The 137971-nt window shown below is 57.3% G+C and overlaps 4 protein-coding genes across 23 annotated transcripts in view; 2 read left to right on the top strand and 2 right to left on the bottom strand.

Annotated features, from left to right (window-relative positions):
* The window catches only part of SLC44A2 (solute carrier family 44 member 2), a 40584-nt gene extending 1793 nt beyond the window's left edge, over positions 1-38791 (top strand). The window contains exons 2-23 of one of the 4 annotated variants that reach the window (XM_044994628.1): positions 14640-14795; positions 18620-18668; positions 18949-19022; positions 20129-20213; positions 21100-21184; positions 21801-21917; positions 22112-22172; positions 22780-22903; positions 23449-23532; positions 24405-24517; positions 25297-25428; positions 26982-27081; positions 27846-27938; positions 28183-28270; positions 28970-29232; positions 29361-29455; positions 30422-30525; positions 31002-31075; positions 31638-31708; positions 31993-32081; positions 32621-32705; positions 33854-38791. In XM_044994628.1, the coding sequence (XP_044850563.1) occupies positions 14759-14795; positions 18620-18668; positions 18949-19022; positions 20129-20213; positions 21100-21184; positions 21801-21917; positions 22112-22172; positions 22780-22903; positions 23449-23532; positions 24405-24517; positions 25297-25428; positions 26982-27081; positions 27846-27938; positions 28183-28270; positions 28970-29232; positions 29361-29455; positions 30422-30525; positions 31002-31075; positions 31638-31708; positions 31993-32081; positions 32621-32705; positions 33854-33978 (2148 nt within the window). In that variant the 5' untranslated portion in view covers positions 14640-14758 and the 3' untranslated portion in view covers positions 33979-38791. Of the gene's footprint in view, positions 1-14504; positions 14796-18619; positions 18669-18948; positions 19023-20128; positions 20214-21099; positions 21185-21800; positions 21918-22111; positions 22173-22779; positions 22904-23448; positions 23533-24404; positions 24518-25296; positions 25429-26981; positions 27082-27845; positions 27939-28182; positions 28271-28969; positions 29233-29360; positions 29456-30421; positions 30526-31001; positions 31076-31637; positions 31709-31992; positions 32082-32620; positions 32706-33853 lie in introns of those variants that run through there. The other 3 variants (XM_044994630.1, XM_044994629.1, XM_044994627.1) reach the window with 3 other exon arrangements.
* Positions 38792-47281: 8490 nt separating this feature from the next.
* ILF3 (interleukin enhancer binding factor 3) lies at positions 47282-68126 on the top strand. 14 transcript variants are annotated; one of them, XM_044994470.1, is made up of 20 exons: positions 47282-47420; positions 52799-52890; positions 52974-53200; positions 53528-53708; positions 54080-54227; positions 55544-55635; positions 56018-56113; positions 56483-56594; positions 57310-57407; positions 57824-57935; positions 58037-58147; positions 58442-58641; positions 59117-59287; positions 59800-59922; positions 60151-60327; positions 60603-60759; positions 61007-61060; positions 64804-65172; positions 67138-67263; positions 67471-68126. In XM_044994470.1, exons 2-20 carry the CDS (start codon positions 52888-52890, stop codon positions 67602-67604), a joined length of 2691 nt encoding a protein of 896 aa, XP_044850405.1. In that variant the 5' UTR covers positions 47282-47420; positions 52799-52887; the 3' UTR covers positions 67605-68126. The 14 variants fall into 14 exon arrangements, with proteins under 14 accessions (XP_044850405.1, XP_044850404.1, XP_044850403.1 ...); XM_044994469.1 differs by having other exon boundaries at positions 67138-67272; XM_044994468.1 differs by having other exon boundaries at positions 59785-59922; positions 60606-60759; positions 67138-67272.
* Positions 68127-75676: 7550 nt separating this feature from the next.
* On the bottom strand, positions 75677-86897 carry LOC123353690 (beta-1,3-galactosyltransferase 2-like). Its single transcript, XM_044995014.1, has 2 exons — positions 86830-86897; positions 75677-77230 (listed from the first exon to the last, which is right to left on the bottom strand). Exon 2 carries the CDS (start codon positions 77164-77166, stop codon positions 76075-76077), a length of 1092 nt encoding a protein of 363 aa, XP_044850949.1. The 5' UTR covers positions 77167-77230; positions 86830-86897; the 3' UTR covers positions 75677-76074.
* A 3821-nt stretch (positions 86898-90718) lies between these two features.
* LOC123353689 (potassium channel subfamily T member 2-like) lies at positions 90719-137310 on the bottom strand. 4 transcript variants are annotated; one of them, XM_044995011.1, is made up of 30 exons: positions 136731-137310; positions 123643-123722; positions 122978-123080; positions 122552-122605; positions 122420-122468; positions 121453-121512; positions 119562-119636; positions 119020-119103; positions 118616-118713; positions 118126-118306; positions 115049-115213; positions 112117-112253; positions 111755-111818; positions 110167-110275; positions 108016-108124; positions 107450-107506; positions 106921-107070; positions 106112-106347; positions 105104-105326; positions 104408-104513; positions 103554-103726; positions 103280-103351; positions 102617-102751; positions 102163-102274; positions 101490-101588; positions 100516-100599; positions 95961-96089; positions 92760-93048; positions 91971-92055; positions 90719-91687 (listed from the first exon to the last, which is right to left on the bottom strand). In XM_044995011.1, the coding sequence occupies exons 1-30, from the start codon at positions 136817-136819 to the stop codon at positions 91582-91584; spliced, it is 3513 nt and encodes a 1170-aa protein (XP_044850946.1). In that variant the 5' UTR covers positions 136820-137310; the 3' UTR covers positions 90719-91581. The 4 variants fall into 4 exon arrangements, with proteins under 4 accessions (XP_044850946.1, XP_044850945.1, XP_044850948.1 ...); XM_044995010.1 differs by having other exon boundaries at positions 90720-91687; positions 101490-101591; positions 136731-137246; XM_044995013.1 differs by lacking the exon at positions 136731-137310 and adding an exon at positions 124777-124820 and having other exon boundaries at positions 90720-91687; positions 101490-101591.
* Positions 137311-137971: the final 661 nt, after the last annotated feature.

Below are 137971 nucleotides of genomic sequence, written 5' to 3'. Positions count from 1 at the left end.
CCCGTGTTTCTAATCAGCAGCAACACTTGCGTTGTTTCCTTCCTCCCAGACTGACGGGGGCAGGGGAAGGGAGTGGGGGAGGGGCCTGGGGCACACCCTGGTGTGGCAGCCCTGTGAGAAATGCGGGTGCCCACACTTGCTCTCCTGCACAAGCAGCACTGACAGCTGTGGCGGGGCGGGGAGAGCAGGGTCTGGGGCTTTCCCCACCCCAGCCGGGGAGCAGAGTCGGGGGCTGCTCCTAGCAGGTCCCAGAAGCAGCGGCATGTCCCCCCTCCAGCTCCTATGCATAGGGGCAGCCAGGGGGTTCTGCTCCGCATGCTACCTCTGCCCCAAGCGCTTCCCTCGCCGCTCCCATTGGCTGGGAATAGCGGCCAATGGGAGCTGCAGGGGCGGTGCCTGCAGATGGGGCAGCGCGCAGAGCCTCCTGGCTGTGCCTCCATGTAGGAGCTGGAGTGGAGACATGCCGCTGCTTCCAGGAGCTGCCTGAGGTAAGCGCCACCTGGAGCCTGCAGCCCTGAGCCACCCCCACCCCCTGGTTGCCCCTCCCTGTGGCCCAACCCCATTCCCCATCTCTGATCCCCCTCTTGCCCTCCAAACACCTCGGTCTCAGGCTGGAGCCCCCTCCTGCACCCCAAACCCCCCAGAGCCACCCCAGAGCCTGCACCCCCAGATGGAGCCCTCCCCCTCCCCCCGCACCCCACCTCTCCTGCCCCAGCCTGGAGCCCCCTCCCGCACCCTGAACTCCTCATTTCTGGCTCCACCCTGGAGCCCACCCCCTGGCCAGAGCCCTCGCCCCCCTCCTGCACCCCAGCCCAATTGCATGAGCATTCATGGCCCGCCTACGATTTCTATTCCCAGATGTGGCCCTCGGGCCAAAAAGTGCCCCACCCCCTGATCTGGAGTCTCGCCCCTTTCACTGCACAGCGCTGCGCAGCCAGAGGATCAGTCGGGGGGCGCTCGTTAATGATATTGCTGTGGCTACCAAAGCTCGGTCCTGAGTGGAGCCCCTGGGCCAGACGCTGCCCAGACCGCGGCCGAGATCAGGGCCCCGTTGCGCCGGGCGCCGCCCAGACCCCAGCCGAGATCGGGGCCCCGTCGGGCCAGGCACCGCCCAGACCCCGGCCGAGATCGGGGCCCCGTCGGGCCAGGCGCCGCCCAGACCCCGGCCGAGATCAGGGCCCCGTCGCGCCGGGCGCCGCCCAGACCCCGGCCAAGATCAGGGCCCCATGGGGCCGGGCGCGGCCCAGACCCCGAGCCAGATCCGGGCCCCGTGGGGCCGGGCGCGGCCCAGACCCCGAGCCAGATCCGGGCCCCGTGGGGCCGGGGGCGGCCCAGACCCCGACCCAGATCCGGGCCCCGTGGGGCCGGGGGCGGCCCAGACCCCGACCCAGATCCGGGCCCCGTGGGGCCGGGCGCGGCCCAGACCCCGACCCAGATCCGGGCCCCGTGGGGCCGGGCGCGGCCCAGACCCCGAGCCGGGCCCCGTGGGGCCGGGCGCCGCCCAGACCCCGACCCAGATCCGGGCCCCGTGGGGCCGGGGGCGGCCCAGACCCCGAGCCAGATCCGGGCCCCGTGGGGCCGGGCGCGGCCCAGACCCCGAGCCAGATCCGGGCCCCGTGGGGCCGGGGGCGGCCCAGACCCCGACCCAGATCCGGGCCCCGTGGGGCCGGGCGCGGCCCAGACCCCGACCCAGATCCGGGCCCCGTGGGGCCGGGCGCGGCCCAGACCCCGAGCCGGGCCCCGTGGGGCCGGGCGCCGCCCAGACCCCGACCCAGATCCGGGCCCCGTGGGGCCGGGGGCGGCCCAGACCCCGACCCAGATCCGGGCCCCGTGGGGCCGGGCGCGGCCCAGACCCCGACCCAGATCCGGGCCCCGTGGGGCCGGGGGCGGCCCAGACCCCGAGCCAGATCCTGGGGCCGGGGGCGGCCCAGACCCCGATTCCGGCCCCGTCGTGCCGGGCGCTGCCCAGACCCCGACCCAGATTCCGGCCCTGTCGCCAGGGGCGGCTCCAGGCCCCAGCGCGCCAAGCACATGCTTGGGGTGACATGCCGCGAGGGGCGCTGTGCCGGTCGCCGGGAGGGCGGCAGGCAGGGCTCCGGTGCACCTCCCGCAGGCGAGCCTGCAGAGGGTCCGCTGGTCCCGTGGATTTGGTGAAGCCTGCGGGAGGTCCACCGGAGCCCCGGCGACCGGCAGAGCAGCCCCCACGGCATGTCGCTGTGCTTGGGGCGGCGAAATGTCTAGAGCTGCTCCTGCCCGTCGGGCCGGGCGCCGCCCAGACCCCGGCCGAGATCAGGGCCCCGTCGGGCCGGGCGCCGCCGAGATCGGGGCCCCGTCGGGCCGGGCGCCGGCCAGACCCCGGCCGAGATCAGGGCCCCGTCGCGCCGGGCGCCGGCCAGACCCCGGCCGAGATCAGGGCCCCGTCGGGCCGGGCGCCGCCCAGACCCCGGCCGAGATCAGGGCCCCGTTGCGCCGGGCGCCACCCAGACCCCAGCCAAGATCGGGGCCCCGTCGGGCCAGGCACCGCCCAGACCCCGGCCGAGATCGGGGCCCCGTCGGGCCAGGCGCCGCCCAGACCCCGGCCGAGATCAGGGCCCCGTCGCGCCGGGCGCCGCCCAGACCCCAGCCAAGATCAGGGCCCCATCGCGCCGGGCGCCGCCCAGACCCCAGCCGAGATCCGGGCCCCGTCGGGCCGGGCGCTGCCCAGACCCCGGCCGAGATCAGGGCCCCGTCGGGCCGGGCGCCGCCCAGACCCCGGCCGAGATCGGGGCCCCGTCGCGCCGGGCGCTGCCCAGACCCCGGCCGAGATCAGGGCCCCGTCGGGCCGGGCGCCGCCCAGACCCCAGCCGAGATCGGGGCCCCGTCGCGCCGGTTGCTGTACAAATCTAGACTGGGAAATAGACCCTGCCCCAAAAAGCTCACTCGCTAAGCAGCCCCCTCCCCAGTGCCCAGATGCAGGGGACAGAACAGGGCTGGGGGGGCTCTCACCTTCCTGGTTTATAACAAGCGCTTTCCTCTGTCCTGGTCCCCGCGCTGGTGATGCCCCAGAGCGCCCCACCCTGGTGATGCCCCAGAGCGCCCCACCCTGGTGATGCTGCGGGTCTGGCAGCCAGATGGCACCAGAGCCGCTGGGATGTTGGTTTCGGCCCATGGTTCTGGCTGGTGTCTGGGGGGGGTTGTTCTCTGCTGGAGGAAGAGCTGTGGCTGGAGCCAGACTGAATCCATGCGAGGAGGTTTCTTGGCCCAGGCGGCTGGTGTGACCGGCCGCAGGGCTGGGCTCTGTTCTTCCCTGGGGCCGCCCTGCAGACAAGGCCCAGGGTGCTATTCCCTCCCTGGAGCTCGGGGGGGTCAGTTCAGCCAGGCACAGGCGCCGGCGCTTTGTCTCCACGCGGGGTTTACGCCGCGCTGGCTAACTCCGGCCCAGACACCTCGTTCTGGAGCATATGGACCGGCAGCCCCGGAGGTGAGAGCTGATCCTGGCAGCGGGTGGCTCCGCAATCCACACCTGCCGCAGCCCCTCTCCTCTGCAGATTCCTGCGCTCTCGTAGGGGCTGCGCCGCACCCATCACCATGGTATCCGGCCCCTTCCAGCCGGGCGTCACATGGGGCTCGCTCCCTCGGTGAGCTGAGCGTCCGGGATCCTCCCCCCGGCCTGGGGGCAGGGCAGGGCAGTCACCCTCCAGCAGGTTGGCTGGGAGAGGGCAGCCCGGAGGAGGCAGAGGCATTTGCAGGGGATGCGTCTCTCTCTGTAGGGGCTCTCAAGGGGGGGGTGCCCTGCCCCCTGTCCAAGGGGGGCGGCATGGCTGGAGTCGGGGCTTGCAGCCAGGTCAGTGCGGAATTGGTAGCCCCAGGGGCAGCGTTTGCCACAGCGCTGGCCTGGGAGGGGCCGGTCTGGGGCACTTGTCTGTTGGGCCTGGGATGGAGCCCCCAGGCACCTTCCATCCCCGGGCCAGGGACTCACTGGCAATTCGCTCCGCTGGCTGCCCGGAGGGGCTGGGTTCCGGGCTGCAGATGAGGGGTGGGAGGTGCCCCCCCATTCCCAGCCCCACCAGCTGGCAGCGTTTCAGAGCATGGCCTGCTGGGAGGAGGGGCGGAAGTGAGGGGAACTGAGGCAGGGAGGTGGCTGCCTTCCCGTCATTCAGCACAGGGTGGGCCGCAGAGCCACTCACTCCCCAGGGACACGCCTAGGGAGAGAGGCCACAAAGCCACATGTCTCTTGCTTTCGATACATGTGGCTTTTCACTCCCAACCCTGCTGTGCTTCAACGGGGACGCCCAGCCCCTGCCTGTGGTCACCTGCCCAAGTCTGAGCTCACAACGGGAGAGGGACCGAGAGGCAATCTGAACGCAAGGCCACCCGTGAACCCAACTCCACTGTAAGGCAGCGTGCCTGCTGCGGGGGTTTGCAAAGGGGCCTGCTAACCAGGTGCACAGGAATGGCTCTTCCTAGGAGAAAATGCAGCTGCTTCTGGGGTGGAGCGGGTGCTGTTTAGCAGTGCACAGCCACAGCTTAGGGTGTGTGTGAGGAGTTCTGTGCCCAGAGAAAGACGGACCTGCTCCCTGTTTGACCCTGCAGCCGAAGCTGTTGTGGGAGGGGGTGGGGGATGTTTCCGTCTGTCAGATGCTGTTCAGTCTCCTGGAGGTTCAAACGCTGCCTAAGGCCCCGGTCCCTGGGTTCAGACCGTTATGGTCCAGAGGCTGCAGACTTTGGCCCGGCTGGAGGAGAAGGAGCCTCCCCTCTGAGTGGACTCCTGCCCCAGCAGCTGACTCAGGGAGAGGGAATCTGAGCAAGGCGGGAGCCAGCCGATGATAGGGAGTTTTGAGGGGTGGAGAACCAGGCTCTGAGATGCCTGCCAGGTCACATGCCAGTCAGCACCCAGCCTCCAGGGAGAGCCGCAGATCCCGCCACGCTGGGGCCCGTCAGGGCAGCAGAGGCCAGGGGCCGGGGAGCAAACAGCTGGGGGTTTGGTGCTGCAAACGGGTACTGGGTTGGGAGGCTGGAAACGCCAGAGGTGCCAGGACCACGTGAGGATTCGGAAAGAGGCAAGCGCTGCCCACGGGCCCCCACGGAGCCCCCAGCATCAGAAGGGCCCTGGCCCGGGCATGGCACAGTCACTTGTTACAGCCCAGGCCTCCAGCTCGTCTGGCTGCGCTAGCAGGCATGACATCCTGTTACAAGCCACACGGGTCACGTGCTCCCGCAGGGGGATTTCCTCACCTCAGGGCTGGATGTTGGTAGCAGAGGGCAGGTGCCAGACTGGCAGCTCTGGAAACTGGCATCCGCTGGGTAAGCCCAGAGCGGGACCCTGCCAGGGTGACCCCACACCTGGGGGGAGGGAACGGTTTGTATAGTGGGGGTGCTGAGAGCCGGTGAACCAAACTCTAAATCCTGTAGGTGATGGAAACCACTTCAAACCAGGGGCTCCTGGCACCCTGACTTGTAGCACCTGTGCCCATGCCCTGTACCCACTGCCGCTGGGCATCCCTTGCCCTGGGGTCTCGAGGTCTCTGTTCTCGCCACAGGTGCAGCCGGGGCCGTGGCAGGATGGACCCCAGGTAGTAAATCAGAGGTTGCGTCCGGAGGCTGGAATTGGGGAACCCGTCCTTCCCGTGTCCTCGGGCACAACGAGGGGGTGGCTGGCCGGGCGGGGGCGGGGGGCATCTGACCCAAGCTGGTCACAAGAGCAGCTTTGCATCAGCGGGAAGATCGCCCCAGACCAGGAGACCGGCCCTGCGGAAACAGGCCACAAGCTGGTCAGTAGGGCCCGGCTGAGGGAGGAGTTGAGAACCCGTCTCGGCCTCAGCCTGGGCTGGGGCTGCTCTGCCGGCTGGTGACCAGGAGGAGGAGGCGGCTGCAGGGATGGAGCGAAGGGCATTGGGAGAGTTCAGCTGGGAGCCAGGACTAGACTTAGGTGAGGCTGCAGGTTGGGATTGGAGGGACAGGCCTGGGGTAGTGGGGGCTGTGGGTCAGGGTTGAGGGGCACCGGCAGAGCTGGGCGGGGGTAGGGCTGGGATAGTGGGAGCTGTGGGTCGGGGTTGAGGGGCACTGGCAGAGCTGGGGGGGGGTAGGGCTGGGGTAGTGGGGGCTGTGGGTCGGGGTTGAGGGGCACCAGCAGAGCTGGGGGGGTAGGGCTGGGGTAGTGGGGGCTGTGGGTCAGGGTTGAGGGGCACTGCTAGAGCTGGGGGGGGGTAGGGCTGGGATAGTGGGGGCTGCAGGTCGGGAGTGAGGGGCACCGGCAGAGCGGTGGGGGTAGGGCTGGGGTAGTGGGGGCTGCAGGTCAGGGTTGAGGGGCATAGATCCTCCACTCTCCCGGGCAGCGAACTCTTTCCCAATTAAAAGACAAAACCAAATTAACCCCCTGTTACAACAGGACACAAACCCAAGTCCCTTTAATCTGATAAAGGCTTTAAACTGAAATTGTCTCTTCCGTCCCTTCCCCCACTGTGGGGTCAGCGAGGTGGGTCTAGCAGCCGCTGGGGGGTGGGGTGGGGTGGACAGGCTAAACCCAAGTCACCATTGTGATACTTTCAGCCCTGCAGCGAGCCCGCGGCTGCCCAGGGATCTCCGGCTACGCCCCACTTCCCCGCTCTCGCGCCCCTCGGAGCCGATGGGGCAGGAGTGGCTGAACAGCCGAGCACGAGGTTGGAGACCTCGGAGCGTGTTACGGAGTGTGGGGGAGTCTGGCCCTGCACCCCTCTTCCTGGGACTCCCAGTGACTCTCAGCCAGCCAGGAAAACAGAAGGTTTATTGGACAACAGGAGCACAGGCTACAGCCCAGCTCGTGGCCAGAGCCAGGACCCCTCGATCTGGCCTTTCTGGGGTTCAGGGTGCTTGGATCCCAGCCTAGGATCCCCTGAACTCCCACCCCCCAGCCCCGAACCGAAACTGACCCCCCCCCCCTCCACTCGGCTCTCTCCTTTGTCTGGCTTCTCTCCTTTGTCTGGCTTCCCGGGCAGAGGTGTTGACCTCCCCTCCCCCTGCCTAGCTCAGGTTACAGGCTGAGCACCTGTCCCTCACCTAAAGTCCTCCCCGGCTCTCCCATCCCCCATGCAGACAGCTCCTGCTCCATCACATCTCTGCCCCCTTCGAGACTGAACTGAGCGGGGTCACTCGATGGCCCAGGTAAGATACTTCAGCCATCCCCACCTTGCACTTTTTAGCCTTTACGGTTAACCCCGCCTCTCGGAGTTGGTCCAGCACTTGTCTAACCTGGGGCACGTGATCCTCCCAGGTCTGGCTGAAGACGCAGATGTCATCAATATACGGCACAGCAAAACTCTCCATCCCCCTCAGTAGCTGATCCACCAGGCGCTGGAAGGTGGCCGGCGCTCCCTTGAGGCCGAAGGGCAGGGTCAGAAACTCATAGAGCCCCAGGGGGGTGATGAAGGCCGATTTCAGCCTGGCATCTGCGTCCAGCGGCACTTGCCAGTAGCCCTTGGTAAGATCCATGGTGGTGAGGTACCGAGCGCCTCCCAGCTTGTCTAGGAGCTCGTCAGGCCTGGGCATGGGGTAGGCATCAGATACGGTGATGGCATTAAGCTTTCGATAGTCCACGCAGAACCGGATCGACCCGTCCTTCTTGGGGACCAGCACCACTGGGGAGGCCCAGGGGCTGGCGGACGGCTGGATCACCCCCAAGGCCAGCATGTCCCTGACCTCTCTTTCTAGGTCCTGGGCAGGTTTCCCGGTGACCCGAAAAGGGGAGCATCTTATAGGGGGGTGTGACCCAGTTTCCACCCGGTGGACAGTCAAATTAGTGTGTCCAGGCTGGTTGGAAAACAGCTGTCGGTACAGATGCAGCACCCCTCTGATCTCAGCATGCTGAGCCGGGGTCAGCTGATCTGAGAGGGGAATCGCCTCCAGGGGGGAACCAGCCTTTGTCCCTGGGAATAGATCCACTAGAGGGTCATCCCCCGGCTCCTCCCAGTGCCCACACACGGCCAACACCACATTCCCCCTGTCATAGTATGGCTTCATCATATTCACATGGTACACCCGGCGGTGATGTGCCCAGTTAGACAGCTCCACCACATAGTTTACCTTATTTAGTTCCTTGACAACCTTGAAGGGCCCTTCCCAGGCAGCCTGGAGTTTGTTCTTTCTCACGGGGATGAGAACCATCACTTGGTCCCCGGTGGCGAAGGCGCAGGCCCACGCCGTGCGGTCGTACCAGACCTTCTGCTTCCTCTGGGCTCGGGCCAGATTCTCCCTGGCCAGGCCCATGAGCTCGGCAAGTCTTTCCCGGAAGGTCAGGACATACTCCACCACCGACTCTCCATCGGGAGCGGCCTTCCCCTCCCATTCGTCTCTCATCAGGTCCAGGGGCCCCCTTACCCGCCTTCCATATAACAGTTTGAAAGGCGAGAACCCAGTAGATTCCTGGGGTACCTCCCTGTATGCGAACAGCAGGTGAGGTAAATACTTGTCCCAGTCCTGTGGGTGCTGGTGCATAAATGTTTTCAGCATCATCTTTAGCGTCCCGTTGAACCTCTCCACCAGCCCGTTGGTCTGGGGGTGATACGCTGAGGCCCAGTTGTGCCGGACCCCACATTTCTCCCACAGGGACTGGAGCAGGTTCGAAATGAAGTTGGACCCCTGGTCCGTTAAGACTTCCTGGGGGAACCCCACCCGGCTGAAAATGGTCAGCAGCGCATCCGCCACGGTGTCTGCTTCGGTAGAGGACAAGGCCACCGCCTCGGGGTATCGAGTGGCGAAATCTACCACCACCAAGATGTATTTCTTCCCTGACCGGGTCGCCTTGCTGAGAGGTCCCACTATGTCCATGGCCACCTTCTGGAAAGGTTCTTCTATGATGGGCAAAGGCCTCAAAGCTGCTTTCCCCTTGTCCCGGGCCTTCCCCACCCACTGGCAGGGGTCACAGGATTGCCAGTACTGTCGGACATGGGTAAAGACCCCAGGCCAGTAAAAGTTCTGTAGCAGCCTCTGCCTGGTGCACCGGATTCCCTGGTGCCCTGCGAGGGGGATGTCATGGGCCAGGTACAGCAGCTTGTGGCGAAACTTCTGGGGAACCACCAGCTGCCTCCTAATCCCCCACGACTCCACTTCCCTGGGGGGAGCCCATTCTCGGTACAGGAACCCCTTCTCCCACAGGAACCTCTCCGTGCAACCTCTCCTCATGTTCTCTCTGTTTCTTACGATCCTTCAGCTCTCTCCGTTTTAGCTCTCTCTCCCATTCCAGCCGCTTGCGCTCCACCGATGCCGAGCGTCGCCGGGACGATCCCCGGCTGGGGGGTGAGCTTTGCCGGGCCGACCCCCTGCTGGCCGGGGGGGTCACGGTGCCCTCGGTAGTCGCTGGGCTCCTCCCCCTCCCCCTAGGCATAGGGGTGGGAGGTCTCGGGAAGCCCTCAGCAGCCGGCTGATCACTCCCATCAGGGAAAGACACTGGTGCCTGCGCTGCCTCTGCCAGGCTGCTTCCCTCAGAGACAGGGATCAGTTCATTCAAGCGATCTCCCTCCTCCAGCTGGGCAATCAGCTGGTCTTTGGTGAGCTTCCCACTGAGCAGCCCCCTCTGCTTGCACAGCTCCACCAGCTTGCACTTGCTCTTCTGGGAATACATCTTCCTGCTGGCTGCTCGTAGGCCGGGGTGCTCGCCGCTCCCCACGGGTTCCAGGGAGACCCCTAGTGTGCCAGTCCTTGAGGTCACCCCCTCTCTGCCAGGGTCGAGCTGCAGACTCCTCCGCCCCTGGGACCGCTCGCTGTGATCCCCCGGGGGACCCTGTTACTGCAAAGTCCTTCTCTCTGGTCACACACTCCCAGGGGTTAATCACCCCTGCAATCGCCCCTTCGTTTTACTGCTCCCCAGTCACTTACTGCAGGAAGCGCCGTCCACGGGGTGCAGTAGATCCCACCTCTGCCACCAGTTGTTACGGAGTGTGTGGGAGTCTGGCCCTGCACCCCTCTTCCTGGGACTCCCAGTGACTCTCAGCCAGCCAGTAAAACAGGTTTATTGGACAACAGGAACACAGGATACAGCCCAGCTTGTGTTCAGAGCCAGGACCCCTCGATCTGGCCCTTCTGGGGTTCAGGGTGCTCGGATCCCAGCCTAGGATCCCCTGAACTCCCACCCCCCAGCCCCGAACCGAAACTGACCCCCCCCCTCCACTCAGGCTCTCTCCTTTGTCTGGCTTCCTGACCTCCCCTCCCCCTGCCTGGCTCAGGTTACAGGCTGAGCACCTGTCCCTCACCTAAAGTCCTCCCCGGCTCTCCCATCCCCCACGCAGACAGCCCCTGCTCCATCACAGAGCGGTTCCACTTTCGGGCTGTGAGGAATATGCTGGTTCCCCGCCCTGGGGAGGGGCCTGGGGGGGTTCCTAGGGCTCAGCGAACTTGCGGCTTCCTGGCCCTTTCTCTGGAACAGCCTCTCTATCGAGCGCCCCTTTGATCCTGGCTGAACGGCAGATGAAAGCCGGCAGCATCTCTCTCTTTTAACTAGCGCCACTTCATTTCCTGTTGATCAGGTTGTGCTGGCCAGGATGCTGCTCGCCACCTCCTCTGAACAGCACCCCCTGGGGCTGGTGCCCTGGGCAGAGCCGTGCGAGATGGGGGGTCTCCGGACCGTCACTGTGTGTGGCTGGAGGCAGAGGGCAGCTGGCTCGGGAGGTGACACTTTCTACCTTCTCCTCGTTCTCGTCCCCGTCCCCAGGCCCAGCAGCTCATGGCTTCCGAAAGCTGCGAGGCTGCGTCTGGGGCGCAGGGACGGGGGCTGCCTCGGGCTCAGCGCCTGCAGCTTGAGGACAGAGAGGAGGCTTCGAGATCGCGCTCACCCGGCTGGCGGGGCGAGGAGAGAGCCGCCTGCGGGAGGCTCTCCTGACGGGGATTGAAACAAACCCGCAGAATCCATGTTGGGGAAGGAAAATGGCCAGAGGGGCCTGGGAAGGCCACGTGATGGGACAGTCAGAGGGTGACAAAAGGAACCCAAATAGCTCCGGGTGTGTGAATAACCGAGCCAGCCCCCCCACCCCCCGGTGAGCTGCCCACGCCAGGGGCTGGGGTATCTCAGCAGCTTTGCTAGCCCTAGCTATGGGAGCTGCTTCTCTTGCCCAGCCCTGGGCTATTACTCATGTTGTACAGCTGGGACGCGAGGCACAGAGAGACTAAGTGACTTGACCAAGACCACACAGGGAGTCAGTGGCAGAGCAGGGAATTGAGCCCAGATCTCCTGAGGCTGAACCCCTGGATCGTCCTTCCTCCCCGCACTGCCTGGATCTCCCAGTCCCACCCCTCCGGGCTTCCCCCTTTGCTCCCTCTGCCCCCAGCACTGCAGCTCAGGGACCGGCTAGGAGCATTCGCCCTCTGGGCTGTGGTTAATCGGCCTCCCTCATGCATTCACACGCACTCGTTTCTTGTTCCGCTCTCCCCACCCTCCCTGCAGCAGCCTGAGTGGCAGAATGACTCATGGCCCAGCAGGCTCTGCCCTGCCTAGGGAGTGGGCCTGGCCTCTCTCCTCTCCCCAGCACGGTTGAGGCTTTTGCCAGCCCTCCTTTGTGCTGAGGGGCAGCCTGGCGCTGGGCGGGGGGGGGGGTCCCTGAGTCCAAGGCAGCAGCTCCAGGAGAGATGCTCAGATTCTCCCGCTCCTCCAATCCCGGCTTTTGTTTCAGAGCCGTAAATCGTGGCCTACCAGTCTGCACCGTGACATCACCGCCAGCCAATGGGAGTGCGGAGCTGCTGCCAGGGCAGGGGCTCGCGGGCGACTGGCAGAGGGCACGTAGGGCAGCGAGAAACGTGCTACTCCCACGGTACGGCGTTAGGTCAGGCCCCAGGTCTGAGCCCAGCAGCAAACGATGCAGCTGCAGGGAGGTGGATTCTGCGCTGGCTTAGGGGGGTTGCACAGGATGTACCGTCAACCTTTGGCCCAGTTACTGTCCAAAGGAAGTTCTGTCTAGTGCTTAGAGCAGTGGGGGCTGGGAGCCAGGACTCCTGGGTTCTATTCCCAGCTCTGGGAGGGCAGTGGGATTGCCTGGTTAGAGGGGGGAGGGGCTGGGAGTCAGGGCTTCTGGTTTCTATTCCTGATTCTGAGTCAATGTGGCTAGTGGGGATTTATTTGCAATCTAAATATAGCGAAGAGGGAACACGACAGCAATGAACTGTGGGCTCAGGGGACAGAGTGGGCATGAGACGCTCAGTGATTTCAACGGCAGCCCGAGCTCGGAACGTGCGCCCTGACGCAACGTGAATTTGGTGGGTCTCAGCCATGAACAGAACTGGTACCAGCTGGCTTCTTGCTCTTGATCCCAGCAGAGGTGCTGAGGATGCTGAGATGGAGCTGAGGCCCTGGCAGGAGGTGGTGGGAGGCAGAACCTGCTGTCAGGGTTCCCTCCCCACTCTGAGCTCTGGGGTACAGATGTGGGGACCCGCATGAAAGACCCCCTAAGCTTATATTCCACCAGCTTAGGTTAAAAACTTCCCCAAGGCACAAATTCCTTACGCTGGGATGGTATCGCCGCCACCACCAAGTGAGTTAGACAAAGATTCAGGGAAAGGACCACTTGGAGTTCCTGTTCCCCCAAAATATCCCCCCAAGCCCCTTCACCCCCTTTCCTGGGGACCCTTGAGAATAATATACCAACCAAATAGGTAACCAAGGTGAGCACAGACCAGCCCCTTGGGTTTTTAGGACACTAAAAACCTATCAGGTTCTTAAACAGAACTTTATAATCAAGAAAAAAATAAAAGAAGCACCTCTGTAAAATCAGGATGGAAGGTAATTTTACAGGGTAATAAGATTTAAAACACAGAGGATTCCCCTCTAGGCAAAACTGTAAAGTTACAAAAATACAGGAATAAACCTGCCTCTTAGCCTAGGGAAAATCCACAAGCTAAAACAAAAGATACGCTAAGGCATTTCCTTGCTATTACGTACAATTTCTGTAATATTAGATGTATCATTTCAGTAGGAGCTGGATTACTTGCTTGGTCTCTCTTTGTCTCAGAGACAACACCACACAGAGCACAAAACAAAAACCTTCCCCCACAGATTTGAAAGTATCTTCTCCCCTTATTGGTCCTTTTGGTCAACCAGGTTATTTGAGCTTCTTAACCCTTTACAGGTGAAGGAGGGATTTTATGCCACCCTTAGCTGTATGTTCATGACACCTGCCTTGCTGTGGCTCACCGTGTGCCCCTGAGGATCAGATGAGGTGCTGGGACTGGCAGTCTGCCAATTGCGCTGAGTACACATTATGAACACAACGAGCAGAACCAGCTTCCAGCCACAGCCCCACACCTTGGTCCTGTGCCAGCAGTGGCCAGTGGGGTGGCTAAAGGAAGAAGAAGGTCTAGTGGTCAAAGGCGCTAGCCTGAGATGTAGGTGAGCCAGGTTCAAATCCCTGCTCTGCCACAGACTCTCTGTGTGACCTCAGGCAAGTCACTTAGTCTCTCTGGGCCTGCAGTCCCATCTGCCCACTGGCGGTAGCAGCCCCACCCCCAGGGGTGTGTGAAGGAGGGCAGATGAGCACAACAGATAGAAAGGCTTAAAGCTTTTTTTAAAGATACAATTCTAAGGTCTTGTCTATACACAAAAGCTTAACTCTGTCGGCAGAGTCACCTAGTGTGAACCTGGTTAGCCCGATACCAAAGTGCCTTGAACCAGTCTAGCTATTCCTGACAGGAAGGGGTGCAAATCACCTTTACTCTGGCATACCTGCATCCGCGCTAGAGGCTGTAGGAATGTCTGCATCAGGAACTGACACAGTTCTACCAGTGCAACCACGGTGCCTCGGCCCGTCAGCAGAATAGAAACGTGTGCGCACATCTAGCTGCGTCTCTCTCCGACTTGTGCCTTCCCCTCATTCTCTGCATCGAGGGCTTGCGAGAGGAAAGTTTCTTTTTCAGAAGAAAAGAAACTCAGACTTTTTGCCTGTAGCTGCTGTTGCACATGCCAAGCGTGCATGACTGAGAGGAGAGAAGAGAATTCAGCTGTGGAGGGGTCAGAGCATTGCATACCTATTTGCATGGGTGTAAAAAAGCTTATTTTGTTAAGCAATAAAGCTTCCCCCATTTTGTTGCCTTTTTATGGTTTAAGCAGCTACAACAGTTCACAGCCTGTCTGTGAGACTCCCTTCTCCTGGCACTAAGGCAAAGAGCTGCTTCATTCACCCCTTTCTTTGGGGAGAAGTTCTTCAGAGCGGGTCAGATCCTGTGTGTTTGGGGGTGCAGGGCGTTGTGGTTGGGATTTCTCTGTGCAGGGCTCTGCTTGGCCGCAGGCCTGGCCATGCGAGATGGCTAGAATCTGATACATCTTCCATGCGAGGGGCATCTTGAGAGATCCTACATGAGTGCTAAAGAAAGAGCCTCGGGCCTGCGTTTGAACTGGCCCCGGCCTTGCACCCTGGGTGATGTTTCCACCCTTGTTGCCGTTCTGATTCGGGAGCATTGACATGCTTTGGCACAGGGTGTGAATGACCAGACGTGGCCTGGGAGAACAAGGCCAACAACCCAGCCCTATCCTAGAGGAGGGCTGCTGTTCCTTTAAATGTGCTCTGAACGGGTTTCTGTTGTTATTGGCTGCTCATAGTCACACCCAGAGAGAAGGGGAAGAAGGCGAAGCCAGCCAGAGAATCAGTGTGGGAAAGAGCCACGCAAACTGCCTGCAAAGGGAGCTTTTTACTAAATACCTATTCCAGGTTAGACCAGTTCAGCCAGAGAGGAAGAGGGGCCCCGGGAGCTCGACTGGGCAACTGATCCCCGACTGCCTGGGGGAGTCGAAAGGAAGCGAGCTGAGCTCCTGCAGCGAGGTGCTGGCATGGCGGGAGATGAAGAGAATTATTATGGCAAACACGGTAAGAAAGTGTGCGTCATGCAGCAATGTCGTGTGTCTCCTCTGGGGCCTGCTTATGCCGGCTCCTGCGCTCCCTTCCTGCTCCTGGCGCTTTCTTTCCCCTCTGTGGTGTGCAAGGGTCAGCAGGGGACGGCTCTTAGTTCTGGGAAATCGGGTGCTGCCTCGCCTGGGTGCCTTGGGACTTTGCCAGTAGCATTCTGTGCTCGGATGCCTTTCCGATTATGGGCGGAGAGCCTGGAGTGGAATCTGGGCATGGACGGACAGGGCTGGCTCTCAGCAAACTCCCTGAACTTTGATGAATGTCTGACAGTCAGACTCCTTCACAAGCAGCTGAGGTCCATGGAGGGCTGCAGTGTTGCAGTTAACAGCTTCCTGGCTCAGCAAGGCAGCAGCTGCCTTTCCCCTGCATTTCTTTTCAGTTGTGGTTAGCCCTGCCCTGAAGCTGAATGGAGAAACAGGCGCTAAGCCCTGGTATCGAGGCACCCTAGACCACAGAGCTTGCAGGGGAATAGCTATAAAAGCACCTTTGTAATCAGTATAAACACTAGCTGGCCTGTACTGCTTTCCATGGTGTAGTTAAAGCAGCATGACTTGTATGTGGACAAGTTGTCACTCCCTTGTTGGGAGTCACTCTGTGTTAGGTGCATAGCCCTGGGCTCTGGCCCCTCCTCTTTCAGGCTCCCATGGCCACAAATTAACCCTGGAGTCTCTTGGCTCTGATAGCTAAGAAGCTGGACCTCCAGTTCTCCTCTGTGACCCTCACCCTTTCTGCAAAGGTTCAGAGTTCCCCTGCTGTCAGCACAGATGGTGGAGAACTCCCCCCCCCCCCCCCTTGCTGTCCAAGACATCCATGGGGGGTGGCTAGTTTGGGGGCAATTGCCACAACGTTGTTGCTTGTGTGGTATTTTTAGGGAAGTGAACGTTCCAGCAAAGTTAGCCAGCGCTGCCCCGGAGTGACCCAGGGCTGGAAGAGCAGGGTGGGGCAGAACTGCGGTGTGTTGGCAGAGTTGGGGGCATGGGGAGTCCAGGACTGGAATAGAAGCCAGATGCACTGACAGTGTCCAGGAGGGGCTGCACAGTTGGCCTGAAGGAGGCTGTTAGTTCCAAGCAGGGCTACTAGCTGCTCTCGCTCTGAGCAGTGAATCGTGATCCTCCTGAAAGAGGGAAATCCAGAGCTGTTTCATTTCACGGGTGCCAAGTGTGCTGCTGAGAGCTTGGTGATCGCTGTAGCCTGGCCAATGGGCAATGGGGCATCTTTTGAGTGCGGCGTGGGAGCGGCAAACCTGCTGTTATAAACTCTTCTGCATAAATTCTCCCTGGTGGGGGTGGGGATGCAGCTGCTCTGAGTGTTTGCGCAGACAGTTCACAAAAGCTGCCAAGAATCCTGCTCTGTAGATAACGGAAACGGGGGGCCTTGTAAAATCACTTTACTGCCTGTCCACAAGCAAGATAGCCAGGGTGGGTGCTCTGTGTGGGTGAGAGATACAGAGAAGGAACATTGCACACTCATGTCTCTTCCCCAAGTGCCAGCTGTAAGTACATTAGGTAACTGGAATTTCTGGCGTATGTATGCTAGTCTTGCATCCTGTTTTTCCAGGAAATCCACTTGGTTTCACTTTCAAAGCCTCTGTGTATGCCTGCCTTGTGCACTGGCTCTTAGGGAATCTCAGCAGCTCCTAGGCTTCTCAGAGAGGGATCCGTGCCTGGCTCCTTCTCAGGGCGGGAGGTAATGGAATGAGCAGCCTGGCTCCAGCTATTGAATTCCAGCCAGAGAGTGCTTGGCTGGGTTAGGGTGGTTGCAGCCTGTAGAGAGAAGGGATTTCTAGGTTAGATAGAACTTGCTATCCTAGGTCTGGAGCTGGCTCTGGGTAACCTGACTGAGGGGCCCCGGACCTCTTCTGAGGCTCTGAAAACATTTCTGGTGACTTTCCCTCTTGGAAGATTCCCAGGAGCTGAATGGAAACATTCTCTAAGAATTGGCTGAGGAGCTGTGTGGAAACTGAATTATTTCCAGCCCTGGACACTAGGATGTCAGAAGAAAAGTGATGTCTTGGTAGATTATTTTCCTCCCTGGTTCTGGGTAGCCTCCAGGCCTTTGTTGTAAAGGTGTAACCCGCTTCCAGCCTCCTCCATCTGCACCGTCTGTGACGCCAAGATGAGGATGTAGAATTCTAATATCTAAACTGTATTGTTAAATCTAGTCACCTAAATTTGGGTTATTGCTAACTATGTACTCTATGTATCATGTGACTTTTAAAAACTAACTTTGTATTTGTGGATAATCGCTAAGCACTATACCCAGATGTACAGACACTCTTTTCCCAACCCACGTATTATATATATATATATTTAGCATTAGCTTTAGTAAAATTTTTAAACCTGTCTCCTGCGATGTGTCCCATGCTTTGGGTGTACTTTCCTGGCATCTCTCCTGCCTCTGTGCAATGTTATTGGTACTGCACTCAAACGAGGGGTGCCAGTTCCAGAAAGAAAAGACAAGACGTAGGGAAAGCTTGGAAGGAGCTTTCAGGAGACAGAGGCATGCTTTTGTGGGCTGAGTTCATGAGAAGGAGATAGGACGCCTGGGTTCTGTTGCTGATTCACCATATGACTGATGAATTAATTTTTCCATTTTGTGCCTCACTTTCTCCATCTGTAGAATTATGATTTTGACTGGCCTCCCTGGGAGGTTGAGGCACAGGTGATAAATGTTTTGTTTGTAAAGTGCTTTGAGATCCTTGAATGGAAGGCACTGGGGAAAACCTGACATTCTTGGTGGATGGCCAGCATTTCCTTCCTTCCTAGGAGCATTACTAAGTGTTTTGGCTCCAGCAATTTGTCTCTTTATTTTTAAATTCCCCACCTGCCCCAGTGACTTAAAGCAGTTCTCAAGCTGATGAAGTGTTAAAATAAAAAGGTGAGAGTACAGCCCTTGGAAGCTCACAGAGCAGGCTGTAAGGCATGAACTGCTCCTTGGGCAATGAATTCCTGGTATTTTTAGATCTGCCTGGAGTGTTGGTATTTGGTGTGTGACAGAGGCAGGTGAGGGTGGCTGTGTCTCTGCTGCTCTTCTGTGCTGCATGATTATTTACCTAGCATTTTCCTTAATTCCCGTGCTCCTGGGGGATGGCTAGGATCAGCCCAGAAAATGGTGGTTGGAGGTGATTTCCTGTTCTGAATCTTTCTTGCCTGTGTCTATAGAACTGAAGTTCTCCTGCTCAGGAGAGCCCCAAACTCATTACTAACCCACAGCTTCCTGAGTTCTTCTCTTCTTGGTGGGAAGAAATTCAACTGCCACAAACAGACAATTAGACTTAGAATCAGACTTCTTCAACACACCTTCCCCACCATAACATAGCAGAGGTGCACAACTCTGATTTTGAAAAGTAAATACAATGGGTCATGGTCTGCCCTCTGGGGTACCCCACTGCTGCAGGGCTGCATGGGGTACCCCACTGGGGCCAGATTTGGCTCAATCTGTGTCCGGTGGCTGCAAAGACTGGGCAAAGAGGGAACGTTGCCAAGTAGTTAGAGCTGTGGAAAATGGTGTCCTATTCCTGGCTGTTGCACTGATGTGCTGTGTCCCTTTGGGCAAATCACTTCCTCTTGCTCGGCTTCAGTTTACCAGCTGCCCTGCCACCCGATGAAAGGGATATTTGTCATCTCTAACCAACACCAATATTTGCCAAGTTCCTGCTACTCCTGAGTGTGAAGTAGCCCCATAACAGGTCCTAGTAGGAGGAAAGGGATGGGGAAATTGACCCTGCTGTCCCAATGCTACTCCAAATGAATGGCTAACTCAGTGTCCTCTTACCTTCTTTTTAGGGACGCCACAGAAATATGACCCATCATTCAAAGGTCCCATTCATGACAGGTAAGAGCAGCCTCTCAGCAGCTGGCAATAGGAGTGGGGTGCTCCTCACCTGTTCTCATCCAACACTCTGCAGTGGCAATAATATGAATAGGTGACTGGGGAACGCTGATTGCCGCAGAGACCTTGGAGGCAGGAGCCACGTCTCAGCTAGAACGTGGATGTGATTGGTCTCTGCAGGGGGGTGCTGGGATGACGCAGGGGCTCTTAGGGAGTGCTCTAGTCTCCATGCTTTTCTGGGGCTAGTGCCTGATCTTGTTCTTACTTCTCCTCTCTCCGTCAGGAGCTGCACTGACATCGTCTGCTGTATCCTCCTCGTCATTGCCACTGTTGGCTATGTCGTTGTGGGAATCGTAGGTAGGTAGCATGCGGCCCTCTCTTCCTTTCTCTGTTTTTTAGGAAACCGAGTGGCATTTGTCACCCTCAACACCTCTGCTCAGATCCTGGTGGGGACAGGCCCTAAAAAGGCATTGGGGTAAAAACACCAGGTTGACAAGTGATTAAATGCTTACTGTGCTGTGCTGTGACATATGTATTGGGGGGGGTGGGGCTCACAGGGCAGTACTTGGCACAGCACCCAGTGCCCAGCCACTAACAGGTGATGTTTCTGGGTAGGAGGGATGGTTCTCCTCTTGCAGGTGGAGTCGCCCCTGCTCCTCGAGGCAGGATCCCTGACTGTGACGTGGCAGGGCTCCTCCCCAGCTTTCAAGCGTATGCTGCCACGGCCAGTATTACTGAAGAAAGTTTATTGTCCAAACCAACAAAACCAGTTCCTCAGCTCACCTCTATCCTAGTGTTTTGTGGCCTCTCCTCCAAGGGGTTTCTGGTAATCCTGCTTCTTGCAGCTTTCTGGTTTCACCCAGCTTCCCTTCTTCTGGAAGGCTAGCACCAGGGTTACCTCCTTGAGCACCTGGGCCCTTGTTCCAGGGATCCATCCCCAGGGTTAGCTCCACTCCTCTGTGGTTTCTGTGCTCAGGAACAACCTGCCCCAGTCACTCCTCTGTCTGTGCTCTGACAAGCTCGATTGGCCCACCTACTAATGGGCTCGACTGGGCCCACCTACTCTGGCACAAGGGAGCCAGACCTGGTCTGTTCACAGGGCCCAGCCACCCTGGGACAATCCCTTTAGCTCCTCGGCAGCTGAAAACTCATGGGGGCAGGTTGTCATTTCATGTACTACCTCAGTTTTCTGTCTGCTCCTGTTTCAGAGGGAGGCTGGAAGAGACTGGTCCATGTATCCACAGCCATGTCAGATCAGCACAGAGGAGAACTCTGGGTGGGGCTACCCATGATGAGGCCGCCCCATTGATTTGTTTGGGGAGGAGGGTGTTTATATGAGATCACTTGCTAACTGGGGGAGGTCCTTGGCCAATGGTTGACTCAGCAGGTTGATACAGCAGGTGAGGTGGGAGAAGGGAATGAAGGTTGCCTGGTTAATCGTGGCTTTTTTTTCTCCCACTCAGCATGGACACACGGTGACCCCAGGAAGGTGATTTACCCCACAGACAGTCGTGGGCAGTTCTGTGGCCAGCTGGGAACTCCCAATGAGTATGTGTCTGAGATCTCTCTTCCTTTAAAAGACTGCCAGGAAAGCTGGCTTGCCATTAGATGGGAACACTGAGTAATGTCCTGTCTTTGCTCCATAACACCTCTAGAAGCAATATAGCCTCAAAATACTACAACCGTCATTTCGTGGCTCCCTACAACTCCATTCACCTGTGTCTCCTCCCCTCCCCTCCCCTGGCTGCTAGGAAGGGGGAGATTTGCCCCTTTCCCTCTGTTCCCCACCCCCCACCCCAAGCTCCTGTGAGGTATAAAGCGGGACACCAACAATCCTATCTGTTTGCTCAGTGCTACCTTCCGTTTTTCAGGCTGTGTGAGCACCCCGCCCCCTCCACTTGCCACTGCCTGAGACTAGGCAAAGCGAGAAAAGCTCTAATCAAACCAGCAGAGACCTCTAGAGCTGCAGGTAGAGGCTATGGACCCGGGCTGAGCAACACAGCCTTCTAGTCTCTATTCACACCCAAGTGGGGGTCATTATGATTTTCCAAGTGGCAGCTCCAGTTCTAATCAGCCAGGACGTGTACTGCTGCGATTCTCTCATCCTAAGAGATGAACCTCTAGACCACTTGCCAGGGAGCCAGATAAAAGAGCAGGATTGGAACTAGGTTCTCCAGCCTGGTGAGACAGAGCATTTGACTTTAGGTTCCTGCTCCAGCTCTTTGGTCTGTGACAAGGGAAGCAGTATAAATGTTTCGAAAGCACTCAGCTGTCTTGGCTGTGGGAGGACAGTGTGACTTCTCCACTGCAGTCGGATGGGCAAGGCAGCGCAGGGTCTCACTTCAGGCCTGAAGTAGAATAGGTGGTGCGGGAGGTTCCTGGGTCCCCTCTTGGACAGGAGAGTCCAGAAACTGAAATGTCGTCTTGTTTGCAGGAACAAGCCTTTCCTGTTTTACTTCAACATCCTAAAGTGCGCCAGCCCCTTGGTGTTGCTGGAGTTCCAGTGTCCGACCAAACAGGTAACACAGCTCTCCGCAGCGTCTCACGCTCCCAAACACCACTCGCTGCTGCGACCCCTGCTTTGTTCTCATTTGGAAGGTTTTAAATAAGAGCTTTGCAGTGTCCCACGGGCTATTCTTAGCAAATGTCCTTGCAGATAACATGCAGACCACCGCCCGGGGAGCAAGGGGTGTTGCTTTCCAGTCAGCCATGAGGGAATCCTGTAACTGGGTGGGCACTGGGTATTGTGCCAGGTATGTAGAGCACGCGTCTCCCGGTGTTTGTGTCTCAGTCTTTAGGGAGAGAGGAGCTACTTGGTGCGGGATGCCCTCTCTTGGTTGTGCCTGGGCATTGCAACAACTGAGAGCCTGAACAGAGAAAGGTGCAGGAACAGGAGCAAAAATGAGTGGCTTCTCCTGGTGATTTGCTTTGAGTTTTATGGCACGATGGGCAAGCGTTGAACTGTAGGCTGAGACTGGATGCTGGCTAGCAGACTGCTGCCCCTCACCCAAGAGGGAGCAGTGACCTGGTGTCTGTCTCATCCGCTCCTCTCTGATTAATAATGATACTTAGATCTTATATAGCCCCACTCAGTTCTTTCAGTCTTAAGTACTGTGCATGTCTGAACTCTTTCAGATCTGTGTGAATAAGTGCCCAGAGCAGTATCTCACGTACCTGAATGCCAGGAAAGAAACCAAAGACTTTGAGTACTACAAGCAGTTCTGCGTCCCAGGATTTGACAATCCGCAGAAGGTGAGTTGTATTAAAGGAAAGGGATGTATTTTAGAAGTAAACTATTCAAAACTGGTCCCAGTATGGTGCCATTCTAGACTCTTTTTTCTCTGATGTTAACCTGATGCTTGCATGTTTCTCCAGAGGAAGAGTGAATGGTATAGAAATTTTCAGGCTGAGAATTTCATTTAAACTTGTGTCTCTCTCTCTCCTAGAGCCTCCCAAAAGTGCTGAAGGATGGAGACTGTCCGTCCATGATCACTCCCAGCAAACCCTGTGAGTTTGACTGGGGAGCAGAGGAAAAGAGGCTGGGAAGGGTCCTGGGAACTGAATATGGCCAGTGTTTCAGTTCAGACAGGGTTTGTTGCCTCTGGTGCAACAGCATGTGAGGGCAATGTACATCCATCTCTGTGTCCCCCTACCTAGGATTTGCTCCAGTTCATTCCCTTGCAAGTTGCTTGGAAGAGACCTGCAAATACAAGGGTACAGGTTCCTTCCCCCAGTGGCACATCCAGCCAGCTGGGACAGGGTATTGGAGATGGCAGTGACTGAGCAAAACCCCCATTAAATTGCTGGATAAGAGCAGGAGCAGACCAGCTGCTGGGTTTGGGAGTGCAGTATGGTGATGAGAGCAAGGGAACCAGCCAGGTTCTAAACCCAGCTCTGCTGCTGATCTGATGTGGAACTGTGGCAGAGTTCCTTCCCTAATCTGTGCCTCAGTTTCCATATATGTGTAAAATGGTGTTAGTGGTATTGACACTTGTGTAAAGCACTTCCTGTTAGCCTTTACCTGAGGGTACTGGATTTTTCTGATGAGGCAAGTGGTGATTAGACTGCTTTGCTCTCCAAAGTTCACCTGTGCCTCTTATGCTTCATCCCTCAGTGGCGCACAGGTGTTTACCAGCAATCAACACCAAGAAAGGGGTCATCATGGTTGGGAACGACACGACCTTTGACGATGGACTGGGACAACGAAGGAGTGTGACAGAGCTGGTGGAGGGGGCCAAGTGAGTTCTGAGCCTCATCTCTGAGGCGAGGTATCCTGGGTGCCTCTGGGCTTGTCTTCGCTAGGAAAATTGGTCATGTTAGAACATGACCAGAAGGCATCATGGTAAATAATTTGATGGTGAAATACTACTTATTTACTTGTGTTGTGGTAGCACCTAAGAGCCCTAGTCCTGGACCAGGAACCCACTGTGGTAGGCTCTGTGCAAACACAGAACAGAGGGTCCCTGGCCTAAAGAGCTTACAGTCCAAGTATAAAGACCAGAAAGAGGTGGAGACTGACAGACAGCTGGGGGAGCACCAGCACAACAACCACCGAGTCACTAGCAAAATGTTTGTAGGCATCACAGCGGAGCTCTAAAAAGGCGTCTGAAGGAAGACAGTGAGGTAGTTTTGAGGATGTTCAGTGAGAACAATTCTTATCCTGGCACCGACAGGGCCTTGGTTGGCCTATAAAGAGTGCAGGGTTGATCAGAAACTGACATGCCTTTTCCCCCCCCCCCCCCCCCCCCCCCCCCCCCCCACTCCCTGCTGTTCTTAATTCCAGAAAAGCAAACATGGTTCTGGAAGCAAGACAACTGGCCATGAAGATCTTTGAAGATTACACAGTTTCCTGGCACTGGATAATAATGTAAGCAGAGACCTGAATGGCTGAGCTAATGCATACAAAAAGCATGATGTCCGACCTCCTTCCAGACAGAGCTGTATGGGAACAGAGCCAGGGAGCCACTAGTGCTTAATGGGTACAGAGTCTGGCAGAACATGTGCTGTCTGAGAACAGTGCGGCATTTGAATGAATACGTATCAAAGCCTGCTGCTTATGGAAGCTGTAGGGTTTTTCTATCCCCTGTGTAATGAGGCTGGGCGGGGGGGTGGGGGCGGGGGCAGGTTCCACTCCACTCTGCTGATGGTAAAAAGGTGGTAGTGGAACTGTGTTAAAATAAAGGAGTTTAGAGAGACTGGCTGGTTTGGGATCTGAAAGGAATCCAGGGTTTGTTTTTCTTTGTTGGTTTCTGCGCCCACCCCCGATTCTGATCCACCACCAATGTGGCAGTGGCTGAGTCATTCACCTCTGAGAGTTGGGCATCTTGTGTGCAATGAGTTTGGTGGGTCTTGGTCCAGTTCTTATCAGGACACGTGTTGCCAGGACTAACTGCCCCCATTGCTGGTAGCCGCCATCTAGAGACCAAGGATTTGAACAGGCATTGGGGACTGACCTCTTTTCCCCGCCCTCCTCCAGGAATGGGAGACACAGAGAAGGCAGTTTAGGGGAAAGTTTGCTCTGAGGCTGTTTGTTGCATCTGCTCTGGGGAGAGAGGACTTCAGTCAGCAAGGCTGCCAACTTAGCCCCTTCTGCTGCTGTTGAAGTTCACAGGAAAAAAACAAGAGACTAAATCAGTTAATGGAACAAAGCTGCAGGGCACAGAAAATGGGAAGCTCTGACGTGGGCTCGTTTCTGCAGGTGGTTCTGTGCTCATGAACTTGCCTCTCTCCCCTCCACAGAGGTCTCGTGATTGCCATGGTGTTCAGCTTCATCTTCGTTGTCCTGCTTCGCTTCCTTGCTGGGATCATGATCTGGGTTATGATTGTGCTGGTGATCTTGGTGCTCGGATATGGTGAGTGGCAGCTGAGCTCAGAGTCTCTGACATGAGGCTGGCTCCAGGGTTTCTCTTCTTGCATTCACCCTGCAGAACTATCTGAGATTGGTTTAGTGACTGAGGTCACAGCCGCTCAGTCTGTGTTCTAGTCTCTTCTGTTTCACTGTGATACTGCAGTAGGGTTGCAGGGCTCTTCTACCTAAAGATGCAGTTATTTCCGCTGACTTATGCCAGCAGGTGGATCCTATTATTTCCAACCCAGGATACAAAAGAGGATGGAAATATCCCTCTCTGAGGCAGAGGGATAGGGAGTTTTGCAAGGAAAAGCTGAGGAACAGCCAACCTTAGTCAGAAGTTTGTTTACATTAACAATAAAAATTAAGTAAGCTCCAGGAAGGAGGCAAGTTTGGACCATATCCAGCATGTACATTTTGTGTAGACCAGGGTGGGAACATACATGAACATCTGCTGGGTGGGGAGACCTGACTAAACTGGCTGACATCTTTTGGTCTGTCACTTAACCCTAGTTTGTATGGGGCTGGGGCCAGAGGCCCTCTCCAGTTATCAGTTGTTTCTTTGCCTGGAGCTCCTCTGAATGGTTAGAGAGAAGTTGCTCCTGTAGATACGCATTGACTGAAGTCTCCTCATTCTTGCATCCCAGAGAGCTGACAGACCCTCCCCATGGTCTCCTTTTAAGGATAGTTCCCGCTGGGTAGCAGATACTCTGAGCATGAGGTTAATCAGAGGCTGCTAACAGTTTCACTCTAAGGCAGTCAAATCTCTGCTCTCCACTGCAGGAATTATCCACTGTTCCCTGGAATATGTCCGTCTAAAAGGAGAAGCAGGCTCTGATGTTACCCTGAAGGACCTGGGATTCCAGACGGATCTGCGTGTCTATCTCCACCTGAGGCAAACGTGGTTGGCCTTCAGTAAGTCTCACTTCTGCTCTCCTAGACCTGGTACAATGCAAACAAACAAGGGGCTGTGGGACAACCAGCGCTCCTATACGCTCATCTCTTGTGCTCGTTTGCTTGGAGGAAGAGGCTAGAAAGTAAGACATCATGAGGGTTTTAGGTCCTGCTGTCCTGCAAGAATAGGAGATGGGGGTCTTAGGTGGGGGCTCTGCAGATGCACAGCAAGAACCCACTGTGACAAAGTTCCTCCTTTACCTTGGTGGGTCCTGCGCTTATTGGCAGATTTGCTCACCTCACAGATTCACCCTGCGGATCAGGAAACAGCCCAGAGACCTTCCCCTCTGGTAGAAGCCACAGTCCAGGTCAATTCCTCCTGTGTTTGATCAGGAGTCGGGAGGTTTGGGGGGAACCTGGGCCTGCCCTCTACTCCGGGTTCCAGCCCAGGGCCCTGTGGACTGCAGCTGTCTAGAGTGCCTCCGGGTACAGTTACACAACAGCTACAACTCCCTGGGCTACTTCCCCACGGCCTCCTCCCAACACCTTCTTTGTCCTCACCACTGGACCTTCCTCCTGATATCTGATAACACTTGTACTTCTCAGTCCTCCAGCAGGATGCCTACTCACTCTCAGCTTCTTGCACGCCTCTTGCTCCCAGTTCCTCGCACGCACATCCTCTCCTCTGGCTCCATTTGGGCTGACTGGAGTGAGCCCTTTTATAGCATCAGAGGGGCCTTAATTAGAGTCAGGTGCTTAACAGCCTCACCTGACTCTTAGCAGGTTAATTGGAGTCAGGTGTTTTCATTAGCCTGGAGCAGCCCCTGCTCTGGTCACTCAGGGAACAGACACCTGCTTATCCAGTGGCCAGTATATCTCCCTTCTACTACTCTGCTGTTCTCAACTGTGTCTATCACACCACATATCTCCATATGTGATGTCCCAATCAGGAGACTGTGTTCATTGCAGCATTCGACAGGCAGAAATGCCTGGCCCGGGGGGGGATGTGAATTTCAGTGCTGGACTGACTGCACCTGGAGACAGGAATCCTCAATCTCCATAACAGGCCCACCAGCATGGGCAGTGGCAGGACGTGTGTCTTTTTCCTAAGCTCCTCTGGGGATGTAAAGGGAAGAGAGTTCATCCTCCATGGCCCTTCAGTCCTCTGACTTTCTGCTGAGGCTGCCGAGAAGGCCGCCAGTTTTTGTCCATCTTGCAACCTGGATGCCTGGGAACTGGAGAGAAGGGAGAACTCCTTCAGAAACCAATGTCTGAGGACAATGACGTTGCACAACTGCCTGGTCAATTATTTGGAAAAAAATATCCTCCCCTACAGAGGATATCTATGCTCATAGCCTCTATAGAGTTTAAACCCAGGTGTATCAGTGATCATGCTACCCCCCAACCCAAAGTTGGTGGGTTTCCTTAGGACTCGGTGGAAGAAGAGGTAGTCTCTTCAAGGTGCGCTGCTCTCATATCTAGGGGCCAGCATTGTAGGGTCCTACTACAAAGAAACCGCACGCATTCAGAGCTCTGATCATGGTACGACTCCAGTTTTCCCCTCTCTCTTTCAGTAATTATCCTGTGCATCATAGAGGTGATCATCATTCTGTTACTCATCTTCCTCCGCAAGAGGATCCTCATTGCCATTGCGCTCATCAAGGAAGCCAGCAGGTGAGCTTCGTGTGGACTGCTGCAGCCACACGCAATAGCAGGGAGCGCTGTGCTCGCTTGGGGGGTGGGGGTGGTGAGGACCAACTCTTGCTGGGTCTAACACACAAGCCACATCTCCCCTCTGGCCCATGAAAGAGATGGCTGCGCAGTGGCGATTCCAAACCTGTAGTGGGAGGTGTGACGAAGTGGGACTGTTCGCACTGGGGGCTGGGTACAGTTCCTAAGTATCTAGCAGCAAAAGTCCATGCAGCAAATGCCTGACACTCTGTCTCCTAGCAACTGATGGCCCGGCCCCTCCCTGCAAAGGTGCATCTAAAGCTGTTGGAGACAAAAGGGGTCAGGTGACCTGCTGGCCCGGGAAAGAGGCAGAGGGGAGAGGAGGGGCCGGAGGGGGGTGGGCAGACGGGAGTTGGCTGGAGAAGAGAGGGGAGGCAGGGAGACCGGGCTCTGATCCCCGAGGGGGGCTGGGAGGCCCCCAAGATGGACCTAACCGGGGGGATCCGGTTATCTGTGCCTGCAAGACCTGTGTTGGACTGTGTTCCTGTCGTCTAAATAAACCTTCTGCTTTACTGGCTGGCTGAGAGTCCTGGTGAATCGGCAGGGAGCCGGGGGTGCAGGGCCTGACTCCCCCACACTCCGTGACAGGAGGTTTGGGGGCTATGCAAAGCAAGCTGCTGTCTGGATGGTTTCTCCTCCACCTGTTTGGATTTCCCTTGCAATGGGAGGGTTTTTGTTATTTTTACTGATTCTCTCTTCCCTGGCAGGGCTGTTGGTCACATCATGACGTCGCTGGTGTTTCCTCTGTGCACCTTCTTCCTGGTGTGTCTCTGCATTGCTTACTGGGCCAGCACCGCTGTGTATCCTTCCATCTTCCTCTCTCCTCCACCTCCACCTCCAGCCTGGTGTGGTGGGGGCAGAAATCACACATCCCTCAGAAGGCTAGAAATGTTGTGGGATTATTTACTTACATGTATCCAGTCTCATGATCAAATTTAAAAAAAAAAAGTGTTAAGCAGGATGGTAAGAGCTGGTCTGTATGGGACAGATAGAGAATTGGGTCCAGTCTCAGAAAGTCGAATCCCCTTAACTGCTTCTTCCCAGTTTCTTATCTACTTCTAATGAGGCTGTCTACAAGGTGTTTAACGAAACGTCTAAATGTGATTATGCTGGGCAGACCTGCATACCAGAGGTGAGGGGCTCTCTGAATAGTCACAACTGAACATGTTGGGCTTAATAAGATTAGTCTCTTGAGCAGACATATTGTGCAAAAGCCAGTTTGGCAGCTACTGTAGCCTCCATCCCTGGAGTACCATATGGCTCCATTTGCTGTGACAGTCTCTCGGGCTAGCTAAACTATAACCTCCCCTCCCCACCCTTTGTTCATATTTACACTCTTCATATCTGTTGATTGCTCTCCTCCCCTCATAATCCTCCTTTAACCATTGTATATGCTTAACCCTGTCCATCTCCAAGCCCCTCTTGAGAGTGGGAAATATATATTCCCATTTTCCAGAGGAGAAACTGAGGCACATACTTGGCTGAGGTTGCAAAGGAAGTCCTGTGTCTGAGTGAGAATTAGAACTTGGGAGTTCCTGACTCTGCGCCCTGAGCTTAGTTCATGCCTGTACCCCTTGCCCTTGTGATGTTGAGGCACCAGAGATCTTCACAGTACTCCCAGGGGCTCAGTGAGTAGTGTGTGTAGACAAGTTCTTTTACCCATCTGAAATGCAACTGCTTCTGGGGTTGAACGTGGTGTACGGGAAGTGAAAAATAATTTCCTGGACTCAAACTCCAGAAATGGCTTTTGGGTTGTCGAGAACTACTGTCTATCTTGGTTCTTGTATGGTCCTCATCTCTGCAATATCTAAGCGTCTCTGATTTTCTCTAGACATTCAATATGACCAACATCACCAAGCAGTGCCCAGAAGCCCGCTGCCTCTTTGCATTCTATGGGGGAGAGACGGCCTACCACAAATACCTCATCATCTTCCAGATCTATAATGCCTTTATGTTCTTCTGGCTGGCCAACTTTGTGATTGCGCTGGGCCAGGTCACGCTAGCCGGAGCCTTTGCTTCCTATTATTGGGCCTTCAAGAAACCCGATGACATGCCGGCTTTCCCCCTCTTCTCCTCCTTCGGCCGGGCACTCAGGTGAGCACTGGAGCTTTTCCAAAGAGAGGTTTGGGTTTTCTTGTTGGCTACAGGAGAAATAACTTAAAAGCAAAAATGCCAAGAAGCTGCATCTAACAGAGGTCCTCTCCTCTTCTTCCCCATGGCAGGTATCACACTGGCTCGTTGGCCTTTGGGTCTCTGATTCTTGCCATTGTCCAGATCATCAGGGTCCTTCTGGAGTATCTGGATCACAGGCTGAAAGGTACCCAGTTGAGGACAGTTTTTGGGAAAGGGCAGGTGGGGGACAAACAAGGTGAGCAAGGTTTCTCCATGTCGAGTCACAACTCAGAATAATTTGGTCCGTGTAAGCAGATGGTATTCCTGCCCTACTTCAAACGTTCCCTTTTCCTTTACCTTTGTATCTGATTACATAGGTACTGCTCTGTGCTTCCTTCTGAGCCTAGCTGTTCCTAAAGGCTTTCTCTGTCAGACCCCCTCTTCTCTAGATTTTTCTGCCTTTGTGGGCAGAGAGACCTTACATACTCCTCTTGGGTAGGCACTAACCCACTTGGTCTGACTGGCAGTGAGTCAGTAGAATGGCTCTGGACTTCTGTGCAGAATTGCACTTGACACCCTGTTACAGTCCTGGTCTGACTGAATGACTTCAGTGACTGTGAAATGTGAGCTGTGAATTAAAGCGCAAGAGCGACACGTGAGACCTTCCTCCCGGTATGATTCTCCAGAGCACCCTCTCTGTCCACAGGAGTAGTACAGTCTAGTGGGTAGGGCTCTCACTCCAGACAAGAATACTAAAATCCCAGTGCTTCCACTGGTGTGATGGCTGTGGCTAACTGGAATACCCAACCTAAAACTGACATGGGATGCCCAGGATGAAGTGAGGGACTGCTGCTTGCTTCTTCTCTGAGGACACTTTTGATTGTGGATGGCTAAAAAAGAAAATTGGTTTATGTTTCCTGAAAGTATCTCTGCCAGTTACATCTGTCAAAGTGATGGTGCTGTGACATAGGGTTAAGCTGAAAGGAGCAAAGAGAGATGGCTGGAGAACTGATATGGGTGGGGACTGTGCACAGGATGGGGGTTGGAGGGGTGTGTTGCAGGGTGCAAGGTGTCTGGTGCTGAGATTTTTTATATTAGAAGAATTGCTGTTTCAAAGAACAACTTTCTCTTCTGCTCCACACTCTTTCCACTGTGTCTCTTGTGCTTTTAGCTGCTGAGAATAAGTTTGCCAAGTTCCTGCTGACCTGTCTCAAATGCTGCTTCTGGTGCCTGGAAAAATTTATCAAGTTCCTGAACAGGAATGCATACATCATGGTGAGGACCCCAGTTTAAGAATGCCACCAAATATCCAGTGAATGAGGAAGGTCACAGTACATTTTGAGATTCTCCAAAAGGGACTGCTTCTGAACACTCCTTCCCACCCCATCAATGGTTGGCTTCCCCGAGCTCCATGAAGATCTCATTTAGGTCTTAAGAGGCATTGGCTGTCTTATGTTAGTGACCCAACATCCAGCAGTGTCCACAAGATCAGGAGGTCAGATCTGCCCTGTGTACTAGTGACAGATGGCACAGGCTTCAGACAGAATGGCCGCTTGGCACATTCTGCCCTGGCAGTGTGGTGAAAGGGCAGGGGGGTTTCTTTACCCTAATGCGGCTCTGACTGACTAATCTGTACTGCGACAGTTTGGTGACAATCTTTAGGCTTCAGGGCAAAATCTTCTGGAAGAGACCATGACTGCTACTGAGTAACCCCATTTCCTCTCTGTGTCCTCCTTTGTGATCCGTCCCAGATTGCCATCTATGGCACCAACTTCTGCACTTCAGCCAAGAATGCATTCTTCCTGCTCATGAGGAACATTATCAGGTAAGAACCTGGAAACTGGTGGAATCCTCCCTCCTCCAAGACTACCCAACAAGGAAATGGCTCCTCTTCCCCAGGGCTACTATTTACCAGGCTTGGCCAGGGTAGCTGACTGAGGGCATGACGTGACAAATCCATGAAAGCAGCTTGGGATGCCTTGCCACGCATAGACAGGTGACCATTAATAGATGGGTGACCTGTGGAAGAAGGTATGTTGGGAATAGAGAATAAGAGGCAGCAGCTAGAGGTAAGAGGACAGGGAGATATTCTAGTCTCACTTGGAAGTAGCCTCTCTGGGGATATGTAAAGGTGGCTTTTGTATCTGAAACCATTTCAGAGGCCTGTGTGAACAACTGACTCTCACTGTGGATATCCAAGGTCTGTGTATCTGCCAGATATCAGGTGGGAAATGCATATTGGCTCTAGGTTTGCACAAACCATTGTGTCTTTAGCCCCTTAGCAACTCCTATCCTGGGTTGTCTTTACCACAGAGGAGCTTGGATGCACTCCCCCCCCCCCCCTTCCTGGAGGGTACGGAAAGACATGCACTTCTCTCTGTTTTCAGGGTGGCTGTTTTAGATAAAGTCACAGATTTTCTGCTCTTCCTTGGTAAACTCCTCATCGTGGGAAGTGTTGGTAAGTTTGGGATCTCAGTCCTCTGCCAGGGCTTACTTCGGTTAAGCCCCTCCCCCTGAACCCTGTTGTTGTAGAGAGACTGGCGAAAGCTGCATGTCCTTGCATCTTCTCAACCCCTTGCAAATCTCCCCAGCCATTCCAGGAACCAACTTCCTTTCCATAATCCCCCTACTAGATCTCTAAATTCACCTTCCTCCTCCCTCGTCAGCCCCCCATAATGCTGCCCTTTCTTGCTTGTCGCTAGTGCATCTCACAAACATCTCTTATGATTTTCTCCTCTCTAGGAATCCTCGCCTTTTTCTTCTTCTCCCAGCGGATAGATGTGGTTCAGGACAGTGCACCTACTCTCAATTACTATTGGGTCCCTATCCTGGTGGGTATCTTACTTGCCTTACAATGAATTTAGGGACGTTAGCCCTTCTCCAGAACATATGCAGCTTGAGCAGAGAAAGCTTCCCCTACTCACTGTCCTCAAGGAGTCCCTCTTTGTAAAGGAAGGAGAGCTCATTCTCAGTTTCCCATTCAAACCTTGGCTTCTCTGCGGAGTCAGCCAATTAATGCAGAAGCACATCTCCCTATAGGCACATCCAGGCAGCTGCACTGAGCCAAGCCTGGCCAGCTTCCATTCACTGGTGCTACTGTGCCTCCATGTGCCTGAATCAGGTTGGGCAGGGCCATTTCTCTTTTCCTATGGAAACGGAAGGGGGAACCGTGAATGGAGTTCAGCAGGTCTTTTCTCTCTTTCAAGGGACCTTCTGCAGCATCTTGCTCTCCATACTGGTATCAGGTTATAGATTTCAAGACCAGAAGGGATCATTGTGATCATCTAGTCTGACCTCCTAACACAGGGCAGAGAACTGCCCCAAAATAATTGGGTTCAGCATTGAGGTGACAATCCGGTTTCTCTTACAGACGGTGATCGTGGGCTCCTATCTCATTGCACATGGATTCTTCAGCGTCTATGCCATGTGTGTGGACACCCTCTTCCTTTGCTTCTGTAAGTAACTGGGCCGCTTGGGTTTTGGTGCTCAGTTGAATATTACTTTGTACTACTTTGTGGCTACACCTCTGTCACCCCAGAGGGCTGGCCTGTGGAACTGTTCTGTTGTGTTTGGCTCATGCAACCTTTCTTTGACTACTTGTCACTTCATAGTTTGCTTCTGCTCTACTGAACTACTTCCACCGACATGGCTTTTGCTTAGGGGGGGAGGGATAGCTCAGTGGTTTGAGCATTGGCCTGCTAAACCCAGGGTTGCGAGTTCAGTCCTTAAGGGGGCCACTTAGGGATCTGGGGCAAAATCAGTACTTGGTCCTGCTAGTGAAGGCAGGGGGCTGGACTCAATGACCCTTCAAGGTCCCTTCCAGTTCTAGGAGATGGGTATATCTCCATTATTAAATTAAATTATAAAAGAGAGCAGCACACCACAAAAGGACACTCCAATCTCCATCCTCCCTGTTCCCAAGAATTGAGGTGTCATACTTTTTTCCTTAGTCTAGGGCTTCCCCATACTTCTCATTGCTATTAAAGGCTGTTATGGGCCCTCGCAAACCTCCAGCTTTCCTCTGTTTTCTGCATCACAGCTCCATTAATCTCAAACGCTGCCTCTTGTGCATGGGCTGCAATGGGAAGGATGAGCCCAGGGCTTAGAGCACTTGGGCAAATCTTTCAAAATGCCAAAGGATTTAGAAGTACAAGTCTTCAAAATCTCCCCCGAAGAGCTGCGTACAAAAATGCGCATGCACCAACTCGGCATCAGTGATTTAAAACCCTGAATAAAATGAGATGATGGAAGAACCCCTGAAAGCTAACTCCTTCTATCATTTCTAAAACTGTGACGTTCTCTTCTGCCTCTCCCTGTTCACCACTCCCATCACCACTCTAACAAGCAGCTCCTGTACGCCATGCTTGGTAGCAGTAGAAATGTGTAGCCTAAAATTAGACTCTCTGTAATCTGTTTTAGTCTCTCTAAATTTCTTGGTGCTTTGATCTTGGTGGTGGAATCTAATTGCAACTAACTTCAGTTTTTTCCCTCCCTCTGTTGTTCTTCTCTCTTGTTTTTGCTATGCTGCTCTCCTTGCTCCTCCACTGCTTCCCACTCCTCCTTTCCGTGGCCACTTCCTTCATCTTCCTGGGGTTGCGAAAAGGTGAAGACCTGGAGAGGAATGATGGATCTCCTGAGCGACCTTACTACATGTCCCCAGAGCTGAGTGAAATCCTGCTGAAGGGGAGCCTAGAATCATCCAAAAGTGCTGATAGCTCGGCTCTCTGAGCAGGGAGGGCTAGCACATGTGGGTGTCTTGTAGAAGACTTGTGCTCACCCAGCCAATCTGTAATTGTGTGGCATTCTTCCAAGGCTCCACCCTGGTGGTGCATGATTTTCAGCTGCTTGTCTTTGGAATTCTTGAGGGTAGACGGGGGTGTTGATTTTGGAAGGACAGTGCAAGTGGGTGAATGCTGTATCAAATCCATGTTCCTTCCCCCAACTAATATTCTTGTACCAAAATGGGTGGAACTGTAATTGGGACTCTTGTGCGTTTGACATAATCATCTCCTAGAATGAAGCTCGAGTCCCACCTGTCCATTGATGCATGATAGGTTAGCAAAATGTTACCTAAGCAACAAGACTCTGCCTCCACAGAAGCCAAAGTTGGGTTTATAGAGACCCAGGATAGCGTATATCTCACTCATTAAAAAAATTACCTTGCATCCTCCTCTACTCTCAATTGCCCATAATGAAAGGGGCATTATAGCTACTTCTGGAATGTCCCTTAAAAGTTGACTGATTTTTGCTCTGTCCTGTTCTATGCTCTATTTGTGGGGGAGCCATTTCTCTTTACAGTTGGTGAGATGCTAATTTGTAGAATGATCAAGAGGTTTACAGCTGCCCGTATGTCAATCTGTTCTGGATGCAACTATATTTTCCTCTTTATTGCTCAGCCCCAAGCTAGCTGCAAAGAGAAATTAACCACTTTTCTCACTACTATTTCTATGCAAAGTGGAGCTGGCAGATCTGAAGTTTTCTTTACTAGGTGGCATATGCTTCACTTTCAAATCTGTTGTTGTGTCCATGAGGGTCCTGGAAACCTTTGTGTCCCAAAATGGAATTCTCTCTGTTTAAAGTAGGAAACTTGTAGTTGCTGTTTTCTCACACTGACTCTTCAGAGAGGTTATTTTTGGGGAATGAACAAGTTGGCAGGAATTTTTTTTAATATAATTTTTTTAAAGTCGAAAAATCTAATTGATCTTTTCACTCGTATGTACAGCTTGACTTGTATAGAATTCTTTCAGTCTGTCTCCCACTTCCTGGTTGGCTACTCGCTTAACTAGTAACTAAATGGAAGATGGCGGATCTTTGTGGTAACCGACTTACAGAACTCTGCTCATTCCTGAGGTAGTTCAGATGATGTTTGTCCCATTTTTCCATGAGAAAGATAGATGGAGGGGGTAAAGCAGCTTTCCAGGGTTATAGCCTCCAGGTGTTTCAAATAAGATCCTGGCACCTTCTTAGCTCACAGCCCAGCACAGTCAGGACAGTTGGGTAGAAAATAACTGAAGCTGAGCTACACAGAACAGAAAGGGACTCCTTAAATAGCTACTATGATTTCCCTTTAGCCACTAGACCATCCATCAAGTCTAGATGCCACAAGAATCTGTGATTATGTACCCAGTGTTAATGACTGGAAGAGCAAGAGAAAATGGCAGATATTACATTTGGAAGGTGTTGCAGCATGATGGTGGACAGAAATAGTACAACTGAATCTAGAGAGATTTGACGGATGGCCAGTTTTTAAAGTTTTCGGCATCTAAAACATATGCCCGCAAACACCCGATGGATCTTCCTTATTTTCTCCTTACTATATCAAGGACCAGAAGGATGTTGTGTGGGGTTTGTTGTCTTATTTTGATTGATTGATTTAGGAAGGGTCTCTTCCTTGAGGACTCAATTCTGCAAACATTGCCAAATCTTGCATTACAAATTCCCATCCAAACAAGGTTCCCATATTTTGAGTCTTATCCTTTTAGGAAAAAGTTGCTGGGTTTTGATGCTCGTGCCCTCATCACTATGCCATCAACCTCAAAATATTCCAGGACTGTTTCACTAAGCTATGAAGCTGATGGTCTCTGTGATTTTTGGCTGTTAGTCTCCTATGGCTTTTGCTGGAGCTGCTGCTCTGCTTTGAACGGCTAGCGTCTGAACAATATATTCTGTGCCAGGGACATGCCTAATTATTATGTAGGTAAAAGCAGCAGAGAGTCCTGTGGCACCTTATAGACTAACAGGCGTTTTGGAGCATGAGCTTTCGTGGGTGAATACCCACTTCGTCGGATGCATATTATCTATGTACTGTATGTTGACAAGGGTGTTGTACACTAGGTGAACTGTGCCAAACAAATAACAAGTGACTTGCTTTACAATCAAGTCATGAGCAGTTACGCTATACTGAAGAACAATGAATGAGCACTGTCTTGCCACACTATCCCGAAGTAATGGTAATCTCTGTATTTCCAGGCAATGGTAGTATTGAGGAACCTGTTCTGTTCATATAGGAGGAGCCACTGTCTTAGCTGATTTGTAACCTCACACTTTAGACCCCCTGCTCCTTCCAAATAGATGTTGATAAACAGCCTCCCTTCAGGAGTCCAATACTCTGTCTTTAAAATGGGAGTGGTACAAGTGTAATTGTGACTTTTACATTTGGAAGCTGCATATATCAAGGGTTTTAGAAGAAAGACAGAATACACATACATGCACTGCCTGTGAGAAGCAGAAGGGCATCCACATCTCAACTAGGTATTTAACGGATGAGTATTACATCTGTTCTTTTAGCACTTGTCTGTCTCTAGACTTCTTAACTGCACCTTCCATCACAGGGACCACAGCAACTTTCCCCAGCATTCAACTCAGTCTGAATCATGAAAAGTTTGGGCATGCAGATGTGAGAGCACCTGCTGTTTAAATGGCACTGAAAACAAATTTATTCCTACGGGGCTTGGCAAGCCCAGTAACTGGTTCTAGTCTGAGGTGTTTACAACCCTGCAGTACTTAAGCTCTGAATTTTAACCCCCCCCTCCCTCCTGCAGTGGAAGACCTGGAACGTAATGATGGTTCATCTGAAAAGCCTTACTTCATGTCGTCTGACCTGAAAAAACTTCTGAACAAGACAAACAAAGGTCACTTGGATGCATAGCAGCCTCCTCTTTCCTCACTGCTCTCTTCACTTCTATTTGTCCCTTCCCAGTTTCCATTTCAGGAGCAACGCTGCATGGATAACATACAGCATTAAGTGCTCTTAGTCCAATATTCAAACCTTGTTAGTACATTGTGAACTGCAGTATCCTTTACTCAAATTACCATGGACGGCTTTGGCTGTCAGCCTCTGCATTGGCCACAAGCTTGGCCAGAGCAGTGGAAATTGTTTCTGGAGAGCATTTTGCTGGATTTTCCTTCCTCAGATCGAGAGAAGGGATTAGTGTCAATAGTTCTATGTAAGATTGTTAGGCAATGCTAACTAAAAACTGAGCCCACTGCCCTAGTAGACAGGTATTCAGTACTGCAGAACCCAACGCTACTGGGACTTTGTTGGTCTCAGGAGAGAGATGAAGAAGTGAATTGGTCAGTTTACAGCTGAGGCCCACTGATGAAAGGTTAACTTGCCCTGCCTTTGTCCATCTCCATCTATTCTAGAGACTGAATTCAGTCTACAGGTGTGAAGCCAGCACCAATCACAGATTCACAGACACCAAATGAATTTTAAAATAAAACTACTAAATCTGTCACACCAGTAAAACTATATGATTACCTCCTCCATTAACTTGCTAGAACATCACTAACCTACTTGACTGCACTCAGATACTACCATGCTGGACACATTAAGTACCTGAACTGATTGAGGAATGCACCCATTAATGCCTCGTCTTCATGGACGATGGCAGGGACAGAAGAGAAATCTGCAGTGTTAATCAAGCTGTAGAACTTGAACAGCAGAGGAAATGCAAAATACTCAGAGAAGCACTTGGTAGGGAGCGTGCATGTCTGGATAGTCATTAGTATTACTGATGAAAACTCTATGTATTTGTTTTGTCTCTAGTGAGATTGACAGCCCAGGAGTGTGCTGCTTCTGTACCTTTAACTTGTTTGGTTTATTGGAAAAATCCAGCATTATATGCAAAAACCCATTTGAATGCATGGGAAAGAAAGGATGCTTACTGTTGCTTTATATATATGTGTATATATAAAAAAGAGTTGGCTAATGTAAAAGTATTGTTAACTGTGGTAAAAGAAACCAAAGGGTCAAACAAACAAACTTGCCTCACAGTTTTGAAAGCCACTGTATTCTGTGAACTCTACCATCTGATGGGTGCGCCTGCTGGGAAGTTCCAGTCCAAGGGAAGCTTCCACCTAGAGAAACACCAGCAATGTGTGTGAGAGAAAAAGTGAGACCGGAATGCCACAAAGCCCAGTGTTGCAAATTAAGTTATCAGGCATGTTAAGAATCACTGTAGTTTCCTTTAAATGGTCGTCATCTCTGACTGTGTCCAATGTTGGCAAAACTGGTAATGTACCGCAGAGTAGACAGGACTCCGTTTGTTTTTTTTTACCAGTGAGCAGGGCTGGCCAAGATGGTGGGGAAAAAGGACAGGTCTCGGGCCGCACTAGGGCATCCACCGTTGCTACTGCTAGCTGTAAATTACAGGTTCTGTTTTCACTAGTTTAGATGGGGCCTTCTTGGGGATAGGAAAGGTGGCCAACCTCATGACTTCATTTATTATTTGTAATCTGCTTAAACAAATTGCAGTGGGGCTATTTGGATGGTTTACAGCTTCTAAATGATGCAGGAGCACAGAGGTGCAAAGAGGCATTGTGAGGTTATCTGGACTCTCTCTTTATTTTTTAAACAAAAAGGAATTCTTTATTTCAAATATTTTAATTTGGCTAGTTAATTGTAACATTTAATTTGTGCTAAAGGTTATATTTTACTTTTTTATACCTATTTCTAGTAACCTTTTGATCCTGTAGTATTTTTTGTAAGATATGAGAATTGTTTTATATCTAAAATATTAAAGGGTTTTTTGGTTTTGTACATTTTGTTTTTATTAGTTGTACCCATGAGCTCCAGTACTGTTATTGGTCAATACTGCTTCTTCTGTTCAACAGAGATCTTAGATACTGGTATAGCCCCTTAGCCATAAAGTCACACCAGACTGAAGCATAGCATAGATGATCTCATAGAATCATAGAATCTCAGGGTTGGAAGGGACCTCAGGAGGTATCTAGTCCAACCCCCTGCTCAAAGCAGGACCAAACCCAACTAAATCATCCCAGCCAGGGCTTTGTCAAGCCTGACCTTAAAAATGTCTAAGGAAGGAGATTCCACCACTTCCCTAGGTAACCCATTCCAGTGCTTCACCATCCTACTAGTGAAAAAGTTTTTCCTAATATCCAACCTAAACCTCCCCCTCTGCAACTTGAGACCATTACTCCTTGTTCTGTCATCTTCTACCACTGAGAACAGTCTAGATCCATCCTCTTTGGAACCCCCTTTCAGGTAGTTGAAAGCAACTATCAAATCCCCCCTCATTCTTCTCTTCTGCAGGCTAAACAATCCCAGTTCCCTCAGCCTCTCCTCATAAGTCATGTGTTCCAGCCCCCTAATCATTTTTGTTGCCCTCCGCTGGACTCTCTCCAATTTATCCACATCCTTCTTGTAGTGTGGGGCCCAAAACTGGACACAGTACTCCAGATGAGGCCTCACCAGTGCTGAATAGAGGGGAATGATCACATCCCTCGATCTGCTGGAAATGCTCCTACTTATACAACCCAAAATGCCATTAGCCTTCTTGGCGACAAGGGCACACTGTTGACTCATATTCAGCTTTTCGTCCACCGTAACCCCTAGGTCCTTTTCTGCAGAACTGCTGCTCAGCCATTCGGTCCCTAGTCTGTAGCAGTGCATGGGGTTCTTCCGTCCTAAGTGCAGGACTCTGCACTTGTCCTTGTTGAACCTCATCATATTTCTTTTGGCCCAATCCTCTAATTTGTCTAGGTCCCTCTGTATCCTATCCCTACCCTCCAGCGTATCAACCACTCCTCCCAGTTTAGTGTCATCTGCAAACTTGCTAAGGGTGCAGTCCACACCATCCTCCAGATCGTTAATGAAGATATTGAATAAAACCGGCCCCAGCACCGACCCTTGGGGCACTCCACTTGATACCGGCTGCCAACTAGACATGGAACCATTGATCACTACCCGTTGAGCCCGACCATCTAGCCAGTTTTCTATCCACCTTACTGTCCATTCATCCAGCCCACACTACTTTAACTTGCTGGCAAGAATACTGTGGGAGACTGTATCAAAAGCTTTGCTAAAGTCCAGAAATAGCACAGCCACTGCTTTCCCCTCATCCACAGAGCCGGTTATCTCATCATAGAAGGCAATTAGGTTAGTCAGGCATGACTTGCCCTTGGTGAATCCATGCTGATTGTTCCTGATCACTTTCCCCTCCTTTAAGTGGTTCAGAATTGATTCCTTGAGGACCTGTTCCATGATTTTTCCAGGGACTGAGGTGAGACTGACTGGTCTGTAGTTCCCTGGATCTTCCTTCTTTCCTTTTTTAAAGATGGGCACTACATTAGCCTTTTTCCAGTCATCCGGGACCTCCCCCGATCGCCATGATTTTTCAAAGATAATGGCCAATGGCTCTGCAATCTCATCGGCCAACTCCTTTAACACCCTCGGATGCAGCGCATCCGGCCCCATGGACTTGTGCTCGTCCAGCTTTTCTAAATAGTCCCGAACTACTTCTTTCCCCACAGAGAGCTGGTCACCTCCTCCCCATACCGTGCTGCAGAGTGCAGCTGTCTGGGAGCTGACCTTGTCTGTGAAGACAGAGGCAAAAAAAGCATTGAGTACACTAGCTTTCGCCACATCCTCTGTCACTAGGTTCCCTCCCTCATTCAGCAAGGGGCCCACACTTTCCTTGACTTTCTTCTTGTTGCTAACATATCTGAAGAAACCCTTCTTGTTACTCCTAACATCTCCCGCTAGCTGCAACTCCAAGTGTGATTTGGCCTTCCTAATTTCACTCCTGCATGCCTGAGCAATACTTTTATACTCCTCCCTGGTTATTTGTCCAATCTTCCACTTCTTGTAAGCTTTTTTTTTGTGTTTAAGACGAGCAAGGATTTCACTGTTGAGCCAAGCTGGTCGCCTGCCATATTTACTTTTCTTCCTACACATCGGAATGGTTTGTTCCTGCAACCTCAATAAGGTTTCTTTAAAATACAGCCGCCTCGACTCCTTTCCCCGTCATGTTATTATCCCAGGGGACCTTGCCCATCAGTTCCCTGAGGGAGTCGAAGTCTGCTTTTCTGAAGTCCAGGGTCTCCGTTCTACTGCTCTCCTTTCTTCCTTGTGTCAGGATCCTGAACTCGACCATCTCATGGTCACTGCCTCCCAGGTTCCCATCCACTATTGCTTCCTCTACTATTTCTTCCCTGTTTGTGAGCAACAGGTCAAGAAGAGCTTTTCCCCTAGTTGGTTCCTCCAGCACTTGCACAAGGAAATTGTCCCCTACACTTTCCAGAAACTTCCTGGAAGTACATTTGTAATGGAGATATATATATATATAAATAAACTTTTGTTAAGTTTTCTTTCTCTCCAGTGGATGATCAGCTTTGCACATTTGAAAGGTTGGTAGTTTATAATGCAAACCAGTTACCTTGGACATTTTGCTTTAGTTTTAAATAAGCCAATAAAAATGACCAAATTGTTGAGTTTTGAGGCAGCTCTAGCTACTCTTCTAAGGCACTCTGCAATGGAAAAGACTCACATGCTGTTGTCAAGTTGCTATTGATTTAATACTTAGAACTTTACAAGTTCAAAGCACTTGTCAAACGCATTAATCCTCCCACAGTCCTGTTAGGCAGGTATTATCCCCACTTTACCATTGGGAAACTGTGGAAGAGATGTGCTCTGACCTTGCCCAAAGCTTCCACCGGGAGTTGGTATCAGAACTTTGGAGTCCCTTATTCCTAGAACTGTCCTTTGGACCGCTGGGTCTCAGAAGCAGCATCTACATTAGGAAGCTGATCTGTTGCTGACAATAGCAGGGGGTAACCAGTCCCCTTGAACTGGTGTGAGAAAAGCTCTGCTAGTGTAGATAGTACAAATTACTCTTCAACACTGTTATAAGAAAATGTGACTAAGACTTGCCAGATCACTGACCAAAGCAGCCCCAAAACAAACCCTAGCAAAACACTGTACTGCATACACTGTTCTCCCTCTGCAGAAAGGATGAGAGAAATAAGTAATATCTGTCACGTGATTTGTTCTGTCACTTAACTCACTACTGGAAGGTGCTCAGATGCCACAGGTGCAGTACAAGAACCTATACAGAACTGGGGGGGGGGGGGGGGGAAGGCCACCTGAGCATGGTAAGCAGGAGTTGCTCCTGTCAATGACTCATTGACTAAATTTCACCTCTTTGAAACAACTACAGCCTGTTACATAGATAATTTGTGTGCTGTGGAGTCAAGTCTCCAAACCTGGCATCATCTACCTGTCTCCTACCCTTCAATGGGGCTATATAGACCAAAAACATCCACAGAAGCTACATTAGAGGATTTCTCACTCTACCCTTACATAAACTCCTGGTGACTCCTTTAGAATCCCCTTCCCATTTTAAAATATAACCCTGTGTGAACTTCGTATGTCCTGTTAGGCATCATATATTCAGTGTCACTTTTTTTTAACTAATCATAAAGGTAGGGTGACCAACTGCATTTCTAGGAAATAAAAGGCAATTGCTCCTTAAAAAACAGCTTTTCTCCTTCATCCCCAATGTTTTATTCATGGCACAAAATCCTAGACTTACAGCGCATGATCCTTTGCGTGATTTTTACCTAAAAACAGACTATCTGATCAAATGCTGCTTACCGGAGATGGGCTGTGGGACAGTAAGCACCAGATACTGGCTGTTCAAAAGCACAGGATGGATGGTCACCTAGGTAAGGGAAGAGGAGTGGTTATCAAAACTAAACTAGAGATTTGATTTACTGGCATCCAATGGAAAATGTTTGTAAAATGTTTTGTGCAAGATTATTCTGCTCGTCTATTGCTCTTTTTCATCTCTTCCACAGTCTTTTGTTTTGTTTTTACTGCTAGGGATATTTGCCTGAGGACGGGCTCTGTGGGTGGCCTATTTCTGCTGCTGCTTTCTCCAGCTCAACTGCTAATTATTTTTCTAATAGAATCATCTTGGTTGCTGTAGAAATAAAGTTCTAAAATAGCAGGTGCCCAGGAGGACCAACACCAAAAGGGATTTCAGGGTCTTTCTGTTCTTAGGATATTTTTCTCATAAGGTGGCTCATTTTAAGTCATTATAGAAAGATTTGTATTTTCAGGCATACAGAAGGAAGCATAGTTCCAGCAGAAACCATTGCTTTGGCTTAGGATGTATTCTGCAGACTCAGTTGTGGTCTAAGAAACGATGGAATGTAAGGAACAGGATGGGGAGGAAGTCCTAGTTAAATTCTCTAATGGAAATCAGATTGAATAACAGACAGCAGCCCTCTCTCTGCCTTCATAGTCGTGATACAATTGTAATGTAGCCTCTTCCCCCTTTTTAAAGACGACAACTACACCTACACTATACTATAATGAACATGCTTCTTTATTCATCCCGGTGAAGTAGATAAACATTGGAGGGGTCCTGCCTTCTGCAGCAAAGGGACATATCTTTTATTAAGGAGCTTTTCAGAATATGAATGTTGTCACTGAATCACTCAGACTGGAAAGACCGTCTAGTTCATTTACACATGCACACTGTGTGGCAGGATGCTAATGCCCCAAAATAAACTCCAGTGATTGATTGTTATGCTGTGACTTGGTGATTCTCACTATCTCCTTATGGGAGCCTGTTTCTGTTACTCAATTGACTGTGTGATTAGAAGCTTTTTTCCCTACCTACCTGAGCTGCATCTTAAAGCCATAACTGCTTATCTTACCTTTAAGAATAACTGTCCCTGACTGCCTTTAAAATACCCCTTTATATCCCTGTAAACCACTCATGTTCCACTTCCTTCCCTGGATCCTTCAGGGCTGCTCCTGCAATGGTATTTTGCCTGTACAAAGACCGCAGGATTGGCCCCTCTATGTTGTTGTGATAACTGTCCCTTCCTTTGATTTCCCAAAGATGCTCACTCTATGCACAGGGGCCTTTTATGCAAAATAAAATGAAAATCAACAACCTTGGGTGGGGATGTATGTATATATTTCCAATGTATATGTGATATTCCACTATATCGATGTCAGCATTCCAACCACAAATAAAGTGCCTACTTGGACTGGAGCTTGGCTTTCCTCTGAGTGGATCATTCTGATTTGTGTGGCTAATCCTTAGCCAGATTACACTGTCATGACAAATAGTCTACTGAAATCTCTTCACTACTTTCATTTCTCCTCTTTCTGATAAGGTAGGTGAACAAATCAGCATTGCTGTCATAACAGAGTAACATTCTACCACATGCAGAAGGGTGTTTGACTGAATTCTGCCAAATGTCCAAATTTTCACTGTGGGAAAGGGAGGACACAGCAAGACAAAGGCCTGGACCAAAGAAAATACAGTAGAGAGAGAATCAGACTCCCTGGCCTTATCTAAACAGGTAATTTTAGGGAGTTCCTCCACCATTGGTCCAACCCTGATGCTAGCAGCACAGGGAGCACGTGTGTGGATGAGCTTCTGTGTGTCTTTACCAATGAGCTGTCCAGACTGCTGAGGTAGGTGACAGTGGTAAAAATACTGTCTAGCAGTCTACATATTATACCCTTTATCTAGCTGGCATGGCTAAAAATAGTAAAGATGCAGTGGCATGGGCTGTACAAGCCCACCTGGGATCTTGATTACATTATGTTGCTAGCCTGCACTGAGGCCCATGATGCTACAGCTTTGCTATTACTTTGAGTTGTGCCAACTAGGTTAAAGCTAGTACAGGTATGCCTACCTGAGCTGCAATCACACCTCTGACTGCACTGTAGACATACCCTGAATCTGGATCAAAGACTGGGACTCCAAGGTTGCTAATGGCCATCACTGGCTGTTGTTTCTTGACATTTTAAGGAGACATTAGCACTCATCCCCAGGAACTTGAGTCACTCAGCTGCTTATCAAAAATCATCCTAAAGAGTTACAAATAAAGTTTGGTGAATTTCTAGACACTTCCACAATATTTTCCACAAATGGTGCAACATTTTCTTCTTCTGTACAGTTACAGCCTCCCTTTCACTTTGATACTTTGACTTAGCAAATGCAAAGAACCCAAACCAAAAATTCTCCTACTGTAGCACCACTGTAACCAAAAGGCACTTACTACCTTCTTCTCTATATGCGCTACTCTGGTAAAACCTCAGATCTCTTCTCAATTGTGTTCCCCAAACAAAGGCTGTTCAGTGGTTCACCCATCCATCCAAAATCAAACATTTTCTGCCTCTTCCTTACACGGAAGAGTTCTCAGCAACACTAGATAGCAGGATCCTGTTTTGTTGACTGCATCTAAACAATACAATGCATGAAGTAAATCATAAGTGCACGCAGACCAGCCAGGATAATAATGTGCAGGTGCTGTGTCTGCACTCTACAACTAGCAAGTAACACAAATGTAAGTTATTCGAAATGGCTATGCAGCTACTTCAGTGTCACAGGCTCTCAAATAAACTAGGGTGACCAGATGTCCCGATTTTATAGGGACAGTCCCGATTTTTGGGTCTTTTTCTTATATAGGCTCCTATTCCCCCCCCCCCCATCCCGATTTTTCACATTTGCTGTCTGGTTACCCTATAAATAAACTGAATTCTTCAGAGAGTAATATCTATGGAACCATGCATCCAAAGTTTGCTTTAGCAAGGGATGCACTGTTGTTATTTATGTGAATTATCAACTTGCCAACCGTCTGAAACCTGCTCCAAGTGAAATGTACAGAATTTTAAAAGCCACAATGCACCCAAGCATAATATTGGCTCTTGCTTCGACGCTGACTTGAAATGGCTTGTTTGGCAAGTTCATGAGACTAGCAAAGCAGGGACTTGATCCTGCAATCCTCACATAACTCTGATGGACTGAGTAAGCAGTGCAGAACTGGTCTCCTGACCACCTTCAAGTCTGAGACAAAGAGCACTCACAGACTCCATTTGTTCACGGGTGGGCCCCCATCTGTGGGCAGCGCTGGAGAAGGATGCTACCACTTCTCCCCTCCTGCCCAAGCCTCCACCCTGAAGGATGGAGAACAGTAACAAGACAGGGAGGAGAGCGAGCATTGGAGAAATTGGCAAGTGTTTCCATATTTCTAGCTTGGAAATAGTCATCCAGGCTCAAAGAGGGCAGGTGAGCCTTCTGCATTGTGCTGAGGGTAAGAGCCTCACACATGCGTGCACACAAATGCAGGGAATGAGAAGATCTGAGCCCTTCCATACCCCACCTCATAAAAGGTGTGAGGTGAGCAGCCACCCAGTGATTCTTCCCCTGCTCCTTTCATGACAGGATGGACGGCTGCTGCAAGGCTCCCCACAATCCTTTCTGCTCACAGCTCATGCTTCAGGCAGTCACCTGCAGGGGTCAGGAAGAGATTCCCCAACACCCCCATCTATTCTGTATTTGTATTTTGTTTGTTTCCTTCCTCAGAAACATCAGTGATGGCTACAGTTGGCTGGTTCTTGTTCACATCATGCTCAGAGTCTGACTGAGTGCTATATGCAGATTTCAGAAGAATTTTCCCCCAGGTCAGGTTGGCAGTGACCTTTGGGGTTTTTTGCGGTCCTCTGTGGCTTGGGGTGTGGACTCCTTGCCAGGATCATCTGGGTATATCTCAATTAATCAGTTTCCTACCACAGCAAGGGCTTTAGGCACTGGGACACCTCACTCCCTCCTCCTATTCTCTTCCTGTGGCACATCACAGGTTAGTCTCTTGAGGGCTGTAATACCCTCAGGGTAGCTGCCCCCCCCACCCCTTTCCCCTCAGGGCATCTGCCCCACACTGCCCCCAAACCCCTCCCCCTCAGAGCAGCAGCCCCCCCCCGTTTCCCCTCAGAGCAGCTGTGTCCTGCCCCCCTTCTCCTCACAACAACCCCCCCACCCCTTTCCCCTCAGGGTATCTGCCCCACACTGCCCCCAAACAACCCCTCCCCCTCAGAGCAGCAGCCCCCCACCCCTCAGAGCAGCTCCCCCCGACACCCCTCCCCCTCAGAGCAGCAGCCCCCCCACCTTTCCCCTCAGAGCAGCTGTGTCCTGCCCCCCTTCTCCTCACGAGAAACCCCCCCACCCCTTCCCCTCAGAGCAGCCCCCCCCCTCGCATTCCCTTGCCATCAGGGCTGCCGCCCCACAGTACCCCCATCTAGCCCCGCCCCCTTGTCTCTGCCCCAGTTCCCGCGCGCCGAGCCACCTCCCCCTCGTTCTGAGCTCGAGGCGCCCCGCGAGGAGACGCAGACCAGAGAAAGGCGGAGCCTAGCCGGGCGCGCAGGTGACGTCACCGCGCCGCCCCGCACCGATTGGCGGGGAGCGGACCCGGCGGCCTCCCCACGTGATCCCTCCCTTTCCCCCCCCCGACGGCCCCCTCCCCCATTCTCCCGCCGGCTCCTCCCCCCTCGCTGCAGTCGGAGCCGAAGAGCGCTGCGCACCGCACCGTGTGGGGAGCCGGCGGCGGTGGGCACGGCCCGGCCGGTGAGTGCGGCCTCGGGGAGCCGGGCAGCGGGGCCGGGGCCGGGCGAAGCAGGGGCCGCCCCCGGCCTGAGGGACTCCCCGCGCTGAGGCGGAGGACGGGGGGGCGGTGCTGGGCGGGGGGGGCGGTGCTGGGCCTACCCCGAGGCCTGGCGGCCCCTTCCCGCCCGGCCTGAAGGCGAGCGGGTGCCTGGTCCCCCCCGGGCCCGGCCCGGGCCCCCGCTCCGCTCGCCCCATTGTGCTGTGGAGACAAAATGGCGGCGGATGGCGGTTGGGCCGGGAGTAGAAGCGGGGGGGGGGGGGAGCGGTACCGCGCGGGCGCAGAGGGGGTGCTGCGCGCGCACCTCGCTCTCACCCCCCGCGCGCTGCCCGGCTGGGGGGGGCTGGGCCTGGATGGCGCGTGCGGGGTCTCGCGGCGGCCGCGGCTCCACGCGCTGCTCGGGGCCGCTTTGTTCTCGTGGCCGCCTTTGCAAATGGCGGCGGCTGCGCGCGTGGGGGGCCCGATCCTTCCCCCCCGCGCTGCGCGAGGCCGGGATTCCCGGGGCCGCCCGCTCCCTCTGCATAGGGCGGAGCGCCGCATCCCGGGCCGGCTGCCCCCCAGTGCGCCGGTGGGAGCTGGGCGGAGAGCCGCGCTCAGTGCACCCGAGGCTGCTCAGTGCGATGAAACACCGCTTCGGGGGAGGGCGAATCAGCCAGGGCGCAGGCCCGATGGGGAAACCTCCGGCTGGGTCCCGTTGAGTTCATCCCCCCCGGGAGCCACGGTATAGCTACTCCTCCTCTCTGCCCCTCGCCCCCGATATTTATCCTCCATGGGTTTGGCCAGTCAGTTCTAAATGGACACCCACAACTTCCCTGGTAGCTGAAATGTCTCCTTTGTTCTACTGCAGATCAGTTTTCAGAGCTGCTGGATTTCTGTGTAACTCAGAATTCAATTTAAAATACGACTCTCAGTAGGTATGCCATTACCAATCTGCAAAACCTGGAAATCTTTGCTTTCCATGAACATCCTGCATCTCTTTACATTTGAGCCAGGTTTCGTAAATCTTCCCACAAACAGTCTATTCGGGGACCAAGATTTGAACAACTCAAACATTAGTGTCCTGTCCTGTTACTGAATAAGAACTTGAAAGTGTAACTGGCTGTAAACAAAAATCAAATGGACTGCTCAGTCTTATTCAAATCGAGGAAGTTAAAACAAATGAACTGTATAAATGGAGAAATAGAAACTTATTTTTTTCCTCATCAATCTAAGATATCACAGTATAGATGGGGTATTTTTATAAAAAAACCAAAATTTTAAATCTTCAGCATTCTAATTACTCTCTTGCATTTCACCCACATGGGCCAGTTAGGGCCATTACTTTGAAATGCAAGAACTCAGTGCTTCATAGCATTGGAATAATTAGTTAAATCATGGTTGAAGTGGAAATGATAGCAGGAAATTTTAGCATAGTAAAGAGCATGATGTGATTTCGAAGTGCGTTACCTTATTTTAGTCCTTTCCCCACGTTTTATTGAATGTTAACTTTGTGAAGCATTATTGATAGTTCACACACCATACGTAGAATTAATGTTTTTAATCTATTCTGTGGTTACCTTTCCTGCAAGGTCTGAATCCTAAGTCCATAAATGGCTATTAGCCAGAATGGGTAAGAATGGTGTCCCTAGCCTCTGTTTGTCAGAGGATGGAGATGGATGGCAGGAGAGAGATCACTTGATCATTGCCTGTTAGATTCACTCCCTCTGGGGCACCTGGCATTGGCCACTGTCGGTAGACAGATACTGGGCTAGATGGACCTTTGGTCTGACCCGATACAGCCTTTCTTATGTTATGTTCTTATCCTGTGATGCTGCAGAAGCCATAAGTAGCTCTTATTCTCACATTTAAAAGGAGTTTCTGTGATCTTAAGTGCATAGGTAAAATATTAGCCTTAGAAAATAGGAAATACCAGTTTAATCTGCTGTAGCATTTTCTGAATGTGACAGTTACTTTTTTTTATTGACGTGATTCAGAATTTCTCATCTCACTTGGAGAGGGAACAATAGAGATGTCAATAACAAATATTAATGTTTGGCTGTCAACCCTTATTTGCAAAATGAATATTCAAGGTACAAATGAATTTAACAGTGATTTTTAGTAAATTAAGTAGATATTTGGCTAACAGTTGAGGACATTTTTGAGTAATGGTACAAATACTTTCAGAAGTATTCAGAATCCAAACTCAGGCCTTCGGACAGGGATTAGAGAGGTTAGGATTTGCATGTGTTCCTAACATAGTCACACATCTTGTCATATGTCAGAATACCAGCACACCTCTGTATTACAGGATAAGAATGAATTCTGGAATTGTCTGAGACATCTAGACGTCAGTCCTGCAAACACGTACACACATGCTTATCCTTATTATTGCAGGTAGTCTCATTGAAGTTAATGGGACTGCTCACAGTAGGAAAGTTAATCATGTTTGTAAATATTTGCAGAATTGCAGCCCTAGCTGTTTGTTTTAATATGCTATCATAAGAGGCTGCATGGTGAAAATTCCCCACTTGTTGTCACACAGGATTAATGATAGTGGCTTGTCTTCATTATAGCGTATTATTTTGTGGGGTTGGGGGACTGCCTTTTCCTTCTGTATTGGTGCAGCACCTAGCACAGTGGGGTCCTAGGCACTATGATAATACAGCTAAGAACGTTATGGCAGCACTGCTTTAGTAAAATACAGAGTGCTTCATTGCTAGCATTTTTTTCTTCCTAGCCCCTCACAATAGTTTATATTTATTTAAAATGTGTCAGGATTAATTGTAAATCACTATTGAAAAAGTGATATGGCATCCTGAGTATATTGTCAGTGCTAAGTATTTTTATAGTACTCGTCAGGGTGTTTTTGTTTTTACTGTCTCCTAAGATACCTGTCTGCATGAATCCCAGTGTAATTTAATGTAATAAAGCTTAAAACTTAGTCCCCTTTTTGTGAAGATGTATGTTCATTTGCATATAGCTGAAATTTGAGTACATGTATTTGATTCTGATTTGTAAAATACAATTGAGACATGATTGCCATGTAAGTCTGAGATAGGTAGAAAATGTGAGAGACGGTTAATATGGATGCATTTAATCTAGTAAAACTAACTAAATTAAGCAGTTTGACAAAATCTGAATTGAAATTAAGCAGAGCCCAGTAGTGGTGTTGAAGTTAAGGGTCTGCCAGCACTTGAATACATTTGTAAAGGTTTACAACAGAAATTATAGTTGTATACATTAGCTTTGAGGCTTGATAACTTTGCATCACCTTTTTGAGATCATGGAGAATTTCATGTTGGAGATGCCATATGCTTAGAAGTTTTTAGCCAGCACCTAACAGGTAATCTAGTTCCTTGAAGTTATTAGAAAACTAGGAGTTTGGGGGTGGTAAATTGACTTGTAAGGTTTTGCAGAGGGAAATCATGGAGACTTACTAAAGGTAAATATTTTCAAGCTGATTTTGAATTACTGTCTCTAGTCCAAGAAACTGTTGGTTCTTGTCATATTCTTATTTCATAGCTTCCTGCATTCTGACTGCTGTTTAAAACTAGAAAGATAAAGCCAGTTTGGTGCTTGATTGTATTTTGGGCTCCATGCCAAAAGTCACCTGCACATCTTAAAACATTCTTGGAAAGGTGTCACCTTTCACAAAGAGGAGCTATGAATCCTTAGGAGATTAATCTTACTGCCATCTCTCTACTATTAAAGATCAATCCAATGAAGAAATAAAGGGGTAGAAGTTTAAGTTGATACAGAGTTTAAAACCCGTTATGGCATAAACTGTTTTAAAGCATTTTTGTTCATTTCTAAAGATGACCTCAGAATGGTGATCAATAATCCCATGGAGATTCTTGTATGACTGTAGCACAACAGTTATGGGCATTATCAAAACACTTGTATTGCTACACAAAAATTAGCTATCTTAGAGTTTAGTTTGCACAAGTGTATCTCCTCATAGGTGGGCCTGGAAGGATTAGATTTTTATCAGTAAACATGGCTTTCATTGAACACACACAAACTGATGGAAAAATGTTAACATTAAAATTTACACATAGTCAAAGTAAGAAAAATGTTTGAATCATTAGGGTTGGTTATAAGGATATTTACTCTGTATATTTTGACATGTGATGTTGACAATTTGTTTTAACCATTATAAAGCTTTAATTTTTTGAATCTCAGTGTTTGCTGGCATAAAATAATTGTTTGACCCTCCCCTTAATTTGTGCAACTGGTGAAAATTTAATTTGATAAACATCAAAAAGAGTGCTTAAAAATAGACATCAGTGTTATCCGTCAGAAGTATAAAAACTCGAATTCTGCCAAGGCTACTCATAACACAAATAGTGAAACAAGGAAAACAAAAGTTAAGGCAACCAACATAACCATACTTGCTCATATACCATCCTAGTGAAAGGCTGTCCAATTACTTGTAGGCAGTAGGATGAGGAGGTGGTATGGGAAATAGATTATTGCAAGTGATCACTTAGGCCTGTCTGGGATGAATAGGCATTAGAGGATCCTTTCTGCTAGGACACCAGGTTGTTCCTTTCCCCATAAAACTACAGTGGTTAGTTAAAAGTTTGCAGTGATTTTGTTTTTCATGCTCCACTTCGCTAGTGGAGACTAGTTTTGAATTAACTGGGGATTTAGCTTAGTTGCACTTACAAATTCATGTCTTTACAATGTAGAGAGGGGCTTTTGTAGTGGATTTTGCTTGTAAAGAAAATGAGTGAGCTTTTTAGGCAGAGGGAGGCTAAATCACTTGCCCAAGGCCACAGTGGGTACAGTGTAAGAGCTAGTATTAGAAATCAGGCAGTCTTGTTTGCTCAGACCATTGGACTCTTGTAGTTAAGTCTTTAGACAATATGAAATCTCACTCTTTTTGTGCTCTTGAATGAAATATAGCATAGGGTTGGCATTATACATTTAGGTCTGTGTAGTTATTTCCCATGTTGCACATCTTTAATGTGCAGCGGCTGTATGGTAATGGTTGTCAAACCTTTATTAAATAGATATACTTGATGAACTCTGGAATGTTTTCATCCTTCCTCTCAAAATAAGAACTTTGTAAGCAATTCATACATGTTAGAATGGTATCTGTATGGCAAACTTGATTTTGATCATTATTCCGCACTTGGGTTATTGTTCAGCTACTATATCAATGCCTGTGGGTATTGGACTTCAGAGGTAGAATACTTGGTCAGCTATAAACTGTTCCTATGGTCCTAATCTACACAGTTTATACGCCCAATTACTTTGATAACAAATTTGAGTTACATATACACACTTACCAAGTAGACAGATGATTTATCAAGTCCACCTACAAATCATTGGTAATTATTTTTGTTGTTGTTTTTAGATTATAGGAAGCTGTATTGGTGTAGTTCCTTGGAGGAAGAAGCTAGATAAGTACTTTTTGAAAGCTTCGGCAAAGATTCGGAAGCAAAAATGGTAAGACTCTGAAATCTCCAGCTTTCAGAAATAAATATTATCCTTAGTCTATTATTAAATTGCATCAAATTTTGTCTTGTCAGCGACCGATGCGTATTTTTGTGAATGATGACCGCCACGTGATGGCAAAACATTCTGCTGTTTACCCAACTCAGGAAGAGTTGGAGGCAGTTCAGAACATGGTCTCCCATACAGAACGTGCTCTCAAAGCTGTATCTGACTGGATTGATGAACAGGAAAAAGTCAGTGGGGAGCAGCCAGAACCGGAGGCCATGGAAACAGCAGCTGAAGAAGAAAACAAAGAAGGAGGGTAAGTAAGGTACTAGTCGGCTGTTTTACAGGGACTCTCAAGTGCTTCAGTAGTGTTTTTTCTCTAGACTGATAGTAATGTGCTCTTAAGTGCTTGAAAAGACATTAGTTCTCACTTTCCCCCCTAATTCTAACATTCCATAGCCAGAGGAAATAAACATGGAATTCAAGTAATTTTTCCTGTATGTCTGTAGTAATATTAACCATATTTTGGATCTAAACCATTACTGCTTTGTCCTGTGAGCTTGGTTAATTATTTGTGTCCCTTAAGTGCACTTCAGGCTTTGATTTTTGTGCTGCCATAACTGCATTTACATATCTTTCACAGGGATCAGAAGGCCGCCGAGCATCTGACTAGGACCCTTCGTGGAGTGATGCGTGTTGGGCTTGTAGCAAAAGGCCTGCTATTGAAGGGAGACTTGGATCTTGAGCTAGTTCTCCTGTGCAAAGAGAAACCCACAACTGGTCTCTTGGACAAAGTAGCTGAGAATCTTGGAGTACAGCTTGCTGTGAGTAAAATCCTTTGATTGTGCATGCTTGTCACAGTGAACACACACACACGCGCGCGCGCAAATGGATTACAGGGACTAGAAGGTAACTGGGATATTTATTAGGCTTCTTACTAAGACAGAATGGGAAAATGTGGTTAATATTTTTGTGCAGTCTTTACAGAACCACCTTGTAAAGTAGGTGGGTGTCATTTGCCGCAAATGATGATTGTATAATCTCACTTCATAAACTAACTAAACTGAAAAGTAAGTTACAGCATCCGTACAAGGCTTGTTGATACTACTTAAGGGAAAGGGCAGTGCTGTGCACTTGGGAAGAGATGCATAAATCCAAGAGGAAATTTCTAAATGGTAAAATTATTATATTGTAGACTATTACTGAAGATAAATATGAAATAATCCAGTCTGTGAGCGAAGCTGCAATTATCATTAAGAACACACAGGAGCCTCCATTGACGCTGACCATTCACTTGACATCTCCTGTTGTGAGAGAAGAAATGGAAAAACTGTTAGCTGGAGGTATGGAGGACTGAAAACGGCTAACAGTCAGTCTGGAAACTTACGTTGTCTGTTGCTAATCACTGTTAAAATGTGCTATTCAATTTCAGATTAGGTAGTCCAAGCTGTTTGAGACAAAAATATTTCATGCAGACAAATTCAATTTCCAGATTGTAATAGTTCAAGAAACCATGGATGTGGATAATTAGAAACAGACTCCTAAAATTGAGTAGCACCTTTCAAGTGGTATTTCACTTTACTTACTTGGGTCTTTAGTACACTAATATGTAATATTGTTTAAATCTTTTTTATACCTAGCCATGTTAAAGGCCCACACAAATGACATCAAATGTAAGCTTGTACTTTAAAAAAATATTGAAGGCTTCTTGTAAATGACTTTTGCATGTACATGAAATTGGATATGTTATATAAAATGGTTTGTGTTGCAGCAAGAATGATAGGTACACTGTTGGGTCTCTTTGGCTGTTTTATCAGCTAAAGTTCAGAATTCCAGGATGTGATGCAGAGTTTTGGATAAAGTTAGACGCCATCCATGATCTTATTCAAACTTACTCTTTGGAATAAGACTTCAAAAAATACCTTCACTTGAAAAATCTCTTACAATGATTAGTTCTGTATCACAAGCATCACACGATTTGACTCATGAACTTGTATGCATAGCAAGTGTTCGAACTAGCCTTATCTAAAACCCTGGTCTTCAGACACTTCAAAATTATTAACACATATCTTCAGTTTTGCTGCAGCACAGACTGGAGAATATTTTTGTGCTCTATTGATTGTCTATGGTTCTGATATCTGACTTCGTCTACCAAGCCTTCTAGTTTGTCAATTTTAGGGACGCTGGACCTTTGACCAACAGGACGCACTCTGTCACGGGCCGGGGCCAGGGCAGTCAAGCCTTGTGGGCGGAGGGGGTTCCCTTGGCTTTAGAAAAGCCTTTACCTCTGCTCTGGATGTAGAGTGAGGGTTAACTTCAAACTTCCCTTTCTGTTAGGCACTGTAACATTCTACTTTCTGAAGCTTTGTTAAAGCAGTATAGGCTTTCTGTCCCCTCCTACGTAGAATTCCTCTTTCCCCTCCTAGTATAGGAGTTAGCCTATTCCCTGTTACATTAATCTCCCCCTCTCTGCAGTGTGAAGTTCCAGTTAAGGGTAGTAAAGTGAAGTGTACTGCAGGCTATCCTTTCAGGTAAAGGGTATAGCTCAAGATCTTTTGGGAGCCTCCGCTGCCCTCTAGGAAGCTGCCTCATCCCCTCTCCACCTGACAGAACCCCCTTGGTCAAACTGTGCCTGTCTTCTTATTCCATCCACGAATAGAAACGCTATCAGTCAACGACACCCCGGACGTTCTGGACAGGCAGAAATGCCTTGCTGCCTTGGCGTCACTCCGACACGCCAAGTGGTTCCAGGTTTGCATTTTGTTCTTATATTTGTCTTTATGTAGCCAGTTAAAGTTTACAAATTATCTAACTTTATATTAAAGTACTTTAACATTGGACGATAGTTGTGCTGAACTTAGCATCTGTCAACCATACAGTTGCTAAAGAAGCACTTAAGTGAATTTAATGTTCAAAGATGAAACTTTTTTAATGAGTAGATGCATAGTTGCTGCTTTGTGTTAAGAGTAATGTCGCTTTTGTACACTGTAATTACTATTACATTATAAAATTGTAATGTAAATATATATTATTTACCCTTGACAAAGTAGCACTGCAAAAATTAATATTTGTCTGCACATTAATTGGTTTGGTATTTTTATTGAATATGCCTTTGCTTGATTACTTATTCTAGGCCAGGGCTAATGGTCTGAAATCGTGCGTCATAGTCATCAGGGTGCTGAGAGATCTGTGTACTCGGGTTCCTACTTGGGGACCACTTAGAGGATGGGTAATTCTTACTTTTTTTTTTTGGTTACTGTTTTCTGAATTGTTTGGTTTTATTCTTTAAGTCACTGGAGAGAACTGTTCTTCAGTCTGAAATTCCATTTTCACAAATTGCAACTTTCTTTAATTTGAAGAAATTGAAGTATTCTGTTTTTGAAATACACACTTGAAGACTTTCTATATGATATAATCACATACTTTGGATCTGTGGGCTGAAATTAAAGTAACTTCTAAACTTATGGCAGTTACAGTCCTCTGCTTCTTATATCCAATTTGGCGATTATTTTGCTGTTGCTTAGGCATCTGCTGTAAAGTTTCCCTAAAACAGTCATGTGTGCGCATCTCACTTTTTAAAATCTCGAATGTCTTACAGCCTCTGGAGCTGCTGTGTGAAAAATCAATTGGAACAGCTAATAGACCAATGGGAGCTGGTGAGGCCTTGAGGAGAGTACTTGAATGTCTTGCATCAGGAATTGTTATGCCAGGTTAGATAGTTCTCTGCATATACATTTCAAAGCAAGAAATCACATGGGATGCGATTAAAGTTTGGTGCATTGTAGTATTGTGTAGTAGTTACAAGGACCCCCTCATTGTCAGGGATGATCTAGATCAGTGGTTCTCAACCTATTTACCATTGTGGGTTGCATATGTGGCCCACAATGTGTTATGTGGGCCGCATGCAATACTACCTGTATGGCCCTGAACATGTCACATCGTCCGTAGGTCTGTGCTGATTGGGCTGCAAGTCGGCCTGTGGGCTGCAGGATGAGAACCTCTGGTCTAGGTATACTTGATCCTGCCTCAGCGTGAGGAGAAGGACAAGATGACCCCCCCAGCCCTACATTTCTATGATTCTGTGTTTGCACAGTTGAGATTTAAAAGTTCATAAAAACGTGTAGTGTATATGGGTATTACAGTACCATGGTTTTATTTAGGGTACATGGACCCATGATGATAAGCCCTGTAGTGTGAAGTACCAGGTTCTACAAGTGCTAAATTGGTTGTCTTACTTTCTAAGTGGTTTTGACCAACTTCACTTATAATTGTACTTGTAAAATAATCCAGATAAATTTCAATATGTTGGACATTGATCGGTGTTACACAGATGAGTGTTGAATGATGCCAAGGGAATACTTAGTTTAGTTTTTTTAGAAACACTAGGATAATTCTCTGCATATCTTCCTTGTTTCCTGCCTTCAGATGGTTCTGGTATTTATGATCCTTGTGAAAAAGAAGCCACTGATGCTATTGGGCATCTAGACAGACAACAAAGGGAAGATATCACACAGAGTGCTCAGGTATAGTTTTGCCTACAGATGTTGCAAAAACTTAATGAGTTCAATTTATGTTGAACTTCCATATTGGTTAATGGTAGTTTAGTAACCTCACTGAGGTTGGTTTTAATTTTTTTAATACCTAGTCATGTAAAAAAATGGGTCTCTCACTAAAAAAGAAATTTATAGTTTGATCTACCAGAAGCAAAGTATCAGGTTTTAAGTAGTGACTTACCACTATGGCCCAGGTTTTGGATTGAATTTAGAATTCTAAGGAGCATCCCATTTAAACTGAGGTGTCTTTTTTTTGGTGTGTTTTTGTTGGTGTTTTTTTTTTTGTGTACAGGGGTGGGTAGAAGATTCCTCTTTGAACCTCTGCAGTGAGCAAATATTACTTTAGCGACTTGTGCATCCCATTAACATGTGTTCCATCTTTCTAGCATGCTCTGAGACTTGCTGCTTTTGGCCAGCTTCACAAGGTCTTGGGGATGGATCCCCTGCCTTCCAAGATGCCCAAGAAACCAAAGAACGAAAATCCAGTTGACTACACTGGTAGGTATTGTAATAAACGAATACATTCTCAGTGCCCAGTGCTCTTGCTACTCTGTCACTCAGTAATTGATATATTTAGCTGCCTCTTATGGTTTTTACAGTCCAGATTCCCCCCAGTACCACGTATGCCATCACCCCAATGAAGCGCCCTATGGAGGAGGATGGAGAGGAGAAGTCTCCCAGCAAAAAGAAAAAGAAGATTCAGAAAAAAGGTATTGAGTTAACCAGAGGTAGGTAACAAGTTGATGCCTAAGAGCTGTTTTCAGACTAAATGAGGAGCAAACTGCAAAAGTGTTTCTTGTGGAATGGCTTGTAAATCTGAGTGACTGGATTTTTCTCCTGCTTTTTAAGGCTTTATCAAGTGTAAATGATCCTTTCAAATCTGTACTTCTAAACAAGAAGTCCACAGTGGCAGATTGTAACCTCTTATTGTCTGAACTCAGTTGTCAAGTTTATCTTAAAACAAATGTGCATGTCTGACAAAGAACAAACTGTTTTCTGTTTAGAGGAAAAAACTGAACCTCCCCAGGCTATGAATGCACTGATGAAATTAAATCAGCTAAAACCTGGTCTCCAGTACAAACTTGTGTCTCAGACTGGTCCAGTTCATGCTCCTATCTTTACTATGTCCGTGGAAGTGGATGGCAGCACGTTTGAGGCATCGGGACCTTCCAAAAAGACAGCCAAATTGCATGTGGCAGTAAAGGTAAGAGGTTTGTCTGCATGTAAACGCTTTTTTTCCTTCAAATTCCTTTCTCTAAAAACATTAGTATCCAGACAGTTATTCCCTTAAACTTGATCTTCTGGAAGATCATGTTAAAAATTGTATGTGAAGCATGTAGGTCCTTCTACACTGGATACAGTTTTGTGCTGAAGTTAAAACTGAAATAGTAGTAGCACTTGATGGATTAAGTAAATCGGTAGCCAGAAGACTGGTTGCGAATGTTTAAAGGGCCTGGGGCAATGGTTATAGCGTCCTGGAAGTTCCAGCACCATCAGTGGGGATGGATGAAGCTTGGGCTGATACGACATTTGGAATGAATGGAGGTAGTAATTTCTGGGACAGGGCCAATGGACCCACTTCTACACAGCCCTCTCAGCTGCTTATCTCACAGTAGAGAGCCATGGAGGATATAATATCCGCACTTCTCAATGGCCTTTCTCCCTTCCCACACCTCTAGGTGTTGCAAGATATGGGTTTACCCACAGGAGTGGAAGGCAAAGAGTCTGGAAAAGGAGATGAATCGGCAGAGGAAACAGAACAGAAACCAGTAGTTGTTGCTCCTCCTCCTGTAGTGGAAACTATCTCTACACCCAGTGCTGCCTCTCCTCCCTCAGAGCAAACTTCAGAGGTGAGCACAAACTTTTTACATCTTTTGAAACCAAATCTTTCCTCCAACCTTCAGGAGAGCGATGTTGTGACAAGCTGCTCAAATGAGTCTTTCACTCATGAGTCTGAAACTCTCAAGAATTTTTTTAAAAGGAATACTGTCCACTTGAGTTTCAGTGGAGTTTTGGTTCAGTAGTGTGTCCTGAAACTCCTTAGAATCCATAAAATATTTGAGGATTTTTTTCTCTCCTCTTTTAAAAGGGTATTCTAAGTAAGGAGTAAACTGACTATACATAATGCTGACAAATGCAAAATAAAGCTGATAAAAATCATTAATTTTTCAGTTATAGTAATTATAGGGGTTATAACTGAAATTTTTCTACCTCAAATTTAACTTTCAATGTAATTTTCCCTTTAAGGTTAACATTTTCCTTAATTATAAAAACCTTGAACATATAGTGGATAACTCCAAGTCCAACAGCTCGTTGGACCTTTATTGGCACTTCCAATTTATTTTAGAATGTGAAACAACAGGGACCAATCCTGACGAAGCATGGCAAGAATCCAGTGATGGAACTCAATGAGAAGAGGCGTGGTCTAAAATACGAACTGATTTCAGAAACAGGTGGCAGCCATGACAAGCGCTTTGTCATGGAGGTGAGCTGACTTTGTAGTCCTCTGTACACAAGGTTACATTTATAGACATTCTGTGCAGTTTTAACTTCCAGGCCTAGTAAAATTTCATTAGTTCATACTAATTTCTGTCTGACACTGCGTGTGGAAGTAGCAAGCTATGCCATAATTTACCAACATGGCAGTGACAAAAGTGACTTTCTTGTATGGCTATTACTGATTCATAGCATGGTTATTTAATCTGTTTCTAAGGTTGAGGTTGATGGGCAGAAGTTTCAAGGAGCTGGCTCGAACAAAAAAGTGGCGAAAGCCTATGCTGCTTTAGCTGCCCTGGAGAAGCTGTTTCCCGATGCTCCAGCTGCTATTGAGCCCAATAAGAAGAAAAGAGCCCCTGTACCTGCAAGGGGAGGACCCAAGTTTGCAGTAAAGGTAGGTAGACTTGCTGGTGATTAAGTGTCCGTCTCCGCGTGTGTCCTAAGCAATACTACTCAACCCCCTGGAGAGGCTGGGGAGGGGGGGTGGTTATCCCAGTTTACCTTCGGAGAAATGGAGATTGATTTACCCCTAGTTTTAGAATTAGGACCAAACGCTCAGGTTCGTGGCTTAGTTCTACCCGCATTGAACTTTAGCAACACAAATCAGTTTCATTTTGGACAAATACTGATATAAAAACAGGATTGTGTAACAAGTCATCTTTTCCACAGCAGCATAATCCAGGTTTTGGAATGGGAGGCCCCATGCACAATGAAGTGCCACCTCCCCCAAATCTGCGTGGACGTGGTAGAGGAGGCAACATCAGAGGCCGTGGTAGAGGCAGAGGTGGATTTGGTGGTGGCAATCATGGTGGCTATATGAATGCTGGTGAGTTACCAGGAGTGTTTCACTCTACTAACTTAATGTCTGCTGTCTCATGTTAAAGTGAAGTACCTGTTCACAAATAGATATCTCCAATGGAGTTGATCAGCTTTCTTGCAAGTTCTTACATTACACATGTTAGATAACTTACACTGTAGCTTCTTGGAAGTGAAGTTTGTTTTAATAGCTTTTCATTCCTTTCATTAACAATAGAAAATGAATATCTTAGAGTAATTGCTTTACTCCATTCTAGGAGCCGGATACGGAAGCTATGGTTATGGAGGAAATTCTGCAACAGCAGGCTATAGTAAGTGTTAATGTTTTAATCTTTGAAACACAGCACCCTACTGGGGTTACTCAAACTCTGGGTTACAACATACAGTGATATACCTGTACCTGAACCATCATAGCATGTTCATTTTTAAAATGAGAAATAATGAAAGGGAGCTGAATCAGATGTTTAAAAATTAAACTCAAATCCAGGTGACTTTAGGTTTCCTCTTCAAATGTGAATATTTTAAATTTCTCTGCTTTAAGCCATGTGAAGCAATCCACCACTCTTGTGAATAAGATTTTCCCGAAAATACACAGCTATTTGTCTTGAGAAGAAACCTTCATTGGGGGGTGACAGGAGCAGAGAAATCTAAAACATGACTTTCAAATGTGGCGCATTTTGCCATCTTCAAAAGAATTCTAATTTTTTTCTCTGCTCTGTCTCCCCCTTTTGTAGGTGACTTTTTCACAGACTGCTACGGCTATCATGATTTTGGGTCTTCCTAGATCATCTAAAAGTATTGCAAAAAAACAGCTTTTTACTCCAATTTTCTCGAACTCCAAAACCCAAAGTGTTCGTGCTGTGTCCCTGTGCTTCACTGGGTTTCTCAACAGTGGCTTTTCACCGCAGCTTGTCTGAAACTATTAGCCTGCAGAACTTAAGGCAGTGGCAGTTTTTATTGTGATTTGCCTTTGAACTTGGTCGTAATTTGATGTACACAACAGGGGGAACTAATTATCCAAGAACGTTTTTGTGCAGTTTGCACAAATTTTAAAGTCAGCTCTGTTCAGCATAAAGGCAAAAAGCCCACCTTTGCTTTTTATGGAAAGCATTACTTTATTTTTAAGAAACAAATACTGAAGTTTTAATCTACCTTTGTCTTAATTTACAGCAGGTTTTGTACAAAATTTAAGCCTTTTAATAAACAACAGAACTTGGGTTGATGCCTTTGACAGTAGGGAAGATACTTTCAACGTTTCTGAATCTAGTAGAGCCCAGCTTTTTAAGCATGCAAAATGGTGACTTGTATGTGGAATCATATGTGCTAAATTAATCTTTACATCCTTTGTAACACACTGGTGGATAAATGCTGGAGGGGTGTGACTTATTGTGGCTGATAGCTAGTATACTGTCAAAGGTATTGTATTGTGCTTCCAATACTGGTACAATAAATATCCAGGCATTAAGGAGTTGATGTAAAAAATGCCAGTTTTGATGACTTCTACAAATGCGTGGGGTCATTAGTTACATAAAATCAGGCTTTTTTTTAATCCAAGTATAAAGGGCCTAAAGCACTTCAAAAACTAAAATGTCCAAGGGTTGCAAACCCAGCAGGCTGACTGGCTGCTCAGGTCATCTGATATTCTCTACAGCTTATGCCTCTTGTAAAATACACATTGCTCTAAAAGCAGAAGTATTTAATAGCCCGGACAATGAAACTGCATAAGATTTTGAAGTCTCAGGGAATCAATTGCCCTTTGAGACTCTGGAATGTTTAATAAAACATCGTGTGTTCGGTCCTTTATTCTTGCTATGATACTTATGTTTCAAAATTGTATTTTCTTTGTCACTGTTCTTTTTAGCTGCAAATCCTGCAGCACTGCATTAATTTAATTTGTGAAGCTCAATAACATTTGAGTTAACTCAGTAATTTAAACTGGTGAAAACAGTAACCTGTGAAATATCAGGTTGTTGAAACCTCCTTGGGCAAAATTTTAAATATTCAGTGTGAACACTTTTTAAAACAAAACGCATGTCCTATTTTTTTTAGAAAGTTATTGTTTGAGATAATGTCTTTTTATACAAGGGAATAGATATTGTTCTGAATGAGGTGAAAATGCCATTTTTTTTTAAATGAATACATGTTAAAGTAACTTGTGTGTTGGATATTTTTATTCACTAGTTTTAACTGAACGGGGGTGGGATTCAGGTGTTGCACAGTGTTAATGCTTGCTTAGTTAAATATGAAGGGTTCATCTAGAAATGACTCCTTTCCCAAGCAAGTTAAGAGAGCTTTTGGGACAGTCAACTTCCACCATTTGTTTTCAGCTCAGGTGATGCAGGTTTCTCCCTCACCTCCCATTCGGAAGAAGTTCACTTCTGCGTTCTTTCATATATTCTTTTGGTAGAACTCTGGATCTCTGTTTGTACCAAAGACTGGAGTTTAGTACCAAGCTACACACTACAGGAATATTTTTATTGTGGTATGGCTGTGCCATAACATGTTATCACTTCTCTTGGGTGGAAAGAAATATTAAAGAACCTTGTTTCTGCCCTGTTGAAATGTGGCCTTCTGCCCACAGAAGAAGAAGAAACATGTTCTAACTTAGTGTGAAAAGGGCCTTACCCTAATTTAGAGGTGGGGTGAAGTCAGTTTAAATGGTTACTCTGGGAATATTAGGAGTTTTAAACTAGTATGCAAAATAAAAAAGCTGGATGGTTTCTAGAGCCAGCTCTTCTGTACAAACTGCAGGTTTTGTTGGAGATGAGCTCTGAGTCGCATCCCATCATTCAGATGAGCTCTTTAAAGTTTCACAAATGTGGAGCTGTTAAAACAAATCACAAGTTTACTCCTTGACTTTCTAACCTTACAGCCTTCTCTATTTGAGAGGTACTAAGTTCTCAATACACCCCTCCTTTGTTTCTAACGTAGTTTAAATCAGTAAATCTCCACCTGTCTCTGAAGCATCACTTAAGCTCCTGGAGCTGTACGTTCTCTACTGTGGGCGGTGATGCCGGTTTTTGTCTAGATCCTAATGGCTGTCGTTTCTTGGTAAATAAGAATCATGACCTTTATTAAAAAAATCAAACCACAACATACCTCCTCTCGACTTAAGTTATTAAAGTTGGCCAGTTACCTAGGGCCTGAACTGAACTATCCTGTTAAATGTGAACATGTTTAAATTGGGCAGGAAAGTAGTTACTTAACAGTGCAAGATCCAGTCTGTTAGTGCCACAGGCCGATCAGAAAATAAGTTTCTAGCTGCCAAAAGACTGAGTACAACATTATTCCAGTTACTCCTTTTGGGGATCCTCAGCCCTAACACAGGGTTCTGGTAACCTCCTGAGTTCATGCTGATGCCAGAATTTGATGGAGTGAGCACTTTGGTACAATTGAATAAGCTTTCTATAAGGCATCTTTAATTTTAGTCAAATTATTGCTATTCAAACAGCACTTCATGTGGAAAGGGCTCTTTATTTTAGAGTGATCTGCATGGGTGTTGGCTCCAAGTCCTTGTCACTGGAGTAAGATTCTTCCTGATTGTCATTCCTTTTCTGTGGAGAATGAGCTTCAATTATCATTGGTGGCTAGCTTGTCTCCAGTGTAATTTGAGGACTAGACCAACTAACTTTGTAGAACATGATATTGTAACATGCATTGGAAAAACCACTAGTCATCTTGAACTTAATTCTAGAATTTGGTATTGATACTTAAAAGTTTTACACACTTAATTCCTATGACTTGGAGAGTTGTTAAATGAGCAGTGAGAGTAACTGGAAGATCCTGTGTCAATGTGTATAGTGATTCCTTATCTACTTAAATGAACAAAATGTTACACTGGTTGGCCTTGTCTGGAATTACTTAAATCTTTATTCATGTGTTGGTCAAAATAGTCCTAGATTCTAAACTGCTGCTTATATAACGGCAAAGCATCGTGGTGTGATATAAGGCACACAAGCATTTACATTTAATAAGGTATTTTAAAACACAGGGGTGGAGTGACTTTCCTCAAGCCTATCGGAAACACCATTTGACTTCCTCTTCCTTTGTTCAGGCCAGTTTTATAGCAATGGTGGTCACTCCGGCAACACGGGAAGTGGTGGTGGTGGTGGCGGCGGCGGCGGGGGCTCCTCTGGCTATGGATCCTACTACCAAGGTGGTGACAACTACAGCTCCCCAGTTCCACCCAAACATGCTGGAAAGAAGCAGCAGCATGGAGGACAGCAAAAACCGTCCTATGGGTCAGGGTATCAATCCCACCAAGGCCAGCAACAGCAGTCATACAACCAAAACCAGTACAGCAGTTACGGCCCTCCACAAGGCAAACAGAAAGGGTATAATCACGGACAAGGCAACTACTCGTCTTACTCTAACTCCTACAACTCCGGCGGAGGATCAGACTACAACTACGAGAGCAAATTCAGTGAGTGGGGGATTGTTTCTCTGCTTGGAAGTGTGGTGTGGCCCTCTTGCCCCTGAGTAGGATTCTCTCCACAGTGTCACTGCAGCGAGGGGGGGGAGGGTTCCATGGAGTCTCGCACTCCCAAGCAGCCAGGTTGACTGAACTTTGGACTTGGCAGTCTGCAGCTCAGTACTCCAAGGGGCTGAAATTTAAAAATGGAATGCCATGTTTTATAAGGAGCTCAGTAGATACTTAGGGTTTAAATGCTACATTTGAGGGGGCCAGGCAGAGACTTCCACAGGGAGTATGAAGAGCCTTTTGGGGGTGAGCAGGTGGTACTGCCTTAAACATTTACATTTTAGTGAGCTTCAGGAGTTGTGATGATGGTACGTCAATGCCATATTGGCATGCGAGTCCATTATGGGTGTGTTGCTCTGCTGAAACTTCCTTTATTGGTTAAGGAGCAGTGTCATGGAATCAGGGACCTGAAGAGTCCTTCTAATCCTGTTCAAGGCCCGTAAATACTTCTTCTGTCCAGAAATACTGTTTCTTCAAGGTATACAGCCCAAATGAAAGATAGCTAGTGAGACTGACTAGCCCTCGATCACGTGTCTGGTCTGAGATGTAGGGAATTACAAACTCTAAATGCAGGCCCATTCTGTGTAGCTGGCCTGTCTGTTCCCTGGTGATTCTGGGCAGAAAATCTGTGGGTTTACAAAAAATATACTCCTATTTTGTGTAGTTTAGATACAGTGTTTAGTGTTCAACTGGAAAGAAGCAGGAGTCCCAGTGAATGTAAATCTGTGTTATAAAATGGCACCCTGTGCACTTCATTCCAGAGTGAGATGTTATCCATATTCAGGATCTGAACCTGCTAGAATAATGTAGGTAGGTAGTGAAGTTAAACTGATCCTGTTACACTTAGGGCTGGTCTACACTGGAAACTTACGTCAGCATAGCTACATCTCTCAGCTGTGTGACAAGCTACACCCCTGAGGAAAGCTAAGCTGACCCAACCCCTCGTATAGACAGTGCTAGGTCCATGGAAGAATTCTACTGCCTTTCGGGGAGGTGGGTTAACTACAGCAATGGGAGAACTCCTCCTATCGCTGTTGTGAGTGTCTACGCTGAAGAGATTCAGTAGTGCAGCTGCAGCTGTGCCACTGTAGCATTTTCAGTGGAGACATAGCCTTAGTTGTTTGCTGCCAAATGTAGCAGATACCAGATTGGCCTTTTGGCCTGTTAGACTGATCTCTCTCCCATTCTGATGCTACTTCCCATGGTCAGTCACAGCTGTACCAAGGAGAGACTATAGTCTGTTATAGGGTAACTTCTTCTCCACAGCCTGTACAATTGTGCTGTCTCTTTATGGATATTGTCTGCTACATTACCGCTAATGTGATCAGTTGGGCATTTAGTCTTTCAAATGTTTATTCTTCTAAAGCTATTATAGTTCTGCTCTTTCCATCACAAATCAAACTGCTTCAGGGGACTTATGCCAAAAGCCAGCCTGCCTGTTTACATCCAACACTCATGTAGTTTTTGGCTAGGCAAGGCTAACAGGCTACCCATGTGACTCAGCCAAAAAATTACCCAAGTGCCCACTCTCCACAAAAGGTATCTTTTTACTTGCATGAGCTGTTCTTCCAACTGCAGGCCAGACCTACACAATTGTACAGGCTGTGCAGAAGTTACCCTGTTACAGACGATAGTCTCTCCTTGGTACAACTTTGACTGATCAAGCTTCTGCTGCTCTGGCAGCTAGGCCAGTGGCGCTTTTACCAGCCAAAGGCTGCAGGGGAAAGATCTTCTCTAATTGAACACTTGGCCGTAACCCTTACCTTGATGAGTCATAAACTCCTTGGCAGTTTCTATTACTAGCTCAGTTCTATGTTGATAGTCTGGGTATTTTTAAGGTGTCCTGCTCTAAGAGCAGAGTTGCAGACCTCATTGTCAGGCTTGCTTAGCATGTGTTCTTGATTGCAGATTACGGTAGCGGCAGTGGCCGTGGTGGTGGAGGAAATAACTATGGGTCAGGAGGAGCCTCATACAATACTGGTTCACACAGCGGCTATGGGGGAGGATCTGGGGGAGGAGGGTCGTCTTACCAAGGTAAGCAAGGTCAGTACACAACCCTCTTCGACTCTCCTTTGTTAAATGTTTTGTGTGGTGCGGAGACCGCTCTTCTGTTTTCTGTGTGCACTCTGCGGGATGGCAGCCCAGACTGGATAAGTAACAACGATTCTTGTTGCGTACGGTTGTGTTAAAATAGCTCTTGTCTCACCACATGGTTTAGATGGACTCCTCTCTCCGTTGCAGGTGGATATTCTTCTCAGACTAACTACAGCTCTCCCGGTTCAGGCCAGAATTACAGCGGTCCCCCCAGTTCCTACCAAGCTTCCCAAGGCGGCTACGGCAGAAACGATCACAGCATGAATTATCAGTACAGATAAACCGACCCTTTCTCCATGGGTGTGAAGTTTTGTTACCTTCTGCACTTGCGCACCCTTTGAATATTCAGTTTTATTGCATCACAGTAAACATGTAAACCCCCGTTTCCATGTTGCAGTGCTCTTTGTGATACCCGTCACTAATGGTTGAGTACCTGTAATTCCAGACTTAGCTGTATTTTGGACATCTATGTATTTAATGGTTTGTTAGTTGCCATTACAACTTTGTCTAAATAGAATTTTTGAGTTAATAAAATTTCAGTATCCCTTTTCTATTTAAAATGGTCATTCAAGTGTTAACCCAGGATGGCTTTAAATAGATAAGGGATATGCCATCTGTTAATGCTTTTGTGAAGTGAGTTAAACAAGCTTTCTGTATTTTAATGCTTTAGTGTTTCAGTTTTATAAGTGAAGATTTTATTTTAAAAACCAGTGGGAAAGAGAGTGGGTTTTGTATGTCTGGATCATTCAGGCAGTACATCTGGATTAAGCTGAATGTAGACAAATAAACACAAACTCTTGATGTCTTTGTCTCCAACTGTGTAGTTTTGCCTTGCATACAAATGTCAGCTAGAATGTTTGTCTGTAGCAGAATAACTTTTCTTCCTCCTTTAATAGACACAGTGGCACAAATAGTGAAAAATGGCCAGAAAAGCATTTTGCAGAAATATATCCAGCAGCCCCAGAGGTTTGCAGATGAGAAACATGAGTTCAGTAGCTGTTTCTATCTATATAGAAAGCAAAACTCAAAGTTCGTTCTGGACGTGCTGCCCTAGGTACCCAGGGACTGAAAGAGGTGAGAGATCAAAGGAAATCAGACCCTGAAGGACTTTTACATAAGAGATCAGCAGTTCTTCTCCACCTGGTTATGGAGACCGTGGACACCTAAGAGCACCAGGCTGTTGCAAACACTGACTCTTGCCAGAATTAAAAAACTGGCCTAGGTCATCTGGCCCGTGGAAGCTGAGAGCCCTGTCTCAAGCAGGCATGTCTGAAATGCCTTAGTTGAGCACTAGGTGGCGCTGCTGTCTGCTGGGGAACGGGAAGACCTAAGGCTTCGCCTGTGTTGGGAAATCGGGTTTGAGCCGACTCCCACCTGTCAGTTTTCATTCTCCCTTCCAGCCCCGGCGACCTCTGTTCGCGCTCCCTGTCCAGAAGCAGCAGGGCCATGCCGACTCAGTGAGCTTTGCCCTCTTCTGGCAGTCGGGCTTGGTCTGTACTGTTAGCAAGACACTTGCAATAGCTTGGTTGGGATGAAAAGTGCATCAGTCACTAAGCTAAGGTGCTGGGAAGGATGGCAGCCTCTGCTGCCTGCCATGCCCATCGATTTCAGTCCTCAGTGGCTGGCAAGCTTACGCAGCTGTAGTCAGCCCGTTTGACAGCAGCGGGATGTAACACGTGAGCCAGTGGGTCAAGCAGCTTGGGGAAGGCTGAACTTTTCTGCCTTGACTCATCCTTTGCGCAAGCGGCGCTGAGGCAGGCAGCAAACCAGACACAGTGACTGGTGTCCCTCTGGTCTGTCAGGCGCCAGTTGCGCAGCGACCTGTCTAGTGAGGCCAGGGCGTCTGATGTCGCAGGTGAAGGCAGTGAGGGTGCTGGGCAGTGGTGGGGAATGGGCCGGAGTGTAGCATCAGCAGTTCAGTGCCAGATGGGTGGGCAGGTTAACATGGGGCAGTGCACTCCCCCCTCTGTGGAAAGAAAACTGCCCTGTTGCTGTGGAGCTGAGGCTTTCCAGCTTGGTTCTGCTCCAGCCTACCTGTACAGCTGCCCCCCTTTGCTTCTACGGGCCCAAGTGTCCCGGCCTCGTTACCCACGCCAGTGCACGGCTACTAACCCCTTCCTGGGACGGCTCTGCCACCTGCTGCTGCCTGAATTGCCGTGGGAAAGACTCCCAGGAGAGAGCTCCTTGCTGCTGATTTAGATAGTCTGAGTCTGAGCCAGAACCTGCTTAGAAGAGCCAATCAGCGCTGGCCCCCTCGCTTTGTGCCCCACCTGCCAAGGGAAGGGCAAGGCTTCATGGGCACTCATGCCAACTCGGCCAGCAGGGTGCCAGTGGGCACCCTGCTCTCTTGCCAGGTGCAGCAGGAAAAGGAACCCCAGGGTGCTGCATCGGGGTGGGGGGGGATGGGAATGCAGCACCCACCTTGCTGATGGCAGCACACTCAGCCCAGGCTAGAAATCAAAGGGAAGCTGGTGTGAGCTTTCATGAAAGTGAATCCCCATCTGCTTGGATGTTTGGTTCAGCCCTGCTTGGGCACAGCCTGCGAGCCCCTGTCTGGGGCCTCGTCTGTCCCAGCTGCAGGTCCTCGGGTTTCCAGCCAGGCTGTGGGGGAAGATGCACCAGGGAAGGGTTTAATGCTTAAGCAGGCCAGGGGAGCTCTGGGGGGGAGGAAACGAAAAGGACCTTTTCCCAAGCCATGCAGGTTACGCCTAGGGGTAAGATGATGGGAGGAGCTGTTGGGTGGGGGGGGGGGCAATGACTTTCACAGGAGAGAAGAGCAGGATCTGGAATAAAAGGAAGCGGCCTCTGACCGCCAGAAGCTGGGAGTGGCCCACGGGATGGATCACTCGGTAATGGCCCTGTTCTGTTCATCTGGCATTGGCCACCGTGGGAAGACAGGATACTGGGCTGGATGGAGTGGCTGGTCAGACCCCATGTGGCTGTTCTTATGACTGGATATTAGGGGGGAATTCTGGAAAATCAATTCAAGAGGGAGGGAGAAAGTGGGGAAATAGCCCCATGTCTTGGGGGAGGGAGGGATGGACCCAGCCATGCTAGGCTGTAGCTGTAGCTGGCTTGTGGGACTGGGGGGTGTATTGAGCACCTTCCATAAATCTGCACAGGCTTTGCCAGCTGCATATTCATAGAAATGTGCCCCTTGTTGAAACCAGGCAGCTCATTTCAAAGAGCCGGGTGCTAAAGGGGAGAGAGGGAGGGTGGCTGCAGGAAGCTATTCACTGCATCAAGCGGGGCTGGCTTTTGCCTGAGATTTGCGTCACCGGCTCCACTTGTGTGTGGTCATTCCAGGTCGCAGGGCCCTTTTCCCAAGGCTTGGGGTGATAACCCTGGTGTTCTGCTCGACTCTGGCACGGGAGATGGCGCTCTACCTACTTGAACACCTGACGGTTTCAGTTAGCACCACCTAGCTCGTACGAGTAGATCTCAAAGCACTTTGCAAAGGAAGTCAGTATCAGCCAGGGCCAGCTCCACAGCCCAGCGGGGCAAGCACCCGCCTGGGGCGGCCCTTTCCCGGGGGGGCGGCAGGCTGGGCCGGCGGACCTGCCACAGTCATGCCTGCGGGAGGTCCACCGGAGCCCCGGGAGCAGCGGACCTGCCGCAGGCATGACTGCGGACGGTTCGCTGGTCCCACGGCTCGGCTGGACCTCCCGCAGGCGTGCCTGCGGCAGCTCAACCAGAGCCGCCGGACCAGCGAACCGTCCGCAGCTGCGGGAGGTCCAGCCGAGCGACCAGCGGACCCTCCGCAGTCATGCCCGCGGGAGGTCCGCTGCTCCCGCGGCTCGGGGGCGCCTCCCGGGCATGACTGCTTGGGGCGGCCAAATTTGTAGAGCCGCCCCTGGGATCAGCATCCCCATTGTACGGATGGGGAAACTGAGGCACAGAATGGGGACATGGTTTGCCTGAGGTCACCCAGCAGGCCAGGGGCTGAGCTGGGACCCGAGTCCAGGTTTGGAGTCCTCAGTCTCCAATCCTCGGTAGTCACAGGATTCTCTTCTAAACAGCTGTGCAGTTCTCAGAGAGTTGCTGCATCCCACCCCGGATGCTGTTTCTGGGCATCCTTTGGGAGAAATGCCGGCATAGAAATGCAAAGAATTATTAACAAACCTGGGCCTGAAGCCTGGTTTTAGCAGTGACACGAAGTACGTTTCTGAAACCGCTGCTCTTACGCTTACTCCACTAAAATCAGAGCTCTGGGCTATGCCCTGTGGGCGGGGGGAGTGCGTGGTGGTCCAGCTGCCCTCGTTAGAGATTCATTCAGCGTAGCAGTCTCCTGCCGTGTGGTTTTGCATATTTGTAAATCCACTCATCCCCCAAAAGACTACGCAAGGTTGGGTGTCGGTCACTGCGCCGGTTCCCCCTTGTGTGAAGGATAAATCATAAGAACATAAGAACATAAGAAAGGCCGTACCGGGTCAGACCAAAGGTCCATCTAGCCCAGTATCTGTCTACCGACAGTGGCCAATGCCAGGTGCCCCTGAGGGAGTGAACCTAAAAGGCAACGATCAAGTGATCTCTCTCCTGCCATCCATCTCCATCCTCTGACGAACAGAGGCTAGGGACACCATTCTTACCCATCCTGGCTAATAGCCATTTATGGACTTAGCCACCATGAATTTATCCAGTCCCCTTTTAAACATTGTTATAGTCCTAGCCTTCACAACCTCCTCAGGTAAGGAGTTCCACAAGTTGGACAATCAGACAATTGGTCCATGGGCAGAGCACCAGCGTCCTGTCAGTGACTGTCGGAAGGTGCGGAGTGGGGGCAGCGCTGCGTTCGCTTGCCTCCCCAGGCCCCACCACCCAATGGAATCGGCTCTTGGCTGGCGCACGGCACGGCAGTAACCACGAGTTGACTTTTGGCCTGGGCAGTTTGCTTTGTTTTAATCTCATGCAGCATCTCGGCTGAGAGACCGGGCGCCTTAGGGAACAAAGTTCAGCCCAGCGCTGGCCACCGTTTTCATCGTGCTTGTAGACAAAAGCGTCGTAACCGGGGCCTGAGGAGGATTTGAAGCGCAGCGGCCACCTGTCTCCACCAGGGATTTGAGCTGTTTGTGACGAGTCGGGGGCTAGGGAGGCGGTTGAGACAGCTGCTGAAGTGTGCAAGTCCTCAGTCCTAGACCTGCATCTCGTTAGGGTTTTTCCTCTTCCTCGCTGGCATGGCGCATGCGGGGCCAGAGTGGGAGAGGTGGTTGTTAACCTCAGTCAGCTTAGCAAGGGGTGGGTGGGGACTTGAAAAGGGGAATGGAAGCTGCTTTCTCAGCCACGAGACGGTGGCTGCTGGGATCACAGGGTGCAGCTCTTGGAAGCACGTCAGGTTACATCTAGCATGGTCCCTCCTGGCCTTCAAATCTCTGAGTCTAGGATCTACCTGAAAATCAAAGGCTCTGAACTGAGGCTGGAATGAAAAGCAGGGGGCGGACCTGAGAGCGGAGCACGACCCTTGTGAAACTTGAGTTCTTACTGCAACCCGCCCTCCAGCCCGATTTGCACCTGCCCTTACCCTGCACTGGGGGGAGCCCGGACCGTGTCTGCGTGCGGCTGTCATGCATGGGACTGGAAGTGGCACTCAAGGGAGTTCCCGGAGCTGGCCTGTAGCCGGGGCCCCCTCCAGCTGGGTCAGGGTGATTTTGCAGATGCAGAATATTTTCCCATTAGCCACTTCCTTTATCGCTGCCCCATCTCCCAGTTCCGAGTAGCGGGGAGTTGGGGGGGGGGGGATGGGACCCAGGACCCAGCATGCGCCACCCAGTCTTTGTCCCTGTGCGCTCGAGGGTAGCAAGTTGTCGAGGTGACGCCACTGGTCTCCATAGGGAAGGGGGATGGGGTGGGGAGGATGCTATGGCAACCAGCTGGCACAGGGGAGAAGGGAAGAGGAGTTGCCTAGCAACAGAGAAAGTGCCAGGATGTTCTGATTTAACCAGCCCTGATGTTTGGGGGGAGTGGGGTGTGGAGGAGAAGCGAAGGTGTTGGTGCTGTCCTGGGGGTGGGGGTGGGGAGGATGAATCCTCTCAGGTCTGCAAACAGCTTTGGCCAGCGGGGTGGGGGGGGAGCACTGGGAAGGGGGGTGCGGGGCGCTGAGGGCAGTGCCTTTGGGCAGAGGGGTGGGGGGGAAGCACTGGGAAGGGGGCGCGGGGCGCTGAGGGCAGTGCCTTTGGGCAGAGGGGTTACCCACCCCGCTGGAGCAGCAGCCAGGCTGCGGTGCCAAGCTAGGGAGCGGCTCCCAGGGCCGAGATGTTGGCTGCAGGTCAGCGAGTCTCAGGCACTTGGGCTGGATTCATCCCAGGGGGGAATTGGGGGCTTGTTTTTCTTTTAGGAGAGCAGCTCCCCTCCCTCGGCCCAGGTTTCCCGCTGGCTGGAGCCCTATGTCCTGGAACGGCTCCGGGCTCCCTCCTACCCGCACACGCCCAGAGAAGCTCCTGTCCCATACTGGGGGGCTGGCAGTTCGCTAGCTCACCGGGACATGCGTGTCAGCCCTGGCTGCAGGCAGGGACCAGGATGGGACAGATGCTGCTCGCTGGTGCCTGTCAGGTACTGAATTGTCACCAGACGCCCCCTTACACACACCCGACTCGGACCTAGGCACACAGGGGATTGCTGCAGGGCTCTCGGTACCTCGGGCCCAGCTCTGGCTCCAGCCCAATTAAACGGATGCGGGTGAGGTGCAACGTCTCAGTGTTTGTCTCGGCCAGGCCTGTCTAGCCCATAGGAGGGTGGCAGAGCGCTGGGGGCTCAGGGAATTCACCCGTGTACGTCGCAGCGCCGGTCCCAGCTCAGCCCCTGGAGCCGAAGGGGTCACTAACGGCTCTCGGGGCTAAGCACTTTCTCGGCTCTGCGCCCAAGTCTCTGGTAGCCCAGACCAGAGCCTGCGGGGGCCATTCGGTCAGTGGGTGGACTCGGCCCAGTCATGGGAGCGTTTCTGCCCGGACCAGCGTAACGCCCAGGCCTGCAAGTGTGGAAGGTCACCAGCAGGTGGCAGCATGCCAGGCCTTATTTTTCTGTTGCCGGGACTGTTGGTTGCAGCATCTGGCTTTGTAGCGAAGAATCCCCCCAGCTCCCCGATTCCCTCCAGCCCCCCTGCTGCAGTTGGTCCCTCACACCTTCCCAGCTCCTGGGGTTGGGGGCAGCTGCTCCTCCCTGGCGCAAGTGGCTACGTCAGCCGCCTGCGGTGCCCAGCGACTCATCCGGGCTGGAGCCCTGGTCCCCTTCTGGGTTCTGCGCAGCACAGGAAGGGCCGGATTCCCCCACCCATCTGGGGGTGTTCAGGCCCCGCCACCGAAGGCTTTAGAAGCCCTAACAGCCTGGGGGGGCAGGGAACCGTTTTAACCCTGATTTCCGAAGGAACCAGCCAGGAGCAGGGGGAATTAGCAAGGAAGAGAACTGAAGGGCTGGAGGACTCAGTCTGGCTGGCCCGTAGCCAGCCCGTTTATTACAAATAGAGAGATCTATAATTTAATACCGAGCCCGGTGCTAAAGCCAGGGCCTGGGCATGGGAGCCCTGTGTCGGCGTCGCCGGGCAGCCGCAGGGTGGGGGCTGTTTGCTCTCTGGCAAAGGCAAAGCGACATTTCAGGATAAGTCCATGTGTCAGCCCCTGTGTGCAGTGCTGGGGGGGCCAGCATGGGGGGGCTGTTCGCTGAGGTCCAGCTGAGAGCCCTGAGATTATGCAGCCAACGAGGCCTGAGCAGTTGCCCAGGAGCCTGAGTTTCTGGCAGGTGTCGGTGCTGTCTGAGGTTAGGCTGGCTGGGTGGGGGTGGGGGTGGATGGCAGGCAGGGAGGGTGGTGTCTGTGTGTCAGTTGTACGGTTGGTGAGTGAGGGGTAGAGCTGTGGGGTGTGTATATACATTGGGCATGTGTGTGTACATGAGGGTGTATACCCTGGCGTGTGTGTGTGTGTGTATTGGGGGTGTACACAGTGGCATGCGTGTGTGTGTGTGTGTGTGTGCGCGCACACGCGCATTGGGGGGCATATACACTGGCGTGTGTGTGTATTGGGGGGGTGTACCTAGTGGCATGCGTGTGTGTATGTAGTGGGGGTGTACACAGTGCGCTAGGTGCATGTGTGTACGTTGGGGGTGTACACAGCGGTGTGTGTGTGTGTGTTTGTACATTGGGGGTGTATACACTGGCGTGTGTGTGTGTATGTAGTGGGGGTGTACACAATGGCATGCACGTGTGTATGTGTATACACTGGCGTGTGCGTGTATTGGGGGGTGTACCTAGTGGCATGCGTGTGTGTAGTGGGGGTGTACACAGTGGGGGGTGGGTGTACATTGGGGGTGTATATACTGGTGTGTATCTGTATGTAGTGGGGGTGTACACAATGGCATGCGTGTGTGTGTACATTGGGGGTGTATACACTGGCGTGTGTGTGTATTGGGGGGTGTACCTAGTGGCATGCGTGTGTGTAGTGGAGGTGTACACAGTGGGGGGGTGTACATTGGGGGTGTATACACTGGCGTGTGTGTGTGTATGTAGTGAGGGTGTACACAATGGCATGCGTGTGTGTATGTGTACATTGGGGGTGTATACACTAGCGTGTGTGTGTATTGGGGGGTGTACCTAGTGGCATGCGTGTGTTAGTGGCGGTGTACACGGTGGGCTGTGTGTACATTGGGGGCGTACACCGCGGCAGGTGTGTGTACCCACTGGGGTGTCAGTCCGGGCAAGGCTCCATGCCCACGCCTGCGTCCCCGCCTGTGCGTTCCTGCACACGTCCCAGCTCCTCCCCCATCCCGCTAGCTGGGGCAGGTCTTGTTCCCGCCCTGGAAGTCCGGCCAGACCCTCAGCAGGTCCGTGGGCCCGAAGTGATGCACCAGCACCACCTTGGAGAACCGGCACTTCTCGTACTCCAGCCTGGCGATGTTGAAGAGGCCCCAGGGGCTGTCGGTCACGCTGACGCCCAGCTTGTGCAAACAGAGCCCCATGAACACGTCCTCCATGTTGATGACCCGGAGGGTCTGGGCCACCCCATACACCTTCTTGGCGAGGTCTCCGGAGAGCACGTAGCCGGGGCCGCCGCAGTACGGGGGGTAGGTGTCGTTGGGGTACACCGCCCGGGGCACGTACCACTTGTACGCCTTGCTCCGCAGCGGCCCCGTGTTCCTGTAGATGTAGCCCGTCATGAAGTCCTTCTTGGGCGGCAGCTGGGGCTGCAGCAGCTCCCGGGCGAGGAAGCCCACGTTGAGGAAGACGTCGCTGTCGGCCTTCATCACGTAGCTGGCATTGGGGCAGTGCCGGCTCACCCACTCCATGCCCAGCAGCGTCTTCAGGGTCAGGTTGTTGTAGGTGTCCAGGAAGTCCTGCTGGATGATGTCACGGTGCAGGGCGCTCTCCTCCTCCAGCAGCCGCTGCAGCGGGGAGCCGTAGCGCGGGTGGACCCCGGCCAGGAAGAGCCGCACCATGGAGACCCCGGGCACGGCGCTCTCGTTGCCCCAGGTCTGGCGGATGACGTTCCTCACCACGATGTCCTTGGGCTCCGTCACCACCAGCAGCACCAGGAAGGGCGCCCGCTCCCGGCACTTGTCCGGCTCGTTCAGGAGGAAGCGGTAGCTGTAGGGGTAGACGACCTGCAGCGGGTGCCTGGTGGCCGCTGGCGGGCGGCTGGGCACGGGCACAGGCATGGAGTCCCCAGCTCGCTCCTCCTCGGCGCCTCGCCACTGGAAGATGGGGCTGCCGTGGAGCTGCTCCGCAGAGACAGGCTCACCCCGGGGTGCATACAAGAGCTCCCACGGCAGGGTGCTGGGGGAGTCCTGGTGGACGATGAGAACCAGCAGGGAGAGGCAGGAGAAGCAGGCGAAGAGCAGCTTGCGCGGGAAGCCGGGCCTCATGCTGGCAGAGATCTCAGGGACGGGACAGCGTCGCGGCTCTCTCCGGCTTCGTTACAGCGCAGCCCTAGAGAGAGGGAGGCCCCGTCTGCGTTAGAGCGCGAGCGGCCACGAGCCACGGGGAGCAAGCCCGGCCCCCTGGGGCAGTGACCCCAGCTCCCGGGGGGCTGGGGCTGCTAGTGGATGGGAGATCACCGTGTGCTGCAGGGGTAGGGGGGCGTGCCACTCAGTCAGCTGCCGCCAATGCCCCAGCCTGGCACTAGGGGGCACTGTGCTGCAGGGACCAGGGGGCTCAGCAGGGGGCGCTCTCCCCTGGCAGTCGGGGCTGCCCCCAATGCCCCAGCCTGGCACTAGGGGGCGCTGTGCTGCAGGGACCAGGGGGCTCAGCAGGGGGCGCTCTCCCCTGGCAGTCGGGGCTGTCCCCAATGCCCCAGCCTGGCACTAGGGGGCGCTGTGCTGCAGGGACCAAGGGGCTCAGCAGGGGGCGCTCTCCCCTGGCAGTCGGTGCTGCCCCCAATGCCCCAGCCTGGCACTAGGGGGTGCTGTGCTGCAGGGACCAGGGGGCTCAGCAGGGGGCGCTCTCCCCTGGCAGTCGGGGCTGTCCCCAATGCCCCAGCCTGGCACTAGGGGGCGCTGTGCTGCAGGGACCAAGGGGCTCAGCAGGGGGCGCTCTCCCCTGGCAGTCGGGGCTGCCCCCAATGCCCCAGTCTGGCACTAGGGGGCGCTGTGCTGCAGGGACCAGGGGGCTCAGCAGGGGGCGCTCTCCCCTGGCAGTCGGGGCTGTCCCCAATGCCCCAGCCTGGCACTAGGGGGCGCTGTGCTGCAGGGACCAGGGGGCTCAGCAGGGGGCGCTCTCCCCTGGCAGTCGGGGCTGCCCCCAATGCCCCAGCCTGGCACTAGGGGGTGCTGTGCTGCAGGGACCAGGGGGCTCAGCAGGGGGCGCTCTCCCCTGGCAGTCGGGGCTGCCCCCAATGCCCCAGCCTGGCACTAGGGGGCGCTGTGCTGCAGGGACCAGGGGGCTCAGAGGGGGCGCTCTCCCCTGGCAGTCGGGGCTGCCCCCAATGCCCCAGCCTGGCACTAGGGGGCGCTGTGCTGCAGGGACCAGGGGACTCAGCAGGGGGTGCTCTCCCCTGGCAGTCGGTGCTGCCCCCAATGCCCCAGCCTGGCACTAGGGGGCGCTGTGCTGCAGGGACCAGGGGGCTCAGCAGGGGGCGCTCTCCCCTGGCAGTCGGTGCTGCCCCCAATGCCCCAGTCTGGCACTAGGGGGCGCTGTGCTGCAGGGAGTGGGGTGGGGGCTCAGTAGGGGGCGCTCTCCCCTCTGAATTGGCAGAGTGGGTGAGCCATGACAAACAAGGTCCTCTGGCCCTTACGCTGCTGCCCTGGCTGCACCTGCCTCATTCCATTGCCCTTCCTAAAGCCCCCTCGCAACTGCAGCAGGAGACACTGCCCAGCCGTTATGCCCCCCAGCGCCCCCCCCAAACTGGTGTGCAGTGTTGCCGTCCGGCTGGTGCACACACGGGCTGCTCCACCGCAGAGGCAGCTGCAGCTCAGTGGCTGGTGAGCAGCAGTTCCTGTCTCTCTCTCAGTGACCAGCACCACCTCGCACTCCACACGCACCAGGGGCTGGAAAACCCCCAGTGGGGCAGGGGGCTCCTGGTCTCTGGGACGCAGGTGCTGGGAGGGACCAAGGCGGGATAGTGTGAGACCAAAGCGTCCAGCCCCACGTGCCCCAGACAGGCAGCGCTTTGCAGCCAGCCTCCTCCTGCGGCAGCTCCATGAGTCACCCGCACCCACCCCGCTGCCTCCTGCCGGCCCCAGCATCCTGGAACGTTGATTCTCAGATTGCGGGAGATCCGGGACGGGCAGGGGCACCCCTTGGCCTGCTGAGCCGGAAACAGAGTCCAGCAGCGTCTGGGCCTGTGCCCAGAGCAAACACGGGGGTGGGGGTGGGGGTGGGGGTGGGGGGGTCTGGTGCAGAGCTTAGCACCGGGACACCTCGGCCAAGTGTAAACAGCTTGGTGTGGTGCGGAGTGGGCAGCGCTTGCCTGCTGCTCTGCGGCTGAACCTGTTGGCTGATGTATTTAATCTTCTGCCTCCCCAGAGTTGTTCGGGATCAAGGCAGTGGGGAGGGGAGGGGATGTTGGGAGCTGGGCTCCAGGCTGCCTGGGTTCTGTCCTGGCTCTGGGAGGGGAGTGGGGTCTAGTGGTTAAAGCGGGAGGGGCTGGGAGCCAGGACTCCTGGGTTCTCTCCCCGGCTCTGGGAGGGGAGTGGGGTCTAGTGGTTAGAGCGGGAGGGGCTGGGAGCCAGGACTCCTGGGTTCTCTCCCCGGTTCTGGGAGGGGAGTGGGGTCTAGTGGTTAGAGCAGGAGGGGCTGGGAGCCAGGACTCCTGGGTTCACTCACTAGGTGAGCAGGGTGAAGGCCCGTCCCGTCGCTGTGTCTGGCTGGCTGGCAGCCCATGGCACTGGGTGGCAACTGGCCAGCCTGCCCACCACACCCTGGAAGGCGAGATCTTCGCAGGGTAGGGAACGGCAAACAAGGAAGAGTCTCTGCCTCTCCCACTGGGGCCTCCCCGCCGGCTGCTGGGCAGCATTCCTGGGGCCCTGTGGTATTTCCTCCACGGGCGATTGATGCCTTTGGCAGCCGTGCTGTTCCAGAGCCAACGGGCCGTAAGAGCTGGTGACAAGGGGAATTGCCAGAGTCGGGAGCTGCCGCCCAGCGGTTCGCAGCCCCGTGAACCTGGCCCCGGCAAGGCCCCGGTGTGCAATGGGTGTAAAATGCTGTGTGGGCAGAAAAAGGACGGGCCTGTGGCTGGGGCTCTAGCTTAGCACTCGGGAGCCCAGCGGCAAGGCCCTGCTCTGCCGTGGCGTTCCTGAGTGATGCCATGACTCAGTTTCCACCTGTGTGTGATGCGCTGCCCCCCACAGGGGCTGGGGGTGTGAGGATCAAGGCACTGCAGATTTGACTCCACTACTCAGCTGATGGGGGGATGGACAGAGAGATTTCCCCTCTAGTGGCCGCTCTGCATACAGGATAACAGCCCACTACTGCCGCGCGCTAACGGAGCTGCTGCTTTAGCACAACCCAGAGAGGCTTGTGCTGTGGACATGAGGTTACAGCGCTCAACCTCCACCCTGGAAATTATTAGCGTTATTATGTCACTAGGATGGTAGCACTGAAAGGCCGCAATCAAAATCAGGGCCCCGTCGCTCTGGGCGCTGCCCAGACCCCAGCCAAGATCAGGGCCCCGTCGTGCCAGGCGCTGCCCAGACCCCAGCCGAGCTCAGGGCCCCGTCGCACCGGGCGCTGCCCAGACCCCCACTGAGATCAGGGCCCCGTCGCCTGTATCTGGTGCTCAGACCGGAGGAGCTAATGGTTCCTTCTGGCCTGAAACGCTGACACTAGCACAGAGGAGACCACACACCGGGTGTCAGTGGAAGTGATCTGGATCTGAAATGGAGCCTTGAACTCCCCCCCTACACAATGCAACTTTCCAAAGAGTTTCACAGTGACACAGGTCGAAAACGAACCATCTGCTTGTAAAGGCGTCTTGTTGGGCCGATAAGAGCCTGCCGAAGTGCATGTCCCGTGTCCTCCTGCTGGGGGACGCACGCCGAGCGGCCTTGATGCTATAGCTTAGACACGACCCCCGAATGTGGTTTCGGAATGAAACCGTCCAACCCGCTCAGTAACATTCTGTAGCTGGGTTTATCTGCCCCCAGGGACGTGCACCACCGTGGATTCCTTTTCAGGACCTGCACGTGGTACTAATTAGACGATTGGATTCTGATCTACTTTGGCTGCTGCCTTGCTGATTCGGCGGCGGCGTTGTTTGGTTTCATGCTCAGTGGCGGATTCTATTTCTATTTACGAACATAGGAACGGCCAGACTGGGTCAGACCAAAGGCCCATCCAGCCCAGTGTCCTGTCTGCCGACAGTGGCCAGTGCCAGGTGCCCCAGAGGGAATGGCGGATCACCAAGTGATCCATCCCCCATCGCCCATTCCCAGCGTCTGGCTGGCTAATTAACCTTTCATCATCAGACTGTCCAACCCCTGGGGCCGCAGCCTCTGCGCCCCTGGCAGTGGTTAGCGTATTTACCCTTGTCAGGCAGGGAGGGGCCATTCCCACTTTACAGAGAGAAGCTCCCAGCAGCCCCCCTGAGCTTGGAGACTCTCTCAGAGCCTGGGTGAGTTTTATGGCCTTCGAGTGCAATTACACAGACCGACATAAGGGCAATCGCAGCTCATGCTTCCTGGCGGAGCAAGGGAGGGACTGGGGCAGGGCTGGAGGGACCAACTGCCCCTTTCTTCCCCTCCCTCCTTGCAGGTCGGCACAGTGGGCCGAAGCCATGCCAGGCTCGTCCCCTCGCTGCCGTTCCTCTCACGTATCAGGCGTTGGCCACTGTTGGAGGCGGGGGACAGGACGCAGCTAGGAACCGTGCGCGCCGGCCACTCAGCCAGGATGGCAGGCGAGGTATTTCCAGTGGTTCTGTTATACAAGGCCCTGGCCAGACCTCGTCTGCAATGCCGGGTGCGTGTTGCAGCGAGAGGAACTCAGATCCCCGGAAGGGAGAGGAGCTACTGACACTAAGGGCCAACACTGGCACCTTCCTCTGCGGGGCCTCGGCGCGGCTGACGCTGGTTTATCCAGGAGAGGATTAAGAGTGAGTTGCTCACAGGGCCGGCTCCAGAGCCCAGCGGGGCAAGCACCTGCCTGGGGCGGCCCTTTCCCGGGGGGGTGGCAGGCTGGGCCGGCGGACCTGCCGCAGTCATGCCTGCGGGAGGTCCACCGGAGCCCCGGGAGCAGCGGACCTGCCGCAGGCATGACTGCGGAGGGGACGCTCGGCCGGCGGCTCCAGTGGACCTCCCGCAGGCATGCCTGCGGCAGCTCAACCGGAGCCGCCGGACCTGCGAACCGGCCGCAGCTGCGGGAGGTCCAGCCGAGCCGCGCGACCAGTGGACCCTCTGCAGTCATGCCCGCGGGAGGTCCGCTGCTCCCGCGGCTCAGGGGCGCCTCCCGGGCATGACTGCTTGGGGCGGCCAAAAACCTAGAGCCGCCCCTGGTTGCTCACAGTTGAGAGGAAAAGTCTGACCTAGCAGGTGAGGCCGGGGCAGCTCCGTCAGGCTAACTGGGGCTGCAGATTTAACTTCCTATCCTGAGCGCCACTGCGGGAAAGGGACTGAAAGTCCCTGAAGCGTCACGTTGACCTAGAACAACGAACGCCGTCGCCGACGGGAAACGGTGCCACCGGGCGCCAGCCAAAGGCCTCCTGCGGTAACTCAGGCACTGTGTGAAAACCAGGCCTGGGAAACGAGGCCTCCACGGGGCCAGACCTCAATGGGCCAGACTTGGGGGCTGGAAATGAGGCCACGGGAGGACGGGCTGGCCTGCTCCCGGCCCAGCTGGGCGGCCTCACCATTGGACCTTCGTTGTCCCGAGCCCAAGAGCTGGCCTGAGCGGGCGACCCAGAGGCCATCACCTCTAGGCGGGATCCCAACCACCCCCGGCATACGAGCCCGTCCCACGCCCCTCGGGTGCCCTTTCCTGCCACACCTCCTAGCTCCTGCCCAGCGGCGCCTGGTGCCTTTGATAAAGCTTTTTGCAACACCGGGGCTGGTTTGATAAAGATTTTTGCAACCCCGCAGTGAGCCCGCGGCCACAATGAGCCGGAGGAAGCACCACCCTTGGCACCCTGACGCAGGGCTGTGTTTGCCAGGCCTCGGAGCGGCTGCCCAGCCCGTGCGCCAGGCCTGTGTTTATCCAGGAACAAGCTGACAAGGAAAAGTCAACTTGGTTCCTGTTTGTTCTTCCCCCCGGCCTGTGTTTGGTTTTGTCGTCTACGAACCGCAGCCCCGCTCAGCCTGTCGCTGCCCCCCCACCAGGCCAGTTATCACCGGCTTTACCACCACCCCAAAGCGTCAAAGCGCAGGGCGTGACCCCGCTGCCCCGCTGGGGGCCCAGGGCCGGGCAAATGAAACCCTCCCCAGCCCCCCGCTTTCGGTAGCTTTAATAAAGGCTCCAAGGCTCTTTGCTGGCAGGTTTGCCGCGGCGCTGAGCAGGCTCCGGCTCCCACCCCCCCACCCCTCGGGTTCATGGTGGCCAGTTCCAGGGTCGTGTTAGCACCGCTGGCTCCTAGGGTCCATTCGTTCCAGCTCAATTAATGCCCCAGCCCAGCGCCGGCTGCTGGGCACCACCCATTGGGACTGGACTAAGGGGGTTTTCATCGGGAAGGGGGATTAGCCGGGGCCAGGCCCGGGGTCTTTTCTCCCTCACTCAGGCTCTGTACTTTGACTTCAACTTCGCTCTAGCCCCACCCCAAGCCCTGGGCTGGACACGGGGCTCTCCGGGGGAGCTTGTCAGGCCTGCGCTATGCAGGAGCAGGGGGCAGCACCGCTGGGCGGTGGCCCTGGCGCTCGGCTGGGCAGCTGGTGCTAAAGGGCAGCGAGGGGACTGCGGAGAGACGGCCCCTGAGGGCAGCGCGAGGCCCAGGCTCTGATCAAGGCCCCGGTTGCCTTGCACAGACCCGTGGCCAGAGACGGCCCCCGCCCTGTCCCAGAGCCCCGGCAAGACGCTGGTTCTAGTCCTGGGCCAAGCGTGTCCTTGGTGTGTCACTTCTGCAGCTATAAACCCAGGCTAACGGTGCTGCGCTGCCAGGCGTTCCCCGTGCGATCAGGGGCCACTGCTGGTAACAGGCCCTGCTGATTGCCCTGGGGCGTTGGCTGCTAAGCAGCTTTTCACACCCAGGAGCCAGAGCAGTAAAAATCTTTCTAGGGCTCTGGGAGTGCCCAGCGCACAGCTGTTTTCTAAAGCCTCGCCCTCTTCCCTTCCCGGCTGGGAAGCGGGGGCAGGACTGCAGGATTGCAGGGCCGGGGGAGATCTGGTCACAAGGGGAACCATTAGCAGCAGAGGGTCAGGGTTTAGGAGTCCACATTTGTGTTACTGCCAGGAAGGCAGGGGGACCAGACAGCAAGTGTGAAAAATCGGGATGGGGGTGGGGGGTAATAGGAGCCGATATAAGAAAAAGACCCAAAAATCGGGACCGTCCCTGTAAAATCAGGACATCTGGTCACCCGACAGGAAAGCAGCTATGGCAGACAGCTGAGAGCAGCGGGCTACCCCCCCCCCCCCCGTTCTGGGAGCTGAATGGGGTCCAGAGGTTAGAGCAGGGGGGGCTGGGAGCCAGGACTCCTGGGTTCTATCCCTAGCTCTGGGAGGGGAGTGGGGTTTAGTGGTCAGAGCACAGTCAGGGTTTTTATTACCTTGTGCCAATTCCTCCCCTGCTCCATGCCTCAGTTTCCCCCTCTGTAAAAGGGATGGTCCTGCCTCCGTGAAGTGCTTTGAACTCCATGGATGGAAAGCACCCGTGGCAGGCTCTGTACCGTAGAGTCGCTAATGGCAGGTACTTACCAGGCTCCCACTCTGGTCTCTGGGCATCCCGTGGGGGTGGGCTATTCCCCCACAGCAGCTCCGTGGCTCACCCACAGTCCAACAGGGACTCGAACCCGGGGCCAGGCCAGCAATCTAAACACTGCTCCCCTCTGCCCCCTCACCGACTCTGGGAGGGAGGGAGGGAGGACGGCGCAAAGGTGACAGTGGAAGCTGGAGCCAGGTGCTCTGAGGTGAGCGAAAGGGCGTGGCACCGAGAGCGCAGGGCTGGGGCAAGCCGGTTAGAGCACATTTCGGCCGACGACTCACCGGAAAATGTGATTTCCCCAGCACCCGTGGGAAGGGGCGGGGTCCCGCTGCGCCCCCAGCAGGAGGGGGGGAGCCAGGGACTCAATCGTCCCTTTGGGGCCCCGGCTTCTCCCGGCTAGCTGGGGAATCGTGCCCCGGAAGGGTCGGGGGCTAGTTAAAGCCCTGCTAGGACCGGGGGGGGGGGGTGTGGTCAGTTACATTCAGCCCCATCAAACCCAGCCCCAGGGAGCGGGAGCGAGAGCGGGCCCGATCCTGGAAGCCCTGACAGGCGAGTGCAGCGTCACTAGGGTGACCGGCCGTCCCGCTGTGATTGGGACCATCCAGCATGAGGGGCTTTGGCTTCTATACGCATCTATTCCTGACACACACCCCCCCCCGCCGAAAAAGTGTCCCGATTTTGCACCCTTGTTATCTGGTCACCCCGAGCGTTACGCCCATGAGTCAGATCCCGCTCGGCCAGCGGGGAAGCAGGAAGGTGGCCGGCAGCTAAACTCCCAGCCAGGCTTCAGCCTTGGCAACAGGATTTTCCAATTTTCCGTGCAAGCCCCGTTGAGGCTGATGCACAGAGTCATGTCACAAATGTCACAGCTGGGGCTGTGGGGGTAGAAGGGCTGGGCTGGGGCTCAGGAGACCAGAGTTCAGTTCCTGCCCCTGGCTCCCTGTGTCGAGTCACTGCCACGCTCCGTGCCTCGGTTTCCCCCCACCCCAGTGCAGTTAGACTGTTAGATCTTTGGGGCCGGGATTGTCTCTCGCGCTGTGTCTGGGCAGCGCCCGGCACGACGGGGCCCTGATTTCAGCGGGCGACTACTGTAACAGACGCAATCCTAAGCCCCTTTCAAAGTCCTGCTTGAAGCTGGCCGGGGCCGAGAGCCCTTTGCAGGGAAGGAATCACAAGCAGTACGGAAAAGCAGCCAGTCCGCGATTCAGCCCAGCCCTCAGCGAGCCCAGCCTGCCTGGGGAGCTGCTCTAACCCCACGGGGGAGTCCTGCCCCCAGCCCCTCCCATGAGACCCCCCAGCCCTTGCCTGGTCTCTGCAAACCCCCCACAGCAGGGACTCTCCCATTCAGAATTGCAGATCCCGGGCGCCTCACCTTGGGGGGAGCCGCATGGGCCTCTTGGTTAGATTCCCCCTCCCTCCCCTCCAGCAACAAGGCCCTGACCCACCCGGTGCTTGTGGGGCGACCGGCAGCGTGGCAGGGACGGGGTTAAACCAGCCAGCACAGCACACAGGGAGCATGAACCGAGCCCAAGAGCCCAGGCGTGATGGGGGGTTTCCACCGCGCTGGCTGGGCCGAGCAATTCCTCCGGCGCAGGATGGTGCGGCTTGTCTTCCTTCCCCTTTACCGTGAGAGCGCGAGAGCGCGCGCGAGAGAGAGCGAGCTGCTGCTAAGGTCTGGTACAAGCCTTCTCCTCACTCGCTAGCCCAGGGGGAGGCCACCCATGGCCCGGGTGCCGAAGGCGGCACGTGAGCTGCTTTCAGGGGCACTCACCCTGCCGGGGCCTGGCCACCGCTCCGGGGGGCTCCGCATTTTAACTGAATTTTAAATTAAGCTTCTTAAACATTTTAAAAACCTTATTTACTTTACGTACAACACGAGTTTAGTTCTATATTATAGACGACTAGCCAGAGCCCTTCTAAAAACGTTCCAGCGTGTGACCGGCACGCGGACCCGTCCGTCAGGGTGAATAAATGACGACTCGGCCCAGCACGTCTGGAAGGTGCCGACACCTGCCCAGCGGGTTCTCCTGGCGTCTTCCCTTAGCTCCCTGTCGCTCTCTCTCCAGCCGCCTATCTGACTGGTCCTTCTAACCCGCTTTCCAATTGTTCCTCCTGCCTGTCACACCGCTCCCTTCTCCTCGCTCTCCCGTTCAGCCGTGGCCCGTTTCCTTTTCTCGGGCCAGGCGTTCTAGCCATTTCGCTCCCCCCCCCACCGCTTTCCTTCCCCGTCCTCCCAGCGTCTCCCGCTCACCTGTGGCCCGTGCGGTGCCGCCCGTCTGAGCCCTGCTCGCGTCTCTCTCCTGTCCCGGGCCCCTCCCGGCACACTTTATTCCACGCGCTCTGGGCGCGGGGGGAGGGTTGCACAAGGCGGCTGACGACAGCGCCCGCCCCGCAAACTTCCTGCTTCCCTCCCTTGCCGGGGCAGGTCCCTGCTGCCCGCTGCTTGGGGGCAGGGGATGGGGGTGGCTGGCTGGGCTGGGCACTCACCTGTGCTGCGACAGGGTGGGCTGGGCCAGCCGCTTTCCCTGACGTCAAGGCCCTGCTGCCACCTGGCCCCGGGTACCAGGATCTGGGCCCCTCTCGGGTGTGGGGTCTGGGCCTTGTCTGCCCCAGGGAACCTCCCCGCTCCCGGTCCTGGCCAGGCGCTGGGGGTTGGTGATCAGGGCTGAGGATCAAGCACCTGTCGGTCTCTGGGCCGCCCCCCCTTGCAGCTCTGGGGCCTAATCCTCCCCCCCACTGAGCCTGATCCTTCCCCCTCCCCCCACCAGCCCTGGGCCTGATCCTTCCCCCTCCCCCCACCAGCCCTGGGCCTGATCCTTGTCGGACCCCCTTGGATTGCCCAGCGCGGCCCCCGGAGCTGCTCACCGCTCCCTGGGCCGTCACCGGCTCCGGCCAGGGCCGCAGTGTCGGAGGTCGGGGAGCCGGGAGAGGGTCTTCCCCGGGGAGATTAGCACTGGAGCCTCAGGTGGAGGGCGTGGCCCTGGCTAGGTCAGGGACAGCGACGCGGGAGCTGGGCTCCACCTCAGAGGCAGCTGCATTTCAGCGCTGGGTATGTGAGCCCGGCAGGCTGCCCCTTGCTCCTTTCAGTCTGGAATCTGACTCCCCCAGCCCCACCCCAGGCCCGGGACTACAATATGGACCTGGAGGTAGCAGTTCCTGGACACTTGCTCCCAGAGACAGGGATAGAACCCAGGAGTCCTGGCACCAGCCCCCCCCTGCTCTGACCCACTGGCCCCCACCCCCTCCCAGAGCTGAGAAGAGAACCCAGGAGTCCTGGCTCCCAGCCTCCCTCTGCTCTAAGCCATAAACCTGGCTCCCCTCCCAGACCAGGGAGAGAACCCAGGAGTCCTGGATCCTACCTACCCCTGCTCTAACCACCAGGCATCACTATCTCATTGTCCAGCATCTCCACCCTTTCGACCCATCTCTGCTCCAGCAGGGGAACCTGCCACAAGCCCAGCCGTTAATAGTGACGCCTGCAGCATGGCCCCTCCCTGTGCGCCGTAGGCCCTGGCACCGGATTACACCCCCAGGCAGCAGGATGCGCCAGCCCCTTGTGGGGTGGCAAACGCTCCCACACCCAGCACGGGGGTGGGGACACCAGCTCGGCGCCAGGCTCTCAGCCAAACGCAGCCCGTGGCCCTCAGGGACCTAACCCCACAAGCAACTCACTCCACCCACCCCGGGGTGTAATGGCCACAGAGCAACCTGCACAGGGGTCGCCCCACCACTAAGATGCAGCCACCTCTGGGGTGGAGTTTATACAAGGAATCCTCGCCACATGGGGAGAGATGCAGCCACCTCTGGGGTGGAGTTTATACAGGGAATCCTCTCCACATGGGGAGAGATGCAGCCACCTCTGGGGTGGATTTGGAGCAAGTTTGTACAGGGATCGCTCACCTGGGGCTGAGATGCAGCCACCTCTGCCGGGGCCGGGCGGGGGGCACTGCTGGCTGTGGGCTGCAGCCATTCTTGGGCAGAGGCCAGGGCACTGCGGGATGTGAACAACACCTGCCAATTACAGGCCGAGAGGGCTCACCCGCTTCCTGGCTTGGGCAGCTGTCGGCAAAGGCCCAAGATTATTTGTGTGACGACTCAAAACTCCCTTCTTGTGTATGGTCAGGATGCCGGAGCAAGCGTCCCGCTGCTGAATTCCACCCGGCTCACCGCAGCCCGGCACCCCCACCCCTGGCCCCCACCCCACTCCCCGCAGCCTGGCGCCCCCCCGCTGAGCCCCCACCCCGCTCCCCACAGCCCGGCACCCCGCCGCCAAGCCCCTACCCCACTCCGCTCCCCCCAGCCCAGCGCCCCCCCCAGGTCCCTGCCCCGCTCTCCAAAGCATAGCGCCCCACCCCTGGCCCCCACCCCACTCCCTGCAGCCCGGTACCCCCCCCACTGAGACCCCGCCCCGCTTCCCGCAGCCCAGTACCCCCCCGCCAAGCCCCTGCCCCGCTCCCCACAGCCCGGCACCCCCCTGCCAAGCCCCTGCCCCACTCCGCTCCCCAGCACCCCACCCCTGGCCCCCACCCCACTCCCTGCAGCCCGGCGCCCCCCCCCCGCTGAGCCCCCATCCCCGCTCCCCGCAGCCCGGCGCCCCCCGCCCCATAGACCAGCGCCCCCCACCAGGTCCCTGCCCCGCTCTCCAAAGCTTAGCACCCCACTCCTGGTCCCCACCCTGCTCCCTGCAGCCTGGCGCCCCCCTGCCAAGCCCCTGCCCCACTCCACTCCCCGCAGCCCGGCACCGCCCTGCCAAGCCCCTGCCCCACTCCGCTCCCCAGCACCCCACCCTTGGCCCCCCACCTCACTCCCTGCAGCCCGGTGCCCCCCCACTGAGCCCCCACCCCGCTCCCCACAGCCCGGCACCCCCCCGCCAAGCCCCTGCCCCACTCCGCTCCCCCCAGCCCAGCACCGCCCCCCACCAGGTCCCTGCCCCTTTCTCCGCAGCAGAGCGCCCCACCTCTGGCCCCCACCTCACTCCCTGCAGCCCAGCGCCCCCCCCACCGAGCCCCCACCCCCTCCCCGCAGCCCGGCGCCCCCATCCCGCTGAGCCCCCACCCCGCTCCCCCTCCTCGGCGCCCCCTAGCCCGGGCAGTGGGCTCGTGCTCAGGAGTTGCAGCTCCTGGGTTCCAGCCTGGCCCCACGGTTCTCTCGTACCCGCAGCCACCCCTGCCCAGCCCAGCTGCCCCCGGCAGGGTGGGTGCCGAGGCCTCTCCCCGCCGGGGCTGGCTGTGCCTGGGAGGGGCGTGATGAGGCCCTCGCCCGGGGTGTGGGGCCCGCAGGGCTCTTGCTGGAGGCAGGGGTCTCTGCGGGGTTCAGGCCTCGCGGCTGCTCCGGGGTGCGGAGCCCAGTCTGGCCCGGGGCCGAGACCAAGCCAGGCAGGAACCAACCCCCCAGCCCTGCTCCAAGCCAGAGCAGTGACTGGCCCAGGCCCCACCTGCTGCCCGTCCCACCCGGGGGGGGCCTGTCTCGCCTGCACCCGGAGGCCAGGGCAGCGCCAGCCTGGCCACGGGGACAGCAGCCTTCCCCACCCACCAGGCCTGGGGCCGGCCCTCCAGCTCCACTGGGGGGGGGGCTACGCAGAGCAGTGTGAGGGGGGCCAGTGGTCAGGACCCCACGGGGGGTCGAGGGACCTGTCCCAAACTGGGAGTGCGTGAACCAAACTTGTCCCTGCGAGCTGGGCACGTCCGGCTCCAAGCTCCCCCCCGCCCCAGGGGCACGGGGAGGGGTAAACGGGCCCCGGAAGAGAGCCGCCGGGCCTGCGGTGCCCCAGGAACCAGTGCCCTGTGATGCTGAGGGCAGCAGGGGGGGCCTGGCCCGGGGCGGAGCCCAAACCGAGCTGCACCCCCCCGCCACACACACACCAGCGCCATAAGCTGAAAGAACCAGGCAGCAAATCGCGCCCCCTCCACCCGCTCACGAGCCGAAGGGTTAAAGTCCCGCGAAGGTGACACAAGTCGGGAGCGGCGCTTAGACCCACGTGCTCCTGTTCACGTAACCACAGATTTCCAGCACCCCAGGCTGGCCGGCAGCCGACGGAGCGAAAAATCACGAGACGAGATTAAAAATCACAAGCGTTTAAACAACCCGGCCCGGCGGCTCAGCTCTCCGCGTGCTGCGTCTGCTGTCCGAGCCCGGCGCGGCTGTCACCGGACGGCTGCGCAGCTTCGCTCACTGTTGGTTAAACAAAAGCCAAACGTCTCCTGTGATCACAGAACTCCGGGAGCTGGAGATTTATGTGGGGATCCCAGGAAATATGGCAAGATTCACGAACACGTGGGGAGAGGCAGGCCCCCCCCCCCACACACACACATTGATGGAGCGTCTCCCAGGCAGCTAGAGATCCTCTTGAGTTTTATTGTATCTGTACAACTAAGAGCCCATGTTCACAGTGAGACCAGAGCCGGAGGAATCTCTGGCATTAAGAAGTCCCTTAGCCGGGGGTGGGGGGGGGGGCTCTACATTCCACCAGTGGCTGGGGGGGGGCGCACTGCATTTCCCAGCATGCCCGGCCTCGATCCTTAAACAGGAGGGGTGCCCGAGCTCAGCTCCCTGGTCCCAACCTGGTCCCAGCGTGGGGACGGGGAGCTGCCTGGGGGGCTGGATTCCTGTCTCTGGGGCTGGAAAGCATGGGGCAGGGCGCGGGGCCATCTCAGCCAGCCAGCCAGGGCTCCAGGAAGCATGGGGCAGTGGGCACGGCCCAGCGGGACAGGCCTGGCTGACTGTCCCGTCCCATGGGGTGCCCAGGAGGGGCAGAAATACGCGCAGTGCCCGCTGGGTCAGGGCTGCCCGCTGGGTCAGGGCTGCTCTTTCCAGGGCCAGGGGGAAAGCCCTGGACCCGGAACGGGCACGGCCCCAAGTCTTCTCCGGGCTCCGGAGCCGTAGAGACTGGGGCCAGGATCAGGCCCGGTGGCGGCAGGCTCAAGCCTGGCGGGGGGGCTGGCAGAGTCCAGTGCCGAGCAGGGGGGACGGGGTCACAGTGTTGGCACGTGTCTCCTGGCTGGGGTCACAGCGGGGTGCTGTCCTTGAGGTCCTCGGAGCGGCTGACGCTGGCTTTCCGGCTGGGGCTGCTGGCGGAGACCAGGCTCAGGGGGTCGGGCCGGATGAGATACCTGTGGGGGGACAAAGGAGACGTTGGGGGGGCCGGGGGCCAGGCAGTTCATTGCCCTGCCCCCACAGCAGCAGGCTGGCTCTGCCCCGGCACCTCCCCTCTCTGGCCCAGGGGTGGGGGGTGCTCCCTCCCCAGGGGGGGCTGGGGGCTGCGAGGGGGGAGAAGCCCAGCGTGGATTTGGCCCAGGGATCGAGGGGGAAGGGTATGGGGGGGCAGGGGGGGCGGGTGCCCCCCCAGAGAGCAGCCCCTCCCCCGCTGGCCGTGCCCCCGGCCCCTGGACTCACACCACGTCGTTGATTTCCAGCCGCGTGTCGGGCGAGGGGTTGAGCAGGATGTAGGACAGCGTGTTGCCGTGATCCAGCACGTCCACTGCAATGCGGGGGGGAGATGGTGAGACCCCTGCCCGGCCCCCATCCCATCCCTGGGCGGAGTCAGCTGGCCTAGGACCACCCCCGACTGCCGCTCAGACCCCCTGGGCCCGGCCTGCCCAGACCCCCATCTTCCAGCTCAGCCCCCCGGGCCTGGCCCCCCCGGGACCCTCCCAGCTCAGCCCCCCGGGCCCGGCCCCCCCAGGACCCTCCCAGCTCAGCCCCTGGGCCCGGCCCGCCCGGGACCCTCCCAGCTCAGCCCCCCAGGCCCGGCCCCCCCGGGACCCTCCCAGCTCAGCTCCTGGGCCCGGCCCGCCCGGACCCCCATCTTCCAGCTCAGCCCCCCGGGCCCGGCCCCCCCGGACCCCCATCTTCCAGCTCAGCCCCTGGGCCCGGCCCGCCCGGGACCCTCCCAGCTCAGCCCCCCAGGCCCGGCCCCCCCGGGACCCCCCCCCTCCAGCTCAGCCTCTTGGGCCCAGCCCGAGGGATCCCTCCCCGCTCCCAGCTCAGACCCAGGGGCCCAACCTGCCCAGCCCCCTAGCTCACCTGGGATGCCCCTCCCAGCTCAGCTCCTGGGCCCAGCCTGCCCAGACCCCCATCTTCCAGCTCAGCCCCCAGGGCTCCCAGCCCATCCCCTGGGCCCAGCCCGGGACCCCGTCCCAGCTCAGCCCCCAGCCCAGCCCGCCTGGGATGCCCCCCCCGTACTGTATCCGGCGGCCGAGAGCCCCAGGTGTTTCATGCGGGTTTTGACGAGGGCGCCGAGCTCCTGGCGCTCGGAGCGGCGGTACAGCGTCAGGCGCTGCTGGCTGATGCGCTCGGGGTGGCGCCCGCCCTTGCGGCTCAGCCGCCGAGCCCACTGCATGCTCTTGCGCCGCAGCAGCGGCTGCTCGGCCTGGTCGCTGCACGTGGAGTCGCGGGGCCCCAGGCGGCAGATCAGGGCGTCGCGCGGCTCCCGCGTGTCCTCGTAGTCCTCCACGCTGACGGCGCCCTGCGGCTGGGGGGGCGGGGGTTAGCGCGGGGGGGCCGCGGCGCTGGAGGCGGGGCAGGGGGTGGCATCTGCCCCTGCACCCCACACCCCGCCCTGGAGACCAGCCCTTGGCCCCTGAACACACTGGAGGGGAGGGTCCCGCTCCTGAAGGGGGGGCGTGAGCGTGAACTAGGGGTGGATGGGGGGCGGCAGCCCTGCTTCCGGGGGGGGATGGAGAGGGGGCGAGCCCTGCTCCCTGGGGGGCTGAACGGGGACCCAGCCCTGCTCTGGGAGGGGGGCGGGGGGGTGGATGGGCCGAGCCCTGTTCCCAGGGGGGGATTGGGGCCCAGCTCTGCTCCCGGAGGGGGGTGGATGGGCCGAGCCCTGTTCCCTGGGGCGCTGAATGGGGACCCAGCCCTGCTCCCGGCGGGGGGGGAGATGGGGGCCCATCCCTGCTCTGGGGTGGGGGTGGATGGGCAGAGCCCTGCTCCCTGGGGGGCTGAACAGGGGCCCAGCCCTGCTCCGGGGAGGGGTGGGGGTGGGGGGGTGGATGGGCTGAGCCCTGTTCCCTGGGGGGCTGAATGGGGGGGGACCCAGCCCTGCTCCCGGGGGGAGGGGAGATGGGGGCCCAGCCCTGCTCTGGGGTGGGGGTGGATGGGCCGAGCCCTGCTCCCTGGGGGGCTGAACAGGGGCCCAGCCCTGCTCTGGGCTGGGGGGTGGGGGTGCCGAGCCCTGTTCCTGGGGGGGGGGGGATGGGGGTCCAGCCCCGCTCCAGGTGGGGGGTGGATGGGCCGAGCCCTGCTCCCGGGGGGGATGGGGGCCCAACCCTGCACCCGGGGGGGGGGGGGGGGCCAGCCCTGCTCCGGGGTGGGGGTGGATGGGCCGAGCCCTGCTCCCTGGGGGGGATGGGGGCCCAGCCCTGCTCTGGGTGGAGGTGGGGGTGGATGGGCCGAGCCCTGATCCCTGGGGTGGTGGTCGGGGGAGGGGGGCCCAGCCCTGCTCTGGGTGGGGGGTGGGGGGTGGGATGGGCTGAGCCCTGCTCCCTGGGGGGCTGAATGGGGACCCAGCCCTGCTCCCGGCGGGGGGGGGAGATGGGGGCCCAGCCCTGCTCTGGGGTGGGGGTGGATGGGCCGAGCCCTGCTCCCTGGGGGGCTGAACAGGGGCCCAGCCCTGCTCTGGGCTGGGGGGTGGGCGTGGGGGTGCCGAGCCCTGTTCCGGGGGGGGGGGATGGGGGCCCAGCCCCGCTCCAGGTGGGGGGTGGATGGGCAGAGCCCTGCTCCCTGCAGGGCTGAACAGGGACCCAGCCCTGCTCCGGGGAGGGGTGGGGGTGGGGGGGTGGATGGGCTGAGCCCTGTTCCCGGGGGGGATGGGGGCCCAACCCTGATCCCGGGGCGGGGGGAGATGGGGGCCCAGCCCTGCTCTGGGGTGGGGGTGGGGGGTGGATGGGCCGAGCCCTGCTCCCTGGGGGGCTGAATGGGGACCCAGCCCTGCTCCCTGGGGGGGGATGGGGGCCCAGCCCTGCTCTGGGGTGGGGGTGGGGGGTGGATGGGCCGAGCCCTGTTCCCTGGGGGGGGATGGGGGCCCAGCCCTGCTCTGGGTGGGGGTGGGGGTGGATGGGCCGAGCCCTGCTCCCTGGGGGGGGATGGGGGCCCAGCCCTGCTCTGGGTGGGGGTGGGGGTGGATGGGCCGAGCCCTGTTCCCGGGGGTGGGGGATGGGGGCCCAGCCCTGCTCTGGGTGGGGGTGGGGGTGGATGGGCCGAGCCCTGCTCCCGGGGGTGGGGTATGGGGGCCCAGCCCTGCTCTGGGGTGGGGGTGGGGGGTGGATGGGCCGAGCCCTGTTCCCGGGGGTGGGGGATGGGGGCCCAGCCCTGCTCTGGGTGGAGGTGGGGGTGGATGGGCCGAGCCCTGCTCCCTGGGGGGGGATGGGGGCCCAGCCCTGCTCTGGGGTGGGGGTGGGGGGTGGATGGATGGGCTGAGCCCTGTTCCCTGGTGGGGGATGGGGGCCCAGCCCTGCTCTGGGTGGGGGTGGGGGGTGGATGGGCTGAGCCCTGCTCCCTGGTGGGGGATGGGGGCCCAGCCCTGCTCTGGGTGGAGGTGGGGGTGGATGGGCCGAGCCCTGCTCCCTGGGGGGGGATGGGGGCCCAGCCCTGCTCTGGGGGGGGGGGGGGGGGTTTATGGGCTGAGCCCTGCTCCCTGGGGGGGGATGGGGGCCCAGCCCTGCTCTGGGTGGGGGTGGGGGTGGATGGGCCGAGCCCTGCTCCCTGGGGGGGGATGGGGGCCCAGCCCTGCTCTGGGGGGGGGGTGGGGGGTGGATGGGCCGAGCCCTGTTCCCTGGTGGGGGATGGGGGCCCAGCCCTGCTCTGGGGGGGGGTGGGCGAGGATGGGCCGAGCCCTGTTCCCTGGTGGGGGATGGGGTCCAGCCCTGCTCTGGGTGGGGGTGGGGGTGGATGGGCTGAGCCCTGCTCCCTGGGGGGGGATGGGGGCCCAGCCCTGCTCTGGGGTGGGGGTGGGGGGTGGATGGGCTGAGCCCTGTTCCCTGGTGGGGGATGGGGGCCCAGCCCTGCTCTGGGTGGGGGTGGGGGGTGGATGGGCTGAGCCCTGCTCCCTGGGGGGGGATGGGGGCCCAGCCCTGCTCTGGGTGGGGGTGGGGGTGGATGGGCCGAGCCCTGCTCCCTGGGGGGGGATGGGGGCCCAGCCCTGCTCTGGGTGGGGGTGGGGGTGGATGGGCCGAGCCCTGTTCCCGGGGGTGGGGGATGGGGGCCCAGCCCTGCTCTGGGGTGGGGGTGGGGGGTGGATGGGCCGAGCCCTGTTCCCTGGTGGGGGATGGGGGCCCAGCCCTGCTCTGGGTGGGGGTGGATGGGCCGAGCCCTGCTCCCCGGGGGGCTGAACGGGGACCCAGCCCCGCCCCCGGGGGAAGGCCCCGGCTGCCCGGCCCGCACCTCGGCGGTGGAGAACCGGTGGCTCTCGGTGCGGTAGATGCCGATCGGGATGTCTCCCGTGCTGGAGCAGAGCTTCTGGTAGAGGCGCCCGTACGAGCGGATCCACAGGTCGTCCTCGGTCACCTTCAGCTGCGGGGGAGAGAGATGGGGTCACCCTGCGGGGGAGCAGGGCCGCCCAGAGGGGGGGGCAAAGGGGGCAATTTGCCCCGGGCCCCGGGCTCCGCAGGGGCCCCCAAGAGAAGAGCGGAGGCTCCCGCCTCCGCCCCTCTCCTGGAGCCTCAGCGCATCAAGCGCCGAGACTCCGGCCAAGCCCCTGAGCCCCGCCCCGATCCGCGTGGTGAGGGGGCGGGGCTGGGAGCTCCAACGGGGCCTGAGCCCCGCCCCGCTCAGAGCGCCGTGGGGAGGGGGCGGGGCAGCTGCCTCCGCTCGGCGTGGAGCTCACAGCCCCGCCCCCTCACCACGCAGCTCTGAGCGGGACGGAGCTCAGGCCCCGCCGGCGACGCGCTCGGTAAGAGGTCGAGGCCAGGGCCGGGGCCAGGCGGGGGGTGGGAGAAGCGGCGGCCGGGGCCAGGCCGGAGGGGGGGGAGAAGCGGCGGCCGGGGCCAGGCCGGGGGGGGGGGGGGAGAAGAAAGGGCGGCCGGGGCCAGGCCGGGGGGGGGGAGAAGCGGCGGCCGGGGCCAGGCCGGGGGGGGGGGGGAGAAGAAAGGGCGGCCGGGGCCAGGCCGGGGGGGGGGGGGAGGAGCGGCAGCCGGGGCCAGGCCCGGGGGGGGGGAGAAGCGGCGGCCGGGGCCAGGCCGGGGGGGGGGGGAGAAGAACGGGCGGCCGGGGCCAGGCCGGGGGGGGGGGGGGAGTAGCGGCGGCCGGGGCCCGGCCGGGGGGGGGGGGGGGGAAGCGGGACCCGCCGCCGACGCGCCGCCCGGTCTTCGGCGGGGGGGGGCCCTTCTGTCCCGGGCCCCGCCGCCCATGGGCCCCTATGCCCGGGGGCGGGGACCCCCCCCCCGCCACCGAATTACTGCCGAAGACCGGGTGGCGGGTCCCGCTTCGGCGGTAATTCGGCGGCGGGGGGCTCCCGCCGCGGGTCTTCGGGGCACTTTGGCGGCGGGTCCCGGAACGGAAGGGCCCCCGCCGCCGAAGACCCCGGGCCCCCGGTATCCTCTGGGCGGCCCTGCGGGGGAGGGGACGTTCCCCTGCCCCCCGAGCCTGCCATCCCCTCCCCCAGCGCAGCAGAGACTGCTGCCCCCCCCCCAGCGGCCCCTGCAGGGGGACGAGGAGCGAGACCCACACAGAGAACAGAAGGGAAAGGGGGGGACGGGGGGCGTGTGTGGGGACCGACGGACAGAGGGCTGCGTGTGGGGACCAAGCAGGGGTGGGGGATTTGGTGGGGCAGCTTTAACCGTGAGGCCAGGCCGGGGGCTACTTAGGGCTGAGAACTTAGCAATTAGCTGACAGGAGCCCTGGCTCTAATTCCTATAGAAAAGAAAGAAAATTCAGTAACTATTAGACCCGCTCGGCCCTAATGCAAACACGTTCTGACATCCTGTGGCAAGTCACTTAAGGGACGCTGGTGAGGTTTAAAACTGTAAGGTCTGTTCTCACTTTGTTACTAACTGCGGAGAGGGAGCCCCTGTCAGGACTCCTGGGTTCCATCTCAGCTCGGGGAGGGGAGGGGGGTCGAGCGGGTTACAGCTGGGGGGAGATACACCTGGGTTCTACATAAGAACATCAGAACGACCTGGGTCAGAGCAAAGGTCCAGCCAGCCCAGTGTCCTGTCAGCCGACGGTGGCCAGTGCCAGGTGCCCCGGAGGGAATGAACGGAACAGGGAATCAGCAAGTGACCCATCCCCTGCCGCCCATTCCCAGCTTCTGGCAAACAGAGGCTAGAGACACCATCCCTGCCCAGCCTGGCTAATAGCCATTGATGGACCCCTGGCCTCTGTGAACGTATCTAGTTCTTTTCTGAACGCTGATATACTCTTGGCCTTCACAACATCCTCTGGCGAGGAGTTCCACAGGTTGACTGTGCATTAAAGAAACACTTCCTTTTGTTTTAAATCTGCTGCCTGTTAATTCCACTGGGTGACCCCTAGTTCTTGTGTTTTAAGGGAAGGAGTAAGTAACACTTCTTTATTCAATTTTTCCAAACCAGTCAGGATTTTGTAGATCTCTATCTCCCGTTAGTCGTCTCTTTTCCAAGCTGAAAAGTCCCAGTCTTATTAATTGCTCCTCATATTCCATCCCCCTCATCATTTCTGTTGCCCTTATCTGCACCTTTTCCAGTTCCAATAGATCTTTTTTGAGACGGGGCGACCACATCTGCAGGCAGGATTCAAGGTGTGGGCGTCCCATGGATTTATACAGAGGCAACATGATATTTTCTGTCTTATTATCTCTCCCTTTCTTAATGATTCCCAACATCCTGGTCGCTTTTTTGACTCCGCTGCACATGGAGTGGATGTTTTCAGGGAACTATCCACAGTGACTCCAAGATCTCTCTTGAGTGGTAACAGCTCATTTAGACCCCATCATTTTACACGTACAGTTGGGAGGATGTTTTCCAAGGTGCATCACTTTGCATTTATCAACAGTGAATTTCATCGGCCATTGTGTTGTCCAGTCACCCAGATTTGTGAGATCCCTTTGTAGCTCTTCGCAGTCTGCCTGGGACTTAACTATCTGGAGTAGTTTTGTATCATCTGCAAATTTTGCCACCTCACTGTTTACCCCTTTTCCAGACCATTTATGAATGTTGACTAGGACTGGGCCCAGTACAGACCCTGGGGGACAGAGGGCCATTTACCTCTCCCCATTGTGACACCTGACCAGTTATTCCTGCCCTGGGTTCCCAGCCTTTCGCTGGCGTGCCTGGCACTGCTTTCAGGATCATTAACCAGCCTTAATCTGCTTTAAGGACAAGTCTTTTGTTATCTTAATCACCTGCCTCTGGCTATAAACACACTGGGGGGCGGTCAGGGGACAGGGAATGGGTGGGGAGGGGGTTGGATAAGTGTGGGAGTCTCAGGGGCAGGGGTGTGGATAGGGGTCAGGGGACGGGGAACGGGGGGGTTGGACAGGCGTGGGGTCCCGGGGGGCCTGTCGGGGGGTGGTGGATAGGGGACCCAGAACTGATCCCTGCAGGACCCCACTGGTTATGTCCTTCCAGCATGACTGTGAACCACTGATCACTACTCTCTGGGAACGATTTTCCAGCCACCTTATAGCAGCTCCATCGAGGTTGTATTTCCCTAGTTTGTGTGCAGTTAACTATCTACAGTTGAGAGCTCCGTCTCTGTGAGCAGAGCTCAGGTACAAAACTCCACCCCCTGCCCCTCCTAAATGGCTCCCCTTGGACGGACAGAGGGGCGCGTGTGGGGCCGGCCGGACAGAGGGCCATGTGTGGGGACGGATAGATGGATGGACAGAGGGCCGCATGTGGGGCTGGCCGGACAGAGGGCCACATGTGGGGCCGGACGGACATAGGGCCGCGTGTGGGGCCGGATAGACGGATGGACGGAGGGCCGTGTGCGGGGACGGACAGACGGATGGATGGAGGGCCATGTGTGGGGACGGACAGACGGAGGGCCGTGTGTGGGAACGGATGGACGGATGGATGGAGGGCCGTGTGTGGGGACGGACAGACGGATGGACGGAGGGCCATGTGTGGGGACGGACAGACGGAGGGCCGTGTGTGGGGACGGACAGACGGATGGACGGAGGGCCGTGTGTGGGGACGGATGGATGGAGGGCCGTGTGTGGGGACGGATGGACGTGTGAAAGTAGAATGAATTATATTGTAAAAATAGAAAGGATTAAAGAAATGTTGTATGTACCTCTAAGGAGAAATAAGAAATGTTGAAATACAGGTGCCAGGAAAAGAAACATTAGGCATAAACAATGGTGCTAATGGCGAAACATTAACAGAAGATCGGTAATAGTTAGTAAGGAAATAAGAGACGCATGCCTAGCCCAGGTAAACGTATCTGATTCTGCTTCCTTTGTTATCTTGTTAAGTTCTCACCCTTTTATCTGTATAAATAAGATAATTTGTGTCTTGCATGGTGCTCACATTATCTGGGTGTTATTAGCAGAGCGCTGTGCTAACAAAACAGAGTGGTCTGACAAACTGTGAGCCCTGAGTCTAACTTTGACAGACGGATGGACAGAGGGCCGTGTGTGGGGCTGGTCGGACAGAGGGCCGTGTGTGGCTATGGACCGATGGACGGAGGGAGGGCCGTGTGTGGGGATGGATAGACGGAGGGTCATGTGTGGGGACGGAGGGAGAGCCGTGTGTGGGGACGGACGGAGGGCCGCGTGTGGGGCCAGCTGCACAGAGGGCTGCGTGTGGGGACGGATAGATGGATGGACGGAGGGCCGTGTGTGGGGACGGACCAATGGACGGAGGGAGGGCCGTGTGTGGGGACACATCACCAGCCTGACAGACGTGTAAAGCAGAGGGATGGATAGGAGAAGTGAGAGGCAGGCAGAGGGACACAGACACACGTGCCCAGAGGCCGGGGTGAGGGGCAGGTGCCAGGCGGCACCCAGCTGGGTACTCACCGCGCACAGGAAGCCGGAGCCTGGCATGGAGTCGAGCCCCAGGAGCAGGCGGGTGATGGAGATCATGTAATCCTTCACAAACGACTGCAGGAGAGGGGGAGGGTCAGCGGGGAGCTTTCCGGGCCACCCCCCACCCGACTCCCCATCGGGGGTTGGGGCAGATCTCACGGTGCAGCTCGGTGTGGGCAGCCTGGCCCCTGGCCCCAGCTGTCACGGAGCGTGGGGGGGTCCGCGCCCTGCACCCCCCACTCCTGCGATTCCCCGGGACTCTCAGCCGGCCGGTAACACAGACGACAGGAACAGTCCCCAGCAGGGCTTGTGGGTACAACCAGGACCCCCCAGTTAAGTCCTTTTGGGGGCAGGGAGCTTAGACCCCAAGTCCTGGGGTTCTCGCCGTCTCCCCAGCCAGCTCCCAACTGAAACCCCCTCCAGCCTCTCCCCAGCCTCCCCCCCGGCTCCTCCCTGGCTCTCATGTTACCTGCTCAGGTCTCCTCCCTTCCCCAGTGCACCCGTCCCGGCCCCCTTCCCAGGCCAACGCTCCGCACTCCCGGGCTGCCCTGCCAGGGCTGCAGGCTGGCGCCTCCTGTGGGGGGGAGGGGGGCTGGCACCTCCCACGGAAGGGGGGGCCAGGAGTGGGGGGTTACCCTGGAGTCGGACTGGTAGAGAAGGAGGCCAGGGGATGCCGGGCTGGGAGTGGGGGAGGGGCTCCCAGGAGCAGGGAATAGGGGGTATCCCCAGGGAGGGGGACCAAGGACAGGGAGGGGAGGGATCCTAGAGGTGGGGAGGAAGGTCCCCAAGAGGGTCCCCAGGGATGGGGAGGGGGGTCCCCAGGGGAAGGGGGTTTCCCTGAGGAGGGTCCCTGGGGGAAGGGAGGGGGGTCCCCAGGGGAGGGTCCCTGGGGGAAGGGAGGGGGGTCCCCAGGGGAGGGTCCCCGGGGCAGGGAGGTCCCCAGGGGCAGGGGGTCCCCGGGGTACCTGGTAGAGCAGCGTGTCCAACATGCTGACGCTGAAAACCTTCCCGGCGGCGAAAGGCAGGCGGAACATGAACACCAGGTTGGAGCCGTTCTCCCGTTCCTTCTGCGGGACACAGCGAGTGAGCGGGGGCAGGGGGCTGCAGGGGGCCGGGGGCCGGGGCGCAGCAGGGGATGGAGGGGCACTGGGGGCAGCGGGGTGTGTGGGGTGCAGCAGGGGCTAAGGGGGTGCAGGAAGCCAGGAGATTGGGGTGCAGCGGGGGACACACTGGGGGGGCAGGGGACTGGCACAGCACAGGGGGCAGCGGGGGCAGGGGAGTGCAGGGAGCCAGGGGACCGGAGCGCAGCAGGGGACGGAGGGGTACGGGTGGGGGCAGCGTGGGGCAGAGGACCAGGGTGCAACAGGGGGATGGGGGCAGGGGCCCAGCAGGTGCAGGGGGAGGGGTACGGGGCAGCGTGGGGGGCAGGGGACCGGGGGACAGCGGGGTGAGAGGGGCGGGGGCCCAGCAGGGGGAGGGGGCGGGGGACCGGGACACAGCGGGGTGACGGGGGCGGAGGCCCAGCAGGGGGAGGGGGGCGGGGGACCGGGGCACAGTGGGGTGACGAGGGCAGGTGCCCAGCAGGCGCAGGGGGAGGGGGCGGGGGACCGGGGCAGCGTGGGGCCGGCCAGGCCGTACCTTCTCCAGCTTGGACAGGGCCAGCGCGTAGCGATCCTTGGCCTTGAACTGCATGAAGCGCATGTTGGCCGGGTGCGTCAGCTCCGTGATGATGTTCAGGCCTGGGAAGAGCCTGTGCCGGGCACAGAGGGGGTCAGAAGGGCTCCTGAATCCAGCCCCCACCCCTGCTCTAACCACTGGACCCCGCTCCCCTCCCAGAGCTGGGGAGAGAACCCAGGAGTCCTGGCACCCCTACCCCCTCCCGCTCTAACCACTCAACCCCACTCCCCTCCCAGAGCTGGGGAGAGAACCCAGGAGTCCTGGCTCCCAGCCCCTCCTGCTCTAACCACTGGACCCCGCGCCCCTCCCAGAGCTGGGGAGAGAACCCAGGACTCCAGGCTCCCAGACCCCCTGCTCTAACTCACTGGATCCCACAGCCAGGCAGGGAACCCAGGAGTCCTGGCTCCCCCAGTACCTGAACAGCGTCTGGACGTTGACGATGGTTTTGGCGTCGGCCATGTAGTCCTCGTCCGCGATCATGGAGCTCTCCTTGTCCACGACCACCATGTTGGCAGCAAAGGTGACGCCGCAGCGCAGCAGGTCGTCCAGGCTGGGGGCCGGGGGGTCAGCGGTCGTGCCAGGCAGCGCCGCCCTGCCCCACGCCCCTCCCTCCCCACGTGTGCCCAGCGCCACCCACCTCCCCCTGGTAATATCACGGGGCCTTGCCAGGCCCGGCCCCCACTGGCTTCCACCCCGAGGGCCTCCAAAGCGACCCAAATTGTGAGCGCAGCCGTGCAGAGGGGGGTGAGGGCACCACGACGCCGACGGGATGGGGGCAGGCGGGACGTGGCCAGAGCTGGCCTGTGCCACCAGCCTCCCAGCTCACCCCAGGACGGCACCCGAGAACCAAGGGCCAAAGCGGGCGTGGCTGGAAATCCAGAAGGGACGAGCGATTCGGCCCCCCCCAGCCCCTCCCAGGACCCCAGCTCCGGTGGGACACCCTTGGGCCAAGCAGGCTCAGGTCTCCGCCCCCCAACCCCGGCTCACACTGTTCGGTGCCAGACGGGCCCGGGGCTCTGTGGGGTCACGGAGCCCCCCCCCAGACCCCCCCGGTCCGCCCCATGCGGCACCTACTCACTTATCGATGGAGCCCACCATGTAATAGACCAGCGGGAACCAGCAGATCGCCTCCAGGAAATGGGTCTCCGGCCTGCAAGGGAAAGGGGGGCGGCAGTGGGGGGGCAGCCCCGGGCAGCATGGACTGGCAGACCGGGGGAGGGGCCTATCCCTGCCCCCGCCCAGTCTGCTTTACCCTGCCCCCGCCCCCCAGCCTCCTGCCCCCGCCCCCAGCCCATGCCTGTGGCCTGGTGGCTGCCCCCCCCCACCCCCTTTGCTCGGGGCAGGCCCCGTACATGTTCTCCAGCAGCAGCACGATGGGGTTGAGCTCCTTGCGGGGCCGGTAATACGCCCGCAGCGGCACAATGAAGTTGTACAGCCCGTTGGCGGCTCTCTCGGCCGAGACGATGATGAGCTTGTTCTGGAAGCGGTAGGCGCGGGCGTCCTCGTACGGGGAGTGGTGACAGCTCTGCAGGGGCAAGCGGGGTTCACCGGGGGCACAACCCCCACCATTTCCTGCCAGCGCTGAGACTGGCGCCCGTGACCCCCCCAGGGATCTGAGCTGGCTGGGAGTACAGCTGGCTTCTGGGGTGGCAGCACTGCGGGGGTTAAACCCCACCGATCCCCCAGCTGGGAGGGGCCGTGACCCATCCCCCCATTCCCCACCAGCAAAGCAGGGGTTAAACCCCACTGATCCCCCACCTGGGAGGGGCCGTGACCCATCCCCCCATTCCCCATCAGCAAAATGGGGGTTAAACCCCACCAATTCCTGAGCTGGGAGGGGGCGTGACCCTTCCCCCATATCCCTCTGATCCCCAGCTGGAGACCCAGGATCACCCCCCCACCCATTTCTTCCTGGACCCATAAGTTGGGGCGGGGGGGGGTTGTATCATCGTTTGCTCACTTGTGCCACAGACAGGCCATGGGTAGGTGCACCTCCCCCCCATCCTCCCCCACCCTCTGCCGTGTCTGCCCCCCAGCCCCTCACCTGCAGCCTCCCAGGGGGACCCGCCATGTGTCCCTGGGGTGGCCCCAGGGAGTCACAGGGGCAGGCCAGGGGCCCCCCTGGGATGGTGCTTGGGGTCCAGCTCAGGGCCCCTTGGCATCACCCCCCCCGCCCCGCAGGCGTCTTGCCCAGCCCTGGCGGTACCTTGTCCAGCCGCAGGCAGCAGAAGGGGATCTTCTCCTGGACCAGGTGGCAGAGGGTGGGGGAGCTGCCGATGTAGGGGGAGTTGGTGGGGTAACCCTTCACCCAGCTGGAAGACCAAGAGAGAGGGGGAAGGAGGAGCTGGGGGGCAGGGAGAGGGGGAGGCTGGCACCCTTTGGGGGGCCTCGCTCCTCATAGCCCCAAAGCACCAGGCCGGGCGCATTGGAGCTGGGCAGGAGACACGGGCATCCCGCCAAGCCGGGCAGCTCCTTCCAGCTGGGTTAGTGCCACGGGGCATGGGCATCGGTCTGTGCCCTGGGCAGCCCTCAACGGTGTACCCCCAACGCCGCACGCCCACGTGCATGGAGACACACGCACATGCTGTCGTGGGCAAAGCCCCCCTGGGGTCTCCCATGCCAGGGGGAGCATGTGGGCATTGGGGGATTGCGGCTCCCGACCCACGGAAAGCCAACCCCCTCCCCACTGCTATCAACATTTCCCGTTGGGACACTGCGGGGGGCACTGCAGATCCGGGCCTGAATTCGGGGGGGCAGGATGGGCGTACCCCAGAGGCAGGTCCCTACATGCTCCACTCTCCTCCGTCCCCGTGGCCTCTCTGTGGATGAGGCCAGTCAGGACGCTGAGACCCCCCCAGCTCGAGCCGCATCACACAGGGCCCCGTGGCCGGCGGGTCCTTACGTGCCGGAGGCGGCCGCGTCGTCGTCAGAGTGGGTGGCCTCGTCCTCCGACTGGTCGCTCAGGAGGTCGAAGGTGGGGCTGGGGATGGCGTCCACCACCTCCAGCACGGGGGCGATGCTGTGGCGCTTCTCGGTGCCCGCCGAGTCGGCCGCCAGGCCCAGCGTGGTCCCGTCCGCGCTGTCCGGGCTGCTGCCAGAGTCCGGCAGGTCCATGGCCACCGTCCCTGCGCGGCCGGGGGGCAGGTGGGGCTGGTCTGGGCACTCTGAGCCTGAGCCCAGCCATCCCGGCTGCCCCCCCACACCTCCCCCGGCCCGCAGGGGGGCATCTGGGGCAGCCAGGGGCTGATTCAGTGACACGCCGCCCGAGGGGGGGGCATGCTGAGCCCCAGCAAACTCATAGCACGTGGTGCCACCCAGCTGGGCTGGACTGGAACCCGGCCCCCAGCTGGGCCCCGCCCCATCAGCACCTGGAGCCCTGCCTCCCTGGTTCAGAGAGGGGGCAGCTGGGCCTGTGCTGGGTGGGGATTGGCTGGGGAGGTGTGAAGGGCTGGCTGAGGATTGGTGGGCCCCATGCTGAGTGATGATTGGCTGGGGAGGTGTGAAGGGGCGGGTGAGAATTGATAAGGGAGGTTGGGGCCCAGTGCTGAATGGTGATTGGCTGGGATAGTATGGCAAGCCAGCTGGAGTTTGGTGGGAGTTTGGCAGGCCCCTTGCTCAATGATGATTGGCTGAGGAGTGAAGGGCTGGCTGGGGATTGGTGGGGGACTCGGGGGAGGGAGGTCCCATGCCAGGTCGTGATTGGCTGAGACCTGATGGGCCAGTGAGGGGGGGCGTGGAGAAGGCTGGGGCTTGGTGCTGAGGTCTGATTGGCTGAGGCAGGGTTTAGCGCCAGCAGGGGACTGGTGGAGAATTGGCGATTGGCTGGAGAGGTGTGAAGGGCCGGCTGGGGACCGGGAGCCCCATGCGGATTGGCTGGGGCGGGGTGATGGGCGGGGAGGCCGGGGCTCACCCATGCTGGCGATGATGCTGTGCACGGGCAGACGCGTCAGGCCGTGGTAAGCCGGGGTGGCCAGGCGGCTCCGGTGCAGATGCTCCTGCTGGCGGAGGACGAAGGCCGAGTTCTCCTCCTTGGAGATGTTGATGTAGAAGCAGGTGTCCGAGGAGGCCAGGATGTGGCAGGGCCCCGGGTTGAGCAGGATGTTGTTCTTGTCCTCCCGGCACACGCCGATCAGGCACACCCCGAACCTGCCGGGGCAGCCAGGGTCAGCGCCTGCGACCCCCGGGAGGGGGCTCAGCCCTGGGGAGCTGGGGCAGGGAGGCGTGTGTGCAAGCCAGCTCGGAGTGTGGGGGTGCAATAGGTGTGCAGGCCTGGCTGGGGGTAAGTGTGCTCCTGAGCAGAGAAGCACGTGCGAGCTGGATCATGTGTGTGCACAGGGGGGGGTGAGGATGTCTGTGCATGTGCAAGGGCGTGTAAGTGTGTGTCTGCACGCATGGCACGAGTGTGTGTGTGTGTGTAAGCATGTGCAAGCAGATGGAAGAGTGTGCCTGTGTCTGCATGTGCACAACCATGCACGTGTGCGTGCATGTGCAAGGGTGTGCACCGATGTGTGTAAGCATGCACACCAGGATGTAAGCATGCCCATGCGCGTGCAAGCAGGTGGAAGGGGGTGCATCAATGTGTGTAAGCGTGTGCATAAGTGTACAGCATGTGTGTGAGCATGGGCACGAGCACACGCATGTGCATGCATGTGCAAGGGTATGCAGCACACAGAGGGGCACACGCGGCGTGTGGAGCCGCCCTCCCTCGGCCCCGCTCACCTCTTGTGGGCGTGGAAGGAGGCGTAGGTGAAGCTCTTGCCCTGGTATTGACTCAGGAACTTGCTCTCCCCCAGCCGGACGTGGTAGACCTCGTTGGCCGAGCAGCGGCTGTACATCCTCTGCCATTGCTCCGGCGAGGCGGGGCCGTCCCTGAGGGGGGAGAGACGCCCCCCCACGTGCATCACAGCCCTGGGGTCGGGGGGCCTCTCCTGACCCCCGCCCAGGAGCTCTGGCCTGTGGACTCAGCCCGGGGAGAGGACTCCAGGCCGGTGTCGCTGGCGCCTGGGTCACGGCAGGGAAAGTCCACGGGGCCCAGCCATGCAGAGAACGCAGCGGGGGGATCTGCCAGAGCTGGGCAGGGTTGGGCCCCCCCCTCTGCTGCTCGCCCAGCTCTGGATGCAGGGGCTCCAGCCATGAGGTCGGCCCCAGGACAAGGGGCCCCAGCGTCTCCTCCTGGCCCGTGACCCAGGGGCAAGCGCGTACCCGCCCCCTGCAGCCCATCGCCCACCCAGGCCCAGCCCGGACTCACCTGGACGGGGGCTGCCAGGCGCTCGGCCGCGGCTTGAAGGGCTCCATGGGGGCAGTTCTGGCCAAAGGCACCAAGGGACAAATGAGAACCAACCCCACCCCCACCCTGGCAATCGGCTCAGGCTCTCTGCACACTCAGGCAGATGCTGCTGGGGCTAGGCTCCCCCATCCTGCTGCTGACTCCTGCCTCCCCCAATGCCCCCAGTGCTGTTTCCTCCCCCACCCTGGCACTGGCTCCTGCTCCTGCTTCTTTCTCAGTGCTTCTGGGGGGCACAGGAGATCTCCAGGGCAGGAGGAGGTGCCATGGGGCTCCCTGGTCCCACCCCCCCTTGACTGCCTTCCCTCCCAGAGGAGTTTGAGTACTGACCCCAGGGTGGGGGCAGAGACCTGCTGCTGGGGTGTGAATGGCAGGACCCCCAGAGCAGTGGGGCTGAGAGTCAACACCCCACTGGGATGCACTGGGTGGGTTCCCCCGGCCCGAAAGCGATGGGCTTAGGCTCTGTGCAGACGTGGGCAGTGCTGCTGGGTCTAGTCTGGCCCCAGCCGGCGACGGGCACAGCTACTCACTGGCCCCGCGAGGTGTGGATCAGCAGTGTGATGAGGGTGGAAGTGGCTGGACACACACAGTTCAGAGCCAACATGGCGTACTTGAATTCTTCTTCGCAGACCACGTGATCTGGAGAGAGAGACGCACGTGGGCTGGGAGCCAGGGCTGGGGCTGACCGGGAGGAGCTGGGCCTGCTCCCCCAGCCGCTTGCTTCCTTCATCCGTCCCTTCCTTCTTCCCTCCTCCATCCGCCTATCATCCTGCCTCTGCTAGCTCTGCCGGCTCTCTGTCCACCAGCCACCCGACCACCTTCCCTCCTCCTATAGCTCTCCCTCCATCCCGTCCACTCCACCGTCTGATCCATCCCTCCATCCCATCCACTCCACCGTCTGATCCATCCCTCCATCCCCGTCCTCTGTCTGATCTATCATCTACCCTCCGTCTGATCCATCCCTCCATCCCGTCCACTCCTCCGTCTGATCCATCCCTCCATCCCCGTCCTCTGTCTGCTCTATCATCTACCCTCCGTCTGATCCATCCCTCCATCCCGTCCACTCCTCCGTCTGATCCATCCCTCCATCCCCGTCCTCTGTCTGATCTATCATCTACCCTCCGTCTGATCCATCCCTCCATCCCGTCCACTCCTCCGTCTGATCCATCCCTCCATCCCCGTCCTCTGTCTGCTCTATCATCTACCCTCCGTCTGATCCATCCCTCCATCCCGTCCACTCCTCCGTCTGATCCATCCCTCCATCCCCGTCCTCTGTCTGCTCTATCATCTACCCTCCGTCTGATCCATCCCTCCATCCCGTCCACTCCTCCGTCTGATCCATCCCTCCATCCCATCCACCGTCTGCTCTATCATCTACCCTCCGTCTGATCCATCCCTCCATCCCCGTCCACTCCTCCATCTGCTCTATTCATCCACTCCTCCGTCTGATCCATCCCTCCATCCCATCCACTCCTCCATCTGATCCATCCCTCCATCCCGTCCACTCCTCCGTCTGATCCATCCATCCATCCCCGTCCTCTGTCTACTCTATCATCTACCCTCCGTCTGATCCATCTCTCCATCCCGTCCACTCCTCCGTCTGATCCATCCCTCCATCCCGTCCACTCCTCTGTCTGCTCTATCATCTACCCTCCGTCTGATCCATCCCTCCATCCCCGTCCACTCCTCCATCTGATCCATCCGTCCATCCCCGTCCTCTGTCTGCTCTATCATCTACCCTCCGTCTGATCCATCCCTCCATCCCGTCCACTCCTCTGTCTGATCCATCCCTCCATCCCCGTCCACTCCTCCGTCTGATCCATCCCTCCATCCCGTCCACTCCTCTGTCTGATCCATCCCTCCATCCCCGTCCACTCTTCCGTCTGCTCTATTCATCTACCCTCCGTCTGATCCATCCCTCCATCCCCACTCCTCTGTCTGCTGTATCATTTACCCTCCATCTGATCCATCCCTCCATCCTGTCCACTCCTCCGTCTGATCCATCCCTCCATCCCGTCCACTCCTCCGTCTGATCCATCCCTCCATCCCCGTCCTCTGTCTGCTCTATCATCTACCCTCCGTCTGATCCATCCCTCCATCCCGTCCACTCCTCCGTCTGATCCATCCCTCCATTCCCGTCCTCTGTCTCCTCTATCATCTACCCTCCGTCTGATCCATCCCTCCATCTCGTCCACTCCTCTGTCTGATCCATCCCTCCATCCCCGTCCTCTGTCTGATCTATCATCTACCCTCCGTCTGATCCATCCATCCATCCTGTCCACTCCTCCATCTGATCCATCTGTCAAATCCCGTCCACTCCTCCGTCTGATCCATCCGTCCATCCTATCCACTCCTCTGTATGATCCATCCCGTCCACTCCTCCGTCTGATCCATCCCTCCATCCCGTCCACTCCTGTCTGCACTATTCATCTACCCTCCATCTGATCCATCTCTCCATCCCCGTCCACTCCTCCGTCTGATCCATCCCTCCATCCCCATAGACACCCCCTTCTCTCTCCCCTCTCCCCCACTGCCGACCACTGCAGGAGCAGGGAGTGGGGGCAGGAGAGGGTGCCAGGGGCACAGCGAAGGCAGGTGCATGGCAGAGGCAGGCCAGGGGGCAGAGAGGGCCCAGCGGGGGCCAGGGTGGGGAGGTCCGGCGGGCGGGGCGGACAGCTCACCTGCGAATTTGATGTGGAACTTGTTCTCGGGTTTGAGGATCTGCACGTACAGGGGGCAGTTGGGGGCAAAGTCCTTGACTGCCCAGGCCCTGAGGATGGTCTGATGATCCTGGGGGGCGGGCGAGATGGGGCAGAGCGTCACAGCCAGGCCAGACCCCCTCACATTTCCCCCAGTCCCCCAGGTGCCAGGAGGGATCACGCCTCCCCCCACTGCCCTCCCGCAGCCCCCAGTGCCCCACGGAGGACAACATGGCTCCTGCCAGCGTGTATCAAAAGAAGCCGCTGCAGGAGAGCTGCGCGGCCCGGCACACCGGGGCCCCGATGTGGGTTGGGGTTGTGAGGTTGCACTGCCCATGATTTGAGGGCACTATGCTGGTGAGTGTGACTATAATGTAACTGGAATGTGCTTTGTGCAAACGGTCTCTTGTAAGGTGTCCTTACAAAGCTTATAATCTACTGCGTGTGGTCATCCTGATTGTCTAAATGTACCACTCGTGTATCTGAAACGAGGAATATGAACTACAACCCTGAGGGCCTATTGTGATTATGCAAAGTGGGGGCCATTAACGGGGGTTTGGAAGCTTGATGGCTCCCATTAACCAGGACAATTGACTGTGGATGGGTCTGTTTTCCTGCAAGCCTTCCTGTGAGTCAGGCCTGGCTTGGGGTCTCCCAGGACATGTGACCATGTCACCTGGTACCGGAATCCATCTTAAACCTGGGGCTTTTCCATGCGGGCGGGGGGGGGGATCCCAGAGACACAAAGGATTCCCGCCTTGTGCCAAAGCTGTAAAAGGGGGTGGAACAGAACAAAGGGGGCTGCAGTCGTGAGCCATCCCCCAGCTACCACCTGAGCTGGAACAAGGCTGGACCAGGGGAAGGGATCGGGCCCAGACTAGGAAGGTGACTAGTCTGTGAAAGAAGCTTCTTGGAACATCTCTGAGGGCGAGATTTCCCTGTATTCAGTTTCCTACTGTAGTAGGCTTAGACTTGGGTGTTTTGTTTTATTTTGCTTGGTAACTTACTTTGTTCTGTCTGTTGTTAGTTGGAACCACTTAAATCCGACTGTTTATATTTAATAAAATCACTTTTGCTTATTAATTGACCCAGAGTAAGTAATTAATTCCTGGGGGAGCGAACAGCTGTGCGCATCTCTCTGTCAGTGTGACAGAGGACGGACGGTTTACCCTGTATACGCTTTATACGGAGTAAAACGGATGATTTGGGGTTTGGATCCCCATGGGAGCTGGGGGTCTGGGTGCTGGAGACAGGTGACTTGCTGAGCTGCTTTCAGTTAAGGCTGCAGCTTTGGGGGCCGTGGTTCAGACCTGGGTCTGGGTTGCAGCAGGCTGGTGTGTCTGGCTCAACAGGGCAGGGTACTGGAGTCCCAGGCTGGCAGGAAAAACGGGCACAGAGGTAGAGTCAGCACATTAGGTGACGCTCCCAAGGGGGGTCTCTGACCGAACCCGTCACAGGGGTATCTGGGTGCCACCCTGCAATAAATACCCCTCCCCCGGTACCATCTTTAACCCTGTGCTGGGGCCGGCTGGGTTGCCCGCAGGGCGGCATGTCAGGGCGTGGCACCTACCGCAGCGATCCGGTCCCCTTCGAAGCGGTTGCTGAGGATAAAGCAGGCCTCTGCGTCATCCATCCTTCGGCGGGGGGAGAAGAGACGGGGGGTTAGCAGGAAACCAGACCCCGGCGGGGCAGCTTAGACCAGCTGGGGGGAGCAACGTGGCTGGAGACAGGATGGGACTGGACCCCTTGTCCCCCCCACAGACAGGGCCAGGCCCCGGCACCCCTCCCCTCACAGACAGTGTGGGGCAGGGCCCCCCCATGTGGCGTTCTGACCCTATTGGCCAGCTCCATCGATTTCTTCTGTCCATTGGCTGACGGGGGTGGGACGAAGGGCCCCCAGGCCTGGGGCATCCCCGCCCGGCTGCCACTCACTTGGCCCGCATGAGGTCCTGGTCCTTGAGGGCCGAGCCCTGCAGGAAGATGACGCGCTGGGACCAGAGCGGGATCTGCAGCACCCGCCTCACCGCCACGTCCATCTCCGTGGGGCACAGGATCACCACGTAGTAGTCCTGCCGGGGAGACGTGGGGCATGGTCAGGGCACCACCAGCCCTCTACACCCCCCGGCATGGCCAGCCCCCCGGGCCAGCCCCATATCCCAGCACAGCCAGACCCCTGGGCCAGATACCTACACCTCCCCAGCACAGCCAGCCCCCAGGCCAGCCCCCCCCTGCCAGCCCCATATCCCAGCACAGCCAGCCCCCAAGCCAGCCCCCCCCAGGCCAGCCCCATATCCCAGCACAGCCAGCCCCCAGGCCAGCCCCCCCTGCCAGCCCCATATCCCAGCACAGCCAGCCCCCTGGGACAGATACCTACACCTCCCCGGCACAGCCAGCCCCCTGGGCCAGCCCCCCCTGCCAGCCCCATATCCCAGCACAGCCACCCCCCAGGCCAGCCCCCCCTGCCAGCCCCATATCCCAGCACAGCCAGCCCCCTGGGACAGATACCTACACCTCCCCAGCACAGCCAGCCCCCAGGCCAGCCCCCCCCTGCCAGCCCCATATCCCAGCACAGCCAGCCCCCATGCCAGCCCCCCCATGCCAGCCCCATATCCCAGCACAGCCAGCCCCCTGGGACAGATACCTACACCTCCCCGGCACAGCCAGACCCCTGGGCCAGCCCCCCCCTGCCAGCCCCATATCCCAGCACAGCCAGCCCCCTGGGACAGATACCTACACCTCCCCGGCACAGCCAGACCCCTGGGCCAGCCCCCCCACGCCAACCCCATATCCCAGCACAGCCACCCCCCAGGCCAGCCCCCCCCCCATGCCAGCCCCATATCCCAGCACAGCCAGCCCCCAGGGACAGACACCTACACCCCCTGGCACAGCCAGACCCCTGGGCCAGCCCCCCCTGCCAGCCCCATATCCCAGCACAGCCAGACCCCTGGGCCAGACACCTACACCTCCCCGGCACAGCCAGCCCCCCAGGCCAGCCCCCCCCCATGCCCCAGCACAGCCAGACCCCTGGGCCAGCCCCCCCCTGCCAGCCCCATATCCCAGCACAGCCACCCCCCCGGCCAGCCCCCCCCCCATGCCCCAGCACAGCCAGACCCCTGGGACAGACACCTACGTCTCCCAGGCACAGCCAACCCCCTGGGGCAGCCCCCCCACGCCAGTCCCCCAGGCCAGCTACCCCTTTCCATCCCCCACCCTCCCCCCACCCTTCCATGGGGTCCCGAGGGTTCAGGGAGCAGAGCTCCCGCCCCGGGCGACGCCAGCCCTTTGCCTGCCCGCTGAGATGCCCTGCACCCTGCACCGCAAGGGCCAGACCCCTGCATCCAGGGTGGGGGCTACCCCAGACCCCCCCCCTCGGCCGCAGAGCGGTGCCAAGTCACCAGCCCATTGGGGGCCCCTGGAGCAGCCCCCCCCTCCAGCGCCATTCCCCTGCACCTCCCCAGCTGGAATCAGGGCTCAGCGCCCCCTCGTGCCCAGCTCTGCCTGCTGCGGTATAGGGTGGGGGGTCCAGAGCTTCGCTCTACAGGGGTCGATGCCCCCTGCCCCACACCTGCCCCGGGCTGGGTCTGCACTCGTAACCTCCAGCCCTGCAGTGGAGGAGCACCTCCCCCCCCAGCAGGCAGCAATAGTAACCTCTTATCCGGTAGGGCACCAGCCCCTCTCCTGGGGGTACCCGGGGTCTGCCCCCTTCCCCGGCCATAATGCAGCACAGAGCTGACAGCGCTCCATCCAGGGTGTGACGCTGGCATCGGGACTCCTGGGTTCTCCTCCTGGCTCCACCCGCTCCGTGCCTCAGTTTCCCCTTTGTCTACTTACAGTGGTTACCCTCAATTTATCCCGAGAAGCCAGGACTGGGCCCTGAGAGCATGGGGAGGGGGGCACTGAGTCAGCTGCCCCATCTATGTCCCCCCGCAGCCCAGCTGCTGGTTCGCTTCCTGGGTCACTCTGTTCCCTGCGCCCTGCTCCCACCTAGGCTGTGCCAGGCACGCGGCCATGCCAGACACGGTGCAGCAGTCTGTGGGGGTGTCTCATTTGCATATGTGAAAATGCAAATCACCCCTTCTGCTAGTTGAGGGCGTTGCTCCTGATTTGACAAGGAGTGAATGTGCTGGGGGGGGGAGGGGCAGAGCAGGGTGTGCAGTGAGTGGGGGAGCGAACGGTGCATTAACCCCCCCAAAACCTGAACGGGACCCCCAGGCTGTCATATCCAAATCTTACCCCAAGCCCCACGCTGACCCCTCAACCCTGTCCTGACCCCCAAGCCGCACACTGACCCCCCAACCCTGTCCTGCCCCCAAGCCCCACACTGACCCCTCAACCCTGTCCTGACCCCCAAGCCCCACGCTGACCCCTCAAAACCCGGCTCTGCCCCCACCTCCACACTGACCCCCCTAACCCTGTCCTGCCCCCCAAGCCCCATGCTGACCCCCCCAACCCTGTCCTGCCCCCCAAGCCCCACACTGACCCCCCCAAACTCTGTCCTGCCCCCCAAATCCCACACTGACCTGATCTGACCCCCAAGCCCCACACTGACCCCCCCACACCCTGTCCTGCCCCCCACCTCCACACTGACCCCCAACCCTGTCCTGCCCCCCAAGCCCCACACTGACCCCTCAACCCTGTCCTGACCCCCAAGCCCCACACTGACCCCCCCAACCCTGTCCTGCCCCCCCAAGCCCCACACTGACCCCCCCAACCCTGTCCTGCCCCCCAATCCCCACGCTGACCCCCCCCAACCCTGTCCTGCCCCCCAAGCCCTGGCCGGAGACAATGCCTGTGCAGGGCTGGGCTGTGCCCTCGCCCGTCGCCCCGGAGCAGCTGGCAGCGGGGTGCTGGGGGCCCCCCTCACCTGCAGGCGGGGGTGGGCGTAGAACTCGTTGAGGAAGTCCATGAGCAGGTCGATCTTGAGGGAGCTGACGCACAGCACCACGTGCTTCTCCGTCTGCGCCCGGTACCGGCTGTAGTTGCCCCCCGACTTCTGGCGCTCCATCCACAGGAAGGCCAGCTGCTCGAACTGCGGGGGGGGGCGGCTTAGGGCCCAGCGCGGCGATAGGGGGCGCGGTGCCCCCCAGAGCGGGGGGGGGGAGCTCGGCGGGGGTGCCGGGCCACGGGGGGCAGGGCAGGGGCTCAGCGGGGGGCGCCGGGATGCGGGAAGGGGGGTGGGGGGCGTTGGGCTGCGGGGAGGGGGGCGGGGACTCGGCAGGGGGCAATGGGCCCTGGGGAGGGAGGAGGGGCTCGGCGGGCGGGCATTGGGCCGCGGGGAGGGGGCTCAGCGGGGGGCGCCGGGATGCGGGAAGGGGGGTGGGGGGTGCTGGGATGCGGGGAGAGGGGGCTCGTGGGGAAGGGGGGGGCGCCGGGCCGCGGAGAGGGGGGCGGGGGCTCGGCGGGGGGCAATGGGCCCTGGGGAGGGGGGCAGGGGCTCGGCCGGCGGGCGTTGGGCCGCGGGGAGGGGGCTCGGCGGGGGTGTCGGGATGCGGGGAGGGGGGTGCTGGGATGCGGGGAGAGGGGGCTCGTGGGGAAGGGGGGGGCGCCGGGCCGTGGGGAGGGGGCTTGGTGGGGGCGCCGGGATGCGGGAAGGGGGGGGGGACGCCGGGATGCGGAGGGGCTCAGCAGGTGATGTGCAGCTAGGAGCCATGCGAGGACACCTCAGCACCAGGCGAGGAGGGATCTCTGTATAAACAGCCCCCAGCCCCCACCCCAGAGGTGGCTGCATCTCGGTGCCGGGCGAGGGGTCCTGGTGCATGGGGCACGGGCTGGAAGCGGGCCCATAGCATGAATTTGCTCTGGGTCCCCCCCCGCCATTCTGCTCTGGGCCCGGTGGTGCCAGCGCCAGGCAGTGAGGTGCCCGCGCTCCCAAGGCCTCCGCTGGCGCCAGCTCACAAGCCGCTGTCCTGCCAAGCAGGGGGAGGGCTGGGCCCGTGGGGCTGCCAGCTGGGTTAGCCCCCTCGGGCGGGGATCCCACCCCTTCCTGGCGGGCAGCGCCCGCCCTGAGAGTCCCCGGGCCGGGCAGTGAGGGGCTGGCGCGGTGCCTCTGGGGCTGGGGCCGAGCGTGGGGGGTAATGGGGAGGCAGAGGAGCTGGCGGGTCACTTCTCGGGATGGGGGCTGTTCCCTGGGGGTGGGGCTGGGGTGTCCCTGGGGGTAGGGGCTGTTCCATGGGGCTGGGGGGGCTGTTCCCTCCCTCCTGCTAGAGGGGCAACCCCCCCGCTCCATCTTTATCCCCCCCCCCGCCCCCCAGACCTTCAGCCCCAGGAAAAGCCGGCAGCCTGTCTGGGGGGCCCTGTCTCCTGCCTTACCCTGGGGCCTCCCCAGGTCCCCAGCCTGGGGGGAGGGGACAGGGGACCCTGCGGCTCTCCCCAGGCTCCGGGGCTCCCCAAAAACCGGCTGTTCCCAGCCCTGGAAGCACGAATCCTCCTCTCACGGAGCCGACAGACAGCAGGAGCCAGCACTTCATGTCCTCACCCGCCCCCGTCACTTGTGGGGCTGCTGCTGCCAAGCCGCCAGGCAGGGCTCCCCACACGCCAGCTCCGGGTGGCAAGTACCCAGCAACCTCCAGACCTGGCTGGGACTGTGGACACACCACACATGCAGCCACACGCAGCCACATGCAGCCACATGCAGTGCACACGCAGCCACATGCAGTGCACACGCAGCCACACGCAGCCACATGCAGTGCACACGCAGCCAGACACAGTGCACATGCAGCCATACGTAGCACACACAGAGCCACACACAGCACACATGCAGCGCACATACAGCCACAGGCAGTGCACACGCAGCCACATGCAGTGCACATGTAGCCACACACAGTGCACATGCAGCCATACGTAGCACACACACAGCCACACACAGCACACATACAGCCACATGCAGTGCACACGCAGCCACATGCAGTGCACACGCAGCCACATGCGGCTCACATGCAGCCACAGTGCACACACAGCGCACATGCAGCCACACACAGCCACATGCGGCGCACACACAGCCACACACAGTGCACATGCAGCCACAGTGCACACACAGCCACATGCAGTGCACACACAGCCACACACAGTGCACATGCAGCCACACACAGCCACATGCAGTGCACACGCAGCCAGACACAGTGCACATGCAGCCATACGTAGCACACACACAGCCACACACAGCACACACACAGCACACATGCAGCGCACACGCAGCCAATGGAGCAAAGGCCACTGATGCCAGCTGGGGATCCTGCCTCTGGGCCCAAATGCAGTGGTGCGGGAAGCCCCGGAGGCGGTTCCCCTGCGGGGCTGATCCGGGGTGACCCCGCTGGAGCGGCGTGCTGGCTACACCAGGGCAAGGGAGCTCAGCGAGCCCGAGGTGCAGCAGGTGGCCCTGGCTGGGTTGCCGGGCTGGAGCTGCGAAGAGGCAGCGGAGAGGCAGGACGCCCCCTCCTGGCCCGCAGAGAGAGCTCAGCTGCCGCCCTGGCTCCAGCTTCCCCTCTCTGGATTCCCCCCACCCCCCCGCCCCCAGCACTGACCTGCCCCATGGGCACCCCAAGCGGCTGGACCCTGCTCCTGGGGGATCCAGGGCCCCCCAGCCAGAGTCGTCGCTTCTTCCCGAGATGCCACGACCAGAAGGGCCTGGTCCGACGCCCTGCCCGGTGCAGGCCGTGGGCCGGCCCTGAGCTCAGAGCAGCCAGGGACGGGGAACCCACCGCACCCCCGGGGTCATTCCTCTCCCTGGCAAACATCGGCACCGTGTGGCCAGCCGGACCTCGGCCAGCGGCACCTTCCAGCCGCTGGAGGGAGCCGGTTCGAGCTCGGCTGCTCCCCAGGGAGGCCAGGTCCCCCTGGGTTACGCTGACAGGCCCGAGCCCCGGGAGTGCACCTGGCTCACCACGAGTCCGACCTGGCCCCCCGGTCCCCCCCCCCCCGTCCGGGCAGCCTCCCGCAGCTCACCTGGATGGGCAGCACAATGAGCGCCACGCAGATCATGATGACGACCAGCAGCTGGGAGGGCCAGATCTTGGGGGTGACGTCCCCGAAGCCCACGGTGGAGAAGGTGACGATGCAGAAGTAGAGCGAGTCGAAGAGGGTCAGGTTGTTGCCCGCGCGCTCCAGGTGCTGGATCCCGCAGATGCTGGTGGGGAGGGAGCCATCGGTCAGCGTCACAGCCGGGATCATCGGGATGGTAAATACCCCGGCGACGCGCTGCCTGGTGAGTGACGTGCCTCGCCCCAGAGCTGGCTGCAGCAATGCACACGGGGGCTGGGACATCCCCACGCTGACCTCTGCAGGCGGGCACGGGTACTGCATGCCACGCGCTCAGCCTGGCCGGCTCTGGGGGTTCAAGTCTCCAGGCCCAAGTGGCAGGCGGCCAAGGCCTCCGCTCACCCGGCCCCACCTCCCCGGGACCCCTCCCAGCCCCCGCTGCCCGGGCCCCACTCACCAGGTGAACATCAGGCAGACCAGGGTGCAGACCAGAATCAGGACCTGGTTGAACATGGCCGAGTGCGTCCGCTGGATGGCGCGGTGGAGATCGTTCTGCTGGGACGAGAGGCGGGGGGTGGGGGGGGCCGCTGAGGGGCCGGGTGCTGCCGTCCCCTCCCCCAACCCGGCAGGCAACACGCACAGCCCTGCACAGCTGGGACACACACACCGAGCCCGGCACGTCTGGGACAGGCAGCAGAAACCCCAGACCCAGCTGGGACCGGGGGCGCGGCTCATTGGCAGGGTGGGGGGCAGGGCCCTGCCCGACGGGGCCAGGGAGCCAGCAGAGGCGAGGGAGGGGGGAGGCAGAGCCGTGTCCCGCACCCCTGGGCGAGCCCCCCCCACCCCAGCCTTCAGACTCACAATCATGTTCTCCAGGGCGTGCTTGGCCAGCCAGCAGTTCAGGAACACCGGGATGAAGAGATTGCGCAGCGGGGGCCAGAACACCTGAGCAGAGGGTTGGGGGAGGTTAGCGGGGGGGGGAGAGCCCCCCCCACCCCTCCAGCACAGGACAGACCTCCCAGCAGCAGGAATCTGCCCTGCCCTGTGCTTTGCTGGATGTGGGAGGCTGAGGCCCGGACAGGGTGGGGGTGGGGATGGTGTCCGGTAGGGATCCCACCGCTGCCACCATGGGCCCCTGGCCTAGGACAGGAACATGACAAGGGCCAGTCATCTTAGGGGTGGGGGGTGATGGATCGGGGGGGTTATTGAGGGAAGCAGTGAGATCAGGGAGGGGTTTAGTTGGGGCTGGGATGGGGCGGTTGGTGGGGGCGGTGGGATGGAGAGGTTAGCAGGAGTGATGGGGATCTAGCAGGGCAGGGGATGGGGGGCTCGTGGGGGAAGGGGGTTAGTGAGGCAGGAGATGTAGGGGGGAAGTGGGGATGGGGTCTCTGGCTCCGACTCACCGTGATGAGGAAAGGTGCCGTGTTCATCATCTCCAGCATGAAGGGAACCCGCAGAACCTGCTCCCACAAGTTCCCCTGGCGACGGGAGAGAGGAAATCAGAGCCCAAGGCCCTCCCGCCAGGGACAAACAGTAACAGATCCCCCTGCCCCCCAGCCCCGGCCCCCCAGCCCCCAGGCCTGGCCCCCCTGCCCCCAGCCCCCAAGTCTGGCCCGCCTGCCCTGGCCCCCCAGCCCCCAGGCCTGGCCCCCCTGTCCCCCAGCCCCCCAGCCCTGCCCCCCCTGCCCCAGCCCCCCTGCCCCCCAGGCCTGGCCCCCTTTCCCCAGTTCACTCAGGATTGAGGGGCATCGGCTGACCTGGCAAGGGAACCCAGGGCTGGGCTGGCAGGGGCTGTGGGGCGGGTGTGACGGGCACTGGCAGAGCCGGGGGGGAGAGCCTGGGGATGGGCTGACAGGGGCTGTGGGGTGGGAGTGAGGGGCACTGGCAGAGCCGGGGGGGAGAGAGCCTGGGGCTGGGCTGGCAGGGGCTGCGGGTCGGGAGTGAGGGGCACCGGCAGAGCCTGGGGGGAGAGCCTGGGGCTGGGCTGGCAGGGGCTGTGGGGCGGGAGTGACGGGCACTGGCCGAGCGGGAGGGCAGCCCAGGGCTGGCCTGGCAGGGGCTGTGGGGCGGGAGTGACGGGCACCGGCAGAGCCTGGGGGGAGAGCCTGGGGCTGGGCTGGCAGGGGCTGCGGGTCAGGAGTGACGGGCACCGGCAGAGCCGGGGGGGAGAGCCTGGGGCTGGGCTGGCAGGGGCTGTGGGGCGGGAGTGAGGGGCACCGGCAGAGCCGGGGGGGAGAGCCTGGGGCTGGGCTGGCAGGGGCTGCGGGTCGGGAGTGAGGGGCACCGGCAGAGCCAGGGGGGAGAGCCTGGGGCTGGGCTGGCAGGGGCTGCGGGTCGGGAGTGAGGGGCACCGGCAGAGCCTGGGGGGAGAGCCTGGGGCTGGGCTGGCAGGGGCTGCGGGTCGGGAGTGAGGGGCACTGGCCGAGCGGGAGGGCAGCCCAGGGCTGGGCTAATGTGGGGCTGGGGGTCCGGACTGAGGGGAACCCGCCGAGCTGGGGGTGTGGGGGGAGCAGTTTCCATTGGTCCTGTCCACGCGGCTCTATCAGTCTTTCCCCAAACTACCACAGCCTGTTGTAAAGCCGGGGGGGCGGGGGGGCTCTGCGGGTGCTTGTCTCCCCCCTGGTCCCACAGCTTTAATGAGTCGGCTCAAAGGGGGGTCGTTAAAGGAAACGAAGGGGAAAGATCTGGGAACCCCCAGCCACTTGGGCACCAGACGGCGGATTGGGGAGAACTGGCCTTGTCAATATCAAGACTGGGGGGGGCGTTAAATCCATCTACCCTGCCCCCCCCGGCTGCAGCCTCTCTCCCCTCCAGTCCCAGCCCCACTCCCCCCATCACCAGGGAATGGGATGATCCCAGGACAGGGGGGTCCCTCTCTGCCCATCCCCCCCAAAGAGCTCATCACTCCAGGGGTGTCCGCCAGCTGCCTCGGGAGGGGGCCGAGTTGCCACGTACTGGGGGATTGGGGGCGGGGCTGGAGCCCCGAGGGCCAGATCCTGAGCTGGGGTAAACCAGGGTGGTTCCCTTGATTTACACCCGTGCCGAGTCTGGCCCCCTCCCCTGGCTCGCTCAGAGGGACCCCCCTGCTGTAGCAGGTGACAGCAGCGGAAAGGCAGAGATCCCGGGGGGCGGCATGGGGGGCAGAGGGGGTACCCACTTTCTCCTGGCATTGCCCTCCCAGGGAGAGTCTAGGGCCGGGGATTCCTGCCCCCGGGGCCCACTGAGGGCGGGGGGGGGGGCGTGGTTCAGGCCAAGGCGATTTGCACAGAGCAGCCCCCACCCCGCAGATTGTACCTTGTAGCCGAGATACACCAGCAGCATCGTCTCCAGGAAACTGATCAAAGCCACCAGCACCTGGGGGTGGGGAGCAGCGGGGGGGTCAGTAAGGGAACGACGCTGCCAGCCCCATAGGGAGCCCAGAGCCTGCCCCACCAGCGCACGGCCTCGGGGCGTCCCAGGGGCTGGCAGAGGACCCCGGCTCCCGCAAGCAGCCGTCGGCCCCGCAGGCCCCAGGATCACGGCTAAGGTTTGGTCACGGGTGTTTTTAGTAAAAGTCAGGGACAGGTCACGGGCAAAAAAGAAAAATTCACTGAGCTCACGACCTGTCTCTGACTTTTACTAAAAACACCCGTGACCAAACCTCAGCCGTGATCCTGGGGCCTGCGGGGCCGACGGCTGCTTGGCGGGAGCCGGGGTCCTCTGCCAGGCCCGTGGGGTGGCTGGGAGCTCCGGGGCTGGCACCGCCTGGGGGGGCTCAGAGCTCCAGGGTCCCCCTGCCGCCCGCGGCGGTGGGGAGCTGTGGGGATCCCCCGCTGCCCATGGCGGCTGGGTGTTTGGGGGCCCCGCTGCCTCTGGCGGGACCCTGCAGCTCCCAGCCTCCGGGGCTGAAATCACGGAGTCTTTGGAAGTCACCGATTCCATCCGTAGCCGTAATGACCCCCGGGGCCCTTGGCCAGAGGGTTAAACATTGCCGGGTGACCACGCCCCACCCCAGAGGTGGCTGCACCTCAGCGCCCAGAGAAGCAACCTCTGGGATCCTTTGGGAGGAAAGCGGCTGGTGAAACTGCTGACATGACACCTCCCTCGATAACCCGTGTGACCAGCTCAGCCCCCTCCCGAGGGGGGGGTCCCTCCATGTGTCCATCACACCCCCAGGGCAACCCCCCCAATACTGGGACACAGACTCCTAGGCCCCCACAAGTCACTAACCCCCCTGCTCTCCAGCCCCCCGCTGTGCCCCCTGCAGACCCCCCCCACTCACCTGCAGCCCCCAGAGGGGCAGAGGCCTATTCACCCAGATAATCGGGGTCCTGGAAGAGAAAAGCCACATTGAGGGCAGGCTCCAGAGCTCCCCAGCCCTGGCCCCGCCGGCTCGGCGCCTCCGGACACTTACCAGTCGAATGTGCTCAGGTGGTGAGCAGAGCGGTTCTGCCTGGGGCAGCCCCAGCTGGAAAAGCAGAGAGACAGACAGACAGACAGACAGACTTCTGAGCCCCTGGCCATCGTCTCCCCGGAGGCTGAGCCATTCACCGGCCGGCCCTGGTTTCTGCCCCCCCATCCCCACCCCGGGGTGCCCGCTGTGATCCCCGTGCCAAGGTTGCTCAGACAGCCTCTCCAGCTGGCACGTTCCTGGGCAGGGTGGGGTGATCGGAGTCCCGGGCGAGCCAGCAAACCCAGCAGTGCCCGCGGCAGAGAGCCCGTGGGGGCTGCCCACGGGGCACCACCCCACCCTTTCTGCGCGGCTCCCAGCACGGCGCTGCCGGGCACCATGGGGCTGGCTCTGAGCTAGTCCCAGCCGGGGCAGGGGGCCCCCACTCACCAGCCCCCTCGGCCCTCCTGGGGGTCGTCCAGCAGCACCCGGATGATGTACAGGAGGCAGCTGAGCAGCTTGAGAGAGAAGTTAAACAGACGCACCCGCAAACCTGAAACACACATGGGGAGGTGAGACTGGCAGGGCCCCAGGGCCGTGCTGGGGGGAGCACAGACTGTGAGGGCAAAGCCCCCACCCCACTAACTACAAGGGAACCCAGGAGTCCTGACGCCCAGGCCTCCCTGCTCTAACCACTAGACTCCACTCCCCTTCCCAGAGTTAGCTAGAACCCAGGAGTCCCTGCCCCGCACTGCTCTAACCACTGCCCCTCCCAGAGCTGGGGATCAACCCAGGAGTCCTGGATCACAGGGTTCCTGCCTCAAGCCCACAGCTTGGCTGGGCAGCAAGAAAGACAGAGTCACGCCCGCGAGGCGAGGGAGGAGCTGGGGCTGGAGGGGCAAACGGGAGGTTCCCGGGGGCGCCGAGCTGTGAGCTGGTCCCATCCCTGTGGCCCAGGCAGACCCTGTTCGGGGCCCCGGCAGCTGCAGACCCACGGAACCGTCCATCGCCGCGGGCGGTGGTGCCTGGGCCGTGGGGAGGCCGCGCCCTGCTCTGGCCGTCCCAGACTCTGTGCCAGGCCCGCCCCAGGACGGGGGCCGGACGGAGCGACTCACTGGAGCGCTGGTTCTTGATGAAGAAGAGTTTCAGCCGCTCCTTGAAGGTGTTTTCGTTGACGTAAAACTCCACTTGGACCCTGCGAGAGAGAGAGACGGGGAAGAGCTGAGGCTGCAGGGACCTGCCTGCTTGGAACGGGGCTGCCAGGCCTGGGTCAGCACCAGAGACAGCTCCCCAGGGTGCCACCTTCCCGGACACAGTCCAGGGGCTTTTACCCCACAGCGCCCCTGGGAGGCAGGGCAGGGTCAGTGACTCGCCCACGGGGAGTCGGTGGCAGAGATGGGTGGGCCACCCCAGATCTCCGAGTCCCGGCCCAGCCTCTCCCCACCAGGGTCCTATCGGGCCACGGTGCCCCTTTGCCTTGGGCTGGCAGAGCCCGGCTGCTCCAGGCCCTCACTCCAGCACATCACTTACTGCTGGGTGCTAATTGGCTGGCAGGACCCTAAGCTAGACTCCCTTCGCTTGGCCTCCCCCGATCGGCGTCTCGTTAGCTGTGATCACTGAGCCGGAGAGGGAGCCTGGGGTGGAACCAGGCCTGGGGGGGTGCAGGGAGGGATGCTGGCATCAGTGATGTGCCAGGATGCAGGGAGCAGCCAGACATTTGGATTCCAAAGCCCCTTGTGCCACCCTCTGCCCCCAGAAGAGCAGTGGCGATCGGACCTTACCCCCGGCTCCGCTCCAGATCCACTGGTGGACTTGCTGGCTCCAAGACCTCAGAGCCTCCATCAGACCAAGGGCTCAGGTTATGAGACCAGCCTGCAGCCCCAGGCTCCCCCCAGCTCTGCTGGTGCCCCACAGCCCCGGGCTGCCCCCACACCTCGGTTCTGACCTGCAGCACCTTCTGAAGTAGCTCACTGCATTCAGATACATCCCTCAGCCTGAGCCAGTGCTCCCGGCCACCCTCTGCCTCTGAGAGAGACCCCTCTGGCCTCCCCCTTCGCTGGACAGGAGCTGATAGGCCGTCCCTGATCTGCTTGCAGGGCAACTCAGCCCAAACCCCTCTACATCCCCATGGCACAGCCCCGCTCCTAGAACCGGCCATCTTGCTGTGGTGGCGCGTCCCACCCCCAGCTCCGTGCCCAGCCACAATCCTGGCTGAGCGGCCCCAGGTCCCCCCACTGGCGTGTTCTCACTCCTGATGAGCCACGAGGCACCAGCTCCGGCCACCCTTGTGCCGCCAGATCTCGGCCCTCGGCAGGAGCAGACGCTGTCACATGCAGGCTCCCCGGGTGGCTTCACGTTCAACTGGAACATCCTCAGGGCAAGGACTGGCCCCCATGCCAGAGCTGGGGTCTGGGGAGAACCCAGGCGTCCTGACCTGCTGCACCAGCCATGGCAGGCCAGCGAGCCGCTGTGTGAGGCCTGCTGCAGGGATTCTTAGCTGCTGGTTTCTCCTCGCCCCTTCCCAGAGCACCTGATCGCACCGGGAGGAGGGAGGCAGCTGCTGTAATGTGAAACCCAGGACTTGGCTTTGTCCATGTCATTCGCCCCGGGAACCAGTGGGCCTGGGGGGCAGGGCTGGGTTACAGCCCTGCACTGGGACCTGGGCCCAGCGCCTGGCATCCGCGGGTGAGAGCAGCCTCGCGACGTTCAGCCACCAATTACGTTTCTAGCCCTTGTGGTTTTGCAAAGGAAAACTTTAAAGAACATCGAAACGGCCAGTCTGGGTCAGAGCAAAGTCCATCCAGCCCAGTGTCCTGTCAGCCGACCGCGGCCAGTGCCAGGTGCCCCAGAGGGAATGAACTGAACAGGGAATCACCAAGTGACCCATCCCCTGTCGCCCATTCCCAGTTGTTTTTTGAACCCTGTTCTAGTCTTGGCCTTCACAACATCCCCTGGCGGTGAGTTCCACAGGTTCACTGTGCGCTGTGTGAAGAAATACTCCCTTGTGTTTGCTTTAAACCTGCTGCCTGTTCATTTCATTGGGTGACCCCTAGTTCTTGTGTTATAAGATGGAGTAAATAACACTTCCCTGTTTACTTTCTCCACACCAGTCAAGATTTTACAGACCTCGATCATATCCCCCTTAGTCGTCGCTTTTCCAAGCTGAAAAGTCCCAGTCTTATTAATCTCTCCTCACACAGCGGCCGTTCCATCCCTCGAATCATTTTTGTTGCCCGTTTCTGAACCTTTTCCAAATCCAATATATGTTTTTTGAGACAGGGCGACCACATCTGCACACAGTGTTCAAGGATGAATACTGGATTTATGCCATGGGTTTATATAGAGGCATTATGATATTTACTGTCTTCTTATTGCTCTCGTTCGTAATGATTCCCCACGCTCTGTTCGCTGCTCTGGCTGCTGCAGCACACGGAGTGGATGTTTCCAGAGAACTACCCACAATGCCTCCAAGCTCTCTCTCGAGTGGGATCAGCTAACTTACATACAGTTGGGAGGATGTTTTCCAAGGTGCATCACTTTGCATTTATCAACACGGAATTTCATCTGCCATTGTGTTGCCCAGAGGATGTGTGGGCATGTGATGAAACAGTGTCTGCCTGGGTCTGTAGGGAGGCTGAGCCCATCGCTGTGAGATGGGGAGCTGCCCTGAGTGTGACCGTTGCAGTGATGCCGGGGCAGGAGGGACACGTCCCTGACCCCCCCACCACCACTATTCGGGACTCACCTAGCAAAGAAGGTGCCTATTCCCTTCTCCCCCAAGCCAGCCAGCCCCCTGCTCTGGGGCCAGATTGGAGCCGACATCCCTAGAGGAGAAAGTCCCCATGCCCCATTCCCTGCCCCATCTCATCTTTGGGCAGCTCAGAAGGGGTCCATGGTTGAAGTGAGAGTGTGGGGCAGCCTGGTGCACAGCGGCTCTGTGCCACAACCCCCCCCCCCCGCCCCGGGCAATACTGAATCCCAGTGCGGGGCCAGGGGACGGCGAGGCAGCCCCGTGGATCCGGCGCGAGGAGAAATAACAAAACCTCGTTAGAGCTCAGTGTGGGACGCAGCTGGTGCCAGGCGCTGCCGACGCCCAGGGGCTGCTCTCAGCTCCCCGTGGCTGGAGGAGACGTCCCCTTCCCCAGCTCACCCCAGGGGGGTCCAATCGTTAGTGCAAAGGGGCCATTGCTGGGGCCACCCCCCCACCCCAGCTTGCATGGAGCTATTTAGAACACGGGTAACAGGTGCTGGCTGATGGAGGCTGCATTAGGCCTGTAGGGTTTCTTTGTATGGGGGGGGTCCCGGTCACCCCTTCTTTTTGTCTCAGTGGGGCTGGGCAGGGTGTCTGCAGCGGCAGGGGTGAGTCTGTCAGGAGGTAGGATCCACACAGGCAGCTGCCCCCGGGCAATGGGAGGCTGGGCGGGGAATCTGCCTGCCCGTTGTGCCCAGGGCGGGTGAGGAAATGATCTCAGTGGCCAGGCAACGGGGGGATGGCACCTGGCGGGGGGGGGGAGGGATCTGTGCCTGTGATGACACATTGCACAAGCCCTGGTGATACCAGTGGGGTTCTGCCCCTTTGGCCCCGCTGAGGATACCCCCAGGAGTGCGCTGGGATGGGGGGGGGTCCCAGGCTGGCCCCACGGCTGGCCTGCATGGGGTACTAACGAGACCCTGCCCCCTTGGCTTCATTCTCCCCTCGCTGCTCCCCAGGGTGCGTGCCTTGCCCTGCCCCCGGGGCACTGGGAGGGGAACGCCCACCCTAGGGCTCTGGCCACGGGACCAGCGGACCCTCCGCAGGCACGTCTGCGGGACGTCCACCGGAGCCGCCTGCTGCCCTCCTGGCGACCGGCAGAGCGCCCCCCGCAGCATGCCGCCCCAAGCACGCGCTTGGCATGCTGGGGCCTGGAGCCGCCCCTGCCCCCAGGCTGCAGGGGCAGGAGCCTTTCCGGTGCCTGGCCGCTGCAGGCCTGGGGTGGTGGATTCCAGCCAGGCCTCCCCTGGGCTTAGGGGACCCCCAAGCGCTGGCGCTGTCCCCCTCTTAGCTTGTTGGAAGATCATCAAACTAGGGCTGGGGCATCCCTGCCCCCCCCCCCCATGACGCAGTAGGGAGCCGGGCGGACTGACCCGGGAATGTGTCTAGTTACTGGGGCTGGCTGCATGGGGGAGGGGAGAGCAGGGGGTGACTTTAGGTGAGAGTTACCTGAGCCTGTAACCTGGGCCAGGAGGGGGGTGGGGCCAGGTGACACCTTTGCCGGGGCAGCTGGACAAAGGACAGGGGGAGCTGGGGGGAAGGGGGGAGAGAGGCTAGAGAGGGGTTTGCTTTCAGTTTGGGTCTGGGTGGTGGAACGCAGGGAACCCCAGGCTGGGCTCTAAGCTCCATAACCCCCCCAGAGGGACCTGGCTGGGGGATCCTGGTTGTACCTACACGCCCTGCTTGGGACTGTGTTCCTGTCATGTAATAAACCTTCTGCTTTACTGGCTGGCTGAGAGCCCTGGTGATTGGCAGGAAGAGGGGTGCAGGGCCCTGACTTCCCCCCACTCCGTGACACCCCCCCCAACCACTTTTTAACCACCCACAGGAAAACGTTCTCGGAAGGTCAGAGGTCACGGGTCAGCCTTGCCACAAAGGGTTAACGCTTTCGGCGCACTCTGGAACCAGCAGGAGTCACCTCGGCTGGCGGGTGCGATTAAAGCGGGTGGTTAGAGCCGGCGGCCTGCGTGGAATACAGATCAGCCCCGCTGCAGCCAGCCGGCACCCGCAGCAAAGAGCCTGGCGCAGAGTCCCCAGCATCACCACTCAGCCCTGGGGGGCAGGGACAGCCCCCCACTCGCCCAGCCGGGATCCTGCTAGGCCCTGGCCGCCCCCTTCCCCAAACGCCAGGGGGTGCTGGGCGAGAGGGGTGCACAGCATCGGGGGAGGGGGGCCAGCAGCCCAACCCTGGGGTCTCTCGCCGCACAGAGCACCCGCCCCGGGGCTCTTATGGTGCAGGATAAACCACAGGCACGTCCTCATTGGCTGACGCTCATGTCACCCCCGTACGCTGATTGGCTGTCAGGGAGAACACCACACCCATCCTCTGATCAGAGCCACCAGATGTCCCAGTGTTATAGGGACCGTTCCGATTTGTGGGTCTTTTTCTTATATAGGCTCCTATTACCCCCCACCCTCATCCCGATTTTTCACACTCGGTGTCTGGGTCACCCCACTTCTGATTGGCTGTTGGCAGTGCCACACACCCCTCGAATTGGCTGTCAGGGGAATGCCACACCCACGTTCTGATTGGCTGTTGGCAGTGCTACGCCCAGGCACGGATTGGCTGCCGGAGATGTCCCGTGTGGTGCCACGGGACATCTAAAAGCTGCCTCTCTCACGTGGCCCTGTCCACCCCCCGTGAGACGCCCCCACCGCCACCCCCAGGCCAGGGAGAGGCTGGCTGGGAGCGTCTCACGCCCACGTTGCACCGGTGCCAGCGGCTGCACCAGGACCTGTGGGGCTTGAGTGCCCCAGCTGGGGCGAGCTGGGCGATCCAGGGGACGGTGGGCTGGTTGCCAGCAAGGCGTGGCCGGAGCAGGGACCCACCAGCGGGACACGGATCTCCCAGGCAGGCACTGGGCTCGAGGCTGGGGCCTCTCTCCACCCCCCCGAGCTGGCTACCGAGGCAGAAAGGGGACTCGCAGCCCGGCCAGACGCAGCGTCTCTCCCGGGGACGACGGGGCGCAGCCACTCGGCTCCCACGCCACAGAAGCGTCAGGAAAGCCACTAGACCAGTGAGGCGGCTGGTGCAAAGATGGATTCTGGGACTGGGGGAGGGACACGCGGAGCCTTCCCCAAGGGGCTGACGGGGGGAAGCTGCTGCCCTCTGAAGGCGGCAGGCGCAAGGCCCTTTCGACGAGAGCTCACGGATCAGCCCTGGGATTCTCTGGGAGCGGGGCCGGAGCTGGGCTCGGGGAGCTGGGGCTGAGCAGACAGCCTGGGACCCCCCGGGGGACTCGCGCCGCTGACAAACAAGCGGACGGGGGAGGGAAAGTGACGCGGGTTCCAGCTTCCACCTCCCGTCAGGTGGGAGCGATTTGCTGATGCGTCCAGCCAAGGGGCAGGAGGCTGCGCACCCCCCGCCCAACCCCCGGCCTAGAGAGCTGGGCTGCGGGTCGGGGCTGAGGGGCACCGGCAGAGCTGGAGGAAATCTTGCCTCTTTCTCGCCCACCCGCCCGCCTGTCTCTGACGCTCCAGCTCTGCGCCGCTGAGGGCAGAACCCAGGGAAGAACCCAAAGCCCCTTTCTCTGCAGGCTGGGAGGGGGAGGGGAGGGGCCGCCTGGCAGGCGAAGGCCGAATTTAGGCTGCAGTTGCTGGGCCGGAGCCTTCCTGGGCAGCTGAGACCGGCAATGAAAGGAGCCAAGAGCAGCTCCCAGATTTCCCCTCCGCTCCGGCCGAGGCTGAGAACCGCTGGGGCCAGGCAGAGTCCACGGGGAGCAGAGGGGCTGGCGGGAGCAATATCCCCCAGGACTCTGGGAGCCAGGACTCCTGGGTTCTCTCTCTCTGCCACTAAGAGGGGAGTGGGGTCTAGTGGTTAGAGCAGGGAGCTGGACACCTGGGTTCTATTCCCAGGACTCTGTCATCCAGGCTGGAGAGGGGGGGTGAATCCTGGAGCCCTCTCCCACTGGGGCTCCACCCTTTGGGAGCATTTCCAGCCCCTGCAGCCATGAACCCAGCCCCCCAAGGCCCCCAGGAACTGCTGGTGGCTGAAATGTGGCGATCAGCCCTGCTGGAGCTCCTGTGTGGCGGGTGGGTGGCCCAATGCGGGAATCTCTCGCCGGCTGCGTTCTCGTTCGGCGCCCACCCAGCACCCAGCTCCTGTGACAGTCCAAGAAAAACAGTAATTTGCCAGTTAGACGCCTCCCCTGGCTGCTGGGAAGGGGGCGGAACTGGCACCGTTATCAGCACTCACCACGCCGCCTGGCACGCTGGGTGCATGGAGCCGGGCGCCGGATTGTTATTGTAGGGTGCGCAGAGCTGGGCACTGGATTATTATCATAGGGTGCACGGAGCTGGGCACTGGATTATTATCATAGGGTGCGCGGAGCTGGGCACCGGTTTATCGTAGGGTGCGCGGAGCTGGACGCTGGATTATTATCGTAGGGTGCGCGGAGCTGGGCACCGGTTTATCAAAGGGTGCGTGGAGCTGGGCACTGGATTATTATCATAGGGTGCGCGGAGCTGGGCACTGGATTATCATAGGGTGCGCGGAGCTGGGCACCGGTTTATCGTAGGGTGCGCGGAGCTGGGCACTGGATTATTATCGTAGGGTGCGCGGAGCTGGGCACTGGTTATTGTAGGGTGCGTGAAGCTGGGCGCTGGTTATTGTAGGGTGCGTGGAGCTGGGCGCTGGTTTATCGAAGGGTGCGCGGAGCTGGGCACTGGATTATTATCATAGGGTGCGCGGAGCTGGGCACTGGATTATTATCATAGGGTGCGTGGAGCTGGGCACCGGTTTATCGTAGGGTGCGCGGAGCTGGGCACTGGATTATTATCGTAGGGTGCGCGGAGCTGGGCACTGGATTATTATCGTAGGGTGCGCGGAGCTGGGCACTGGTTATTGTAGGGTGCGTGAAGCTGGGCGCTGGTTATTGTAGGGTGTGTGGAGCTGGGCGCTGGTTTATCGTAGGGTGCACAGAGCTGGGCACCGGTTTGTTATCATAGGGTGCATGGAGCTGGGTGCTGGTTTATCGTAGGGTGCACGGAGCTGGGCACCGGTTTGTTATCATAGGGTGTGTGGAGCTGGGCACCGGTTTATCGTAGGGTGCGCAGAGCCGGGTGCTGGTTTATCGTAGGGTGCGCAGAGCTGTGCACTGGTTTGTTATCGTAGGGTGCACGGAGCTGGGCACTGGATTATTATCGTAGGGTGCGCGGAGCTGGGCACTGGTTAGGGCACCGGTTTGTTATCGTAGGGTGCACGGAGCTGGACACTGGTTATTGTAGGGTACGCGGAGCTGGGTGCTGGTTTATCGTAGGGTGTGCAGAGCCAGGCACTGGTTTGTTATTGTAGGGTGCGCGGAGCTGGGCGCTGGTTTATCGTAGGGTGCGCAGACCCCTATAGTGTTTCCTTAGCGTAGGATCAATTATGAGCACGGCAGCTGCACTGACCCGTATGTTAATAGAGGGTCATGCAGGGGCTCCATGTGGTGGTTTGTTATTGTAGGGTCTCTAGGTGCTTTGGGGGCTGAGCCACCCAGCTCTGTTCCTAAAGTGCCGCCCTGCAGAACGCAGCACCCATGAAACCTCCTCAGCCTGGCACCAGCCCCTGCAGCACGACTGAACCCACCGTCCCCATCAGCAGCACCGGCAGCCTCAGAAATCCCAGTCCCCATTAAACCCTGCTGCCAAGACACAGCCATGGAGAACAGCCCCCAGGCCAATCAGCCCCACCACCTGCTCCCCGTACGGCTCCCGCAGCTGCTGGTGGGGGAGCTCCCTGCAGATCACACGGCAGACAGGCCCCATATTTCAGTGCTCCCTGCCTGGCCCCGGGGCTCCCAGCCGCAGCTCAGCGCAGGGGCTGATCAAATCAACCTCGGTAAATGTGTCCTGCTGGTAAAAGCCACTCCAGGCGGACGGCTGGGTCTGGCTCTGGTGTCAGTCCGGATTCAATCGGGGAAGCTGGGGCCCGGGAGCGTCTGCAGGTGGGGTGCACGGTCCCAATGCAGGGAGAGGGTGGGGCGGGTCAGGCAGGAGGGGCAGAGCTCGGAAGGGCCTTGGCAAGTAGCTAGTGGTGGGAACCAGCTGGTGCGGATGTGGATGAGGGGAGGGGGGCCGTGGCCCCTGCCTGGCCCAGCTGAGCACTCAGGGCTGGGGGCAGCTCCCCCGGGCCCCTGGGGCGGGCAACTGAGATCAGAATCCATCCCCCACTTCAGACCAGGAAGTCGCACTGGGCCTGCCTGCCCCTGGTTCTGCTGATGCTCCCAGGGCTTTCGCCACATTGGTTCTGCTCCGGGGCCCAGCTGGGGGGGGGGGAGGTGTGTCACCTCTCCAGCTCACCCTCCCTGGGCCAGCGGGCACAGGGGCATCAGCGCATCAGGACCCAGGGGGGCAAGGGGCCGGCTCAGCCCCTCCTGCGGTGCCTTGTTTCAATTGCAGGAGACACACATGTAAGGAAGCTGTTCGTTCCCACCCTCAGCTGCGCCCAGCGTTCTGCTGGGCACAACCCCCGCGCCCTGCCTCCCTTTGCTGCTCCAGAGCCAGCCATTGAGAGTCGTGCCAATAGGGGCCCCCGTCGCCCTGGGCACCACTGGGTGCTCATTGTGCCAGGTGCTGCCCAGACCCACGGGGGGAGATCGGTGCTGCACAGACATAGCGAGAGACAGCCCCTACCCCGAAAAGCTCCCAGTCTACTAGACACAGGAGGGATTATTGTCCCTCTTTTACAGATGGGGAAACTGAGGCCTGGAGAGATGCACGGACGTGCCCAAGCTCCCACAGGGACGGAAAACCAGTGCCCCCCCAGCTCTCTCCCAGCCCGCTGATGCCTCGGCCAGTGGAGGCTCAGGAAGGGCCACAAGCCACTGGCGGGGACCCATTTGCCTGGCGCCATCAAGACTTCAGCTCCCTGAGGAGCTGGGGGCCAGCAGCGAATCCTGAGAGGCCCAATGCCAACCTGGGCCAAGCTTGGTCCGCTCCTTCCGCCCAGGGCCCCATCCAGCTGCAGATGGGCACCTGACCACTTCCATGCCCACAGCGAGGTGCAGCCACAGAGCCCCTCACCGTGGGAGAGGATGGGGAGCTACCAGCATTGTGCAGAGGGGGAAACTGAGTCCCAGAGCAGGGAAAGGGCTCAGCCCAGGTCACCGATCCATGATTAGAACCCAGGAGTCCTCACTCCAGCCCCTCCCCCATCTACCCCCCACTTCCCTCCTACAGCTAGGGTTCCAGCCCAGCCAAGCAATGCCTCATCGGCAAAAGGCCAGGGTCCCACTGCCGCAACTGCCCCGTTCTCTACTCTTGGTGCTGCGCCCCCAGGAAACTACAGTGCCCAGTATGCACCACTCTATCGCTAGCCAAGCATAAATGGTGGGAGGGAGCAATGCATGCTGGGAGCTGTAGTCTCAGCAGGCTGCACCTTGGTGTTTGAAATTGGGAGGTGGGTGGGAAGCGCGTTGGTCCCGGCCTTGCCCCCTGGGGAGGGGGTGGGGATGGGGGTGGGGAGAGGCAGGCCAGGGGACGCCGGGCTGGGGTGAAATCGGCGATGGGGGGACACCGAGGCAGGGAGGGGGAGCAGGCCTTGCAACCAGCAACCACCACGTTGAGACACCAGCGTGGCCGCGGGTCTATCGATCTCCCTTCCTCAGCGAGTCAAGCGAGCGTTAATCACTCCGGCTGCTCCTAAGCCTGGCAGGGATAGCTCAGTAGTCGGGGCCGGGGGCGGGAGACAGGCTGCACTGGGGGCAGGGCCGGGTTTAGGGCGATTCCCCCAATTCCCGGGAATCAGGCCCCGCACCCTCTGCCGAAGTGCCGCCGGAAACAGCGGCAACAGATTGAGCTGCTGCCGAATTGCTGCCACTGCCTTGGGCGGCATTTCAGCTGCAGCTCTTTCGAATCGGGCCCCGCCCGTCCTAAAGCCAGCCCTAGCTGGGGGGCTGCTGTCCATCAGGGAACAGACACTAAGATAACCCAGGGTTGTGAGTTCAATCCTTGAGGGGGCCATTTAGGGATTTGGGGATTGGTCCTGCTCTGAGCAGGGGGTTGGACTAGATACCTCCTGAGGTCCCTTCTGACCCTAATAATCTATGATTCTATGGCACATTCTGCTGAGACGCTCTGTATGCAACATTCAGGGGGAGGCGAAATCCCACAGGGGGCGTGGGCTTGTGAAGCGGGCACAGCCCTGACATGCAGGACTCCTGGGTTCTATGCCCAGCTCTGCCACCCAGTGAGCAGGGCGAGTCACTTGCCTGCTCTGTGCCTCGGTTTCCCCTCCAAATCTTTGTCTGTTTTGGGCTTCAGTTCTCCCTTTGTAAGCGGGTGAGAATGATCCTTGAGGAGCTCTCTGGGGGAGGGACGGGCTCTCACTCGGTCTCTGCAGCGCCCAGGACAATGGGGGGCCCCCGGAGCTGGATTGTGGTCTGTGTGCACCATAGTGGGATACACCTAATTAACCACACCAGATCTCCTTCACCCAGCCCCTGCCTGCTGGTCCAGATCCACGCTGGCACTTAAAGCCCTGGAAGTTTCCCCTTGCTGGCACCAGCCGACAGCCCCGGGTAGCCGCTCAGGCTGCAGGGACCTGGCTCCAGGAGGCCTCCCCTCAAGGGGGAGGAGCAGGGGCGACAGGGGGAAATGAGCTGAGGTTGAAGAGGGTCCCACCCCCGCTCCTGCTCCTTCCCATCTCTGCCCCGTATCCACCCCGCACCCACACCAGCCCAGGGCGCACTGAAGCTACCCCCGTATCCCCCGCTGCAATGAGCAGGCGCTGGAGTCAGGCAGCAGCCGGTGACTGTCGCAGGAAGCAGGCTAGGAACAGGAGGGGTGTGGGTGGATGGGGGGGGCAGAATGGGCTCCAGGGAAGCTCTAAAAACACCCCCCCTCCCCCAATCTGGGCTCACAGCTTCATTAACCCCTTGGGAGCTGCTAGGTCCCCGCAGCCCCAGGCCACCGAACCGAGACTTGGGTCACTGGAAGAACAGACCCAGACCCGCCCCACGCTGGGCTCCCCCCACCTAGGCTCTGCTAGCGCCCCTCACTCCTGACCTGCAGAGCCCTGCTAGCCCAGCCCTGGGCTCCCCCTGCCCCCCAGCTTCGCTGGTGCCCCTCAAGCCTGATGTGGAGCCCCCCCTCTATTGGTGCCCCTCACTCCTGACCTGAGCCGCTGCTACCCCCCCCCACACACTCTACCCCTCACCATCCAGCCCCAGAGCAGCAGGGACTGGCTGGCCCAGGGGGGTGGGGAATGGGACATGGGACCTTTCCCCTCAGGGGGACCCCAGCTCCAATCTGACCCCAGGGGCGGGATCTCCAGGGGGACTGGCTGCCTCGGCAGAGAGGCTGGGGACTGCATGAGCGATGGAGACGGAGTGTCCCACTGGGCAGGGCTGGGGGTGGGGCACACTGCCATTGCCCGGAGCCCCTGCCCCCACATGGTGCAGCTGGGGGGGCCCCACTAGGCCAGCGGCTGGGGGCGGAGGGACATTGCAGCACCAGGCCGTCCCCTGTGCATGCCAGTCAGAGCCAGGGAGACCCTGGGAGACACCAGAGCCCCTTGCACAGTGCCCCACGCAGTGCCATGGACCCCCCCCCGCCATGCCACGGGGAAACCGCCCAGCTCCACACAGAGCCACGGAGGCTCCTGCTGCGCCATGCAGCAGCCGTCAGAGCCACAAAGGACCCCGGGGCGCCAGGCGACGCCACAGGGTGCTATGGAGAGCCACCGAAAGCCAGCTGGTGTCCCAAAGCACCCAACATGGGCTGGTAAACAGCCCTGGCTTCCTCAGGGACGGCGCCAGCCATTCTGATCCAGAGCCTACACCTTCTCCCAGAGCTGGAGGGAGAACCCAGGAGTCCTGGCTCCCAGCGCCTCCTGCTCTAACCACTAGACCCCACTCCCCTCCCAGAGCTGGGAACAGAACCCGGGAGTCCTGGTACTCCCCCAAACACCAGACGATGCTGCCGCTCCTTTCCCTCTCAACGCCCTGAGGCAGCGCCTCCCCATTTCTCCCCATCCCTCACGCGGGGGGCGCAGAAGTGGCCGGAGACAGACATCAGCAGGGAGCATGGGGGAGGCTCTCGGGGTGGTGGCACTGGTCAGGGAGGGGGACTGAGCCCCCTGCAAGTCCAAAGCTGGAGCCTGTTTCCCCCCCTCGCCGCAAAGAGGGGGTGAGGGGACGGGGAAGACGACGGGCTGCCCTGGGGGCATCACGCGCCCGGCTCCCAGGGCAAAGCGCTCCGGGCAGGCGGGCGGCAGACCCCGCACCCAGCGCCCAGGCCGAGAGCCCAGGGCGGCTGCAGCAGGCAGCACAGGAACCACGACAGGGGGCCACACCCCAGAGATCCCGACGCCCCCAGCACCGCGTGGGCACAGCTCGCCCCAGGTGGGCTGGCAAAGCTGGAGCTGGGACCAGCATCTCCGGGGCTGCTCCAGTCCACCCCAGGCGCCCCTCGCCCAGGGCGCCCCCCAGCGCCCACCGTGCCCAGGCACCAGCGCGGGGCCCCCCTCACCTCTCGTCGGCCTGCCAGTCCCCCAGCAGCAGGTCCCGGAAGCGGTAGCGAGGGGGCAGGGGCAGCACCTCCTTCTCCAGCTCCACCATGTTGGCCCTCGACGCCGCCGTCGCTCAGCTGCGCCCTGGTGGCTTGCGGGTGCCGGGAGCCGCTAGCCAGGGCGGCCCGCTACGCCCGGGGCCCACGGGCATGGTGGGGCAGGGCGGGCATCCGGGAGCAGCTCTCTGCCCCCCGCTGCCTGGGCTGGGGAGGGAAGCGAGCAGCGGGTGCCATCAGCCTCGCCTTGCCAGCCGCCCGGTGCCCGGCTCCTGCAGCAGCCGCCCTGGGAGCTGCCCCCAGCGGAGGCTGCCGCTAGCCCATGGCACGGCCCCCCCCAGCTGGCAGGCCGGGGGGCCAGGCGGGCTCGGGGCTCCGGAGGCAGGGGAAGGGAGGCGGCGGAGCGAGGGGAGGCAGCCGGCTGAGCGCGCCTCGGTCTCCGGCAGGGATGCGGGGGGCGGTTTCAGGCAGGAGGGGCCGCCCCGATCCGCCCCTCGCCTGGGGGCTGCTGTGCTGTCCCCTCCCTCCCCGGGCCACCTGCGGCCGCGGCGCTTCCTTAACCCCTCGGGCTGCGGGAGGGGGGATAAGATGCTCCCAGCCTCCACTCCCCTCCCAGAGTCGGGAGAGAACCCAGGCGTCCTGGCTCCCAGCCCCACCCCCTGCTCTGATCCACCAGCCCCCACTCCCCTCCCAGAGTCGGGAGAGAACCCAGGCGTCCTGGCTCCCAGCCCCCACTCCCCTCCCAGAGCTGGGGAGAGAACCCAGGCGTCCTGGCTCCCAGCCCCCACTCCCCTCCCAGAGCTGGGGAGAGAACCCAGGCGTCCTGGCTCCCAGCCCCCCCCTGCTCTGATCCACCAGCCCCCACTCCCCTCCCAGAGTCGAGAGAGAACCCAGCCCCCTCTGCTCTCACCCACCAGCCCCCACTCCCCTCCCAGAGCCAGGGATAGAACCCAGGAGTCCTGCTCCCAGCCCCCACTCCCCTCCCAGAGCTGGGGAGAGAACCCAGGCGTCCTGGCTCCCAGCCCCACCCCCTGCTCTGATCCACCAGCCCCCACTCCCCTCCCAGAGTCGGGAGAGAACCCAGGCGTCCTGGCTCCCAGCCCCCACTCCCCTCCCAGAGCTGGGGAGAGAACCCAGGCGTCCTGGCTCCCAGCCCCCCCCTGCTCTGATCCACTAGCCCCCACTCCCCTCCCAGAGTCGGGAGA

Source organism: Mauremys mutica, chromosome 20 (assembly GCF_020497125.1).
Source record: "Mauremys mutica isolate MM-2020 ecotype Southern chromosome 20, ASM2049712v1, whole genome shotgun sequence".
Lineage (NCBI taxonomy): Eukaryota > Metazoa > Chordata > Testudines > Geoemydidae > Mauremys > Mauremys mutica.
The sequence above is the reverse complement of the archived record's forward strand: the minus strand, read 5'-3'. Positions and strand labels throughout refer to the sequence as shown.

Bases quoted from the DNA above. Each gene is read 5' to 3' on its own strand.
- LOC123353689 (XM_044995010.1), bottom strand. From the start codon at position 136,819: ATGGTGGAGCTGGAGAAGGAGGTGCTGCCCCTGCCCCCTCGCTACCGC. The intron at 118,307-118,615 runs GTGAGTGGGGCC...CCTCCCCACCAG, and splicing joins GTCTGCCTGATGTTCACCTG to CATCTGCGGGATCCAGCACC. The intron at 110,276-111,754 runs GTAGGTGCCACG...CCCGCCCCCCAG, and splicing joins AAGGGGACCGGATCGCTGCG to GATCATCAGACCATCCTCAG.
- LOC123353690 (XM_044995014.1), bottom strand. From the start codon at position 77,166: ATGAGGCCCGGCTTCCCGCGCAAGCTGCTCTTCGCCTGCTTCTCCTGC.
- ILF3 (XM_044994461.1), top strand. The intron at 56,114-56,482 runs GTAATTCTTACT...AATGTCTTACAG, and splicing joins GGGGACCACTTAGAGGATGG to CCTCTGGAGCTGCTGTGTGA. The intron at 67,273-67,470 runs GTCAGTACACAA...TCTCCGTTGCAG, and splicing joins GTCTTACCAAGGTAAGCAAG to GTGGATATTCTTCTCAGACT.